A 124,369-nucleotide genomic window follows, 5' to 3' on the forward strand; every position below is an offset into this window, starting at 1 on the left:
GGGGCAGAGGCCTTGGGTTCATGTTGTTTAAATCACAGAAACAACTGGAAACAGAAGATCCAAATGACAAAAACAAACTTAAAAAGACACCTGTCAAGGTGGCAGGCTGGGAGGTGGGAAGGAACTCAGGACACTGGTGGAGGGAAGTTGACATTGGTGGAATTGATACTGAACACTATATGACTGAAACTCTACTATAAATAACTTTGTGAATCATAGTGTCTTAATAAAAAACATTTTTATGGTATTGTCCCTGAGTCAGAGAGTTAGTACAGCAGGTAAGGTGTTTGCCATGCACATGGCTTACCTGGGTTTGATCCCTGGTACCACACGTGGTGCCCCAAGCACAGAGGCAGGAGTAGGCTGGAACATAGTCAGTGTGGCCCACAAACAAACGAACAAAAAGATATTGGCACTTTCTTTTTGGTTTGATTTTCTTTAAGTAAACATTATTGTAGCAGAGTGATAGCACAGCCGGTAGGGTGTTTGCCTTGCATGTGGCCGACCTGAGTTTGATTCCTCCATCCGTCTTGGAGAGCACAGCAAGCTACTGAGAGTATACCGCCCACAGGGCATTGCCTGGCAAACTCCCTGTGGTGTATTCGATATGCCAAAAACAGTAACAACAAGTCTTGCAATGGAGACATTACTGGTGCCTGCTCGAGCAAATCGATGAACAATGAGACTACAGTGCTAAACAATATTGTGATAGTTAACAGGAATATTAAGTAATTCTTGATTATACAAGACTATACAAAGTCTTACCTCCAAGATATTACTCATTATTTCAGGAAGCATTGGTAATATATCAAAACTAATTCACTGAAGTGATTTCCAGTTATCTAAAAATAACTTTATGCCAACATCTTTTTATGGAAATGGAAATAAATAGCTTATTTTTTTAAGTTTCTCTCTTTCTGTTATTCTTTTTTTTTAATTTATTTTTTTTATTAGTGAAACACCATGAGGTACAGTTGTAGATTTACAATTTTTTGTGCTTGGGTTTCGATTATATAATGATCAGATACCCATCCCTCCACCAGTGCCCATTTTCCACCACCATGGATAGTATCCCCCCCACCCCCATTCCCCCATCCCCCCTGCCTCTGTGGCAGGGCAATCCCCTGTGTTCTCTCTCTCCTTTTGGGTGTTGTGGTCTAAATAGCTTATTTTTAATCACAGGGCTAATATGCAATTTCTCACATTAAAATAGCAGTTTTCTGATGCTGTTTGCTGCCCACATAGCTTATTATCAAGTAAAAACAGATTGTCTAAGTACTTTATCAGTATTTTATATGGGCTTTATCTTGGGGAAAAGGGGAAGGGGGTTTCAAGAACAAATGAATAGTCAAACGGCTACATGCAAAAAAATGGGCTCAGAACTCTGCCTAACACCATGTACAAAAATAAGATCAAAATGCATTAAAGACCTCAACATCAGACCAGACACCGTAAGGTACATTGAAGACAAAGTTGGCAAAACCCTCCATGACATTGAGGCTAATGGTACTTTCAAAGATGCCACGCCACTGGCCGAGCAAGTGAAAACAGAGATAGGTAAATGGGACTATCTTAAACTAAGAAGCTTCTGCACCTCCAAAGAAACAGTGACCAAAATACAAAGACAGTCTACAGAATGGGAAAGGATATTCACCGAACACACACCTGACAAGGGGTTGATATCAAGGATATGCAAAATACTGGTGGAACTCCACAGGAAGAAAACATCCAACCCCATCCAAAAATGGGGCAATGAAATGAACAGAAACTTTCTCAAAGAAGAAACCCGAATGGCAAAAAAGCACATGAGAAAAAGCTCTACATCATTAATCATCAGGGAGATGCAGATCAAAACCACAATGAGATACCATCTCACACCTCAGAGACTGGCCCACATTCAAAAGAACAAAAGCAACCGATGCTGGCGCAGATGTGGCGAGAAAGGGACACTCCTTCACTGTTGGTGGGAATGCCGACTAGTTCAGCCCTTTTGGAAAACAGTATGGACGTTTCTCCCATTTGACCCAGCAATACCACTCCTGGGAATATACCCCAGAGAGGCAAAAATGTGTAGTCGAAGTGACATCTGCACTTGTTTGTTCATTGCAGCACTCTTTACAATAGCCAGAAACTGGAAGAAACCTGAGTGCCCAAGAACAGATGACTGGTTAAAGAAACTTTGGTACATCTACACAATGGAGTACTATGTAGCTCTTAGAAAAGATGAAGTCATGAAATTTACATACAAGTGGTACAATATGGAAAGTATCATGCTAAGCAAAATGAGTCAGAAAGAGAGGGATAGACATAGAAAAATTGCATTCATCTGGGGGATATAAAGCAACAAAATATGAGATCAATACCTAAGAATAGCTGAGATCAACACCAGGAGGATTACTCCATAGCTTAGAGGCCAGCCGGATATTCTAGGGGAAAGGGCAGTTCAGATAGAGAAGGGAACACCAAATAAAGGGTGTTTGGAGGATCCTCCCAGGAGGGGAAATGCATGTTGAAAGTAGACTATAGATTGAACAAGATTGCCACTCAATGCCTCTTTTGCAGACCACAACACCCAAAAGGAGAGAGAGAACAAAGGGGAATGCCCTGCCACAGAGGCGGGGGGGGGGGGGGGGGGGGCGTGGTGGAATGGGCACTGGTGGAGGGATGGGTATTTGATCATTGTATGACCGAAACTCAAGCACAAAGATTTGTAAATCTACAACTGTACCTCATGGTGCTTCACTAATTAAAAAAAAAATGAAAGCGAGGATAAAGAGCTAAGCTTCTGAACTGACTGAGGGACTTACAAGAGGATACATGAGGAGCCAGACAGAGAAGACACAATCGGCGGAGAGAATGTTGAAGAGGGAAGCAGCTATTGAGAGAGCCAACAGGAAGTGTTATCAAATTGCTGTTGTATCCCAAGAAATTTGAATCTACTTCCCAATTCCCTACAAAAGTTTTAGGAAAATATCCAGTTTACATTATTATATTTAAAAAATTTTTTTCTGAAAGTAAAAAAAATGAATAGTCAAAAACACAGACCAGTTATTAAAAGATGAAGATGGAAGTTTGAAGCTACCTCAGACTTTAGTGATCAGACACTGCTGAGGAGATTGTTGAAAATGATGATTACAAAGCATCACCTTAGAGATGGTGTTCAGTAGAACGAGCCCAAAACTTGGAGGCAAGTGGATTCCACATGGAAAAACACAGATCAAAGCCCATTAACAAATTGAGGTCTCAATGTGAGGGTATTTGGTTAAGGTTCAATAATAATGAAGGTTCAATCCCTCCATTCTTGATCTTGTGCTATTTCTTTTTAATAGCAGATTTTGATGAAGTAAAGGTTATGAGAGAATATTGTTGCAGACCATGAAACATTTACTTTGCCCCATAGCAAGAAAAATATTCATGATAAAAATGTTCAGGTTAAAGACTATGATCAACTTATTTTTTTTGCAGAATTGACTAGTGATGCAGGTTTAATCATTGTTTCCCTCACAGTGATCTTTGTTTTGTTTTGGGGTCACTCCTGTCAGTTCCAGGGGCTACTCAGGGCTCAGGGCTCAAGGTCTCTACCAATTGTGTGCAAGGGGCCACAATGTTACAGAAATCAAACTCTAAGACCCGCCAGTTGGCCTTAAGAACCCATGGCAAGGCAATAGGAATGAAAAGATCACATAGACAGGGATTTATATGATAAGGTGATTCCCCTCAATCTAAAGTCTGTGAAATAAGCAAATCAATCTAATTAGGACAAGGAGTAATTTCGGGTAAAACCTGGTGGTACTCTTGGGTCACTTCTTGAGCACCATGTGGAGATCAGACTTAAGTCAGCGAAAAGCAATACAGCACCATAACCCTGCACGATCTCTCTGTCAACCTAATTTCAAAGAGAGAGATTTCTGGTATTATTCCACCATTTGGGTTAATAAATAAAGTAGCTGTTGGTATTTGGAAAAAAAGAGTAAGCAGTTAACTAAATCATTGGAAAGAGAAAACTATTTTAGTTAGCTATTTAGAATGTGAATAAAACAATTTATTAAGGTGTTTCTTATTTATTTGATTTATATATCTTAAATAATTATAAACCCTTTGTCTAAACATGGTAATTTTATGCCAATAAAAATTTTTAAGAATGGAAATGGGAATAATATATAAAACACATTTTTAAAAAAAAATCTTTAAAAACTGTCATTTTCCATCTCATAGATTTTTTAAATTGTTGCTCTCCCCAAACTACTAAAATTTAATGCAAATGTTTTCCTGTCATATTGGTTTTCTTTTTCCAGCAAATCTGACTAAATAATCTTTGATGTTGATTCCATTCTTCCTAGAGATCCTAAACTCTGTGATTTTAGTGGAAAATCCGCAATACATTATGTGTCACAAATAGAGAGCTTTAAGAAACAACAGTTATTGGACATTCTAATGAACTCTATACCCAAACCAGGTAAATATTTCTCTTCCATTTGCTAAATTCCCCAACTACAAATCCCTATTGAAAATTTTTTCTGATATATTTTATAGATCAATTTAAAGAAATCAAACTTGTTTGCTTTCCATTTTGTTTTTTACATTGGTGGTACCTGGAGGTGAGTCACTCCCTGCAGTACTTAAGGGCCATGCAGTATCGGGATCAAATTCAGGGCATGTACTTGAGTCCTTTGAGCTATGGCCCGGCTCATAATAATTTTTTAAAACTACATATTGAAGTGATACTTATTGAGCTATTTATTGAACAATGACTCTGCACAAGGCCTATGCACAGGTGTTCTGGGAGATGCAAAGTGGACTGCAGTATGGACCAGTTTGGTAAGTCTTCAGGATGGGGGCTTCAGAGATGGTAAAAGGGTGAGGTGCATGTTTTGTATGTTCCCTACCCTGGCTCAAACCCTGGCACTGAACGGTCTCCTGAGTATCAACACTACAGGGTGTGACCCTACTGGCCTCTGGTACCACATCCAGGTAGCACTACATCCTCAGGCCTTCACATTGCACCTCAGGCCCTCCTGACTGAATGACTACAAATCTTCAGGATAGACCTCAGGCTGCTTGACTACTGCCTGGGATGGAGTGCGGGGGAGAGTATAAACATAATAAAACAAAAATGTTTAGATTCTCTTTCAGATCACAAGGCATAGATGACTTAAGTCAGAGGACAAAGAAAGAGTTGATTATGAGCTTTCAAGGGGAGGAGGAACATATGTGGTGGTTGAAGGTCGGAAAAGCTAAGAAAGCAGGAGAAAAAGAGAGGTTTGATAGAGGTGGCCATAGGATACCAAGTCATGACTTAGAAATGGCAACAAAGAAAGAGAAAGATATAGTTAAAACCAAAATGCTATTTGTTCTTGCTCTCTGACAGCACTATGGACCTGCCACTGCAGCAGGAGCAAAGCTACTTAATATTAAACAAATATGTTACCAAGGAAGTTACTGACAAGTTTGATCCGTAATAGGTTCACTTTTTGGAAGCTAAGTGTCATCTTACTGATGAAAATGACAATAAAATTGAACAATAAAATGACAAAATAAATGTCACACACAAATTTTAATGCTATTTAGCAATGTGTGATTTTGTGAAACAATACCTTGATTCAGGGGCTAGACCTATAGTACAACAGGCAGGGCATTTGCCTTGCGCCCGGCCAACCCAGGTTTGATCCCCAGCATCCCATATGGTCCCCCGAGCACCACCAGGAGTAATTCCTGAGTGCAGAGCCAGGAGTAACCCCTGTGCATGACTGGGTGTGACCTAAAAAGAAAAAAACTTGATTCATGTTTTTTTGGGGTGAAGCCTCTGTACAGATAGCAAGCTAACGCTCAGAAGGTTTCAGGGAAGAAATGAGACTCAATTCAGTCCTTGAGAAGAGCAGCACATACTATAAATGAACATGGCTTCTCTCTGAGGCAACCAGGAGAAAAGAACTGAAAGTTTAGGAAAGAAATATAAAAGGTCGCAGGGGTTCAGAAACTGCGTCTACTGAGGAGAGAGGTTTTAATGCCATTGTGAAAGACACTCTCCCTCTCTCTGCTTTTGGGCATTGTGGTCTGCATGTCTAATTTCCTTTAAAAACAAAAAGTAGTTCATTTCTTCTGTAGATTTTTGTTGTGGTTCTCCAACAAAATGATCCCCAAAGAATTTTCAGTCAAGGAATAGAAGAAAATCATGGTTAAGACAAATCGTTTATCATATAGGATGTAAATTGGGGGAAAGGCACATAGCAGGGAACTTTATGAAAAACAACAGAAGCATCCTTGTGATAGGAACCGGGAATGATGGCCTTGGGCTATTGATGGCCTGTCTGAGAGTTGCTGTGTACAGGAAGTCTGAGAGATTATGGAAGAGGTTGAAAAAATTAGTGATAGAAGATTGATAGAGGAGGGCCAGAGAGATAGTACAGGGGTGTAGGCAATTGCCTTGCACATGACCAACCCAGGTTTGATCCCTGGCACTATGTACAGTACCCCAAGCACTGCCAGAAATGAACCCTGAGCACAGAGCCAGGAGTAAGTCCTGAGCACAACCAGGGGTTCCCTCCCCACTTAAAGAAAGATTAATAGAGGAGATCTACAGAAGAGCTGAGAGAGTCCTGCCAAAGATGATACCAAAATTTCAGAAGTGGAGAGATAGAAATTCAAGCAACAAATGGGAGAACATCCTGGTTTTAAGAGGTTATTAATAGCTGGACATTTAAAATATGATGGAACTTGGGGACTGTCAAGTGACGATTATTTGTAAGTTGACTTGTGAGAAAGGATGAGTTGATAAAGTTATTTTGCAACGTCTTTATGAAAGGAAATTGTGAGGACCTGTGAATTGGTAAGTGGGTGAGATCAGTGAGGTGGTGAGAGTGCCAAGAAGTCAGAAATCTGTAAGACAGAAGCAGAAGATACATTGCAAAGAGTAATGGAGAATAAACGGGCTCAATTTTGTTTCAGCTACAAGATAAATGAGAGAGCCATTGGAAGGGGAAGACATTTTCAGATAGATAGATCTCAAGCTTCTCTTAGAAGAGAAAAAAAGATGCAGATGAGAGCAGGGCTTCTGAGGAACTAGCTGGGAATTCACTAGTGAATGCTCAGGTAAGGTAAAAGGTAAAGGCCCTCCCGTTGATCATCGATTTGCTCGAGCGGGCCCAGTAACGTCTCCATTGGAGACTTTGTTGTTACTGTGTCTGGCATATCGAATACGTCACGGGGACCTTGCCAGGCTCTGCCGTGCAGGCGAGATACTCTCGGTAGCTTGCCGGGCTCTCCGAGACGGGCGGAGGAATCGAACTCGGGTAAGGTAAAGGTAAAGGTAAGGTAAAGGCCCTCCCGTTGATCGTCGATTTGCTCGAGCGGGCCCAGTAACGTCTCCATTGGAGACTTTGTTGTTACTGTGTCTGGCATATCGAATACTCTCGGTAGCTTGCCGGGCTCTCCGAGAGGGGCGGAGGAATCGAACTCGGGTCGGCCATGTTGGCTGCGTGCAAGGCAAACGCCCTACCGCTCTGCTATTTTGTCAATTTAATGTGTCTTCAAGTGCTAGCCAGGAAGGTGCTAGAGTAGCTGAGTACTTCTGTTCTTAACAACTAGAGAGCAAAACGTAATTTTCAGCCCATGAAGAGGAATTTTATTTGACAATTTTGTCCCCCACCCCTTGCCTGCCTCTTTGGCTGGTGCTTTTCTTCTCTCTCTCTCTCTCTCTCTCTCTCTCTCTCTCTCTCTCTCTCTCTCTCCCTCTCTCTGCTTTGGGGCATTGTGGTCTGCATGTCTAATTTCCTTTAAAAACAAAGAGTAGTTCATTTCTAATGTAGATTTTTGTTGTATCTTGTATTTTTCTTGTATTCCCCTTCCTGGGGAAATTATTGCCCAAAGCTTTTAATCAGTTTGTCCAGCCACTGTTTTGGTAAAATCTTTTTGCAAAATGAATCTGAATTTAGAACCTAGAGATGGAACTTTCTGTGAAATTGCTGGAGATGAGTCTTATCAAAACATATTATTATGTTTCTTTTGGCAGAAAAACATGCTGAATCATTGCTAGACATTTGTCATGATACAAATTCTTCTCCAACTGATTCAATAGTTACTAAAAAACAAAATATAATCTTGCAAAGCATCAGCAGCAGTGAGGTAAGATGTTCTCTAAGGAAGTAAACAAAAAGTGGTTAATCTACTCTGTCAACTATTTCATTTGCTTAAATATTTTGTAATACTCATATACAATTGTTTAAATGTAATCACAATGAAATTCAAAAAAAATTAATAAGACAGATTCTGCTAGTTTAATCTCAGAGTAGTAAACACATCGTCTGTTCTGAGTTGGTGTAGTGTGTGTGTGTGTGTGTGTGTGTTTGCATTCAACGCATGTGTTTATACCGGCATAGTAGAATCCAAACTAAATAATAAAATGTAGTTTATCTTTATGTATGTTAATATGGAAATGGGGATGATTAATCTCTTTATGTCAAATCTGCTACAAGCTACCACAAAAGAGGTACCTCTTCTTGCTCCTGTTCATTCCTGTCCTTCCCATGATGATGATGCCTCAAAAATGCCCCTTACTACACTATACTGTAATATATATATATGTATATATATACTGTAATATACTTAATGCTTTATGTCCCATACTATACTATACTGTGCTAAGCTATGCCATGTGATACTATACTATATTGTATTGTACTGTATCACACTAATTTATACTCTTCTACACTATAGTAACAATACTAGAAACAAGTTTTGTGAGTCATAGAAAACTGTGGGGTGACACCCAAGCCGTGCAACAAACTGGTAGCAGTGGTTGTCTGCAGGGAAAGAACTGGACATGGACTCTGTATTGTATACTTAATTGTAATTATCAATTTTGTTTGATGGTGTTTTGGGGGCCCATTCCTGGTGAGGCTCAGGGGACCATGCAGTGCTGAAGACCTAACCCAAGTCTTCCTCATGCAAAGCATGTGCCCTGGCTCTTTGAACCATCTCTCCAGTCCCTAACTTTTGAATTTTTATAAAATTTAATGGCCAAATTGTTAAATATATCTTATTGGTAATAAAAAAAATTGTTGCAAATATGTTTAAAATTTTTACAATTTTTTTTGTAAAAATTTTTATAGAAGCCATATCCCTCAGTTCTGGGACTAAGGGCCAGGCCTACTTTTTTTTTTTTTAATTAAAAAATTTTTTTTTCCCTTTATTTTATTTTTTTTTCTTTTTTTTTTCTTTCCTTTTTTTTTCCCTTTATTTTATTTTATTTTTTTTTAAAGTTGTAGATTTACAATTTTTTGTGCTTTGGTTTCAATTATACAATGATCAGATACCCATCCCTCCACCAGTGCCCATTTTCCACCACCATGGATAATATCCCTCCCACCCCCATCCCCCCCATCCCCCCTGTCTCTGTGGCAGGGCAATCCCCTGTGTTCTCTCTCTCCTTTTGGGTGTTGTGGTCTGCAAAAGAGGCATTGAGTGGCAAACATGTTCAGTCCATAATCTACTTTCGACATGCATCTCCCCTCCTGGGAGGATCCTCCAAACACCCTTTATTTGGTGCTCCCTTCTCTATCTGAACTGCCCTTTCCTCTAGGATATCCGGATAAAGTTGTAGATTTACAATTTTTTGTGCTTTGGTTTCAATTATACAATGATCAGATACCCATCCCTCCACCAGTCAGGCCTACTTTTGAAGTGCTCAGTAGGGCTATGTGATTCTGAAAATCAAACTTAGGGTCACATGCATGCTAGAAATGTGCACTACCACTTGAGTTTTCTTCCTGGCCCAAAACTTTCAATTCAAAACATTAATGAAGTTGGGGTTGGAGTGATAGCACAACGGGTAGGGGATTTGCCTTACACATGGCCAACCCGGTTTCTATTCCCAGCATCCCATGGTCCCCTGAGCACCGCTAGGGATAATTCCTGAGTGCAAAGCCAGGAGTAAACCCTGTGCATCGCCAGGTTGACCCAAAAAGCATAATAATAATAATAATAATTATGAGGCAATTATGAGAATGTTTAGAGACAATGAAATACAGAATTTTCAATTTTTTTCTCCTTCCAAAATTTGTCCATAAGCAGCAAAACACAAAACTGAAACAAAAACTTTAATTCCTAAAACTTTCTCTTGAAAATAATTATGGATTTAGTGAGAACAAGCACAGAGAGATCCTGTGTAATCAGCTTCCCCTTAATGGAAACTATTACTACAATAATAGAAGAGTTTAGGATTTTGTGCAGGACAACCTTATATAGAAAAGTACACTCATGCTGTACCATATTCAAACTATAAAGTATAATACATAATCATAATCTGAACTTTGATTCTGTCTTAACAAAATGAAAGGGTGGATTTATTGGGAGGGCAGCGTAGGGTATATAATTATTAAGTTGTCAACAGAAATAATGACATTACTAGAGAATGTCTCACTTTGATGACTCAAGAGATAACATGACAAATATGTGACCTCCAGCAGTGCCTCCTACCCTGACCCAGTTGTAGGTTAGCTTGAAAAACCACTCATCAGAAGATGCAGAAGAAATTACCAAAAGAAACGATTCAAAGCCTGGAAGTTGTTGACTCTGAGTGAAGAGGAGAAGAAACTTGATGATGTTTGTAACTTTTTTTTTTTAGTTGTTGGGTCACACTTGGCCATGCTCAGAGGTTACTCCTGGCTCTGCACAAAGGAATTATCTCTGGCTCATCTTGGGGAGCCCTAAGTAATGCTGGAGATCAAGACCAGGTTGGCCACATGTGAGGCCAGAACACTACCCGTGATACTGTCCCTCCATTCCATGTTTTTGTAACTTTAAAAAAAAAAGGGGGGGCCATCCCCAGGGGCCACTTCTGGCTGGCGTCGCAGATCAGTGGTTGGGAGTCCAGACAAGTGCTCTGCTGCTTGGTCAGGAAGTGCTCAGGAATTCCCAGCACCACACCCAGTGGTGATGCAAGCAGGACTTACGTGCCTGTGCTCAGACCCAGGGCCTCACACTTGCCAAACATGTGCTGCATCTGCCCACTACACGTTTAAATGACTTTTTGAAAAAATTAAATACAAATACCAGAAAAGTTTTCAATTAAATCAGGATATCGTTAGGCAATGTGATGGACTGAATTCATCTGAAAATGTACTTGCTAATAAAATTTGAATTTTTTCCTTTTTTGTTCTATTTAGGGGACAGGAATCATACTTGGCCATGCTCAGGGGCTACTCCTGGCTCTACGCTTAGGAATTACTCCTGTCAGTACTGGGGGGACTGACCAAATGGGATGCAGGGTATTGAGCCAGGGCCAGCTGAATTCAAGGCAAGCGACTTCCCTGCTGTACTCTCTCTCCAGCCTTGTATTTGAATATTTTGCCTTTGTGAAAGTACCCATCTAAACTTGTGTAAATAACTTTTCTAAACAAGTTTACCAAAGTTATTATAGTGGCTCTTAATGTGGGATGAGGATGATTTTGCCCACAGGAGGTATTTGCTAGTATTTGGAGACATTTTTGATGTCACAGCTAAAGCAAAAATGATACAAGTATCTAGTAGGTAGTGGACAGCAAGGCCATTAATCATAGAGGAATTCACAACATCCACAAACTAAAAAATTATTCAAGGGATAGAACAATGGCGAAAATTCTTGCTTTGTCACACAGCTGACCCTGGTTCAATCCCAGCACCTCATCTAGTCCCTTAACAATGCCAGGAGTGCTCCCTGAGCACAGAGTCAGGTGTAATCCCTGAACACTGCTAGGAGTGGCCCTAAAACCAAAAAAAGATCAATAAAAAACCAACACTTATCCAGCCCCAAATGTCAACAGTACCAAGACTGAGCAACCCTATAAGGATTGCTACTACTATTGTCACCTACTACATTGTGTCATTTTATATCACCTGTTGGATAGTTTTTCTTACTAATAATTCAACTAAAATGGAGATCAATAATAATCCAAATAATCTGGGGCTGGAGAAATAGTACTGTGGGTAGGACATTTGCCTTGCACACAGCTGACCCAGATTTGATTCCTGCCATCCCATATGGTCCCCCAGGCACAATCAGGAGTTAATTTGTGAGTGCAGAGCCAGGAGTAAACCCTGAGTAAATCCTTGTTTTCAAACTGTATATGATAGCAATAATTAGAGTTAATTCCTGAGTGCAGAGCCAGGAGTAAACCCTCAAAAAGCAAAAGACAAAAACAAACAAATAAATAAATAAACAATAAAATAATCCAAATAAAGTAGGAATCACTGTTTTGTTTATTTATTTGTTTATTTATTTATTTATTTATTGGTTGGGTCTTGCATTTTCTCCCAGTGGAGCTGGGGAACTGTGTGGTGATAGGGTCTAAACCCGAACTCCTACATGAAAAGCATGTGCTCCAGCTCTTTGAGCCATCTACCCTGTTGCAAAGCTTCATGTTAAACAAGCAGAGGTTTAATTTGTTGGCTTGTTTCTTCTGAGCCAAACATACAGGGTCGGACAGTTCCCAGCTCCCCACTCAGGGTAACCAGGCTGTGCTGGGCATTGAATCCAGGTCACCTGCATGGCCCATGCCAGCCCTTTGACTTATCTCACTGGTCTGAGACTCAGTCTTTAACGTGAGTGTTAGAGGTTAGAAATGGATGAACAAAAACATTTCTCTTTCACTTTCATGCTATTTTAAAACAAGTTTCTTTAAAAAAAAAATAAAAGACTCAAAACCCATGCCTTCATATTATTGTATTTTTTAAAACACATTTTAAAAATTCTACTTATACTCTTTTCTTGACTTTCACTCAAGGTTTTCATACTGTAGTTAAAAATCACCTTGAAATCTTTCTGAGCGAGGAATAGTTTTTTTTTTTTTCACTATTGAATTTATCTTTTCTTTCCTAATGCTTTCTCTAGGAACTAAATGGCAAAATTCAAGGTCATTCTTCACTTATTTGAATAAAGCTCATTTTTGTTTGGGTCTATCTATAATAGACGTTTATGCTTTTCAAATATAAAACGTTTACTTACTGATTGTTCCTGAGAAGCTCTTTATAGATTGCCCCAATAATTTGTCATCTTAGGAGATGCCTCTTTACAAATATAATCACATTTATATTTTGAGTTCTCTTTTGTCTTCTGTATATTTGGCATTTTTCTATTTGCAGATAAGAATACTGTGTTCTATTTCCTGCCTGTTGTCACCTCCTATAATTTTACCAGGTTTTAAAAATCTGTCTATATTTGGGATATACCAGTCTAATTTTTTTTCTTCTCCACTCATCTCTAAAAGAAATGAGAAAATACAGAACTGTTTATGTTGTTGAGTCTTCAAGTCCATCATTTTCTTTTTTTTTCAATTTTATAAAATCACCATGAGAAAATTACAAGCTTTCATGTTTGGGTTACAATCACACAACGATCAAACACCCATCCCTCCCCCAGTGCACATTCCCCACCACCAATCTCCCCAGTATATTCCCCCCTTCCCCACCCTCCCTCTGCCTCCATGGCAGACAATATTCCCCATACTCTCTTTCTACTTTTGGGCATTATGGTTAGCAATACAGATACTGAGAGGTCATCATGTTTGGTCCATTATCTACTTTCGGCACACATCTCCCATCCCGACTGATTCCTCCAGCCATCATTTTCTTAGCGATCCCTTCTCTATTCCATCTGCCTTCTCTCCTCTGCTCCTGAGGCAGGCTTCCAGGTATGGAGCAATCCTCCTGGCCCTTGTATCTACTGTCCTTGGGTGTCAGCCTCATGTTATGTTATTCTATACTCCACAAATGAGCGCAGTCCTCCTATGTCTGTCCCTCTCTTTCTGACTCATTTCGCTTAGCATGATACTCTCCATGTCTATCCACTTATAAGCAAATTTCATTCAAGTCCATTATTTTCAAAGCAGAGATTATCCCCTACTTTTGTAGCATGTTTGACACTTTAGTTTATTCCACAGGAGAAATTTTTATCAAGTACTTAAAGGTATTACCCATCTTTCATTATTCCATATGGTCCCCCATGTGATTATTGTCCTGTGCAAAGTATAAGTTAAGGCTGATTATCCTTTCTCTTAAGTTTCCTTGTTACTGATCCTTGCTGGGGATCAGGTCAACAGGCCTGAATCAGCGATGCCACAAGGATTAAGAAAAAAGTCCGAATTAAGATAGGTGGGGATGGGGCTGGATGGGTGTGGGGGGGGGGTTGGAAATATGGGGACACTGGTGGAGAGAAGTTGACAGTAGTAATTAATGAGATTGGTGTTGAACTATTCCTAAAACTCAACTATTGATAACTTTGTAAATCACAGTTCTTTAATATAAAGAAAGGAAAGAAGAGAGAAAACGCATGGGGTCAGGGGGGCAACAGCCTCGTGAACTGAGCCATGACAGTCCTCCATGAGCAGTATTTATTGCTTAGAATCAGTGACCATCAAAAGGAGAAGAACAACATTCCTTGATCAGGTGCCTCACTATCTTGATCTGTCCCAGTTAGACTGTAACATATCTCAGATCATCGGTTTATTGAGATAAACATTTTTGGTGGGTTATTTCTTTTATTTAAAAAAAATTTAAAGATTCATGATTTACAAAGTTACTGACTATTGCAATTTAGACATATAATAATTCAACACCAATCCCTCTGCCAGTGTCAACTTCCCTCCTGCAATGTCCCAGATTCCCTCCCCATCCCCTATCCCAACCCTCACTCCACCCCAGCCTATTAACCTGACAGGCACACTACAAAATTTCAGTGCTTGCCTCTTAGATTTCATGTTTTCAGTTCTGTTGAACCTGTGTTTTGGGTTTATGGCCATACCCTCACTCATATCACTGGTATAACTGAAGCCCTGATGCCTATTAACCCATTACTTCTTGGGGATGAACGTTTTACTAAAGGACCTTCAGGAGAGAAGGGAGAGATGGATCAGATACAGGACCCCAGCCAGGGCAGCGTTCCGCCTCTAGCTCCAGCGTTCTGGACCGAAGGTCCCACAAACTACTCATCGTGTCCTTTTCCTTAATCTATCTAGTCCCCACACTTTTGTTTCTAGTTCTAGTTGAAATCCTTGTTTTCAAACTGTATATGATAGCAATAATTAGAATGATTAAGAGTTCTGGAAATCAGATTTCATTCTTGGTGTGAACCTGGACTACCCCAATGCTGCGTGCGTGACCCTGTGTAAGTTGCATAGCTTCTCTGGGCTTCAGGTAGAGCTTGTAAATTGTTCATAAGCAATTAGAATCATAAAAACTAATCCATATATTTTCCCATACTCTGCATATTCCAGCTGAAATTTCCTAAAGGAATAGCCAATAAGTGAACTGAGCAATGAGATTAACTATATCCCATCAATCTGCATAGACACGACATGAGAGTCAGTTACATATTTATAGACAATTCTAAAGGAGGACTGCTCTGCTATTTGCCTCAGAGTTTAGCAGGGATATTTTGTTGAATTATTATCATGATATGAAATGGTAGAGATATATTCTGAGGACTTGTCAAGGATTCTAGATGAAATATCTGATTAAAAGCTATTTACACGAAAAAGAAGAGTTCAGTGGTCAATACCCATCTGCAACTATCTCCAACTTTCCAGCTAACCAAAGTGTGCTCACTCAGACTCCAGTAAGATGACTTACTCCATATAATACATTACTAGAAATGAAAGTGATAATTGAGAAAGGGGAAGATTGATAAAGGGCTTGATGTATAGTTCAGCAGGTAGAAGATCTGCCTAGCTTGTGTGTGGCCTTGAATTTGACCCCCAGCACTGTATAAACCATACCACCACTACCCCAGCCTCATGAGATATGACCTCAGTGTTCCCCAAGTGATGCCACCCCCCAGAAAATGGATATGTTTTCCTGACAGTGTTAAAGGTTTTGAAATGTAGAGAATAAGCATCACAGTATATGGTCAGGATGACCCTGCTCTCCTACTTGCCAGGGGCAACTCAATGTTCTCAAAAAGGGCACCTAGCCTTTGTCAGATAGTCAAAACTCATTTAAAATACTTAAAAAGAACAAATTCACTGCAAAAAGGATTGAGACTATTACTAAAACTGAAGACAAAATATTGTAATGCCTTAGTTTTATTATTTCCCATTGTAATTAAAATAGACAAAGTGCAAAAGAAAAGATTCCTAAGCTTTCTTTGAAACCACTAAAAGGAGGATTAGAGTTTTGGGATAAAGATTTCCCTTGTTTAACAAGGCAAAGACTTTTTGTTCGACCATGTCCTTCATTAGGTGGTTCATACACATCATTACAGTCACATGGCTAATTGCAATAGCCAGGGTTAATGGGTTATTTCAACTACAACTGGCATCTCTCACTGTTCTTAAACTAAAAAGGACAAAACCACCAGCCGCCACTACTAGTGAAGGAGCTTCTCCCCAACAATAAAACATTTCTTCTGGGAGGGAGAAGAGGCTCTTATAAGTCAAGTTGACTTTCAGCCATGTTTTTCATTATAAAGATTATTTTTTGGAGGATAATAAAAAAGAAGTATTTGCTTTGATTAGGTCAGAAAGCAGTCCTAGTGAAGACTTGAATCAGCTTTGCTGCCTCCACATAGTCTAGGGTTGCACCTGTAGCTCCCAGATGAAGCAGGGATTTCCACCCTCGCCATTTGTCAAGGACGCCTTAGGGAGGCATTATGGAAAAGATCATGTTCCTTTGGGGTTGTTTTCTATGATTGTGGCCAAAGATTCTTTCCAGTTATCCACTCAGATGGCATTTGCTGCAGCTTAGCGTGCTGATCACTGAAATGATAAAGCATAAAATATTAAATTTCTAAGTGTCCCTCGTGCTTTCAACTTTGCTCTTCAGTTTTCATTATGAATTGTTCATATCTGTCCAAGCCTGGTGCTCCAGGGACTGACTTTTGCATTGTTTTAGTTGTAAGACTTTGTCCAGTTCAAAAAGGACCCACAGTCTAAAACTTTAGCTCTTCAACAGAACTAGTGAGTTGGTCCACAGAACTGAGTTTGGGGTGGGGAGAGGGGGTAGCAATGGATACTTTGTGCTCTGGTGATGGGTGTGGTGCTAGACTGATGTAAGCTAAATCTGTGAATCATAATTAACAGCACTGCAAATCACACTAGCTCCATAGAGTTTAAAAAATTGGACTAGGGAGATAGGTCAGGTGATTGTCCTGCAAGTGACTGACCCAGGTTTGATCCCCAGCATTCCACATGGTCCCTGAAGTACCCTCAAGAGCAATTCCTTGGTACAGAACCAGGAATAACCTCTAAGGTGTGACTTGAAAAAAAATCAAAGTAATAATAATAAAAACTTTAGTTTGGGGGAAAAATCACTCTATCAACAAAGTGATACCTGAAGTAAGTGATTTTTTATTTTATGATTATTTTAGGAGTTTGACCAAGATGATGACTGCAGTCTTTCCCTACTGGCTAGTGAAGAAGGAGATGCAAGTGGCGATGGACAAGACTGGCAACCCAGGACAGAAGGTATGGGGTCTTTCAAGAATATTGATTATTTGGACTTTCCTGCTAACTGCAGAAGTGCTTGGGGAAGAAGTTTGGAAACACACACACACACACACCACCACCACCACCACCACCACCACCACCACCACGAACCCTTTTCTTGTTTGTGTTATAGATGTCTTTATATATGTCTTTCCTCTGAGTCATCCATCAGCATCCAGGGTCTGTTCTCTGCCAGAACCAGGCAAGTCTCCATCAGCTTCTGTCCCTGAGCGTCTCCCTGAGGGGAGCAAGGGAACTAGAGCCCCAAGGCTCAGCTCCAAGGATGGAATTTTCCAGAGCAGTACCCTTGCAAATACAGACTCCAAGGTATTTGCAGTTTCTTGCAACAGGAAAATTGTAAAAGCTATCATATCCGTCTGTCATTTATTGACCGGTGAACTTCTTAAAATAACCCTATTGAACGGCTGTAGTTTCTTTCTGGTCTTTTCCTGAATTCTGTGCCTAATGTGTGGGGAAGCGGCCGCGTTGGGTCTCGCTCCTTATCCCAGCAAAGCTCCCTGGATGCTGCCTGGGCTTCGCCTCTTGAGCTGAGACCCTAATGCAATGCTGCCCTCTGCTGTGCAAGCTCCTGCCTTTCTCAGACTCATCATTGGAATCTTCCTCAGACTGAGGACACAGAATCACTGGGGGGGTGGGGGGGGAGGGAGTATTTATTGACTATAAGTTTAGGTAATGAAAAAATCATGAGAATATTCTCTTTAATTACATCTGAAGCAATGGATTATAACCTCTAGGCAAAGATTTCCCAGAGAAAGATGAGAACATGCCACCAAAATATTCAGAACTGTGACAAGTGAGACATCAGAACAGTGACATTTGAAATGATTAACTCAGAAAGGCCAAATGAAAGTCAACAAATCTCCTTCCGAATGATCTGTGGCATCTGCCTGCTATTCAAAAACTTTCAGACCTAGTTCTCTGAAATCCAGCTGTATTCCAAGCACCTCCCAGGTGGTTAAATAATTCATCTTTTCTGCTGAGTTTGGAGATTACTTGCCACTGAGGTGCTAGTAATCATTATAAAATTGATTTGTGTTATTCTAGATTTAGTGTAAGATTTCTTTCTTTCTTTCTTTCTTCTTCTTCTTCTTCTTCTTTTTCTTCTTCTTCTTCTCCTCTTCCTCCTCCTCCTCTTCCTCCTCCTCCTCCTCCTCCTCCTCCTCCTCCTCCTCCTCCTCCTCCTCCTCCTCCTTCTTCTTCTTCTTCTTCTTCTTCTTCTTCTTCTTCTTCTTCTTCTTCTTCTTCTTCTTCTCCTTCTCCTTATTCTCCTCCTTCTTCTCCTCCTCCTTCTTCTTTGAAGCATCAATATTGATACCTGGAGCATCACTTGTTAAAATATTACATATATTCAAACATTAGAATGTTTGGATCACCCTCGTTGATTTTAACAATTAAATATTCCAGAAGCATGCACTTGCTTTATCAGGAGCTTTTAAAAATGAGAGCTGTAGGGCAAGAGTGATAGTACAGTGGCTAGGACACTTGCCTAGCATGTGGCTGACCCAGCTTTGATCTCCAGCACCACATATAGCCTCCTGAACCCTGCCCTGAGAGCCAAAATTCAAAGAGGGGTGGGGAGAGAGAAAGACAGAGACAGAGAGACAGAGCAGAGTAAAGTACAGTTTATGGACCTTCAAAGCTTCCTACTAAAAAAAGAGGAAAAAAGAAAATCAAACATCTTTCAGTATAAAAAAATCCTCTTTCACGGGGCTAGACAGATAGTAGTACAGCAGGTAAGATACTTGCCTTGCTGCTCATGGTAGACAAGGATTTAATCCTTGACACCATCTATGCCGGCACTACCAGGAATGATCCCTGAGCACAGAGCCAGGAATAAGCCCGAGCACTGCCGAATGTGACTACAAAACAGAATAAACAAAGAAATCTTCTTGCATTTTTCACTCACCCACTTACTTTCCCAGAGCCTGGCAGGTGCAAACCTTTAAGATTGGAAATTGAGCATCTAAAATTGCCATTCATAGGTGAATAAGAACCAATTTCCTGAAATCACTGCATAAAAATATTTTTAAAGAGCTGTTATCAGGCTGCTTCGTGACAGAACGTTCCCTAGCTAGGTAAAAAGGAAGGATGTTTTAGAAGATACTAGAAAGTTCAGAGACCATTAAAACAACAGCAAAGGGTTTGGGGTATGGCCCAAGATGCCTTTCCAGTAGGAGACCTTCCTGGACTCAGTCTCAGCACCATACCAGCACTGCCGGGAGTGGCACCCACAATGATCAATCAATGAACAGACCTAAGAGGCTGGAGGGAGAGATGCTGGAGAAAATGCTTTACAACGAGAGGCCCAGATTTGATGCCTAACACTGCCTGGAAAAACCCTGAACACAAAGCCTGGAATAGTCTCTGACCAAGGCTGTGTGTGGTCCAAACCTAACAAACAAAACTTGAGACTTTAGGGGACAGAGTGACAGTACAGTGGGTAGGGTGCCTGCCTTGCATGCGGCCAACCTGAGTTCAATCCTCCACCCCCCATATGGTCCCCTGAGCACCACCAGGGGTTATTCCTGTGCACAGAGGCAGGAGTAACCACTGAGCATTTTCAGATGTGATCCACGGTCACAGGCACGGTCCTCCCGTTGTTCATCGATTTGCTCGAGCGGGCCCAGTAATGTCTCCATCATGAGACTTGTTGTTACTGTGTTTGGCATATCGAGTACATCACAGGTAGCTTGCCAGGCTCTCTGAGAGGGGCGGAGGAATCGAACTCAGGTCGGCCATGTTGTCTGCGTGCAAGGCAAACGCCTTACCACTGTGCTATCACATGATCCAAAGACAAAAAAAAACTTTTTTTTTTTTTGCTTTTTATCTCACACCAGGTGATGCACAGGGGTTACTCCTGGCTTTAAACTCAGGAATTACTCCTGGAGGTGTTCAGTGGACCATATGGGATGCTGGGAATTGAACTCGAGTCGGCTGCATGCAAGGCAAACACCCTACCCGCTGTACTATCATTTCAGTCCTCAAAATATTTTTAATGAAAAAATAAAAACCTACAGATATTACATCTGATTTTTAGGAAGAATTTTTTTAATCATAACTTCATTTTAAGATTGACCACTGGTCTCCAAATCATTTTGCCTCTGCCAAAACTCGGGGCAACTCCCACATCAATCTTAAGACATTTAATCGCTGCTGACAGCAAGAATTCCTGAACCCAAGTTTGTCATGTTATACTTGAATCTGTCTCTCAAGTTAGGGGTTTTGAACTCTTGTAATAAAGGAGACTGGAAAACGTAGTTTAAAAAAAACTGTGTTGAAATTTATGACCTGGGAAAGTAGCAAAATATCGAGAGGGTATAAAAATATGTTGAACCTGCAAGTCCTTCAATTTTGATAAACAAACTGAAAATATAGGAAAGTAAGACTTTCTGATAGAAAATTTATATTCATTGTATGAATTTGGATGTACCACTTTTAAGTTTTAGTGAGTGTGTGTGTGTGTGTGTGTGTGTGTGTGTGTGTATCTTTCTAGGGATCAAACGCAGAACTTTTTAGTTTGGGCTTTGGCTTTAATATTAATGAAAAAAATTTTAATGACTCATTTTCTTTCTTTCTTTCTTTTTTTTTTTTTTTGCTTTTTGGGTCGTACCCAAAGATGCTCAGGGGTTACTCCTGGCTTTGCACTCAAAAATTACTTCTGGCAGTGCTTGGGGGACCATACGGAATGCCAGGGATCAAACTCGGGTTGGCCGCCTGCAAGGCAAATGCCCTACCCGCTGTTCTATCGCTCCAGCCCCATGACTGTCATTTTTCATCTTATCTATTATTAACTATGTTTAAAATGGTGAGCTTTTGATTTTCTCAACTGAAGCATTTTTCTTTGTTTCTTTCTTATTTCCTTTCTTCCTTCCTTTCTTCTCTTCCTCTCTTCCTTTCTCCTTCCTTCTCTCTCTGGCTTTTGGGCCACACCCTGGGGATACTTGTTTTATTCCTTGCTTTGTGTTCAAGGGTGTCTCCCAGCAGTGTTTGGGGGACCGTGTGGTGCTGGGGATTGAACCTAGGAGTCTGCAGACTCCAGCCCCATGGGTCATCTCCTCAGCTCTCTATTATAAAATTTCCAAGTGGGGTTAGTTTACACCTTCTTATGGAGAATGATACTCTCAGGAAGAAGCTAGTGTTTTCTTTTGACATGTGACATTCCCTTCTCTGGCCCACTGGGTAAGGTCAGAGGATCCCACCAACCTTCCGACTCACTCAAGAGACAAACAGATACATCAGAGGTCATTTGTATGTCCCCACTGATTCCAGTTAGCTCATTCTATAATCTCTCCCGCCCATCACCACCTAAGACCATTAGGACAGGAATCACTGGCTCTTAGAAATTAATTTCTTTATAGGCAAGTAAAGTAAAAGTAAAGGCCCTCCCGTTGATCATCGATTTGCTCGAACGGGCCCAGTAACGTCTCCATCGGAGACTTTGTTGTTACTGTGTTTGGCATATCGAATACATCACGGGGAGCTTGCCAGGCTCTGCCGTGTGGGCGAGATACTCTCGGTAGCTTGCCAGGCTCTCCGAGAGGGGCGGAGGAATCGAACTTGGGTCGGCCATGTTGGCTGCGTGCAAGGCAAACGCCCTACCCGCTGTGCTATCGCTCCAGCCCTATAGGCAAGTATTTCTTTTATTTGCATATGTATCTTTGTTCCTTGATTGTAAAAACTAAAACACTCAATTTATAGACGTTTGAACAATTCCATTTGTTTGAAAGCATTCTGAGTTTATTAGTGTTTAATAATGATAAAAGCACAGCCTTTTTAAATTTTATTTTTATAAAGTAGCACAATATTTGATCATATTTAATATTCGAACACCAATCCCACCACCATAACACCTTCCCACCACCATATTTGGATGTTTTTATCCTGAACCTCAGCCCCTGCCACAAAGCAGAACCGAAATCATTCATTTTGTATTGTTTGTTATGGGGTTGGAGTGATAGCACAGCGGGTAGGGTGTTTGCCTTGCACGCGGCCCACGCGGCCAACCCGAGTTCCATTCCTCCACCCCTCTCTCAGATCCTGGCAAGCTACTGAGAGTATCTCGCCCGCACGGCAGAGCCTGGCAAGCTACCCTTGACGTATTGGATATGCCAAACACAGTAACAAGTCTCACAATGGAGATGTTACTGGGCCCGCTGGAACAAATCGATGAACAATGGGAGGACAGTGCAGTGCTACATTGTTTGTTATGAATAAACTGTTGAAAGGGAGCAAAAAAATTTCCTTAGAAAAAAGTGAAGCACAGAATTTTCGTCGTCATTCTTGTTGTTGTTTTGGGGCCACCCTGACAACGCTCAGGGTGGCTTTGCACTTAGGAATCAATCTTGGAGGTGTCTGGGGATCCACATGGATTCTGGGGCTCGGACCAGGGTTGGCTGCTGGCAAGGCAGGTACCCTACCTGCCTTTGGAAGTATTTACTTTATAAAAACAAAAATAAACCTAATTTCACAGATTAAAGGTAAAGGCCCTCCCGTTGATCGTCGATTTGCTCGAGCGGGCCCAGTAACGTCTCCATTGGAGACTTTGTTGTTACTGTCGTCTCCATTGGAGACTTTGTTGTTACTGTGTTTGGCATATCGAAAACGTCACGGGGAGCTTGCCATGCTTTGCCGTGCAGGCGAGATACTCTCAGTAGCTTGTCGGGTTCTCCGAGAGGGGCGGAGGAATCGAACTCGGGTCGGTCATGTTGGCCGCTTGTAAGGCGAACGCCCTACTGCTGTCACAGATTACAAACATAAAAGTTAATAATGAAAATGCTTCCATTAAGCGGGACCTTCTAGTTGACAAAATATCCAAAGTCCTTCGCAAATAACAAATACGTAGCAAGGAAGAGAACGAAAGTGTTAATACCTATTATGTCACTTTTCCAAGTTCACCTACCTCATGACCTTGTGGCAAGGAAGCATGTAGACTGAAACCTGTCTAGTTCACAGCCTGTCTTAGCTTCCCTGTAGCTCTCATTGATGAGATGGGACTGATGAGAACCACAGAGCCTCCAGACTGCCACAGACAAATGACTGACACATCCATGAATTGACTGAATGTGGAGGCAAAGCACCACAGCCTTCTAGAGAATACTTTCCTCTGTCCTGCACCACCACCATTCACACAACATCTTGAATGCTTGACTTGTTATTCTCTCCGCTTTCTTGTCATCTCCACTAGAGCCACTGCTGCACCTGGTTTATTTCTACATTTTTAGCACAAAACACTGGGTTTGGCATATGCTTAATAAAAGCTTGAAGAGTGGGACAATGAAAGGCTAATAAACCTTAAACTACAGGCAATGCAGGCATGGATCATACTAGTATTTAGTGTAAATTTGCTCAACTTGTATATTTTACTTAAAGAAAGCATCTATTCTACATGGTGAAATTTTCTGTTACAATAAGGAGATTGGATATTAACTCAAAAAGATATGTGCACACCTATGTTCATTGCAACACTAAGCACAATAGTCAAGATACGGGAGTTTCCCAAATTCCCAGTAACAGGTGAATGGATAAAGAGGTTGTGGTGTGCAGCTAAAAGATTAGATGAGGTGTTGTCTTTAGCTACATCATGAACGAAGCCAGAGGATATGTTGTTAGTCCGAGAGAGAAGGACAAATATCAGATGATCTTTCTCAAATGTGGTATATAAAGAAGTGAAGTAAAGGAATGGACAATGACCAATAACAAACACTTGGACTTTTCAGAATTAAGATTATCAAACTGGGGGGCTGGGAGGTTCTGAAAGAGAAGAGGAAGAAGCCGACTGATACAAGGGCAGTAATAGAAGGTCTCTGGCCTGGATAATGCTCATTCTAGAATACTTGAGAACAGATCAACCATCCAACCAAAACTAAAATGTTTCTCCTAGATATTCGAAAAATTGGGATTTTTCCCTTTCCTTTTATTGTTGTCTTGTATTTCTATAGGTGTTGAAATTATTGTTGCTTTTCCAAGAGATGTCACAGATCCTCAAGAAGTGAGCCAAGAAGTTTTCAAAGAAAACAAGTAAGGAATACCCTTTGAAAGATTAGATTGCAATGTAAGCACAAGGTGATACTTGTTTGGCAATTTACATTTTAGTGATTGGCCTCAGTTCTAAAGCAGGTCTGTATCACTGTATTACTGCCATGCCGTTGTTCATCGATTTACTCAAGCGGGCGCCAGTAATGTCTCCATTCGCCCCAGTCCTGAGATTTTAGCAGCCTCTCCTTACTTGTTTTTCCCAAAGCTGCCATATTGGAGGCTCTTTCAGGGTCAGGGGAATGAGACCCGTTATTGTTACTGTTTTGGGCATATCAAACATGCCACGGGGGAGCTTGCCAGGCTGTGCCGTGCGGGCGGGATACTCTCGGTAGCTTGCCAGGCTCTCTGAGATATATATATATATATATATATATATATATATAAACACTGTCCTCCCATTGTTCATCGATTTGCTCAAGCGGGCCCAGTAACATCTCCATTTTTTAAGACTTGTTGTTACTGTGTTTGGCATACTGAATACGTCACGGATAGCTTACCAAGCTTTGCTGTGTGGGCGAGATACTCTCGGTAGCTTGCTGGGCTCTATATGTGTGTGTGTGTGTATATATACATAAATACACATGTATGTATATATAAATATATATATTGCCCTCTATTATTTGTTGCCTACTGTCTTAACACCATCAAATATGATGTGGTATTTATGGAAAATGGGTAGGAAGTGTCTTATGATGTGTCCAGGAATATGTTCACTCATCACTCATATGTGAGGCTCAGCCCAAGCATGTGGAAAGCGGCCTGGAGCGTGGCGGCTCTTAGGTAATGAAAGTCAGCTGCCGGGGCTGGGTCCCTTGAGGCGGGGAGGGCTCTCACCCGCCCCCTCTGGGGCGCCCCGAGTGAAAACAGCCTGGCGCGGAGTCCACAAAATCAAGTCTAATAAACATTATTGCAGCAGGAGCCAGATAATACATATTTCAGACTTTGTGAGCCATATGGTCTTTGCTGCATTATTAGCTCTGCAGTGTAGCTGGAACTTCAGCAGCTGCAGACAATACTCAGCCAGTGGGTGAAAGAGGGCTCCAATACAGCGACAGAAACTCGCTGGAGGCCCAGCGTTGGCCCTGATGCAGTGCCACTCAAAATGTGGTCCTGTGATTCTTCTGCCAGCTCATGATGAAAGTAAAATAACCCTTAAAAGTTTGTTTGGGGGGGCTGGAGGAATAGTCCAGTGGATAAGGGGCTTATCTTGTGTAAGTCCTACATGAGTTTGATCCCGGGCATCTCATATGGTCCCCAAAGCAGCACCAGAAGCAATTCCTACTAGCCTTGCTGGGTAATACTCAAAAACCAAAAAAAAAAAGTTTATTTTGGAGTTAGAGCAGTAGCACAGCAGATAGGATACCTGCCTTGTATGTTTCTAATCCAGGTTTGATCCCTGGCATCAGCATCTCATATGGTCTTCCAAGTCCCACCAGAAGTAATTCCTGAGAACAGAGCCAGGAGTAAGCTCTAAGCATCACCGGGTGTGGCCCCATCCCCAAAAGACCCATCAAAACAACAAAAAAGTTTTTATTTAGATTACTTTTTCATGGGGAAGTACTCCTGGCAGTGCTCAGGAGTCCAAACAGTGTCAGAGCTTGGACTGGGGCCCCCACATGCAAAGCATACATTCTAGCCCTTTGCTCTATCTCTCTGCCCTGGACCTTCACAGTTTAACCATTTTAAAAGTTGTATGTCATGCTAGAGAGATAGTACAGCAGTAGGGCCCTTGCCTTGCACAAAGCCAACCCAGGTGCAATCCCAGCACTGCAGAAAGTCCCTGGAGTCCACCAGGCGAGTCCCGGAGCACAGAGCCAAGCCCTAAGCACTGCTGGGTGTGACTCTCTGCAAAAACAAAGAAACAATAAAACGTTAAACAAGAGTTGTGTATTAAGTGAAACTATAGTTTTATGAAGGAACCAGCAGAGGAACTATTCATACACATGAACAATTTTCATGTGTATGTGGGACCCGGGGCTGAGACCTCCAAGCCTGCTTGGATCGGAACTGGGCCTCCTCCACCCAGATCCCCCATTTTCTAGTAGCTTGGTAGTCACACCCACAAACTGCCCCCGGTGCCATGTAATCCCATCAACAGCCAAGATCCAGAGACTATAAAACAAAGCTCCTGGAAGAGAATGATGCAGTATTTCCTGGAGCATGCATTTGCGGCTGAGACCTCTTACAGTCTAGCCCACTGATGTACCTAAAGCAGTACACATGTGTTTGGTTTTAACATACTTGCTTGTATTCTCCGTCCCTTTTGGGGAGCCCAGTAAGCTACTGAGAGTATCCCGACCGACCACACAGCAGAGACTGGCAAGCTCCCCGTGGCGTATTTGATATGCCAAAAACAGTAACTATAAAGGGCCTCATCCCCTGACCCAGAAAGAGCCTCCAATATGGCAGCATTGAGAAAGATGAGTAAGGAAAGGCTGCTAAAATCTCAGGACTGGGATGAATGAGACATCACTGGTGCCTGCTTGAGTAAATTGATGAACAATGGGATGACAGTGACAGTGATAATTTTATGCTCGTTAATATGATTGCCTGTTTTTGATTTTGTACCATTTTTACAGTAATTAGCTTTTGTTCTGTTTTTACCAAATTATCTCCACAATGGACTGGAAAATGTTAAAACTGGATCTTCACAAAAGATAGTTTGAGAAGCACTGGACTGTGTTTGGAGGGGAGGTGGGTAAGAAGGTCCAACCCTAAGCCTGTGCTTGTTCCTCTGATTTCTCTGGTCAAGCAAAAAAGTACTGACTGGACAAAGTAAAATGAGCACAGAAGCCAAATGGGAGTGAAGAGTCAACTTTCAGTGCTATGGTCTCTCCCCTGAGAAGGGCCATTTGGAGAGAGGTCTCCAAATTTTCATGTGATATCAGGCTGGACTGAGAATTGAGATGCAGAAGACACGGGGAATGAGATTTTTATTTATTTTTTAAAAACCATTCTTATTGGGGTACTGGGATTTGTAATACTGTTAATCATCCTTTTTCATGCATGTATCACTGTATCACTGTCATCTCATTGTTCATCAATTTATTCGAGTGGGCGCCAGTGCTGTCTCCATTTGTCCCAGCCTTGAGATTTTAGCAACCTCTCCTTATTTGTCCTTCCCAATGCGGCTGCATTGAAGGCTCTTTCAGGGTCAGGGGAATGAGGCCTGTTATTGTTACTGTATTTTTTGCATATCGAATACACCACAGGGAGCTTTCCAGGCTCTGCCATGCAGGCGGGATACTCTTGGTAGTTTGCCGGGCTCTTCGAGACATATATATATATATTTTTTTCCTCTATGTTTTGTTACCTACTGTCTGAACCCCATCAAAAATGGTGTGGTAATGCATATATAAGAATGAGATTTTTTTTCAATCAAAACATTTCCTCCTCTCTTAGTCAGAAATCCTCAGTGCATCAAGAATGGACGCGAGTACATTCTGTTTCTCTCGCAAACGAGATTAAGATGGTGAACTTCAGGACAAAGATGCTGACCATGCCACCTTCAGTTCTGAAGAAAGAGGAAAGTTCTAGGGAGGACTGTCATGTGAATTCGGATTTTTTGTTGCCAAAACCTTGCCTAGAACCAATCATTTCTAAGTCTGTAGCCAGAGAAGATGTTTTTCACTTTCTACAGGGGCAGCAAAGGAAATCTGAAGGTGAGTTGAATAAATTTTACAGTGATTACTTTAATAATAAACACGTATTTTATATGCCAGAAACTATTTTCTTCCTTCCTTCCTTCTTTCCTTCCTTCCTTCCTTCCTCCCTGTGGGTTTGTAAAATATGCTACATTAAGATATGTTCCTTCTATCCCCATTTTGACAAGAGTATTTATCATAAACAAATGTGTCTTATAAAATATTTTTCTGCATCTATTGATGGGATCATATAATTTTGAAGGTGGGATAGTGTTGTGCATAGCTGAGCTCAGGACTTACTCCTAGCTCTTGCTTGGGCAATGTTTGGGGGACCATGTGCAGTGTTGAGGTCAAACAGGGATCAGGCACATGCAAGGTAAGAGCCTTGCCTCCTTTACTAATCTCTCTTGCCCCGATCAAATGGTTTTTATTTTTAATTTGGCACTTACATAGTTCATTGTTCTTTATAGTTCACAGTATTTCATTAAGAAACAGAGCGAGAAGGGCTAGAGCAATGGTACTTATTGACTACTGTCCTCAACCAATCAGCCTAAACCACCAAGAACAAGCTATAATCCATTAAGTTGTGATAAGAAAGAATGCTTGGCAAAGAAACTGTAATCAATCTCACCAAACAAAGGGGGAAAAAACTATTGTAGGATTTGGGAGTAAAGGTACAGTTCAATTAAAATATTAAGTGGAGCAAATATTTTAAAAAATTATAGAAGTAAAAAATACATAACAAACTCATTTGGGGGGTATTTTTAATTGATAAATAAAAGACATACATCAGGGTGGGCTCGAGGGACTGTTTTGGGTGCCAGGGATCAAACCTGGGTTGACTATGGATAAGACCAATGCAAGTACCCTACCTGCTGTGCTCTGGCCCCAGCCCTGAGACCTGGTCCCTCTTGAAAGAGAAGCAGTCCTCAAGCAAGCTTCACCATCCCAAGCGAAGGTTAGAGCAGCATGGGCTGGTTGAGGGCTTCCCAGCCCAGGCAGAGCCAGCCTCCTCCTCCAAATTTAATTGAGATCAGGAGTGCCCCTGGAGTCATTAGAGACTTTCTCTGCAGTTTCAAGGAATCAAGTCCTCCCAGGTGATCCTGATCCAAACCCTTAGTCGCTGTCCATATGTGTGGGACATTGGTACCCAATCAGGCACTGTGAACTGTGAGTCTGGATGTAACACTGGTCTGTCCATCCTTAGGATTGTAGCTGACACAATAAGCTCGTGACCTCCACTTGCCAGGAGCCGTGTTCCAGAGTGAGACAAATTCAGTGTCAAGTTTGTGTGGAATTGGTTGAGCACGAACCCTTGATTGCCACCCAGGTCTGCACAAAACCAGACCCTCACTCCTTGAGAGCTTAGCACCCAACACAATAAAGAGGCAGAGAGATTCACCTGCATTAAGGATGACAACAAAAGCCTGGGAAGGACACCTAGCACAAAAGAGCTCTCTAAGCGACTTGACTGGGGGCAGGAGAGATAATACTACAGTAAGGCGCGGCCTTTCATGCAGCCAACCCAGCACTGATCCCCAGTATCACATATGGTCCCCTGGTCACTGCCAAGAGAGATTCCTATGCACCAAGCCAGGAGTAAAGCTCCAAACACCATCAGATGTGACACACAAAAAGATTAAAAAGGAAAAAAATAGATAAACTTCAAACTAAAAATGGTAATAAAAGACAGATATGGACATCATGTAATGATCAGGCTATTCTTACATGAAGCAGATGAAAGACTCATTAACATATGCACCAAATGAAGGAGAACTGACCAACTTGAAGCAACTACTAACAGTCCTGAAGAAAGATCTGGACAGCAACACAATAGTAGTAGGAGATTTTAACATTCTCCCTCTCATTTGCTGGGATTCCTACTTCTTGTTGAGTTCTTTCCTGTAGGTACTGAACAGAATAGAGAAAGCTGGAAGCTAAACGTTTATGCAGTTTTCAACTGTAAAAATTTTTGTTGATGCTCTTTGTTTCTTTTTTCCAGAACTGTTCATATTTATACCTTCTAAAATTCCTGTACTCTCATTTTAGTGAAGTATTGGGTTTTCACTTACAGAGGGAAAAAACTTGGAAATTTAATCTTTAACTATAATTCTATACACAATTAAGAAATTTCTCAAAAAAGAAAAAAAGAAAGTTCTCAACATATGTTGTGAAAGACTTATCAGAAAGAGATTACCTCTACCTTTCCAGGAGAAATTGTTTTGAGGCCGCACCTGATAATGGTCAAGGGTTATTCCTGGCTCTGCCCTTAGGAACTTCTCCTGATGTTGCTCAGAGGATCATATGGGATATAGAGGATCAAACCTGGGTTGGCTTCTTGGCAAGCAACCTACCTGCTGTCTCTCTGCTGCCACACACACCTCTGCCTTCCTCACACACACAGCAGAAATTTTTGAGTGCCTTTCTATACCTGAATCATTTCTTATCAGAACCTGCTAACATTTATTCAAATATTTATAATACTTGAAATATTTATAACTGAGGAAGTTATACATATGCATCTTACTATAAATTATATTGTTGTAATTCTGGGATATCCATGAATGTCTTTTTTTTTCCTCTCAGTCACACCCAGCAATGATCAAGGGGTCACTCCTGGTTCTGCTCTCAGGAATTTCTCCTGATGGTGCTCGGGAGGTCATATGGGATGCCAGAGATAGAACCCAGATCAGCTGTCTACAGGACAAACACCCTACCTGTTTTACTATCACTCTGGCCCCAAGAAATGTCTTTTCTTTCTTTCGTTCTTTCTTTCTTTCTTTCTTTCTTTCTTTCTTTCTTTCTTTCTTTCTTTCTTTCTTTCCTTCTGTCTTGCTTGCTTGCTTGCTTGCTTGCTTTTGGGGTCACACCCAGCAATGCAAAGCTTAGGGGTTACTCCTGGCTCTGCACTCAGGAATTCCTCCTGGCAGTGCTCAGGGGAACATATGGGATGCTGGGAATCGAACCCAGGTTGGCCACATGCAAGGCAAGCGCCCTCCTGACTGTTGTGCTATCACTCCAGCCCTGAAATGACTTTTCTTTGTTTGTTTGTTTAGCCACACCTGGCTGTGCTGAGGACTTACCCCAGGCTCTGTGCTCAGGGATCACCCTGGGGGTCTCAGAGAACCCTATGTAATGCCAGGAATCAAGCCCAGCTAAACTACACGCAAGGCAGATGCCCTACACACCATACTACCTCTGTAAACCCATGAAATAGCTTTTCAAGAGAAAAGCTCAAGCTTTAGAATACAAATTGTGTGGACAAGAATTTTGTCTTTGTTGTTTCCAACTATAATGCTATCTTCTGCGTCAGTGCTCACCACTTGGTAGGAACTCAAATATTTGTTGAATAAATACATAAAGAATTGAAAGTAGTAGGGCCAGAGAGATAGTACAGTGGGTAGGGCACTTGCCTTGCATGTGACTGACATGTGTTAGATCACTATCACCACGTATGGTTCCTGAAACCTGTCAGGAACCATACGTGAGTATGGTTTATGAGTGTAGAGTCAGGAGTAACCCCTAAGCTTTGCCAGGTCTGGCCCTATAACCCAAGAAAAAACAAACCAACAAACAAAAGAGTAGGAGGAGGTATGTTAGCGAGCTGTGGCAAAGGAGAATGCCCACACCCCCTTGCACTAGAAGCTTCTTCTGAGGTTACCATGCTTGACCTTGAGAGACAGAGAAGCTGTTCATAAAGAAGCCAGAAGAAGCTAGGTCTAGGTTTTGGTTCCAGAATTCCTGGAATTGAGCACAGATGCTTGGAATTGAGCCATGGTTTCCCTGAAGGTGAAACCTCACATAGCCATGGTGAGGTCAACTAAGGATTACCAATCAGATGCAGGTAGAGAAGCCCCCCCCTATGTAACCCTTATGTAACTCTTATGCAACCCGTATGTAATTCCAACTTACAACCAATCAGCTAAGTATAAGTAGTGGAAAGCCCCCCAGACTTCGGCCAAAAGGGTGGTCTGCGGAAAGTCTTTGTTATATAATGTTACGGTATAAAAACCTCTCACTTTTGAGATTCGAGACAGCTCATTCCAAGAAGACTGCCACTGTGTCAGTGAGCCGGATCAGGGCCCTAGAGTGAGCTAGTCAAGCTAGCCAATAAAGACCTTTTGCTTATTGCATCACAACCTGTCTTCATGTGATTCCTCTGGGGAAATCTTGGCCCCGTTGAACAACCTGAGCATGGCTTTGCTCGCTGTGTTATATTTTCGAAGGGATTGTTTCTAAGTGAAAAGTTGAAATGGAGTCCTGGGTCTCATCTTCTACCACAGACATATCTTGTTCCACCTTCAAAGCATCAGAGGAGCAAGGGGGTGGGGGGGAGGAACGTGGTATAGGAAGTCTCTGGTTCTGGCTACCCTTGGAAGATCATGCAGCACTGAATGTCTGTGCGGAGTGGACAGCATCCATTGGACTGCTCGATGGTTGGCTCTTCACCTGGGCAGTGACCTATGACCACCACTACTGCTCCTGCTGCTCCCACTTTGGTCATGTGACTGCTTTCCATCCTGGCCACAGTGATGCTTGGGACTGAAGCTTTAAAGCTGTGTTTTAGGAATCATTTGACCTTTCTGTAAGAAGAGACTAACTTCTAGGTTTTAACCTAGCTAATTCCATCTTCCCTTTCTCCTCACCCTTCCTTCGGAATTCATGATCCATTAAACAATATTTTCACAATCCTGCACAAGCCACAATTTCTGAACAAAACCCTTAGATTAAGAGATGACTGAATGGCCAGTGTGTGTTAGGAAATTCATGTTTTACTCCAGAGAGATTCAAAATCTTATTTCCCCAGTAAGAGTTTTTGCTTACTTCCTAAAAATTTGTTTGTTTGGGGGCCATACCTGTGCTCAGGAATTACTTCTAATTTGTGAGGGCTACACTTGACCCTGCTCAGAGCCTGTTCCTGTCTCTGTGCTTAGGAATCACTCCTGGTGAGCTCAGGGGACCATATGGGATGCCAGGGATTAAACCCAGTTGGCCATGTGCTAGGCAAGCGCCTTACCCACTGTACTATCACTCTAGCCCACTTACTCCTAGCTCTGGGCATAGAGGTCTCTCCTGGCAGCTTTGAGGGGACCACATGCTCTTCTGGGGATTTAAATCATGGTCCACTGCATGCTTATCTGCTGTACTAACATTCACTCCAGCTTTTGTTTGCTAATAATAAAGGCAATAAAACCCAGAATCACACCCCCTTTCTCTTGGTGGTATTTGCCTACTTTTTATAATAAAGGTCTCTCTTACTCAGGAGGAAAAGATGGATTAAAGTGTGAATCATTCACTCTATAAGCTCCAAGACTCATAATGTCGGGCTTCCCTCCCCTGCTGTAGCCCCACCACATGCTCTGGTAAACCCATGCTTTTCACTACCGTGCCTTGTGGGGCCTGGAGTGCAGGGAACTGGCTCTGTAGTGACCAGTGAGTAATAAATGCTGTGTTTTCTAATCCAGAGTCTCATTCTCTAAAAATATCATGCATATAAACATTACACATATATAATGATGATACATATACAAGCGTTGACATATGACATACAACAACTGGCCAAAAGCAACAAACCTAAGAATTAGTCTACAGAACAAAACTTGCTATGGTGGGGAGATGTGGGAGGCTTTTGAGATGTGAATCTTGGGGGACAACCCTACAGTGGAGGGAACTAGGCACTCGAGGTGGAGGGGGTGCGGATTGTAATGTTGTATGCATGAAATTCTCTCATTGACAGTATTGAAAAATTGTAAAGCACGGGGACTAAAATAACATTATAAAAAGAAGAAATATTATAGTGACATGCTGCTTCATGATGGGGATCTAGCCTGAGAAATTCATCATTAGATGATTTCATTGTGTGTGATATTCTTTAGGATGTACTTATATCTTGACTGTACAGCCTAATGTGCACCTCAGCTATTTATAGGGACCACCGTCATATATGTGGTGGTTAACATATATACTTATTAATGATAGAAATGTGATATTAATACATAGGTGTTCAAGTATATTTGTGGTTATTATATCTATATATGAACATCTATATATGAATAATACTATATATGGAATATAGTATATATGAAATATACACCATCCTCTATAGCATCAATTATCCGAAGTTTTCTGTAATAATTCCTTGCCTACCTCTGTGTGGATCACACCTGGAAATACTCTTCATTTCACACTTTTCTTCAAATTTTTGTGCTATGATCGCAGACTGACTTAAGATTGACTAGATTCAGTATACTTCTAAGAATATTTAAAAGAAAAATACAAAAATATTTTTATTTTTTATTACAGATTTTTCTTCCTCTGATATGAAGCACAGTAGACGAGGAGTTGAGGTAAGAACTGACATTTGTTTGAGCATTTTGACTTAAAAATTAAACCAAAGGGCCCAGGATATGGCTTAAAGGGTTGGACTTTGTGCTTCTCATGCAGGGGGTCCAGATTTGAAACCATCACTATCTGGTCCCCTGAGCACCACCAACTTAAGCCCAAAAATGATTTTAAAAAATAAATACAAGGGTTAAGCCTGATAGTACAGAGAGTGGGGCATGTGCTATGCATGCAGCCAACACAGTTTGATCACCAGACCCTATATGGTCCCCAGAGCCCACCAGGTATGATCCCTGAGCACAGAGCCAGAAATTACCCATGAGCACTGCTGGGTATGGGCCAAAACAACCAAACCAAACCAACAAAAATTAATACGAAAGAATTCTTGTTAGACACAAAGAGCTCAGAATCAAGACCTTTCATGGTTCACAATTCTATCTTACATATAGCTTACACAGAGTTTACATACTAGCAAGGATATCTGGAAAATCATACTTGTCTATGTATTTTATTTCTGAGTGTTTCCTGTTCTCTGTATTATGATATTATGAGCTATGTTGCTCTCTTAGGCATTTTTGTTTTCTTTTTGGGTCATACTCGGCAATGCAGAGAGGTTAGTCCTGGCTCATGCACTCAGGAATTACTCCTGGCGGTGCTCTGGGGACCATATGGGATTCTGGGAATCGAACCCGGGTCGACCGAATGCGACGCAAATGCCCTACCCACTGTTGTGTCACTCCAGCCCCCTCTTAGGCATTTTTAATTTGTCCTCTTGTAACATGTCTGGAACTTAAGTCATTTTTGTTCTACAATGGTAAATATTTTCCTAGTTGTCTAATTTAGAGGTGAAACATTTGGGAATAACTTTGCAACTCGAATTTCTCAACTATCAGACTTCCTTTCTTCTGTGCACCATTGAGAAGATGCATAGGTATTGCTAATTGTTTTGTGGGTTTGTTTTTCTCTGGAGAGGGGCCACACCCAGGACCCAGTTACTAAAACCCGGTACCCCATACCCAGGGGTTACTCCTGTATCTGCTCTCAGAAATCAAACCTGGTGGTGTTCAGGTCACCATATGGGATGCTAGGATCAAGCCCGGGTTGACCACGTGCAAGGCAAGCTCTCCTCTCCGCCCCGCCCCCCGCAGTTTACAAACCCATACTAATTGGGGTTTTTTTTTTTTTTTTAGTTTATTAGCCTAAAAAAAGTAATGGCTGTTACTAGAAAGAAGTTTAAGTACTTGGAGACACTACTTATTTCTGAAGTTACTTTTTAGAGACTGGAAAAATTATTCGGAGAATATGGAGAATATACTGCCTCTCACCTATGAAAATTCTGTTTCTTACAGCAGGCTCCTCTCCCTCTCCCTCCTTACACACAGGTCGGGGATAAAAATTCAACATATAGCTCTCAATGAACACCCATTATCCATACCTATAAATATTCTGATATAATTATCAAATACATGGAACAGATCACAATGTTGATTTAAAGAGCAGAAGGTTCTTTAATATATATTAGGCTATACTGCCCTCTAGAGGCTGAACATAGTAAAGACGAGCTTAGTTTGGAAATGGAGTGCAGTCACCCTCAAGGAAACAATGAGCTGTGATTATATTCTAAATACAAATTCTGAGCTAGTCACACACAGCCCGAAGATTATTGTTAAAGTGAAAATGAGCATCAATTTACGCTGGTCTGAATCATAACTTCCAAAGCATAAACTCAATCCTATGGAAAAAAAAAGAGAGGTCGGAGAGATGTACAGTGGGTAGGGTGCTTGCCTTGCATGCAGCCAATTCTGGTTTGATCCTTGGAACCTCATATGGTCCCCTGAGGAGCATTAGGAGTGAACCCTGAGCACAGAGCCAGGAGTAAGCCCTAAGCACCATTGCATGCACCCCCCCAACACACACAAACACAGACAGACACAAACACACACACACACACACACACACACACACACACACACACACACACCCCAAAATAATGTCTTTAAAGGGAAAGAGTTTCATCTTAAACTTTAATGCTTTAATGTTGGGGCTGGAGCAATAGCACAGCGGGTAGGGTGTTTGCCTTGCACGCTGCCGACCCAGGTTCAATTCCCGGCATCCCATATGGTCCCCTGAGCACCACCAGGGGTAATTCCTGAGCTCAGAGCCAGGAGTAGCCCCTGTGCATCGCCGGGTGCGACCCAAAAAGCAAAAAAAAAAAAAAAAAGAAACAACTTTAATGTTTATTACATGTAGTTTTCAGTATTAACCGTGAATCTTTATGTCTATGATAATTGTGGTTTACAAACTAATTTTGTCTAAAATTTTCAAAGAATTTGTAATTTGAGTGTCTTAATAATTTTAGTTTTTATTTATAAAATTAAGTATTATTTTAGCTTTGTTCTAACAGAATCCCAGTAAAGACATTTTAGTTTCAAAAACTGTGATTGCCAGCTTTGTACTTTTTAAGGGTTTCCTTACAGAAATTCTTAGAATCTCTCCAGATTACTTTAAGTCAGGTAACATACTGTATACAAACTTCTACACTGACTGACTTCTCTTTCTCTTTTAGCAACCTCTGCCACCATTGTCACTCTTGTCTATGCGACCTGGTCTCTTTACTATTCCCCCAAGTCGCAAGGATCAAAAGGAGAGAGAAAGAGATAGTTCAAGCCTCATATCCTTTGCTCCTAAGTTCTCTGAGGCTGTGAGTCGGTCTGATGAGTTTCAAGCATCAAGCAAGCAGCAGGAGGTTCCATTTAAAGTGTTTGTGGAACAGACTCTCAGGTCTTCTGATGGCTCCATTTGGTCCAGAAACCTGTGCTCTTTTTGGAAGGCTAACCATCACAGACAACACCTGGGGATAAAGGGGGATCTGAAATCCAAGGAAACAGATGAGTATGACAAAACTGAAACATCTCACTTTGCAAAAAGGCAGTCTTTGGTATCCTTTGAATCTTTTAAGGAATGTGATTTTCCTATGGACCAGAAAGAGGATCTTGATTCTCTTCGTAGTGAAATTAGCAAAACAGAAGAGGAAAATTCTCAATGTCTAGCACCCCAAATGAGAGGAGATCCAGAAGCCAGAAACCATGAGCAAGATTCAGAAGTGTTACATGTCATGCCAATCCAGTTCCAGGAAATCCAGCATTTAGAAAGAGCTCAAAGACAGACTGAAGAGACTAGAAATAATAAACCTGATTCAAAAAGCACTGTAGTACCTGATGATGAGGCAGTGGCCTTGAATCATATTTTAGAAGAGTTTTCTGAACCTAAAGCTTTGTTGAGTGCAGTTCCTGATGACCCCATTGATAATAAGCTCCCAAGCAGTCAGAGAGACATAGAGACAAACACAAAAATATCAATAGCAGAGACAACCAAACCGGAAATGAGTGGGCTGGTGCCACTTATCCACATCACTTTCCCGGGAGAAAGAACTCCTAAGGAGCCAGCAATAACCAAACCAAGCCTCCAAAAAAGAAAGAGTGCTCTTCCTAACAACAGCTTCAACATGTTAGCACGCCAAGAAAGTGACAGGCCTAAGCTGAAAACCCATAGAAATAAGATGGACTCCAAAACCAATGGTAGCAATAAAACACCTCAGAATTTCATGGTTACCAGTACAGAAGGTTCCACCAAGCCCAGCATGCATAAAACTAGCATAAAAACACAAGTCTTCCCAGCTTTGGGGCTTGACCCTAGGTCTCGACAAACATCCAAGTTTCAAAGGAGGATGCCACAGATAGAAAAGAAGCCATCACCGTACCGGGCTCTGAAACCTAAAAAGCCATCATTTCCTTGCATTAATAAAAATTTAGGAACAAAAAAATCCTCTGTTCAGCCAACAGAACCGCGACCTACTCACTTAGATCTCAAGTATAGTGATATGTTCAAAGAAATCAACTCAACTGCTAATGGACCCGGAATCTATGAGATGTTTGGGACTCCTGTCTACTGCCACATGCGAGAGGCTGAACGGCACGAAAACAGGTATTACCGAGACATAGGCTCAGCCCCACTTGGCAGAAGCATCACCAATAAATGCCGGACTTCACACAGTGAAAGGAATAGCAATAGCAGAGCAAGACTACCTCAGAAAAGGCCACATATTAAGCCCACAAAGCCCTCCCTTGGCATCAAAAAAAAGCACAAAAGTTTAACTTCTGAAGAAAAAGGATGCAAGGCTATAGGCAGTAGCATACCAGACGCTGAAAACGATAATGGTATTTCAGAGCAAGAGTGGCAGGGAACATCTTCGGAAACAGACTTTCTTCCCCCCAGAGATGAGGTTAGGCTCACAAACTTGACTCAGACTCATGAACGGCCCATCAAACAGAATGAATTCCTTCCTGTCTCAAATTTGTCTATTATTGAAGAAATCTCTATGGAAGAGTCTCTTGATGAAGGAGACATTTCTAACAATCAAATACTTGCTGCAAGCCTCAGGGATCTGCATGAACTTGAACAGCTACATCACCAGGCCCCATTTTTCCTCTCAGAAAACAGCTGGGTATTGCCCAGTGAGAAGAATTCCAACAAGCAGATACTACAGAAGGAGGAGGATACAGCATCTCTTGGTAAAATAAGTGCCAACCAAATTTTACCTAATGATCTAGAATTTGATTGTGTCCCTAATAAACCTAAAACCCTCATAAGTTTCTCTTTCCAAGAGAAACAAGAAAATGCATCTCCCCAGATATATCAACACTGGGCACATTCCTGGGATGAGGATAGTTTAGTTGATAAGTCAGTTATATATCAAAGCTTTGGACAAACATTAAGTGATGCAAACCCAACTTCCCAAGCTATTGTAGACTCTCTAGAGAATGAAGAATTGACAGATGAACTCTTAGGTTGTCTTGCTGCAGAACTGCTCGCTCTTGATGAGAAAGATAATGAGACTTTCCAAATAATGGCAAATGAAACAGATCCTGAAAACATAAACCTTCTCTTTGGTGGGAGTGAAAATACAAGAGAAGAATTGGTCAGGGAGACAACAGATGTTGAGATACAGGTTGGTGTCATTAGAATTGGAGACTAATTTGGGGTTGGAAGGAATCATCAAAAACCATCTGGTTCAAATACCTTATTTTCCAAAGAGGTATAAGAAACCTTAAATAATTAAATACCTTCCTCAGGGGCCCACTGTTTGATTTCAAGGTTGGGATCTAGATCCCCTGATTCTTCAAGTAAATAATATACTCTGGTTATGCCATCTCATTTAACTAGCCTGGCACTGCAATAGAATACTTTTGGAGTACAGTAATGTAACAAAACTATACAGCAAATAGTAATATGGCAAAGCAGGTCAACATTCTATTCAGTGATGATTTTAATCAACAAATATCAGAGAGATCATTATGGGTAAATCATTGTTAAAGGTTGCATGAGATGTCATGTTTTCTAAGAGTAAATAATATATTCCACTGTTGCTCATAGCTTCTCTTCTTAACTCCCTCATCTGTTGGACACTTGGCTTCTTCCCAGTTCTTGACTACCATAAGTGGTGCTAAGATGAACATAGGGAAGCATATCTTTGTGAGTCAGGGTTGTGTATTCTTACCGTTGTTGCTTTTGTGCTTGGAGGGCCACACCTGGTGGTGCTAGGGGTATGCTTCTGGCTCTCTGCTTTCAGGTCATTGCAGTGGAAGTGACAGGACATTTGGGTACTGGGATTTTAACTGTCACCTCCAGTGCTCAAAACATGCACAGTAGTCTGCTGAGCAATCACTCTGGCCATTTTGTGTGTGATCTTTGGATAAATACCTAGGAGTGGAATTGCTGGATAATGTTTAATTTTTTTCTAAGTCTTCATACTCTTTTCCAAAGAGGCAGAACCAATTTCTATTCTCATCAGTAGTGAGTGAAGATCCTTTTTTCTCCACAATTCCCACCAGCATTTGTTTTTCTGGTTTATTGATAATAGGCTATTCTTGCTGGTATGAAGTGTTATCTCATTGCCATTTTGATTTGCATTTCACAGATAGAATGGTGAACATAGAGTGTTAAAGTCTTCTGCTAAAATAAATAAATAAATAAAGTCTTCTGCTAATGGAGCAGGGGAGATAGGGGTTAGGGCAAGGCATGAATTTGGACATAGTTTGATCCTGTACACCATATGATCTCTGAGCATCACTGAATATAGCCTTGGAAGTCCCCAAGTACCTCCAGCTGTAACCCTGATGGTACATAAACACTGTTGCAGTGATCTTGGTGGTCCTGGTGCCACAGGCAACTCTGTGTCCCAGGTTCAAGCATTCAACCATACCACTCAGTTGGCCAATAGTTGCTGGAACTGGCCTTCAGACTCCCTGAGCACTACTTGGGAAGCTTCCACCACCCTTTGCCCCTCCCCCCCCCCCCCAAATTTACTACTCCTAAAGTTCAGTTGGTCTATGTGGTGCAGGAGCTGGTGGGCTGAGGTTGGGTGAGGAATTCCTCTGTGAAGGAAAGGGAAAATCAGGTCTAACCTCCAACCTCTAAGCATTCCAGGTTGGTCACCTTCCCTAGCAGAAAATTTTAGAAGGAGGCGAAATTGTAAAGCTAAACAGTTTTTATTGAAGAAATTTAGAGAAATGGGAGGGGCGACAAGGAGAGATACGTAAAGAACAAACACGGGCTTTTCCAGAGTGGAAAAGGCAGAGAATGGCACTTAGGGAAAAATTATATATAATTTCTCCAAATTGTTATGGCTTTACACTCCTTTTTTTTTGTGGGATGGGGGGAACACCTGATGGTGCTCAAGGATTACTCCTGCCTCTGAGCTCAGGAATCGCTCCTGGTGGGCTCAGGAGACCATATGGGGTCTGAGACTTAAATCTCGGTTGGCTACCTGTGATACTATCACTCTGGCCACAAAGACTTGCACTTTTGATGGTCTTTTTTTTCTGTGTATGTGGTGGAGTGAGGAGGGGGCAGTTTGAGTCACACTAGGTGATGCTGAGGGGTTACTCCTGGCTCTGTGCTCAGGGCTCAAAGGACCAGAACCCTACCCGCTGTAATATCACCCCAGCTCCAGTCCTTTCATATTCTTTATGTTTTTTGGTTTTGTTTCGGAGTCACACCTGGCAGTGCTCAGAGCTTATGCCTGGCTCTAAGCTCAGTCCTGGTGGGCTTTGGTACCATATGTGGTGCCAGGAATTGAACCTGGGTCGCCTCACCTCATGCACCTGAAGTGCCCTACCTGCTGTACTATCCCTCTAGCCTTCCTTCCATATTCTTATGATGCCCTTTAGATTCTCCTGTAACTTCCCCATTTCCAAAGGGTCCACCCATCTCTGAGTGGGAGCATCTGGGTGGTGCCTCAGCTTTTTCGTCTCCAAAGAGCACAAGACTGTCCATCTCAAAGGATTGTGTTCCTCATAAGTTTGGGCTACTTCAGAGTGGGAAATTTCTTAAGATTTATTATTTCCCCACAGCTCATTACCAGGAGTCCTCTATCTGTCTGCCTGCAAATAAGTCCAATTAGATTTATAGTCTACATATAATTTTTTCATGCATACATTTGTGCGACTGCATTTAAGAAAATTTTTATTTCAATCACTGTAATTTACAATTTTATAATACTGCCAGTGATTGGGTTTCATGAATGTGACATTTCAACACTATATCCCCTACCATAGTGCCGGTTTCTCTGCATCGTCTCAGGGTCTTCCCCACTCACCCATTCTGCCTCAATGAACATGGCTAAGGTATACAACTGCCTGGCCATTTGGGGGTTTGGGGGATCTGTATATCTCAATATTGACCGCAAACAATAAGAATGGGGAAGATTGGTACATTTTAAAGGAAGGCTTGGTGATTTGGCCTAAAAGTAAAGCTCGTATCTTTCATTCATGAGACATAAACAAGATTAAAATAAGATGAAAATGTGAAAGGACCCCAGTATTGAATAGTGACTTCTCTTTTTGTCTCATTCTTCCAGGGATATAATAATGGGTTCAGAATATATAATAAGGAGGAGAAATATCTCAAATCAAATGGAAATAAGACATTTTCTGAAAATAATTTAAAGTGTGAAGAACCTACCCTCTGGACCAAGGGTGAGATCCTTGGGAAGGGAGCCTACGGCACAGTAAGTGTACTTGGAAACATTATGAAACCAAGAATCCCTTCTCCCTTCCCCTGAGATTTCCCGATTCCCTGATAATCCCTGCATTATTTCCCCCACCCCAATTCTTTAAACTAGAACCACTTCTATTGGAACAGAAAGCCCAACCAAAAGGAACTGGAATAAGATATTCACTGCTTTAGGTAATGGAAAGGTCCCAAGTCAGTCTGGCGCTGGTGGTTTCAGGGATCAAACATGGCTTTAAGGTCCTCTTTTAATCTCTCATTCTCAAGACTGGGGCGATAGTACGTGCAGGGTGTTTGCCTTGCATGTAGCTAACCTAGGTTTGATCCTCGGCACCGCATACGGTTTCTTGAACATGGACAGGAGTGATTCCTGAACACAGAGCCAGACTCTGTATGGTGATACAATTCCCACTGGATTTCCAGCCTCTCTTCTCTTAGGTTAAATTCAGAGGCAAAGTTTCTTTATATTGGAGCTGGAGAGATGGCTCAATGGATTGATTGTGTTGATTGCATGTAGGAAGCCTGGATCTGATCCCCAGCACCATATGGTTCCCCAAACACTACCAAAAAGTGACCCCTGAGCACAGAAATGGGATTAGCTTCTGAGCACTGCTGGCATTCTCTTTATTCAACAGCTCACAATACATTACCAGAAGCTAAATGTCAAAATAAAGAAGGGAAAAAAGAGAAGATGCTCTGAACTGTATAAGAGGCCATCTAAAAAAAGCTGGGCTGAGGGCTTCAAGAACTGAATGAAGCACATGCTTTGTAACAGAAGCCATCAGTATGATCCCTAGTACCATCAGTCTCTAAACACTGCTGAGAATAACCCTAGCCAGGACTAGCCCCTAATTACTGCCAGCTGTGGCCAACTTGAAAAAAGAAAAAAGACCCATCTAAATTCCTTGTACTTTATTTATTTTTTATAATTTATTTCTTTATTGAATCACTGTGGGAAAAGTTACAGAGCTTTCGGGTTTAGGTCTCAGTCATGTAAATATCAAACACATTTCCCTTTACCAATACTTATTTTTAACCACGAACCCCAATAGAACCCCACCTCCCACCCCTCCCAATTCCTGTGAGGCAGATGAGTTCTAGTTAATACTCTATCTACTTTGACTAGATACATCGTTTAGATAGAAGATGCACAATTATTGTTTAGAGTTTACGACCCCCCGCCCAATCAGACATGCTGAAACAGCGTTGTGAAATGATTTGCTTTCTATAACTTGGTTTAAGAATAAAATGATGTCGTGCGGCCGCAATAGCGGCCGCGCGGTTTTGGATTTCTGCTATTTTACTTATTGACCCTGGAAGAATTTCTATTAAAAGTTAGATAGTTAAGAGATTGGTTTCTGTGCCCTGGAGTCATGGCCGTGCCAGAGAGACGCTCGTGGGGGGCAGCTGGCGACCTCGGTCGGGCGTGAAGGACGGCCCAGAACGCGCCCTTCCCATGAGGTCCCTGCCGCCCCCCCCAACTCAAACCTGCTGTTCACAAGGCTCCCGTGCGGCCGCCATCTTTCTTTCCAGAGAGCTAAATTCCTTGTACTTTAAATGGTATTTACAGATTAGTCAAGAAAAAAACTGATCCCCAGTAAGATCTGTTATGACCTTTATTGTGTAGCACTGTAGCGCTGTTGTCCTGTTGTTCATCAATTTGCTCGAGCGGGCACCAGTAATGTCTCCATTGTGAGACTTGTTACTGTTTCTGGCATATCAAATAAGCCACGGGGAGCTTGCCAGTCTCTGCCATGCGGACAGGATACTCTTGGTAGTTTGCTGAGCTCTCCGAGAGGAAAGGAGAAATCGAACCCAGGTCAGTCAAGTGCAAGGCAAATGCCCTACCTGCTGTGCTATTGCTCCAGCCCTCTTATTGGGTACATTTTAGAAATCAGTAAGAAGGTGGAAAGAATGAACCACTGAGCTCACATGATGAAGATGGAGGCTGCATTGCCCCTCGACCTGCTCTCTCCTCATAGTCTTGATTGCACGTATTTTGGTGAACAACTTTGCCAAATAAACCACAAAATCATCTAGTTGGCATCAGTAGCTCTGAGGAAAGTCTTGGCACCACAACTGAAATACTGAAGTAAAAAGGTTATGTAAGTTCCCCAGCATTACAAAGACAGGAATGGTGAAGTCAGGGTTCTAAGCTCTAATTAGTACAGACCGCTTGACTTAACCACTGGGACATTCATTTTCAGGGACCTTGTGTACTTCATTGAAACACTGAATTTGCTTAAATACTTTGCATTTAGGTAGGGATTAAAGACAGGTGTTTGACGGAAGCAGGAAAGTTTGCAAATCTGTAACTGTACCTCACGGTGATTCATTACACTGTCCACTGTAGCACTCTCCTGTTCATCGATTTGTTTGAGCAGGCACCAGAAACGTAGCACTGTTGTGATTTATTATTTATTATCACCAGTGCTTGTTGTTACTGTTTTTATTTTTTTTATTTATTTTTTGTTTTATTAGTAAAACACCATGAGGTACAGTTGTAGACTTACAAGTTGTTGTGCTTGGGTTTCAGTTATACAATGATCGAGTATCCATTCCACCACCAGTGCCTATTCTCCACCTCAACCAATTCCAGTATCCCTCCCACCCCCCCATCCCCTATCCCACCCTGCCTCTGTGGCAGGGCACTCCCTTTTGCTCTCTCTTTTTGGGGTGCTGTGGTTTGCAGAAGAGGCATTGGGTGGCAATCATATTTGGTCTATAGTCTACTTTCAGCATGCATCTCCCATCCTGGGCGGATCTTCCCAGCAACCTTTATTTGGTGCCCCCTTCTCTATCTGAGCTGCCTTTACCCCTAGAGTGTGTGGTGGTCTCGAAGCCATGGAATGAACAACCTGGTATTTATCACAGCTGTTCTTGGGTGTTAGTCTCTTATTTTGTTACTTTATGTTACCCAGGAGCTGGAACGATAGCACAGCGGTAGGGCCTTTGCCTTGCACGCAGCAAACATGACTGACCCGAGTTCGATTCCTCCGCCCCCCTCGGAGAGCCCGGCAAGCTGCCGAGAGTATCTCACCCGCACAGCAGAGACTGTCAAGCTATCCGTGATGTATTCGATATGCAAGACACAGTAACAACAAGGTCTCCAATGGAGATGTTACTGGGCCCGCTCGAGCAAATCGATGAACAACAGGAGGACAGTGACAGTGACAATGTTACCCAGATGAATGCAATCTGTCTATGTCTGTCCCTCTCTTTCTGACTCATTTTGCTTAGCAAGATATTTTCCATGTAGTAACACTTGTATATAAATTTCATGACTTCATTTTTTTTCTAACAGCTACATAGTACTCCATTGTGTAGATGTACCAAAGTTTCTTTAACCAGTCATCTTTTCTCGGGCACTCAGGTTTTTTCCATATTCTAGCTATTATAAACAGTGCTGCAATGAACAAACAAGTGCAGATGTCACTTCAACTATACTTTTTTGCCTCTCCGAGGTATATTCCCAGGAGTGGTATTGCTGTGTCATATGGGAGCTCAATTTCTAATTTTTTGAGAATCGTCCATACTGTTTTCCAAAAGGGTTGAACCAGTCGTCATTCCCACCAGCAGTGAAGGAGGGTCCCTTTCTCGCCACATCCGCGCCAACACCGGTTGCTTTTGTTCTTTTGAATGTGGGCCAGTCTCTGTGGTGTGAAATGATATCCCATTGTTGTTTTGATCTGCATCTCCCTGATGATTAATGATGTAGAGCATTTACTCATGTGCCTTTTAGCCATTCGGATTTCTTCTTTGTGAAAGTTTCTGTTCATTTCGTCGCCCCACTTTTTGATGGGATTGGATGTTTTCTTCTTGTGGAGTTTAACCAGTATTTTGTATATCCTGGATATCAACCCCTTGTCAGATGTGTATTCAGCGAATATCCTTTCCCATTCTGTAGACTGTCTTTGTATTTTGGTCACTGTTTCTTTGGACACTTTGATCACTGTTTCTAAGTGCAGAAGCTTCTTAGTTTAAGATAGTCCCATTTGTCTAACTCTGTTTTCACTTGCTTGGCCAGTGGTGTGACATCTTTGAAGATACCATTAGCTTCAATGTCATGGAGGGTTTTGCCAACCCAACTTTGTCTTCAATGTACCTTATGGATTCCTGTCTGATGTTGAGGTCTTTGATCCATTTTGATCTTACTTTTGTACATGGTGCTAGGCAGAGATCTGAGCCCAGTTTTTTGCTTGTAGCCATCCAGTTTTGCTAGCACCATTTGTTAAAAAGGCTTTCCTTACTCCACTTCGCATTTCTTGCTCCTTTATCAAAGATTAGATGATCATCTGTTTGAGGGGAGATGTCAGTATATTCAACCCTCTTCCATAGGTCTGCAGCTCTGCCTTTGTTCAAGTACCATGCTGTTTTAATTATTACTGCTTTGTAGTAGAGTTTGAGGTTCGGGAGGTTAATTCCTCCCATTTTCTTTTTCCCAAGAATTGCTTTAGCTATTCATGGGAGCTTATTGTTCCATATAAATTTCAGGAGTGTTTGCTCCATTTCTTTGAAGAATGTCATGGGTATCCTAGTAGGGATCACATTGAATTTGTACAGTGCTTTTGAAAGTATTGCCATTTTGACAATATTAATCACTTAATCACTAAACTTCCCATTAGTCGTCGATTTGCTCAAGCGGGCGCCAGTAACATCTCCATTTGTCCCTGTTGGGTGCTAGTGTAGCCCAATAGCATCTGTTTGCTCTGGGAACATGAATAGCCTCAAACCAATCATTCATGATTTTGATGAAGAAGTCTGACCATCTGGTAGGTGGGCGGCCACGCAGTCTTTTGACATCCCGTGGAATCCAGTTAGTAACAGCTCTAGTCCAGCGGTCGTCTTTAATCTCATTACGTAACCAGCCCATCTGATTTTTGACACCTTGGCAAATGAGACAGCATCCCTGATTCTTGATCATTGATGGATGTCAGAACTCAGGATTCTTTCTCTCATTTGAGTGAAACGTGATATTCCAAGCATAGCTCTTTCAGTTCTTCTTTGGGAGACCTGAATAGCGTTCTCATCCTGTTTGTGTAGGGCCCAGGTCTCTGAGGCATATGTTAATGCAGGAAGAACAGTGGAATCAAAGAGATGTGCCCAGAGCCGGAGGTTCTTCGTCCTCTTAGCTATTTCTTCAACGTTCTTGAAGGCGTTCCAAGCCGCTCTCTTCCTCCTGCACAGCTCGGGTGCCAGGTCATTTGTCATGTTGACTTCTCGACCTAGGTACACATAGCTGTTGCATTCGGAGATGGTCATTCCATTGAGAGCGAAGGGGGCATCAGGAACAAGGCTGTTTCTCATAAACATTGTCTTCGTAAGATTCAGCTGTAGTCCTACCTTTCCACACTCACGGTCAAAGTTGGCCAACATTTATGCCGCTTGGCTGATGTTTGATGTTATTAAAACAATGTCATCAGCAAATCGGAGGTGGTGTAGTTGCCGACCATCTATCTTTACTCCCATTCCTTCCCATTCCAGTCGTCACATGATGTTCTCGAGGGTGGCACTGAAGAGTTTCGGTGAAATGGTATCACCCTGCCGAACCCCTCTCTTGACATCAATGATTAGTTCTTTGTAGAATGGTGAGATCCTGGTAGTGAATCCGAAATACAGCTCACAGAGGATCTTGATGTATTGGGCTTGAATGCCCTGATTGGCTAGGGCTTCAATGACCGCTTCCGTCTCAACAGAATCAAAGGCCTTCTTTGACAATATTAATTCTCCCTATTTATGAACAGGGGATATTTTTCCATTTCCTTGCGTCCTCTTTTATTTCCAGAAGCAGTGTTTTGTAGTTTTCTTTGTACAGGTCCTTTACTTCCTTAGTTAAGCTAATTCCTAGGTACTTGATTTTCTGGCGTACAATTGTGAACAGTATTGTTTTCTTCATGTCATTTTCTTCTCTCTCACTATTTGTGTATAGGAAAGCCATGGACTTTTGGGTATTGATTTTATAGCCTGCAACTTTACTATACAAGCCTATCGTTTCTAGGAGTTTCTTGGTAGAGGTTATAGGGTTCTCTAAGTATAGTATCATATCATCTGCGAATAGTGAGAGCTTTTGATTTCTTCCTTTCCTATTTGGATGCCCTTAATATCTTTTTCTTGCCTAATCGCTACTGCAAGTGCTTCCAGTACTATATTGAACAGTAGTGGAGACAGTGGGCATCCTTATCTCATCCCTGATCTTAGGGGAAAGGCTCTCAGTTTTTCCCCATTGAGGATGATACTTGCTGTAGGCTTGTGGTAGATGGCTTTAACTATATTGAGAAAGTCCCCTCTATCCCCAATTTGGCGAGGGTTTTCATCATAAACTGGTACTGGATCTTGTCAAATGCTTTCTCTGCATCTATTGATATCATCATATGATTTTTATCTTTTCCTTTGTTGATATGATGGATTATGTTGATTGATTTCCGAATGTTAAACCATCCTTGCATCCCCGGGATGAATCCCACTTGGTCATGGTCTATGATATTTTTGATGAGTTGTTGAATTCTATTTGCTAGTATTTTGTTCAGAATCTTCACATCCGTGTTCATCAGGGATATCGGCCTGTAGTTTTATTTATTTTTTTTTGTGGTGTCTTTGTTTCCTTTTGGTATTAGAGAGATATGGGCTTCACAGAAACTCTTTGGGAGAGTTTCTGTTTTTCCAAGTTCCTGGAAAAGCTTGAGAAGGACTGGCAGTAGGTCCTCTTTAAATGTTTGGAAAAATTTGCTAGTGAATCCATCTGGACCTGGGCTTTTGTTTTTGGGAAGACTTTTGCTTACAGTTTCAATTTCCTTGATGTGAATAGGTCTATTCAGGTATTCTATATCTTCTTGACTCAGCTTTGGGAGATTATAGGAATCCAGGAATTTATCCATTTCTTCTAGGTTCTCTTGTTTCGTGGCATACAGACTTTCAAAGTAGTCTCTGATGATCTTTTGAATTTCTTTGGTTTCCGTTGTGATATCTCCATTCTCATTTCTGATTCGGTTTATTAGGGTTCTCTTCCTCTCTGTTTCTTTGTGAGTCTTGCTAGTGGTTTATCTATCTTGTTTATTTTCTCGAAGAACCAGCTCTTGGTTTCATTGATCTTTCGGATTGTTTCTTTGGTTTCCATGTCATTGATTTCTGCTCTAAGTTTTATGATCTCTTTCCTTCTGCCCGATTTGGGCTCCTTCTGTTGATTCTTTTCTAAGCTCTTTAGCTGTGAAGTCAAGTTGTTTATGTGCATCCTTTCTTCTGTCCTGAGATATGCTTGCAGGGCTATAAATTTTCCCCTTAATATGGCTTTAGCTGCATCCCATAAATTCTGGTAGCTCGTGTCTTCATTCTCATTTGTTTCAGGTACCTTTTGATTTCGTCCTTGACTTCCTTCCTGACCCACTCGTTGTTCAGCAGTGAGTTGTTTAGTTTCCAGGTGTTTGATTTGATTCTCCATGTCTGTGTGTGATTCACTTCTATCCTCAGTGCATCGTGGTCTGAAAAGATTGTTGATACTATTTCTATCTTCCTGATTCTATTGAGGTATGTTTTGTAGCCTAGCACATGGTCTATTTTGGAAAATGTTCCGTGTGCACTGGAGAAGAATGTGTATTCTTTCTTTTTGGGTTGTAAAGCCCTGTATAGGTCTATAAGTTCTTTTTCTTCTCTTTCTTCATTCAAAGACAATGTTTCCTTGCTGAGTTTTGTTCTTGTTGATCTATCCAGAGGTGGTAAGGTGATGTTGAAGTCTCCAAGTACTATTGTGTTGCTAGCAATGTCCTCCTTAAAATCTGTTAGCAGTTGTTTTAAATATTTAGCTGCTCCCTCATTAGGTGCGTATACACTTAAGAGTGTGATTCCTTCCTGTTGTACGTATCCCTTGATGAAGAGAAAATGACCTTCGCTGTCCCTTCTAACCTTTTTCAGCCTGAAATTAATGTTGTCAGATACTAGTATGGCCACCTCAGATTTTTTGAGGGAGCTTTTTGCTTTCAGGATTGTTTTCCATCCTTTAACTTTGAGTCTGTGTTTGCTCTGATTGTTCAGATGAGTTTCTTGTAGACAGCAGAATGTTGGTTTCAGTTTCTGGATCCATTTTGCCACTCTGTGTCTCTTGGTAAGTGCATTTAGACCATTGACATTAAGAGATATTGTTGTCATGGGGTATTGTGCCATCTTTCTGTAGGAGTTGGTTGTGTTTATAAGTGTTTTCCTTCTTATCTTACAGGAGTCCCTTTAGTCCTTCTTTTAGATTTGGTTTTGAGTCTATGAAGTTCCTGAGCTGTTGTTTATCTACAAACTGGTGTATCTTTCCAACAAATTTGAGTGAGAGTTTAGCTGGATAGAGTATTCTTGGTGAAGCGTTCATTTCATTGAGTTTTTTCACTATATCCCACCATTGCCTTCGGGCTTGGAGGGTTTACTCTAATAGGTCTGCTGTGAATCTAAGGGGTGCTCCTTTGTATGTAATTTCCTTCTTTGACCTTGCTGCTTGTAATATTGTGTCTCTGTCCGCAGCATCCATAGTTCTGTCTATGATATGCCTTGGAGTGTTTTTTCTGGGATCTCTTTTAGCTGGTACCTTTCTGGCTCCTTGGATCTGGATGTCTGCATTCCTTAACTCTGGGAACTTTTCAGCAATGATTTCTTTGACTGTGGCTTTTTCGTTGGTGTTGTCTCCCTGTCCTTCTGGTACTCCAATGATTCTAATGTTGTACCTCTTGGCGTCATCTCCTAGGTCTCTGATTTTTCTTAGAGCCATTTTGAGGTCTTTTCCTATTGCTTGTTGTTCCCTATGGAATTTCTGTTGCTCATCTTCAAGCTCACTGATCCTCTCTTCAGTTGCACTTATCCTATTGCTAAGGGCACTTATTGAGTTTTTAATTTCACCTACTGAATCCTTTATTTGTGACACTTCTTTTTGTAGCTTTTTTTATTTCTGCTCTCATTTCTTCCTGTATTTTCTCAACTATCTGTTCTATTGTTTCTTTCATTTCTTCTTTTGGTTTTCTGGACATCTCTTCCATTGATTCTATGAGTAGATCCTTGAACACCCTCTGCATTTTGTCCCGGAATTCTTTATCGAAGAGAGCAAAATTGTGAACAACCTTGATTGAGGATTTGAGATTCTTTTCTTCGTATTCTCCTTGTAGTGGAGATTTGCACTGTTTCTTCATGTTGTTTTGGTTGTCTAGAGGTAGAACCCTAAAATCACAGGTACTGTTCCCTCTTATCATGGGAAAGGATTTTGGATAAGGTTGGTCAATGGTAGACACCCTTCTCCCTTTCTAGAGTCCGACCTTCTTCTCAGTCAGGCATGATTCTTTGTTTTATAACGGACATTGAGTGAAGCTTTGGAGGAGGTGCTCTTTAATATTGAACTTGTACAGCTTATTTCATACTGGACTTTTATTAGAAATGGAGTAGGTGATTGGAATGTGTTGTATTATAGTAGAGGTGGTCAGAAATCTTTGGTCGGTATTAGGTGACAAAGTGTGGGATGAAAGTCCTCAGTGCTCGGACTGGGAAATATCACTGCTGCTGCCTGAGCTGCCGCCCACCCTGGAGAAGGCCACGCCCACTTCTGGGAGGTCATGCCCCCTACGTAGTGGCCACGCCCCGTCCCGTCCCAGGGTCACTCCCACCCAGGATCCTGGAATGGAGGAGGAGCGATGGGGAGTCCAGCAGAGCTGCAGCTGGTGTCCCCAGCTGGAGGGTGTCCAGTTCGACAGGAAAAGGCCCGGGGCTGGGGGGGAGGAGCAGCAGTCCCGGCTCCGGCTCCCCCTACCCACCTGGAAGAGAGGGGCCAATGAGGTGATGGGGTATCCCCCCCGTTGTTACTGTTTTTAGCATATTGAATACATCACAGGGAGCTTGCCAGGCTTTGCCGTGGGGGCGAGATACTTTTGGTAGCTTGCTGGGCTTTCCTAAGGAGTGGAGGCATCAAACGTAGGTCGGCTGTATGCAAGGCAAATGCCCTACCTGCTGTGCTATAGCTCCAGCCTGACAGTGATTCATTAAAAAATAAAATAAAATTTGTAAAAAAGATAGGTGTTTGAGGGGGGAAGAGAAGGTGTTACATGTGGCATTTTATGTACAAATTAGATTTTAGATACCTAATAATGAGGTATTGGTTTTCATTTTAGGTATATTGTGGTCTTACTAGCCAAGGACAGCTAATCGCTGTGAAGCAAGTGGCTCTGGACACCTCTGATAAACTGGCTACTGAAAAGGAATACCGGAAACTGCAAGAAGAAGTAGATTTGCTCAAAGCACTGAAACATGTCAATATCGTGGCCTATTTGGGGACATGCTTGGAAGAAAACATTGTGAGCATTTTCATGGAGTTTGTTCCTGGTGGCTCCATCTCTAGTATTATAAACCGCTTTGGGCCACTGCCTGAAATGGTGTTCTGTAAATATACAAAACAAATTCTGCAAGGTGTTGCTTATCTCCATGAGAACTGTGTGGTGCACCGAGACATCAAAGGGAATAATGTTATGCTCATGCCTACGGGAATAATAAAGCTGATTGATTTTGGCTGTGCCAAGCGTCTGGCCTGGGCTGGCTTAAATGGCACACACAGTGACATGCTGAAGTCCATGCATGGGACGCCATATTGGATGGCACCAGAGGTCATTAACGAATCTGGCTATGGAAGGAAGTCGGATATCTGGAGTATTGGCTGTACTGTGTTTGAGATGGCCACAGGGAAGCCTCCGCTAGCTTCTATGGACAGGATGGCTGCCATGTTTTATATTGGAGCACACCGAGGACTGATGCCGCCTTTACCAGAACACTTCTCAGAAGATGCCGCAGACTTTGTGCGTGTGTGCCTGACCAGGTAAGAAATGGAAAACTGGAGGAGACTAAGGAGTAATAAATCATGAAGAGAATTCAAGCTGCTGGCTTTTCCCATGCATTCTGGGTAATGAGAGAAGCCATGCTGGACCTATGAAATCAGTGGGAGTAATTTTTTTGCAGCATCACGACTAATCACTGGGTGATTTTGTTCCTTCTTGTATCATGGAATAGGGTAATACTTCAAGGAGAAAATGCCTCAGTTAATCAGAGGCTGGGCAGATAGCCCAAGAGGCAGAACACATGCCTGAATGTGCCTATAAGTGTGAACACATAAGCATGGCCCAAGCATTGCTGGAGGGTGACCCCTACAACTAAATGTTTTATAAGGTTCAAATAATATTTCCTGGGCTGGAGCAATAGCACAGCAGGTAGGGCATTTGCCTTGCATGCGGCCGACCCGGGTTCGATTCCCAGCATCCCATATGGTCTGAGCACCGCCAAGAGTGATTCCTGAGTGCAAAGCCAGGAGTAACCCCTGAGCATTTCCGGGTGTAACCCAAAAAGAAAAAAAACAATACTTCCCTAAATCAATGGGTGTACAAAAATTGTTTGAAATCTACTTATACACTAATGGAACATCTTCCCATGGACCACGCCGGAATAACATCACCCATTTCCTATGAAACCCTCCTGGGGTTTTTGTTGTTTGTGTTGGGGTCATAGTCAGTGGTGCTCAGTACTTACTCCTGGCTGTACGCTCAGGGGAGCCACTCAGCCTGGTGGGCTTGAGGGACCACATGGGGGGGAGGGGGAGGATCAGGGATGGAGGTCAGCTGTATACAAGGCATGTGCCCTGCTCACTGTTCTATCTATTGTCTCTCCAGCACCCTAGTGTTCTCCTTCCCTTCCTACAACCAACTCTCAGGAAAGTACTTGAGTACTTTTAGTGAGGAAACTAATGAGCAACAAATTTAACATACTGGTTCCTCAGAAATGCCTGCTTATAAAGTGATGATAAATATGTAGTTGGGGATATCAAGCATCTGGTAGGAGGAATATTTAGAGAAGCAGAATAAAAAGTCCCCAGAGAATTGGTTCTTTTTACTTTTCTTGGCATCTCCTTGTATCAATGCAACAAAATTGTGGGCAAAATGTTACTGTAAGGGCCATTAGGTCACCCACTGGCATGGCTTCAAGCTTTTTTAGCCAAGCACTTTCTGCTTATTCTTATATAAGCACATTCTTATTTCAAGAAAATTAGATAAGAGTGAGGTGACTCTGACTAAAGCTAGTTTACGTGGTGAGGGAGAGCTGATGAGTGGTATGCTAGAGCCTGCCACCCACCATACCTCTAGTGTACACAGAGTCCAATGTCTTCCCACTTAAAGAGACTCAAATTTAACTGCATGTGGAGGAGGATGAAAGCCTAAGACCCAAACACAGTGTCTTGCCTCTCAAGAAAGTGCACTTTATCCTTCCTAGAGGAAACATTCAAGTTTCTCATCTTTCAGCTAGCTAATATAAGGCAGCCTCCAATTCTGATTTTGTCTTTGTTTTGATTTGGGGGCCACACAATGTTCATGGCTTACTCCTGGCTCTGCACTCAGGAGTCACTCCTGGTGGTGCTTAGTGGGCCATATGAGATACGGGATCCGCTGTGTGCAAGGCAAATGCTCTACCTGCTGTACTATTGCTCTGGCCCCTTGTTTGTATTCTTGCATCTTGGTGTCCATGTGTCTCCCAGTCTCCCAGTGAATGTGCCTCTTTCAGATTTCCCAATTCAGTCTCTTTAGCCTATGTGTAGAAGACTTTTCTGGTGGATTTCTGGGATCATGTAGGCCGGTACAAGAATGTGTACTCTAAGGTAAAGTTCTAGATAGGTGTTTGAGCAGGAAATTTGTGGACAAAGCAGAGGCACAGAGCTGTCCCTACCTCCCCTTGAAAAAACAAACCAAAACCAAAACCTCAAAAAAGGAACATAAATGTGTTAAGAATATTCCACAGATGAGCCAGTGCACAGCAGGTACAATGTTCGCCTTGCACGTGGCAGACCTGAGTTTGATTTCTGGCACTCCATTTGGTCTCCCAGGCTCTCCAGGAATGATCCTTGAGAACATACCCTTAGCACTTCGTGTGTGACCACAAAACTAATAAATAAAGAATATCCCCTTTGGGTCGGAGCAATAGTACCGTGGGTAGGGCACTTGCCCTGCACATAGCTATCCCAGGTTCAATCCCCGCCATGCTCTATAGTGCCCCAAGCCCCGCCAGGAGTGATTCCTGAGAGCAGAGCCAAGAGTAATCCTTGAGCACCCCAAGGTGTGACCCCAAAACAAAATATATAGAAAAAAAATTCAATGGAGCAGTGTTAGCTTTGGGATTTGTTCATAGCTTTTCATAGCTACTCTAGTTGCTTGTTCTTAATCTGTTGATTCATTGAAATTGTGATCCCATTTTCTTTCGTGAAGAATTTTAAATAGAAAGTGCTGGATCTTTTTTATGGCTCCCTGAAACATACTTTGCTTTATAAGTTAGGCAGGATACAATTCATACCTCCAGTGATTGATTAGTAGGGCTAGTCTAAAGGTCAAGTGAAATAGCATATGAAAATTGTTTAGCAGAGAATGAGGAATATAATTAGGATTTTGTAATTATTGTTTATAACTGTATTTTTTAAAACTTTACTTTCCCCTTACATCTTATATGAACACTGTGGTTTACAAACTTATTCATGATTTGTTACATTCAATACATCAACACCAATTCCACCACCACTGCACCTACTCACCACCATTATTTCCAGTTTTCCCAACCACCCCCTAAGCCTATCCCCATAGCACGTCCTCAGTAATTTATTTTATATTGATTGTTATAATTTGCTAAAAGAATGATCAAAGATTCCTCAGAAGGAAGTTAGTGAAGATTGTGTATCTCACCATGTAGCTATTAAGCACTTGTATAAGAGATTCTAAGATGTTGTTACAGGTTAAGCTTTCTGTGAAGATATTTTGTTACTTGAGATGGGATCACTGTCACTGTCACTGTCCTCCCGTTGTTCATCGATTGGCTCGAGCGGGCCCAGTAATGTCTCCATAGTGAGACTTGTTACTGTGTTTGGCATATCAAATACGTCACGGGTCGCTTGCCAGGCTTTGCCGTGTGGGCGAGATACTCTCGGTAGCTTGCCGGGCTCTCCGAGAGGGGAGGAGGAATCGAACTCGGGTCGGCCATGTTGGCTGCATGCAAGGCAAACGCCCTACCGCTGCATTCCATCCAATCTGGCACGCTACTTCTGGTTTATCAGTGTTGTAGAGTTTGAGATGTTGCTCCAGGACATCAAAAAATTTTAACGAGGTGATATTGCTGGAGTTAAATTTTTAACTGGGTGGCATTTGGGGGCATGTGTGTTTTTGCCAGGGTTTCAGGAAGTACTGGGAGATGGAAGGAGACCATCCCTAACTCCGTGAAAGGTTGGAGATTTCAGTCACAAAACCCGCATGCCTGAGTTTTTCAACAGATTAATTTCTGAGTGAGGCTCGTCATTCAGACTCCACTCTAGAGCAGTGGAGTCTAGCCAGGAGCATGGTGGTGATTGTGGAATGAACGTGGAAGTTTCCTGCTGCCAGGGATCTGTTCGGGTGGGTGCTGAGTTCATCTGCACCCCTCTGTGGTATCCCAGACAACTCAGCCTTGTGCGGGATCCATAAGAATCTCTGCAATTTGCTGATCGCTTTTGAGATTTATTTATGAGTTTCTGGACCATGGCCAGTAGGGTTTCATAGTTGTTAATAAGGAGAATCCTGTTCCTTAACTATTCCTTAATGTAAGGAGATACATTTTCCTTAACCACTGCCTATAAAAATCTATAATTACTTTCTGAAATTCTATGACTAAAATCCTAAAGAGGGGAGATAGCTCAATTGGCAGAATATATTTCTAGTGTGTGTAAGACAACATTTGATTCCCAACACTGCATGGCCCCCAAGCATCTGAGGGGGCCCCAGTGAAAACATAACAAAAGCTTAAGGACCCTAGAATGTCACTTGATATCTATAACAACATTCCCTGGTATTGTGGATGGTCAGAAATGAAGGGACTTGGCACTTTTTACTTTTTTTTGAGGAGGGCTAGGCCACACCTGGAAATGCTCTGGTCTTACTCCTGACTGTGTTCAGGAATCACTCCTGGGTGTGCTTATGGAGTGCTGGAGACCAAACCTGGGTAAGCTACATGCAAGGCAAGTGCCTTAGCCCCTTTAGCATCTCTCTGGCACTAAGACACTTTTTTTCCCCATTTTTTAAAAAAAATTTTTATTAGTGAAACACCATGAGGTACAGTTGTAGACTTACAAATTTTTGTGTTTGGGTTTCAATTATACAATTATCAAATACTCATGCCTCCACTAGTGCCCATTTTCCACCACTACGGGTCCCAGTATCCCTCCCACTCCCCATCCCCCCCCCCCCAGCCCAACCTGCCTCTGTAGTGGGGCATTCTCTTTTATTCCCTCCTTTTGGGTGTTGTGGTTTGCAAAAGAGGCATTGAGTGGCAATCATGTTTGGTCTATAGTCTGCTTTCAGCATGCTTCTCCCATCCTGGGAGTATCCTCCCAACACCCTTTATTTGGTGCTCCCTTGTCTATCTGAGTTGCCTTTTCTGCTAGCATGTGTGGCTGGCTTCCAAGCCATGAAGTAAACCTGCTGGTACTAATCTCGGCTATTCTTGGGCGTTAGTCTCCTATTTTGTTACTTTATGTTCCCCAGATGAATGCAATCTTTTTATGTCTATTCCTCTCTTTCTGACTCATTTCACTTAGCATGATATTTTCCATGTAGTTGAGGTGATTAGGTGGCATAATTGAATTTGGGGAAACAGTAAGAAACATGCAGAGGTGTTCTCACGGGCAGGTTTTAAATTCAGGGAGGTCAGGTCAAGTTTATTTTTGTTGCAATATGGAGTAAAGCATAAGGGATTGCAAATGATTTGGGGACAGAAAGATATAATGGGGGGGAAATTGGCCTTTGGGAGAGTAGGTCAGAAGAGAGTCCTGAAGACCCTTAAATGCAGAATGGTTGAGAACATGCTCGAGTCTGGACTTTGATTTGATGATTGTGGAAGCAGTGGACTATAAAGAATATTCCAGAACATTTCAGAAGAAAGTGAATCAAGACTTCCTTTGTGATAAAGATGGGTTGTAGTCTATTGTACCAAATGTGGAGTGGAAAAAAATAATAGTAATTTGTTGAAGATGTAAGGGGAGGAGTTGAAGAGGATCCTCTATTATAGAAATTTCTGATGCTCCAAATTGGAGCTTAGGAAAGCAATTAAGACTGAGGGCACATAACTGAGAACCAAAGTTGTAGGAGAGTCATGAATTTTATTTTCTAAAGGCTGGCTGAAAAAAAGTTTTGGAAAATGCTTGGGTGGGGAGAAGATAAGGCATATGGACATAATCAAAACATCTAACACATAACTAATAGAAGAAAGAGTACAGGCAGCAGAGATTAGGTTAGGGCTTATGCCCAACATAAATTTCTTTTTTTTTTTTTTTTTGGTTTTTGGGCCACACCCGGTGTTGCACAGGGGTTACTCCTGGCGGTGCTCAGGGGACCATATGGAATGCTGAGAATACAACCCGGGTTGGCCGCGTGCAAGGCAAACGCCCTACCCACTGTGCTATCACTCCAACCCCATAAATTTAATTCTTGATATAACATGGTCCCCCTGCACCTGTCCTAGATATCCCCAGCACTGGGTAGCCAAATTAATCCCCAGCTCGGTAGGACAGGAGCTGCATTGCATCCTTGGGCCCTTGCAATCAACTGAGCGTTTGGCTGAGAATTTTAGTGGGGGCCCCCAGGCCACTGAACACCCTTTGGAAGCCCACCCATCCAAATAAAATTTAATATAAAAAACAATGGTAGTGAGGTAGCCATGGTTAATTTTAGGATGGGAATTTCTATAGAGAAAGGAGTAAGCCAAATGATTAAGAATTTAAGATAATAAGGGCTGGGAAAATGGCTCAAGGGCTGGGCATACGCTTTACGTGCAGGCAACCCCCACTAGATTCCAGGCACTTTGTCCCTGAAAAGTGCTGGATGTGATCCACCAAGTGTCTGGCAGATAGTAGCGCCCATGCACTCACTACTGGCTGTGCGCCCAGAGCCTCTAAGAGTTTTCGATAGTGACTATTGAAAAAAGTACCCTGGATAACTGGGCTTGGCCACATTAGTGAAATTTGAAAGAAGAAACAAAAATCACAACTAGTAAAAGTTGTCAGGTTAAGAAAATACATTTGAGGGGCTGGAGCAATAGCACAGCGGATAGGGCGTTTGCCTTGCACGAGGCCGACCCGGGTTCGAATCCCAGCATCCCATATGGTCCCCTGAGCACCACCAGGAGTAATTCCTGCGTGCAGAGCCAGGAGTAACCGCAGAGCATTGCCGGGAGTGACCCAAAAACAAAAATATATTTGGGGGACTGGAGAGATGATACAGCATATAAGGCATTTGCTTTGTGTGTGGTCAATCCCTGGTGTCCCATGTTCCCTGCCAAGCCCTGTCTAGAATTATTCCTGAGTGAAGGGCCAGGAGTTAGCCCTGAGCATCACCGGTATGGCCCCCAAACAAAACAAAAAACCATACCAAACCAAAAAAAAAAAATTTAGAAAATGTGCATATTCTAAAGGCAAGGAAAGAATCTTCAGGATAGAGGTTTTTATTTCAAAATCATTTATATCAATTTTTTAATTTGTTTTACCTGGGCTATTCATTTTGGTAATTCACTTCATAAGTTATCAAGATTGCAAATTAACCTAAAAATGCCTCAGAATAAGCTATTGCAGCTGTTTTTAAAAATTTTTATTTCTTTAGGGGGAGAAAAAAAAACCCAAACCACAGTAATACTATTGAACAGCAACTCTCTTCTTTTATGCTCAAAATATTATCTTTTCTTTCTTTTTTGGGTCACATCCGGTGGTGCACAGTGTTACTCATGGCTCTGCACTCAGGAATTACTCCTGGTGGTGTTCAGGGGACCATATGGGATGCTGGGAATTGAACCCGGGTCAGCCGCGTACAAGGCAAATGCTCTACCCACTGTGCTATTGCTCCAGCCCCTACGCTTAAAATTTTAAAGTGAATTCTAAGTAGAAGTTCATTAAACTACATCTCAAAGTATGAATTTTGTTTATAACTAAGTTTAACAAAAGTATAATGGAAAAGTAGTGCCTAGTTTTTATATGTAATAGCTACTACTTTTAAATATTATGTCAGTCACTTTATTCAGCTCTTTCAACCAATTTGGTTATTATTGGTAATTTCGTAAATGAGAATGAGTCATTTGCAGATCACACAACTATACAAGAGTCTAAACTCAAACCAAGTCTGTCTATGGAATGGGAAAGGATATTCATCCAATACCCTTCTGATAAGGGGTCAATATAAAAGATATACAAAATGGGTAGAACTCTACAAGAAAAAAAATATCCAATCTCATCAGAAAATGGGGCAATGAAATGAACAGAAAATTTCTCAAAGAAATTCGAATGTCCTGGGGCTGGAGCAATAGCACAGCGGGTCGGGTGTTTGCCTTGCACGCGGCCGACCCGAGTTCGATTCCCAGCATCCCATATGGTCCCCCAAGCAGTGGTTCCTGAGTGCAGAGCCAGGAGTAAACCCTGAGCATCAGCTGGGTGTGACCCAAAAAGCAAAAAAAAAAAAAAAAAAAAAAAAATCGAATGTCCAAAGGCACATGAAAAAGTACTCTTCATCACTAATCATCAAGAAGATGCAGATCAGAACAATATCATCTCATACCAGAGACTGACACACATCCAAAAGAACAAAAGCAACTGGTGTTGGTATGGATGTGGGGAGAAAGGGACTCTCCTTCACTGTTGGTGGGAACGCTGACTGATCCAGACTTTTTAGAAAACAATATGGGCGTTTCTCAAATTTAGAAATTGAGCTCCCATTTGACCCAGCAGTATCACTTCTTGGAATATACCCTGGGGGCCACAAAACACACCACAGATACACCTGAATCATACCAAAATGGGTTCAAAAATATAGACCCAAATAGAACCACTACTAGACAAAAAGAAAACCCTTAAGTTGTTCAACCCACCATAAATGATAAAACTATAGTTTTTTTTAATTAGTATCATTAAATTTTTAAGAAAAACCAAATAACCAAGTCTGTCTAGCAAAGGTTGTGCTTCCATCTTTATTTGGGGGCCACAGGCAGTGCTCAGCGCTTACTCCTGGCTCTGCAATCAGGGATCATTCCCGGTGGGTTCGAGGACTACTGGGGATAAACCCCAGGCCAGTCGTGTGCAAAGCAAACACCCTGCCTGCTGTAGGATCTCTATGGCCCGTGTTTCCATCTTTAAAGTACATAATGATTCCGGGGTTTGATACCCGATAAAGCAAATAAAGAACACATTGAGTCAAGTTGATCTAGTTGGTAAGCATAATTTTGGGTGATGCTTCTAATGTGCTTTTTCCATTCTTAGGGACCAGCATGAGCGACCTTCTGCTGTCCAGCTTCTCAAACACTCCTTCTTGAAGAGAAGTCAATGAATATTCAAGACTCTTTCCAGCTGTTACAGGCACTGTATTACTATTAGTTTCATTGTGGGAATGATGGTTCAAGGACCTATGATTTCCTACAGGGAAGTCAAACTTAAATGGATCTTGCAGTGCCACTAGACGTTTTAGTTATATTAGCCTCCCTAAGCTTCACATATCACTAGCCATGTATATGAAAATTTCTTTTAAAAAAAACCTATTGCAGTGTTTACAGTTTTTACTAGCCAGGAACAATAATCTCTTGCTTTATGTATTTCTTTCATTTTTGGCCGGTCAACTGAGAATAAATTATATAGAGAAAACTGCATTTTCTTGCCTTGTGAGATTTATTACAGACTGGGGAAAGTTAAAAGTTGTAAATGGATTGCTTGTTGATGTAAATGTGTTGGGGCCACATCCAGCAATGGTCAGGGCATACTTCTGTGTCTGGGGTGACCAATATGGGATGCCAGGAATTGAATCTGGTTCAACTGTACAAGGTAAATGCCTTACCCATTGCACTCTCTCTCCAGCCCCATTGTATTTTGGGGGCCATACCTGGTGATGCTCAGAAGTTACTCCTGGCACCATATGGGATGCTGGGATCAAACCCAGGTCAGCAGTGTGCAAGACAAGCACCCTACCTGCTGTACTGTGGAGAGTTCTCAGATAGCCCCACCTATAAGCTCAAGTATTCAAAGAGGCTTCATACAAATTTCCTTATACAGTATTGATTGTTGTCTTATTTGCTGGAGTTATGTCATTGGTACATCTATAAAGAATTAGTTAAATCAATGCCAGACAATCTGGTAAGGAGGATGCGCCAACATAAACCTTTCCAGAACACTTTGTTCTAAAATATGAACTTCATTAAAAAAAATATGAACAAGTTGTCAAAACTATTGGAAGATCTTACGTTGGAAGACAGTTTTGAATTTCTATTGCTGGTGACTCATAACTTTCACTGGAACCTATTGCTTTAGATTATACAACCTCAGTCAAAATCAAGCACAAGTACTTTAGAGAAAAAAAATATAACGTGCCATCCAGTTGAGGTAGAAGATTTTCCAATGTCAATGTTCCAGTGAGTCTTTCTGAATATACCTTCCTGTTTTTTTTCCCCCAATTTGTACAGTTCTCTTACATTTGCTAAAATTCGATTTTTTGCGGGGGATTGGGGAGTTAGGGGAGGCACACTCATTGATGTGCAGGGGTTTACTCCTAGTTCTGCACTCTGGAATAAACTTCTTTTGGTGCTCGGAGACTGACCATATGAAATGTCAGTGACCAAACAGTGATTAGCCATGAGCAAACAAGCACCCAGCAACACACACACCTCTTTTCGTTATGTGTTGAACACTAGATTGTGTTCTGAACCTCTCAAAGCAGGGGCAGGGAGATAGCTCAAAGTGGTACATAGATTGCAGGGAGTTCTTAGGGACCCTCCTCTTCCCAACCAAGGAAATATCTGAAAGTAGTTTCAATTCTCTTATCATTTCCTTGTTTCAATTTGTTGTTCCTTAATATGACGGGCATTTTCTCAATGACTGAATTTGGAGAGTTGCTATGATGAAGAGTGAGCTCTGGAGTTTGGGACTGGGAATATGCTAAATTCCACCTCTATGGCCACAGAAGTCTATGTTTCAAAAAAATTAAAGCCATTTCAATTGACTTCCAGCTAGTGGAATGTGGGGAAAAAATAAAAAGCAAAGGATGCGTTGGAGAGCAGTAATATTAAAATATTATAATTATTTTATCATGGGTAATTCCTCTTGTAGACAATTATGATAACTCCTTTATATTTTGTAACAGGTGCAAAGTTAAAGAAATCCCCAAGCATTTATCAGAATCAACTTAAATTCTGGAAACACAGTTGTACTGTGCAAGTTTAATGCACTTCAATAATACTTTATCCCCTCCAAAACATAACCCGTTTTCTCATCAGTGCCATCTATTTACTCCTTCTTATCACTCAAGCCTTAAATACAATATATTGACATTTTTTTGGGTTTTTTTTGCCACACCTGATGGTGCTCAGGGATCTCTTCTGGTGATGCTTGTACGCCTGTCAGTTGCACCAAGCACCCTACCTGCTATACTATCTTTCCGCCCACTACCCTCCCCCCCAATATACAGACATCTTAAAAAGAAAATCAAGGCAAAAAGTCAATTCATGCTAGTAAACGGAAGAGTTGAACCTGAAATGTATACAATCATAGGCATTTGTAAGATCAGCTGTACTGTCACTTGGCCCCTGATCAAGAAATTTTTATAAGTAGAACTTTCAATTTTATTTTTCCAGCTTAAATCACATAGTGAAAAAATGAGTGACTGAGCCCAGAGTGACAGTACAGCATTTAGGCCTTGTACATGGCCTACCACAACCGAGAGTAATTTCTGAGTGCAGAGCCAGGAGTAACCCCTGAGCATTGCCAGTATAACCCCAAAGCAAAAACAAAATAAGTGAGAAACTGCCTTTTGTTTAGGTAAAACTTGGGAAGAAACTATTTTTGGAATAGGATCATTTCCTTTAGCAATACTATTAAAAAAAAACAAAACCACCTCATCTCTATAGTAAACGCAAAACCCTAAAAGAACTAATCAACCAAAAATATTTTAGAATAATACATGTGTATATATAAGCCAGTGGTTTGCGTCTAAGACTAACCAAGAAGTAAAAATAAGCAAGTAGACGCAAGTGGAAATAGGTGTTTCCAAGGTAAGGTGTTTGGTAGTGAATAAAAGAAAATTGAACCCAGGTTGGCCGCATGCAAGGCTAACACCCTACCGGCTATACTCTCGCTCCAGCCCCTTGTAGTGAGTAAAATAATTTTATATTTGGTTTTCTGAGGTAGTTATGAACTACTGAATTCAAAAAGTGTGAAATATTTTTTAAATACAAGGTATGCTATATACTTATCTGTTGGTACAACAATCATCTAGCATGATAGAACTTTAACTGTTACTCCAAACAGAATGACTCTATACAAGAGAATAAGATAGACTTCTGCTTTGATAACTGCATGACTTCAGTATTTAAATACGTGTGAAATGGATTTCATGTTAAATAGAATCTAAAATACTTTGAAGATTTTATTAAAAGTCATTACGGCCAGTCTTGTAGAGTCTGTCTCCAAGAATGTTTGTGAAAAAATACTCCTAAGATTCGGTTCTGAAAATAAAATATCTTAAAGCAGCTAAGGCAAATGTTTAGGGACTACGCTCAATACTGAAGATTAACTGAAAGAGGTCTAAGTCAAATGACTCCTGGCAATGTGCTTCTGCTTATAGGTAATAAACTATGATCTAGGGAAAACACAACTGAAAAATGAATCACTCTTTTATAGGATGTTTTAAAGATAATGTTTTTTAATATTTCAAATATTAAAAAAAACTCATCAAAATTTATCACCTTAACAGTACTTTGCACATGTGGAATTTCACACCTAAATTTGGTGATACTATTTTGGTTTATTTATGGCTACTTACAGGAAGACTCAGTAATAATGTCCATTCATTGGAGTCTTTTTTCTTTGGTTGAGCCTATTGGGATCAGGCTGATGAATTATTTTATGCAAATGAAATGGTTAAAGCAAATTCATAGTAAAATGAACTATAAGGATTTTTCAATTAATGGAAATGAAACTTAAATAAACTTTCATATTTTCTCCATTGTGATTTTAGAAGCTAATATCCTGTCCAGAGGTTAAAAAGTTTGAATAGCTCACACAATCCTGTAAAAATTACAACTGGCTGCCCTTTAATAAATAAAGTCATCATAAAGAATTACATTTACAGAGTGAAAAGTGAATACATAGCATTTCAAATTCAATTTTGGAAGTACTAATAAGTACTGACTCATAACAATATACACTAGCTACTTTTTAAACTGTCCATCATTAGCACCAATATAGATTCAACAAAATTACCTTTATTCCCACATCTCAAAACAATTCTGCAAATTCTCAGTGAAGTTTAAGTATAGTCACAGACCTTAAATATTCACATTTTTTCCTATGTCATATTGAAAATAAGTTCACTACTTTTGTGAATAATCTTTACAAAATCTTATTAAAATTCCTGGTATTATCACCCCCAATTATACAGTAGCACAACCACCCCATGTCATTTCACATGATAGCTCTTTAGAGGTTTCACATCTAAATTACCAAGAACAAAACCCTTCCCTCCCTCATCTTGCACTCTTAATTCTATACTAGTCCTTGGATTATGTACCACTGTAAAGTATAACTGTATCAAAATTACCATGTTTATGGACACAATGTCATACAGAGTAACCAAGTTACATGTAATGACAAAGATTACTAAAGTTATGCAAGACAAGAACAAATATTAGGACATGCTAGCTAGGCGAAAGTCCCTAGAAAGAGACTCCTAGTATCCTAAATTCAAATAACATTGACAAAATAATGAACAATTGTCTTAAAATTTTTTTAAAGTTACCAGCAAATTAGGTAATTGCTAAATAAAAGTAGACCACAAGATTAAACTCTCTAATATTTACAACTGCAACATACTTGAGTAAAATTACAATTGTGCACATATCAGTGGCTTTGTAACAAAAATAATTCATATACAAAGATGAAAAATTAAGACAGAAGTTGAATTAAACCCATTGCAAAGATACTCAAGATTTACCACAGAATAAATTCAGATTAGCTGATAAACCAGAGCCATAGTACTGGTGTTTAAGACAAATTTTAAACAAGTAACATCTACTGTTTGTTCAGAAGTCTTATGACTGTGCAAACTTAACCTCAACAAAGAATATACTGAGATGTGCAAACAAATGTAAAACCTCCACTAGCTGGAAACTGACCTTTTTGTCCTCACAGAGCTTCCTGATAACAACCATAAGCTACAAACATAGATACTGCACAGTCAGTGATTTTTTTTTATTTATTGTTAGCATATTAAAAAAATCTGAGAGCAGTAGGTTTCATTTCATTTTTATAAGGAAGACTGCATTTACCTGAAAAAGAAATATGGCATCATACACAAACACGCTCCAGAGAGGAAAATGTTTAAGAATATGGTGTCATTCTGACTGCTAAGGGAAAAGCAATCCCTGCTTACTGTTAAATATGTAGTGTTAATGTTCTTTAAGAAAAATACTACTTTTCCACTATGTTAAGTTTTGGTGAATTAAGTTTTCAAATCACAGTAATCTACATAACCATTAACAGCTCTGTGTTTATAGTACTGCAACAAGCCAACAAACATTAAATGCACTTCACATCAAGAGTATGTAAACTTTATTTTTTCTTCTTCGAGCCTTCAGAAAATAAGGGGCTATTTCTATAGCCAATCTGGTCAGAACCTCTGAAGGCAAAAGTTCAGTGCCTCACAGTGTAAATGACCATCTCTAGCACTGTACACATCTGGTTGTGAAGTGTCCACTGTCAATGGCTTCCAGTAAGGCCTAGAGTTAAGGTTAACATGAAAAAGTGCCACCTTTGTTTTATATTAGTGATGGACTCTGACAAGATAAAATAAAGTTATTCTGTATATTGTTATACTTACAAGCAGCTCCAATCCTGAGTATTTATGGTAATATCTAAACATACAAAAATGTATGTACATTTTTCTCCACTTTCTTGTAAACAGTTGTCAGTATACTGTTTTATCCCTTTATCAGTGAAACATGCAAATCATACATACAAATATAAATACACAAAAGAAAACAATTTACACTCATTCAAAAGCCAAGCAACAACAAAAAAGAGCAACAGTATTCAAATTATAAATAACGAATGCTTGAGGCATCTTATATTCCTAGAAGCAGCCAGCCATTCACCCTAATGTTCTTAGCTGCAATTGTAGAAATACTGAGTTTTTGCACCTTCCATGCTTTTACAGTATTTATAACACTATCATATGTGGAGATAAAGATCTGTTTACTATAATCTCTTCTTTTCAGAATGAAGAATAAAGCAGCACTTACAAATATTGAAGCAGTGGCAGCAACACCAGGTGTTACCACTGCTAGATCAGAAGAAGTTTTCCATTCTAACAATTCTTAAATTAAAAAAGTAAAGGAAAAATTGACCTAAACAAATGATTACATGTTCATTCCTTGGGCACTTAACAGCGAGTCCAGCATGTCGAATGTGTCTTTGTAGTCCATATGCTGGCTGTTTGTACTGTACTCGTGATTGACATCAGGACCGTTGGTCTCCACTGGTTTCTTGTCCAGTTTCACGAGGGTGCTGAGATGTCCGTAGCCCACCTGGTATGTGACAGGGGGAGGAGGGGGTAAGGGATGGTTAAAAACAGAGTTGTGAGAGGATATATACTGCTTAACAGAGGAAGAACTAGATGAACTACCTGAACTTTTGGAACTTTTGCTCATTTTGGAGTGATGGTTGTGAGATGCATCATTGATATGCAGCCTCTTCCTCGAAGAGCTCGAACTAGAGGAAATGCCATCACTGCTCAGGCCAACAGGACTCCTCAGAACAGTGGGGGGTATTCCATCAGCACTGTGTTTACTACCACCACTGCTGCTGCCACTATGCATGTGGGAATGCTTGTGACTGCTGAGGTGATGGCGATTTGATAGATGCTCCTTGTGCTTCTCCTTATGGTCTCGGTTAATATGTGGGCTTGAATGCTTACTCTTCCCACTGCCTTCGTCAGAAGAGCTGTGCCTTTCTGAGGAAGAAACTTTTATTTTCATTTTCAGTTCTTCTTTACTGGCACTTTTATCAGTGGGTGGTATTGGTATCCGTAACTTCAGCGATCCACTCTTTTCCTTTTTATCTGCCATAAACTTGTCAGATTTTTCAGAACTTGAGATGGGAATTTTCATTTTAATGGGAGAAGTCACAGAACTGCTGCTGGCTGCCTGCGACTGTACGTGTTTGTGTTGCTGTTCTACCTGGGCAGCTATATAATGATCTCTGACATCCGGATCAAGGGTTTCTAGCTTACGCTTTTCTCTGTATTTGTCTAAAGACATTTTCTGAGGAATTACTCCAGGAGTGGCAGAAATTGGCCCGTGGTGTTTACTGCTCCCTGCTTTATGAGTATATTCCTGCTTAACAGATGAGTGATCAGGTATTTTGTCAGGTCTGTGATGCAATCCTGAATGCAGTGAAAGAGAAGGTCCCTGCTGGAAGTTGATGTTGTACTGGCTACCAGACAAAGATGTCTCCTGTTTCTGTGAATACATCTGTTCTGTCCTTGCTGATTCTTGATGCTGAGGCCATTCTTGATGTGATGACAAGCCATATGAGGTACTTGGCATTCCCGTGGCCAGCATTGATAGATTATCAGATGTATGGCTGTCCTGAACAGAAATGTTTCCTGAATTCAGAGATACTGGTGCAGGAAATGCTGATGTAGATGGTTTCTGAAAACTTGGGTTTGTAGGCACACCAGTAGCACTGTCTACTAAAATGGAATTCTGGACCAAAGATGAACCAAGAAGTGGCTTCTCTGATACTTGTCCATCTACTTTTGGTTTCTTAGAAGCCGCCTGATCTGCCTATTTAAATAAACACATACACACACAAAACAATGACAGCAAAGAAATTTAATACTTAAAATGACTTGCCTACAAGATATAGAAACAACATCAACTGGTATTCAAAGCTTCATGTTGGATATAATTATAAAGCTATAAAAGATTAAAAGCATCGATTTGAGTTAGCTATAGGTTATAGCCTAGCCAGCAAGAGAAAATTACTTGACTAGGCTTTAATTCCCCCATTTGTAAAATGAGTACTTTCATCATAATCACTGCCAGAATAAGAAATTTAAAAACAATTACAAAGTCCTTTGGACTTAGCAGTTACATTAGTATATGTAGTTTGGAACACTATATATGTAAGAATAATGGAAATAAAAATTTAATCACAGTATTTCAAATTGGTTAGCTCTGTAATTGTTACATATGGGAAATGATATTTTATTAAGCCCTGTCAATTTTCTTACCCTCCAGTTTCGAATCTTCTTCAACCTATTAGGCGTTTTCTCCAATATTTGTAGAAACTCATGTGTTAGCTCTAAAAATAAAATTTAAATTTAAAACTTAGAAGGTGCCGTTAGGATTTAATCTTTTTCTCAAGTGGGCAATTTATTAAAAAGCGACCTCAAGAACTCATTTCTTTCACTGTCATCCTCCTAATGCAGCACATACATAAGTAGAAGAGATTTGAACTGATATTTTTAAAAATAGACTCTTTAAAAAAAAACTAGTATCAGCGAGAAAAAAACATCCTGTCCAAATAGAAAGCTTTCATTAGGCAAACACCACAGAAATAAAAAATTAACTTTTCAAAGAAAAATCTGCCTTTTCAAGTAACTTAGCATAAAAGGCAGCTATATAAGATATTTTTCTTAAGATATAAGAGAAAAACATTAGCCTTATAATGCAGAGATCCTATAGATGCCATTTTAACCACGTGATCAGAGACATCATTCCAGAATGCACTAAGATATACAAATATTATGTGCCCCATGATAATATGTGCCCCATGATAATATGTGCCCCATGATAATATGTGCCCCAGGATAATATGTGGAGAGGTGTCAAAACTCATTTGCATGCTAATTTTGCCCCAATAGTCTAGCTTCAATACCAAGAAATGGTATCAAAAATAGCACACAAATTCCAGTTAAGAAGCCTTCTATGAACCAATTACGGGCCAGAGAAATAGCACAATAGCAAGGTGCTTGCCTTGCATGCAGCCAACATGGGTTTGATCCTTGGCAGAGGTGATCTCAGAGCACATAGACACGAGTGCCCCCAATAACTGTAGCACTGTCCTCCCATTGTTCAATGATTTGCTCGAGTGGGCACCAGTAATGTCTCCATTGTCAGACTTGTTACTGTTTTTGGCATATCGAATATACCACGGGGAGCTTGCCAGGCTCTGCTATGAGGGCAGGATATTCTTGGTAGCTTGCCAGGCTCTCCGAGAGGGACGGAGGAATCAAACCTGGGTTGGTTACGTGCAGAGCAGACGCCCTACCCGCTGTGCTATTAATCCAGCCCCAAATAACTAGTCATTCTTTTTTCAAAATGTCAAAGACTTGAGGGCCTGAGAGATATACAAGGGACAGGGGTAAGGAATGTCTTGCATACAGCCAACCCAGATTAAATCCTTGGCACAGAATTTGGATTCCCAAATCCTCTGCCAGGAGTGTTCCCTGACTGAAGAAGTTTAAGCTCTGAGAACTGCTTGGGTAAAGCCCAATCACCTGCTCAACTCCACAAATAACCTCCACACAAGGTATCATGTTCATTCAAGACTGAAGAACTGACACAAGTTAGAAAACAAGGCAAGTGGGAGCACAGAGATTCAGGAATAGAAAAATTGGGTAATTAAAATACTACTTTAGTTGACTTCAAATAGTATTGTACCAATATTAATCTACTGGCCTTGATACTTAATCATATATTCTAAGCAAGTCCATTATAAATACTGGACAAAAGCTATATAAGAAAATTGTACTTTTATATCTTAGGGTTAAAATTACTTCAACCTAGAAAACTTCAACATTAAAACTTTCTTGCAACCACAACTATTAGCACATTTGACCAAAACTACTTTGGTTTATTTTCTTAAGTTTCTTAAATATAAGATTTAAGATAATCCACTTTCCTAATGTGAAATAACTACTGGTACTCTAGATAAACAATTATCAAATGAGTAATAATACACTAAACATTAATGTCACCCCTATAATAATGGGGAGAACCTGTATGAATAAAGACTAAAGAAACTCACAATACTGAATTTCTCTCAAGAAAATGCAAACACCACCATTCTATAATCACAAGATGTGACAAAAAGTTCCTGCTAAAGTCTTAAGCTTTTTGATATTTGGATCCCCACTTTCTCACGTTAAAACAGAGAGAAGAATTCAACCTTCTCCCGCAATCTACTTTCATATTTAGATACTAGTAAATTTAGCCCACTTACTTTAGTACTGTTGGATCCACGATTAACAAGACATTGTTTCTACTCAATATTGTTAACAGTTTGGTTGTCAAATATTAAATGCACATAAAGTTTCTGGTCTAAAACCTGCCACACAGCAGGCATAAAATATGAAATTTTTCTTAAGATCCCCACTTTACTGGAACTAGGGAGACAGCACAGTTGGTGCTTGCCTTACACATTACAGATCTAGGTTCTATTCCCAGCACCGGATGTGGTCCCCTTGCCCTGCCAGAGTGATCCCTGAGTCCAGGGTCAGGAGTAAACCCCGAGTTCTGTTGGGTGTGACCCCAAAACAAAAGATTCCTACTTTATTACATTTTATAGTGGCGGAACAAAAAAAAGAGGTCAAACAATTAAGCTGCATACATTAAAAACAGCATTTTGGGCCTGGACAGTTAACAGAGGTGCTTTCTTGCCTTGCATACTGCCAACCCTGGTTATATACCTGAAACCCAAGCTCTACCATGAGTGATCCTTGAGGAAAGAGCCAGGAGTAAGGCCTGAGCACTGTCAGTGTGGTGCACTACCTGCTTCTCCTTCGAACTGCATTACAATATTTAAAATACAGTTAGAATAAAGGCTCTTTTCCCTCAAAAGTAATAAACAGAAAAAAATTAGCATAAAGTCACGAGAGTTTGCTATTATTAAAAAAAAAACAATCAAGAAGCTTTTGGGTAGTAACATACTCAACAAGGCTTACTGACGCAAAAAACTAAAAACTATACAGCTAAAAACTACAAAAAACTAAAAACTATACAGCTTCAGCTAATTCCAAGGTAATGGTGTTTTGGGGTCAACATTAAAAAAATTATTTTAGTAAACACTACAGCTTCAGACCCTGTGCTAAAATTCAGATATATTTTAATATCTGCAACTTGCAATTTCAACTTTTATGGGTCAAAATAGAGCAAAGTCTGCTAAGCACTACGTAAGAGTTTTTGAAGACTCTCCCATTCAGTGGCTTTCCAAACTAATCATGAATTTAAAACTTTCTCAGAACCTAAGTAGAAGAAGCAAAAGATCCCTGTTGTGTCAATTAACAAAAACAAACAAACAAACAAAAAAACCCAAAAAACAAAACACCCAACAACCAACGAACCTATCATTTAAGAGCTGGAAAAAGAGATTTATGAGGGTTTTATTCTAGCACCATGTATATAAACTTTCAATTACATCTACTTTATTATTAAAAAATCAGATGGCATAAACCAAAATTCAAGTCATAAAAAAAAAAGACCTCACAACTTATCAAAAAATGTCATCTGAATTTAATAAATGCTCCTTTTCCTCCTGATATACTTTTAAAAGGTGGGGGGGAGGGGGGGTGGAAAGGACGGACCAGGATTGTGTGGCAAGTACATAGCATGATAAACACTTTGGGAAAATATTTTCAGGAAAGGAAAAAAAAAAAAAAACCAAGGGAGTTCTAACAAAGAAGCCTGTTTTAACACAGCAAACTATAGCCAGTGAGCCAAATATGGCCTGCATACTACTGTGATATCTTATTGGAAGAGAGCCATACCCATTCCTTAAAATGGCTTTCTAATGACAGTTGCAGAGTTTTAGTATTGGTCTTCCACAGAAAAGGCTGCAGACTTTTGAAATTATCTCAGATAATTAGAAAACCTATTCCAAAATCATTACTGAATAAATGTCCTCTGCATATCTTCTCTCAACAGCTTAAATTTAGTAAAGAAAGCCAGAAAGCTCACAAAAAAGCTTAAAACCCAACAAACCCAGTTTAGGGGCCTGTACAGTATAGCAAGTAGGGCGGATGCCTTGCACACAGCCGACTTGGCAGTACATATGGTCCCAAGCCCTGTCAGCCCAGGAGTGACCAACTGAAGGCCAGAAGTGGCCCTCAAACCCAACCCCCACCAAGAATCAAAGCAAACCCCACACACACATATACACACCATTTCAGGCTGTTACATGAGAATGTTACCCATTTCCTTTTTGAAATCTGCACTGTGTAGTTAAAAAATAATTGGGGGCAGGAAGCGGGGTGGGGAGGAGTTGAAGTCATATTCATATTACTTAGGGCTTACTCCTGGCAGTGATAAGGTAACTGACTATATGCAGTGAGAGGGATATAACCAAGAAAAGGCGCTTTCGATATGCCTTACTCTGTATTATTTCTCCTGCCCTGTTTACAGTGGAACCAGAGAACAAAAAAAATACCCTGATAATACATTTAGCACAATGCTTTACATTTTCTCCAATGAAACTTAATACTCATCTTAGATAAATTTTAAAATCAACAAAATTAGTAACTTTTAAATTTATATTCTTATATTATCAATCCATTGGATAATACAGTATTTCTTTCCTTGATAAGTATTGAAATACCTTATATATTTAATGGTCAACTGTTTCTCTTCTTTAGGCAACTGAATCCTCCTTATCCATACTACTCATTTCCATCATACTTATACTTTTCAAATTCAATCAACTTATTAAAGTGGAATTAGTGATGCTTTGAAAGTATTATCGTTTCAAGTTTCAGATACACTTTGTTCTTTAAGCCCTGGTTCTCCCTTGAATGCATAATCTTGCTTGCTTGTCTCTATGTATGTCTGTTCTGCTAGTGTTACCCACTTTGGAGAAGCTGGTGTTCTCTCTTGAACATGTCTTTCCTGTTTTCCTCCCCTCATGTCTTTCTAAACAAGTTTAAAAAAAAAAAACTATCTTGCACCAAAAAGTAGTTTAAAATATAAACTGACATTCTAAGTGGAATTAGCATAGAACTGCTAAGTGGGGGTTGAGGTGGGTGGAGCAAGGAAAAGTATGCTGTACTTGTTAGAATTTGTAACTGCTGATTTGGGCAATGAATAAGGAGTTTCACTATTTTTTAAACATATGGGACTAGATGGGAATTTTGACAATATAAGTAATGTGAAAAGATTTTCTCCACTTACCATCTAGTAATTCTAGAGTTACTGTAGGATCCACGTATTCCCACCAATGTTTTCCATCAGTTGACACAGGAATCTCCCAATTGGACCATTTGCAAGCCAAATGAATGCACACACATGCTATCACAGTTGGTTTGTACTGAAGACAGAAGGTTGTAAGATGCAGACTGTTGTGGAGCAGGTTTGAAAATGAAGAGTCACAGAAATTCAAGTATGTAAAACAAAGAAAAATATTTTCCAGTAAATAAGCACAAAATTACAAAGATATTTCTATGTCTAGAGTACAAAACCTTAGTTAATTATAGGCTAACAGTAGTTTAAAAAATAAAACATTTAAAACCCCACAATTATGAAGTTTGTACTAATATTTTATTAACACTACTATATTAGTAGTTCTAAATTTAATCTTATATCTAAATGTATTTTTTTCCTTCTTTATAAAAGGAGGGAGGATACAGTAAAATCTCCGAAAATTACCATATACAAGCACCACACTAAAGTTTTCTGGTGTTGTTTTTGCTTCTTTTATAATGCCATGGTAAAATAAGCAAAGATTACAAAACTGACCAAGTATATTATCACATTACAAACAGGGTTTCTAACATCTGGTGTGGCTTTAGTAAACACAATTCTCATAGTCAAAGAAACCTGAATAGTTATCTATGTAAACCTGTCTTCTTTACAGCAAAGCCACAGGGAAAACTTACCCTTTGCAGAAAGAATAGCTTTCAGCATTTCTGCAAATGTTGCTAAGTACTGCCAATGTACTAACAAAATACTATCTTTTCCTTTACTCCACTTAACAAAAGCTAATAATGTCATGGTTAGCCGTTCCTAACCAAAGTTTAAAATTAAAAGTTTCATTTGTTTAAAATTCCTTGAGCTAGATCAAGTTCCAGTAAGTTTGATAGTATTTGCCAATTTTTAATAGACTCAATGAATCATAATAAATTAAGGGCAACACAAAATTGGTTCAATCCCCCTTTCCCCAATAACCCATTAAAAAACAAATTAAAAACACTAATAGAAAATTAATCTATGACAAAATTACTTATTAGCTATTAAAGGTTTTTAAAAACGTCTTCCAATTCAATTTCAGAACTGAAGAAAACATTTACAGATCAACCAGAAATCAACACCCCTTTTTCTTTATATAAATTGAAAAGGAAGACCTTTAAAACAAAAAATTGTATTTATGCAAAACCAGGCACTAATAGGGCTGAGCTACTTATAGTTTACTACTAATGGGCATTATTGGAGAAAAAAAACCCGTTACATAAATTTTATTAAAAAACTATTATTTTAAAATTAAATCGGATAAATGTGAAATTGTAAAAAAATTGTCATTTAACTATAATTGTAAACTTGAAATAGCTTTATACTTACCAAGTTGCTCGAGTTTCTACGTTAAGTTTAGCTCTTTGTAATCTTTAGCTGCTATTCAGGCTACCAATTTTAGACTTATGCACTCACAAATCGAGAATATGTCATCAGAAAGCACCACTACACTTCACATTGTGCATTTAACCCCTCTGTGCCAAAAGTCCCTTGTACAATACACCGCAGAGCAGACAGGAAGGTACCACCACAGTAGATGGTCCAGTCTCCTGCTGCAACAAGGGTAAGAGACACATTGAGGGGGCCCTGCATTAAAGGAAGCTATAGTGTGCTACAACAGTGCAACAAAGAGGGTCAGGATAACAACCTGTTGGTAGCCATGAAATAGGATGTCTGTGCCAAATCCTTGCTTGCTGTAAGAAAAGAAAAAAAAAAGCAAAGACAATACTATCAGCTTTAACATGCTACCATCAACAAGCTCTCAACACAACAAAAAAAACTTAAATATTTGTATACACAAAAAGTAAATTTTACTTACTACTTACAAATATCACAAGAGCGCCATCATTTTCTATACTACTGAAAATCTTCAACAACATTCACTCAAATGTTTTCTTGCTATCCCCCAAAGATCTGAGAAACAAGCCGATTTGCTTTTAGCTAGCCAGTTACAAGGAGGGCTAAACTTGTTACTAAGTTAAGCATCTAGTCAGCTAAAAGTTGCAATAAAGCATTCTCCTGGATTTAAAAAAAAAAAAAGAAGAAGAAGAAAAGATTTTGAAGTCTAATACAAAATACAAAGAAGTGCCTGCCAGGCTTAATCTTCAGTCATCATATTTAAGTTGGCTTAAGTTTGTAATCAAAAGAAAAGAATTCAATAAACCCCCGCCCTCCCAAAACTCAAAAAGCACAATGGCTATCTTCATGTCACTAAGCATCAACAGAGAATAAACAATCCAGAAATGCTAATAAGGGTATATATATATATTTATGGGATACTCCAGTTTATTTTTAGAATTACAGCCCAATTTAAAGACAACTTTAGAAAAGATACAGGCACTCGAGAGGAAGTTCACGATGCTTCAACTCTGGTTCCCAATAGAAAAGCAATATTTAACAAGCCACAAAACACTGAAAATAGTCCCATGCACCCTTCTGCTTTTTTTTTTTTCCAACACGGAAGTCTTTTCCATAAATTCCTCCCTCTTCCCAATAATATTTACAATCACCAATGCCATCTTTTCCCTCTGCATGGTAAAGGATCATTCACCTAACTCCACCCCTCTCTCAAAGGCCTCAATCTGGACCCTCCTATTCGTACGTAGCATCTGTAATTCCTGCTGCCCCATATGCACCATCAACAAAAAGATTTACAAAAGGGATTTGGGTCTAGCAGAGCTGTGCTAAGGAAGAATGTCAAAGCATCAGATGTCTTGGTGGCAGTGAGACTTAAGTATGCATTCTTTCCTGGTGGGGAGGGAAGGAGAAATCACAGACGTGAAAAGGTCCCTGTAAAATCACATTATCCAATTCAGTAGCAAAGTAGCATAATATCAACTTTCCATTTGGGAAGAGTGTGAAAGGAAGGACTGTACAGAAACCAAAATTATTTCCCACCCCTCTGAGTCCCGCAAAAAATAAATTTAAAAAGTAGCAAGAAGCAAAATAATCTTAAAATTGCCATTAGCAGCTTTCATCTCAGAATTTAAAAAATTTAGTAACTTTTTAAGAGTTACTGAAGAGAGGAAGAAAACCATTCTCTTTATTAGCTTCAAGTTTTAATAAAGCAAAGAGGAAAAGACATCAAACAAGAAAAAACGTAAAATGGAGAGATAAAACTAGTTACTTAAAATGTTAGTCAGACAAAATGAAGTTTAAGGAAAAAAACCCACGAAAAACAAATCACCCCCCTCCCCATAAAATTTGCACTAAAACAACTGGTAAATCTATCTTAAAGGATTGATAAAAAATGTAATCACTAACAAAAAAAAAAAAGTAGATATTTTGCTCTGATACTGTATTTTTTAATTTTTATAGACACTATAAAGTTTACTGTGCTTTTTAATTCCTTAGGTATAAAAAACATGTATAAAAATAAACTTTGGGGCAAGGGAATGCTGAGCGTAATGCTGGGGGCAATGGGGGAATGACAGGGTGAGTGTTGATAAAAGACTTAAAGAAGCTGACCCACATTTTTATAATACTAAGATGAAAATTGAGTTTCATTTTATGTATATCAATATTAATATCTTCCTTATTTCCCTCTCCTTGAGGTTCAACTGAAAGCTAATTCTCTGGTTTTCCAATATTCTAGGAAATGTCTATCCTTTTCAGGTCACAGTCACAGTTCTCCCGTTGTTCATCGATTTGCTCGAGCGGGCCCAGTAACATTGTGAGACTTGTTACTGTGCTTGGCATATTGAATACGTCACGGGGAGCTTGCCAGGCTCTGCCGTGCGGGCGGGATACTCTCGGTAGCTTGCCGGGCTCTCCGAGAGGGGCAGAGGAATCGAACTCGGGTCGACCATGTTGGCTGCATACAAGGCAAACGCCCTACCGCTGTGCTATCACTCCAGCCCCATCCTTTTCAGAGTTTTAGAAAAACAAAGCCCATGAAACATTTTTCCTGTCTAGTTATCTATGCAATTCTACATCATCAAATTCAAACTCGGGGACAGGGAAGTAGAAGGTATTATAAAATACATCCATATTATTGTAAGAAAGAGAATCACAAACACTATTTACAAATGATACCACGCTATTTAAGGATAGAAAATAAGAATGGAATCTTGGTGATAAGTTTTATAAACTCTTTGTTCTTTAATGGATGCTGTTGTTGGGGGCCACTCTGATGGGGGGCTCTGTGAGCATGCACACTCAAGGATCAAGGCTAGAACCAGGGTACCCTAAGCTGGGAAACCTTTACCCCTTTAATTTAGCGGTTATTAAAAACCTACTGGAGAAACAATTTTGATTAAATTTAGAATAAATAAAATGTGAATAATTAGGTAAACACTATAAGAAACATCATAAAATCTTCAAAAACCCAGTTTGTTTAGAAAAAGTCAGGTGGGAAAAGAATGAAACTACAAAATCTTGTTTTCACAAAAGAAGCAATAGAGAAAAGCACACTACACATTCCAAGTGACTGTTATTAGTACGTAACACTTCACGTGGGAAACAGGAAAGCAGAAGTGCAATAACATGCAACTGTAAAAAATATTTCTAGAAATATAACAGGTCAGCACACACTAAAAAGTATAAAAATGTGTACTACATGCTTCAGTCAGTAAAGCAGTACAAAACTTCCTATTCCTATTTAAAAAATGTTCATCACACGGTGTACAATAGTTTATTGATAGATACATCACACACTGGATTGATCATGCTAATTCTTTCCCTGTTTTATGCAAAAAAAAAAAAGAGCCATATTTAGTAAGTAACACTTAAAAAAACTCTGAGAAATGCACCAAATAAACTTTTTTCAAATATGAGCAAAATATTTACAGAAAACGACAAATTACAAAATAATTTTTATCCAAACAATTTAAGGTAGTGTATTAAATTTTAAATCTATCATTTTTCAATAAGCAGAAGAAAATGACACTACTACAAATTACCATTTTCTGCATGTTATGCATTAATGGTCTACACTTTAAATATCGATTGATATATGTCAGGTGTGACTATGTATTATGTATTAGAGTCTGAATATTTGTTTTTTTTTTTAACTGCAATGAGGTTTTCACCTATGTTTTAAAAAAGCTAAGTGTCGCAAATAGAAAAAAAAGGTTTACGTAGAACACCAAACTTTACAATTTCTTCTATTTTATACAGGCCCCAATTTAAAGCTAGTGGAACAAACTAGTATTCAAAAGAATTATGGACAAAAAAAAAAAAAAAAGCACTATCAATTTGAAAGTCTCCAAGATCACTTACCTCTTACTAACTGGGTACATTTCACCACATCTGTGTGTGGATGTTCGATGGTGATCTCAAAACCTGAAATGAAAAGCACTTTTTTCCCAATCACTTGCCACTATAATACTTGCTTGAGAAGTGCCATTAGCATAACTGTGTAATATACTTTTCATTATGAAAAAAACTTCAAGGCGAAAATTAATGTTTCTCATCACTGATGTGCTTACTGTATCACAGATGAGAAATAATTTCTTCTAAAAACCATGTTCTAAAAAATGAGAAGACAGAATGCTTTGCATGTCACAGCCCAGAGTTTGGTCCCAGGCACTGTTTATAGCACAAGCATCGCCAGGAACAAATCTTGAGCACTGAACAGGGAGTACCAGATGAACACTGCCCTATGTGCACCCCAGGACAAAACACAAAAGTGAGGACAATGTTTCAATGATGAAAACAAGTAATGTAGAACAAATGTTAAAAATATTGAATTATAACTAGATAATTCTGACACATTCATGTAAGTTTGAAGAGGATTCAACTATGCCGTGAATTTCTTAAATATATTCCAAACTAATTTTCTTCCACCAGAAAATGTTCAAAGAACAGTTATTAAAAACATAACCCATGGGCTAATTGTAGAAATAAACTTTTTAATGACATATTCCTAATTACATTGCTAGTAAGTTACAGACCAATAGGTTCACCTAGTTTATATTTCATAAACAATAAAGTATTAAGGCAAGTGAACCTTACAGGTCTCAAGGTTCATTAAGTCATTCTTTCTAAAGCCTGATAAAACATGCAAAAACTTCCCATGAGTTCAAAATCAAACCGTTTTTATTTACTTTATTTTTGAAAGGAGAGGTTGGGGCTGGAGATGTGGTTCAGCAGTAAGAACATAATCACTGAGTGTGTGAAGTCTTGAATACAGAAGAGGTCACATCTAGTGTCTTCAGAAGCAGTTAAGAATATCCTACATAACAAGTAATCTGGACTTATAAAATCTTTGTATAGCCTATTTGCACTTCTAACTGAACATGCAAAATGATAATACATTAACCCACAGATAATATATTTTGTGAGTTCTAATGTTCTCCTTAAATAACATATGTCCCTTAGACTTAAGAATCTGTCATAAACACTAACACTATATAAATTTATTTCATAAATTTACTATATAAATTTTATTTATACATAACAAAACATTCTAAAAATCACAGAAGTAGCAGCAAGATATTCATTTTTATTTTTGGGCAACACCTAGGGGTTATCAGGGTTTGCTTACTCCTGACCTTGTACTGGTGGAGTTCAGTGGGCATCTGGGGTGCTGAAAGACCAAACCTAGGTCTATGCATGCAAACCAAGCACCTTATTGTACTGTATCTCTCTGGTCTCAAAAGTCTCGCTTTTATCTTTATATATATTTTAGGTTTTATGGCCACACTGAGTGATGTTTATTTAGAGGTTACTCCTGGTTCTGTGCTCATGAATCACTCCTGGTAAGCTTTGGGAACTTGATGAAGGGCAGAGGATTCAACCTGGGACAACAGTGTGCAAGGCAAGTCCCCTACCCAGTGTTGGTGTACTCGCTCTCCAGTCCCTCTTGTCATATACTTTAATATTATAAATATTGCCAAATAAGCTTCATGCATTTCATACAAGTTATTTCTATATTGAAATCTGTCATAATAGGAAATGTGATTATCAAAGTTCCAACACCCTGAAAAGAATAAAATAAAAATAGATGAAGTAACTTTGTAAAATATTAATCTTTCACCTTCAAATTCACATTAAGGTAGCTTTATTATTCTACCTTCTTATTCTATACAACGAACGTAGGAAAGTTAAATACAGATTAAAACATAAAGACCAAAGACTTCCAACATGGTCCTGTTAGGTATTTCCAGGAGTAATTATTACTTTAGACCTACTCATAAGTTTCTTAGTCTTCAATTTACTTTTCAGTAAAATATTAAAATAAGCTCTTGGATACTAGTTAAAGTTACAAAACCCTTGCAGACAATTCTAACTTGTAAAGATGACTAAAATTAAATTATTAAAAATTGTGTCAGAGCAAGAGTACATCAGAGAGAGGTTTGCCTTGGACACAGCTGACCTGGATTCAATCCTTATCACCCCATATGGTCCCCCAAGGCCTGCCAGGGGGTAAAAACTCCCTGAGCTAAGTTTTTACCAGAAATTAGTCCTGAGCACCACTGGATGTAGTCCAGAAGAAAAAGATAAAAAGGGAAAATCTTTAAAAAAAAAAAAAAAGGACTACTATTTAATTGAACTAAATCTAATAATAATAAAAAAAAGGTTCTTTGTACTCAGGCAATATCATTCTAGACTAAAACCTGTTTTAAAGTTAACTTTCCCCAAATGATTGAAATTACAGAAATATATTTATTTAGAATACTGTATTGAGGAATACCTGCACATATATATCTGCCAAGTACATACCTAGGGTTTGTAGCATTATGGTTTCAAGTAAAACCAGTTCTTGAGTCTGTTGAAGGTAAGCCTGCAGGGTTAAAAAAAAAAAATAGATAGAATACTTTAGAAAAACTTAGCACTACAATATATGGGGCTTTTAAATCTCATGAGAATTGTAGATCACAAAAACAACAGATGGAGCTTCACAATCTATAAAATATCTAGAAAGGGTGCTCCCAGAAGGATGAGGCTTGGATGAGGCCTTGGATGAGGCTAATTTCATTCAATCCCTGGTACCCCACATGGTCCAAGCCTTTCTAGGAGTGATCTCTGAGCACAGAACCAAGAGTAAGCCCCAAGCGTGGCTGTGTGGGATCCTAAAACCAAAATAAAAATACTCAAGGATAGCTGCTTCAAGACACTAGACAGGAAGTACAAAGAACATCAAATCCACCTTAAAAGAAAAGATTGCACAAACACATTCTATTACTTCAAGTGAAAATTTTTGATAGAGAAAAATCGTTGAGTTCCTCTTAGAATAATCAGTTATTCCTCTTAGAATAACTTTCTCTCCTCAGATAAGATCAAAACTACTCATATTTCAACTGAAAGGGAAAAAAAATGTAGGGCATGGCAAAAAAGTTCTAGTCTTCGCAAGAATGAAGGTTGTCATGTGTTGCGGGTTTCTTTTTTGTTTTGGGTCACAATTGGTGTTACTTATGGTGATGTTCAAACCATGATATGCCAGGAATCAAACCTGGGTTGGCTGCATGCAAGGCAAATGCCCTACCCAGTGTACTATCACCCAGGTCCCAGGGTTGTCATAAAATAAAAAGAAAAAAAAGTTTTTTGAAGTAAAATGGATTTTATTTGGAGAGTTTTAGGAAGAAGGAGGGGGGAGGGAGGGGGAGAGAGAGCGAGAGAGAGAGAAACACTCAAGAGAGAAAGTAGGCGTCTCCAAATACAAAGGGAGCACCCTAAAGGGAGCACCCCAGCAATCGTGATAAACGCATGAAAGTACACATCTCCAGAGGAAAGATGGAGGCACCACATGTGGAGGCACCACATGTGCTCAGCCACACGGGCACAAGGAGCATATGGGCTCAGGCAGCTTATATGCTTTTGTCACAAGGTTTGATCCTTGGTGCTGCCACATGTACCAAGCTCAGTCCCCTTATCTCTTACTCTTTGGGATCTCTGGTATGCAATCCCTTGGTATGTGCAAATCTACACAAATTTACATACAGCCAGTGTATGAAACCAGAAAAGCACAAATAAAAGATGTGGCAGCCAATGAGATACCATCTCACACCTCAGAGACTGGCCCACATCCAAGGGAACAAAAGCAACCGATGCTGGCGCGGATGTGGCGAGAAAGGGACACTCCTTCACTGTTGGTGGGAATGCCAACTGGTTCAGCCCTTTTGGAAAACAGTATGAACCATTCTCAAGAAATCAGAATTTGATCTCCCATTTGACCCAGCAATACCACTCCTGGGAATATATCCCAGAGAGGCAAAAATGTATGGTGGAAGTGACATCTGCACTTGTTTGTTCCTTGCAGCACTCTTTAAAATAGCCAGAATCTGGAAAAAACCTGAGTGCCCGAGAACAGATGACTGGTTAAAGAAACTTTGGTACATCTACACAATAGAGTACTATGTAGCTGTTAGAAAAGATGAAGTCATGAAATTTACATACAAGTGGTACCACATGGAAAGTATCATGCTATGCGAAATGAATCAGAAAGAAAGGGATAGACATAAAAAGATTGCATTCATCTGGGGGACATAAAGTAACAAAACAGGAGATTAATACCCAAGAATAGCCACGATCAGTACTAGGATTACTCCATGGCTTAGAGGCCAGCTGGGCACTCTAGGGGAAAGGGCAGCTCAGATAGAGACAGGAACACCAAATAAAGGGTGTTTGGAGGATCCTCCTAGGAGGGGAGATACATGTTGAAAGTAGACTATGGACTGAACATGATTGCCACTCAATACCTCTTTTACAGACCACAACACCCAAAAGGAGAGAGAGAACAAAAGGGAATGCCCTGCCACAGAGGCAAGGTGGGATGGGGGAATGGGTGTGGGTGGGATACTGGGATCCATGGTGGTAGAAAATGGGCACTGGTGGAGGGATGGGTGCTTGATCATTGTATAATCAAAACCCAAGCACAAAAATTTGTAAATCTACAAGTGTACCTCATGTTGTTCTGCTAATAAAATTTAAAAAAAAAGATGTGGTAGCACTAAGATGGTAATACTATACCATACATATCCATTTATGTAAGGATATATCACTACATTCAGAGAATGAGAGCACCTTTAATACATACATACATACATACATACATATATATATATATATATATATATATAAAAAACACACTGTCCTCCCGTTGTTCATCGATTTGCTCGAGCAGGCCCAGTAACGTCTCCATTTTTTTTTTTTGAGACTTGTTGTTACTGTGTTTGGCATATAGAATACGTCACGGGTAGCTTGCCAGGCTCTGTTATGCCATGCGGGTGAGATACTCTCAGTAGCTTGCCGGGCTCTCCGAGAGGAATGGAGGAATCGAAACCGGCTCAGCTGGGCTGGCTGCGCACAAGGCAAATGCCCTACCACTGTGCTATATATTCTAACTCCTAACCAACCAATACATCTTACCACCATTATCCTGAATTTTATCACTACCACCTAAGTCTGCCCTAAAGGCAGACCCTAAATAATTTGTTTTGTAATGCTTATTAAGAGTAATCAGCTAAAAATGATCCAAAAGGTACCTTGGAGTCATTAAGCCCTGATTACTAACATATTGTGACAGGTTGAGCTTTGTATGATAACATACACCACCACCACCAACAACCCCCCCCCCACCCCGAGATCCATTTTGCCTTCTACTTTACACCCCATCAAATGTGGTGTGCTACTCTTGGTACATCAATTAGAGATGTCGCTCTAGGAATTCTAAAATTTTAAATAGGGTGCTGGGCTGGAGCGACAGCACAGTGGGTAGGGCGTTTGCCTTGCACGCAGCCAACATGGCTGACCCGAGTTCGATTCCTCCGCCCCTCTCAGAGAGCCCGGCAAGATACCGAGAGTATCTCACCTGCATGACAAAGCCTGGCAAGCTACCCGTGATGTATTTGATATGCCAAACACAGTAAGAAGTCTCATGATGGAGACATTACTGGGCCCGCTCGAGAAAATTGATGAACAACGGGAGGACTGTGACCGTAAATAGGGTGCTACAGCTGGAGTTAAATGTATCTCTGAAGCTCATTGCTCTCTTCCATGACTTATTTGTGAGTCTCTGGATCACGGCCATTAATGAGCTTACACGGCTCCCAGAGCAGTTTGTGGTTGTGAATGCTGGGCCCCAGGAGAACGGGAAATGTGGGGAGGTGGCCTATTCCTGACTCAGAGTGAGTTTGGAGATTCTGTTAATACCCTATTTTTAAAAATTACATAACAGATTTTTAAAAAATTGTTTCTAGACTGAGGGAAGATAGTATAGCAGTTAGGGCACTTGCCTAACATGCAATAATCTAGACTGGATTCCGGGTTTCCTGAGCTCACCAGGACTCATTCCTGAGCAGAGCCAGGTGTGACCCCAAAACATAATAAAACAAACATAGCTTCTAGACCAGAGAAATTATGTAGGAGTTTAGGTGTTTGCTTTGCGAATGGCCAACCTGGTTTAACCCCTAGCACTGCATAACCCTGGGCATTGGTCAGGATTAATCCCTGAGCAGAAGCAAAAGAAAACCCTGAGCACTACCACCCTGCTGGAATCCCAGCCATCTGCTTCCCTAGCACAGCTAGGTATGGCTCCTGCAACAATAACAAAATGTCCTAAATCTTTATGAGAAATAGTTTGTTTTATATGATTAACAAGAAGCACCTTTGACTAATGTGTATTTTTTAAATAGCTACCTTCAATTTGGTGGGCGGGGATACACAAACCTGGTGGTATTCAGGGGTATTCCTGGCTCTACACTCAGGGATAACTACTGGCAGGGCTAGGGAACCTTATGCGGTGGCGGGATGAACCCAGGTTGGCTGAGTGCAAGCTTCCTACATGCTGCACTATCTTCTCCAGTCCAATCCTCAAAACATTTTACTCTTTTAAAGCCAATCAACAACTATGATAAGGTCTGTCATTAGCAAAATCAGATATACTTAATCCTGAACTCAAACTTGATCCATATCAAACTGAATATCATTTGGTAATCGTTCAAAAAGTAAAATTTTCCTCATTAAATAATTCACCTATAAAAAGCATGCTAGAAAAATAAACTTAAAGGTCCAAAACTCTATAGTTTCTGCTTTAAGACATCAAAGTACTTTTAATGATGATTTCAAGTAAGGTCATTAAAACACTGACAGTGACCAGGTTGTTTGGATATTAGCATTACTCTGTAAATGTTTTCAAGTTACAGAACAGAATTAAAACGCATTTTTTTACATACATCACATTTAGTATCCAGCAGGGGTTCTAAGGGATGAAGACAAGCATGTGCTACTTTGATAACATGTTCAAGTTTTCGAGCTTGTTCTTCCACTTTTGCAGCCAAAAATAATGCAGTAGGTGATATAATCTGCAAGAAACATAAAAAAAATTGTTTTGATTATTTCCTAAAGGAGGGATGTGCAAGGACAAATGCAGTATTAATAGTTATTAGAATAGAATGAGCCATCTCGGACTATAAAATTGTTTTGTTCTGCAAAACAGACACTATAGGAAAAAGTGGAAATGTCAGTTAAGTTTAAATAATATTAGGCAAAGATATAGGGCTGGAGTGACAGCACGTAGGGCTGGAGCGACAGCACAGCGGGTAGGGCGTTTGCCTTGCACGCAGCCAACATGGCCGACCCGAGTTCGATTCCTCCGCCCCTCTCGGAGAGCCCGGCAAGCTACCGAGAGTATCCATATGCCAGACACAGTAACAACAAAGTCTCCAATGGAGACGTTACTGGGCCCACTCGAGCAAATCGATGATCAACGGGAGGGCCTTTACTTTTACTTTACTAGGCAAAGATTACAAAAACAATGTAAACTGTAAGTAAAAGGGAAGAAAATAGAAAAGGATAAAAATGGATAAAGGAGATTTTCCCTTGTTTGGAGCAGTTATCACTTTCTAAGTTTCTTTTAAAATAGCCAATGATTCATTGTGTGGCTAACAGCTATACAACCTTAACAGAAAAAGAACATACAAGACAAAATACAAGAGTACTCAGAACATTGAACTGCTAACTGACCCCTATTACTTCACCATAGCAGTATGACAATAGTTAGAAAGTAGTTAAACGTATAAAGCAACAGAGTAGAAATTTTGTCAACTAGAGATTAAGAAAATAGCTTTTTGAAAAAAGAGTTTTAGTTATATTTGTGGAAAAAATGTTTATGGTATGGCTCTAAGATACTAAGAGAAACATCAATTGTGAGCAAATATTTACCCAAACAGTTAAACAATAACCAAGTAACTACCATCGTAGAAAAAAGGCATATTTTAAATTCAAATACCATTCTAAGATTACATGTAGGATAATTCCTCATGAAAAATAATTCCTCAGTTTCACTATTTAAGTGCAAGAATGTGTGTCCAATTGCTTTTTTAAAGCAAACATTGGAGTCTCGCCGTTATCATGGGAACTGGGATTATCAATGACTATATGGAAACAATGCCAAAGATAGGAGAGTATAGGATTAAATCCTGCTACATGATTTGTGGCTAAAGAGAAAGTTCAGGTATAGAAAGGTAAAGACCCTTCTCTAAGAACATTTGAAACTTCTAAATACCACTTCTGAGAAATGGAATTTTAATCACTCGATTTTGTATTTTAAAAAGAAGTTTAAGGCTAACTGCATTTGCAGATAAATAAATGGGTGGGGGAGTGGCGGAGAAAGACTTCCAGAAATTCTCCTACTGTATAAATCTATGCATCTAAAATTAGCAAGTTTGGCACCAAACCCTAGAAATGCTACATTGAAAGAACTGGGTAATTTCAATTTGAATTTTCAACTATTTCCATTTTTTAAAACTCAAAATTACAACAATAAAATATTAAAAAAAAATTAAACAGTGCTCCAAAAAGCAAGAGTCTCTCTCTCTTCAACTTAAAATAAATTTTTTTAAATAATAGAATTAAGCATTAGTAAATCTAGTTAACATTCTTGAATTACTAGATAAAGAGCAGACATCCAGAGCTGAGGGTTTTTTGAGATATACAAAGTACAGGATAACCAGGTGTGGGCAATTATTTCCTATCAGTGCTATTTTTTCCATATAGTTACTATTTTCTACTGCTGCTACCTAGTTAACCTGTTTTATTACTCCTATTTAAAAGGTTTAATTCAAAAGATCACCTCCTATGCAAAATTCCTTAGTCTTCTATTTTGTACAAAATGGCACACCTCTTTATCTTTGTAGTGTGTTCTAAATGGATTAATTTTACCCACCAGTCTAGAAGTAGTGTGAGTAGTTACTGTTTCATGTTCTCATTATCACGCATTATACAGCCATAGTTCAATGTACTTTCTGAATGACATGAATAACCCACATAAAAATACAGAATCACCAATATTAAATACAAAGTATTCCAAATGCCACAATAAAAATCTGAGCTATAAGATACCAAAGTAAAATGCAAGAAAATGAAGATACTTTTAAAAAAAAATTTATTGAATCAGGGGCTGAAGCAATAGCACAGCGGGTAGGGCATTTGCCTTGCACATGGCTGACCCGGGTTTGATTCCCAGCATCCCATATGGTCCCGAGCGCCGCCAGGAGTGATTCCTGAGTGTAAAGCCTGGAGTGTACACCCTGAGCATCACCGGGTGTAACCCAAAAAGGAAAAAAAAAATTATTGAATCACCGTGAGAACAGTCACAAAGCCTTTCAGTTCAAGTCTCGGTCAGTCATACAATGATCAAACACCCGTCCCTTGACCAGTGCACATTTTCCACCACCAAGAACCCCAGTATACCCCCCTCCCACCCACCACCCACCTGTGTGGCAGATTTCCACTTTACTCTCTTTCTCTTTCATGATCAGTTCTTTATAGTTCTAACCAGGCAATTCAAAGACTGAAGTTATGACATTACTTCAAAGATTACATCCATACTCCTTTCTTCCCTTCTCCCTCCAGCTGCTTTCATTCCTATTTGCTTTATTTCTTTTGTTTCCATTCCTACAGCTTAATCTGACTCCCTTCCTTCCCCTTTTCAACTCCAGCCCATTCCTGACTGCTGTTTCCCGTTTTTGTTCATGACGCCCTCAATGCTGATATTCTTTTCTCTTCAAAGCTGGATTCCCCCCAATAGGTGGAGGCAATGTCAATGTTTGAGGAAATTCTGTCTCTGATGACTGTTTTCAGTCAGTTTCAAATGAAATCACTATGGCCTTAATTAGCAATTAATTTGTACATCCATTTGTTGTGTACATTCATATTTAACAATCAGCTTTAGCTCATTTACTACTTTTTAACTTTAAATGTCATAATCCAGAAAAGTCTTGACAGAAGCAAAGAAAAGGCTTTCATGTCTGTTTTTCAATTTTTCTTTTATTTCATTTTTGGTTGATAGGCTATTATAATGTATCTTTCGTGGCACTGCATTCTGTTACTTAAAAACTTTCACTTAGGGCTGGAGTAATAGCACAGCGGGTAGGGCATTTGCCTTGCACGCAGCTGATCCAGGTTCGATTCCCAGCACCGCCAGGAGTAACCCCCGAGCATCGCCAGGTGTGACCCCCCAAAAAGTTTCACTTAAAAAAAATATCCATTTGGAGGCCACAGTGGCATTTCAGCAGGTAGGGCACTAGCCTTACACACTTCAACACAGGTTTGATTCCCAGCACCACATAAAAAGCCTCCAAATCCTGCCAGAAGTGACCCATGAGCACAGATTCAAGAGAAAACCCAGAGCACTGGTTTCAACACCTACTACTGCTGCCCTGACTAAAATTATGGTATTCCAGAAAATGTCACTAACTCAGCCTGGTATTTTAGTTTTCCTACCCATGAAGATATTTAGTTTAACTGCTGTCAATGTTACATAAATGTGCATATATATATATATATATATAGAGAGAGAGAGAGAGAGAGAGAGCGCGTGTGACCACAAAAATGAAAAATCTTCAGGTTGAAAAATACTAGTTGAAAACTATAGTATTGAAAACTATAGTAATTGAAAACGATAGTATTTGGCTAGAGCGGGTATAGCGGGTAGGGCATTTGCCTTGCACACAGCCAACCTAAGTTCAATACTCAGCATCCCATAGGGTCCCCAAGCACCTTATACCTTTTCTCTGTATCCACGCATATACAGCTGGCTATTCATTTCTAATTTGGGACACTATAACTGGTCACCAACACATTTGGGACTCAGCAACAAGCTCTTAATTGAAGAGAAATGGCTCACGGGACTTTTTTTTGGGGGGGAGGATTCTTTTATTGCTTTTTCCTTTGGGGGGTAGAGAAGAGGAGAAGGTAACACCCAAGTCACCCAAGAGTGATGCTTAGGTGTTATCTCTGTGTTCAAGAATTAATCCTGGAGGTGCTTGGTGGACCACATGGGATGCAGGGATTAAACCTGGGTTGGGCACGTGCAAGACAAAAGTCCTCCCCACTGTACTATCACTCTGGCCCCTCATTTTTAAGTCAGGATGTCTCATTACCAGGGCCAGAGCGATAGTACAGTGGGTAGGGTGTTTGCCTTGCATGCGGCTGAGCCGGGTCCGATCCCCGGCATCCCATATGGTTGCCCAAGCACCTCAAGGAGTAATTCCTGAGTGCAGAGACAGGAGCAATCCCAGAGCACCGCTGGGTGTGACCCCCCCCCCCAAAAAGCAAAGATGTTGCATAACTAGGAAAGTAGGTCCAAGGTCTAGGAGCTGGGAATATGGTTGAGGTAAACAAAAAGCAAATTTACCCTTCCTCCACCTTTTTATTCCATTTGAACTCTGCAGGGATTGAAAACTGGCACTTCTTCTACCCTCTTCAATCTATTCAAATACTTTAATCTATTAAAATACTTCAATCTATTCAAATACTAATCTTTCTGAAAATACCTTTGAAGACACCAGAAAACACTTCTATAAAAAAATAGAGTAGATAGTTTATTTATTTGGGCTTTGTGGGTCACACTCAACGATGCTCAGGGGCAAATGAAATGCTTATACATTGCTGTGGGAAGGTAAAATGATATAACTACTTAAAGTACTTCAGTATTTTTTACAAAGTATAAAATATGTCCACATGGAAACTATATAAGGAGGCTGGAGCAATAGCACAGTGGGTAGGGCATTTCCCTTCCACTCAGCAGACAGGGCTTCAGAAGACCACATTAAGGTCCCCTGAATCTGTAAGGAGTGATCTCTGAGCACCACCAGTTGGCCCAAAGTCTAACACCCCTGCCCCCGCCAAAACACCCTTGTATCTGAATACTCATAGACATACAACACCTGAATGGGAAGCAGCTAAATGGCCATTAATAATAAAATGAGGTATATTCACATGAGTATGTTAAAAAAAGAAAAAACAAGGAAAATGTATGCTACATGCCACACCATGTTTGAATCTAGAAAACACACCAAGTTAAAATATTACATATTTCCATTGTTCTGAAACGTGTCCAGAATAGGAAAATCTAGAGACCAAGTTCGTTGTTGGGGGAGGGGAGGGTGCCAGGCTAGAAAGCAACAGCAATTGCCAGTAGGCAGTTTCTTCTGAACTGATAAACCCAACCATTGCTTTCAAATGAATAATGAATACCAATAAACATGTATCTTAATGCAAAAAACTTACTGTACATCTGTTAATTTTATATTAGGTTGTTTTCAGTAGACGTACATTTGTTAAACAATGACTAACCTTGGTATTTAAATTATGCAATTCTTCCATAGAAGAAACTAGTGACTGTGATTTAACAGCAATTTTACTTGTTGACTAAATGTTTGCTTGCCCTCAGTTCACTGGTATTACTTTTGCTAGCTTGTAGTTCAAAATAGTTCCATAAAATAGAAATGTAAACTGAGCAACAAGTATAATTTCCCCCCCATGAACCACCTTATCAAAGAAGAAAATAAAAACCATTTCTAGTTAATACGTATAAGTACATGATAGCAAAGGCTTCAATGCTTAGTAGATATTTTAAAGAGAAAAGTCATTAAAAGAAAAAGGCTAGCAAATGTATTAAATATTCAGAAGTATCACAACACAATTCAAACTGGGCCAGAGAAAATACTTTTTCTGGGTAAGGTGCTTGCCTTCCAAGCAGCCGGCCTACTCTGATCCAGGGCACCACCAGGAATGATCCTTGAGTACAGAGCCACGACTAGCACCTGATATCAGCTGGGTTATCTCACAAAGACAAAAACAAACAAACAAAAAATACCAGCTCAAATTGGTCAATGCCCCAGTGACTGCCACATTAAACAGACAAGTTCAATCCACTATATTTTCCTCCCTCTCCCATTAAATATAAATCCCTTAAGGTAAGCAGCATCTCTATCATGTATAACCCACTTAAGTCATACTGCACGGTCACGGTCTTCCCGTTGTTCATCGATTTGCTCGAGCGGGCCCAGTAACGTCTCCATCATGAGACTTGTTACTGTTTTTGGCGTATCGAGTAAGTCACGGGTAGTTTGCCAGGCTCTCTGAGAGGGGTAGAGGAATCGAACTCGAGTCGGCCATGTTGGCTGCGTGCAAGGCAAACGCCTTTCCGCTGTGCTATCGCTGAATAATCATTTGTTATGTACATAACACACTGTAAGCTGTGCTTTCTGAAATCTTAAAAAAAAAAAAACAGCTGGAGCAATAATACAGTAGGTAGGACAACTTGCACGCGGCCCACCCAGATTCGATCCTTGGCATTCCATATAATTGATCCCCTTAGCACTACCAGGAGCAATCTCTGAACAGTCAGTTATGAGAAATGCCAGGTGTGGCCCCCAAACCAAAACAACTTTCTTATCAAATTACCTTTGAGTTATAGTTATTAATAATGAGCTCAAGGATATAATGGTCTAACATCAACTCCTTCAACAGAGTTCACTTCCCTCCATCAATGTCCCCAGTTTTCAAGGCCCCCAGGTCTGACTGTACGGCAGACATTCCCCTCAGCCCCCATGTACATTTTGAAATCTTAGCAGTGAACAGTTTGTGAGGTTCTTAGTGCCAATTTGTTTTTTTCTACTCTGTATTAGACATCTAAAAATTTAGAAAAACACCTCCATATTACATGTATTTCCTTAAATGATTACACAATAAGAAATTAATATGCCAACTTTACAATTAGAACTGTCAAGGAGGGAGCACTGGAGACACAGGGAAGAACCAAGTAGGAAACAAGGTGAGAAAAGGCCACAGTGGGGAAAAAGAACTAGAGTATGGCGCTGGAGGGATAGCACAGCGGGTAAGGCACTTGCCTTGCACATGGCTGGCCTAGGTTCCATAGCGGGCGTCCCATATGTTGCCCCAAGCACCACCAGGAGTAATTCCTGAGTGCAGAGCCAGGAGTAACCCCTGTGCATCGCGGGGTGTGACCCCAAAAGCAAAATAATAAAAATTTAAAAAAATTAAAATTAAAAAAATTAAAAATTTTAAAAATTAAAATAAAAAAATTTTTAAAAAAAATTCCAGGACCAGCCACCACCATGCTGAGACCACTCTCCGCACACATGAAGGTACTGGCAGAGGGACAAATCCACGCGGGTTCCGGGGCCGAGATCTTCAAGCCTACTCGGATTGGAGTCGAGCATCCTACACCCAGATCCTCCAAATTCCAGTAGGCGGGGGTCACACCCACCACCTGGCCCCCTGGCACCGTGTAATCCCATCAATGGCCAATAAGATGCAAGACATCTTATCAGGACATCTTTTTTATGACATCTTATTATCTCATTCCTACTTTGGACAAACTTGCAGGCTATCGAATGTAGCCTGCCCACAGGGCAGAGTCAGGCAAACTCCCCCTGGCATACCAAATATGCCAAATACCAGTAATAATGATGGGTCTCATTCTCCTAAAGAGCCTTGAATATAAATCTCAGGGCTAGGATGAAAGAGACGTTACTGGGGCCTGCTCGAGGCAATCGACGAATAACAGGATGATGAATGAATGAAAAAAAAAACAGAGTATGGCTTAAAGCCAGTTTTTTTTTTTTGCTTTTGGAGCCATAGCACAGTGATAGGGTGTTTGCCTTACAAGCAGCCAACATGGCCGACCCAAGTTCGATTCCTCTGCCCCTCTCGGAGAGTCCGGCAAGCTACCGAGAGTATCTCGCCCCCACAACAGAGCCTGGCAAGCTACCCGTGACGTATTCGATATGCCAAACACAGTAACAACAAATCTCATGATGGAGACGTTACTGGGCCCGCTCGAGCAAAATCGATAAACGAGAGGACCGTGACCGTGACCGCTTTTCGGGTCACACCCGGCGATGCTCAGGGGTTACTCCTGGCTTTGCACTCAGGAATCACTCCTGGCGGTGCTGGGGGACCATATAGGATGCTGGGAATCGAACCAGTGTTGGCCACGTGCAAGGCAAACGCCCTACCCGCTGTGCTATTGCTCCAGCCCCTTAAAGCCAGTTTTTGAAATATTTTTCAAATTTATCTCAAGGATCTTTTTGAAAATCCCTATTGAAGAGAAAACCCTATGAGCAACAAGGAAACGAGAAATAGGAATATAAAAGCAGGAAAGGAGAGGGAAATGAGAAAGGGTTGAGGTACTTGCTTTTGATGTGGCTAACCCTGGTTCAGTCCCCAATACTAGTAATACAAATTCCCTGAGCACAGCAGGGTGTGGCCCAAATCAACAACCCCCACCAAAGGAAAAAAAAAAACAGAAAAATGAGAGAAATGGTTAGGAAACCTCAGAAAGTATGTTGTACATTTCTGTTATATAAAGAACAGAGCTATGCAAAGTTAAGAAACTCCTCTTGAAGCATATCTACCCACTGAAAGCTCAGGAAAACTAATCTCAGGAAAGCATGAAACAAAAGGGTATTTAAACCAGACAACGTTACTTTAAAGAAAACTAGAACAAAAACTAGAACCAAAAATTAAAACATAAGTAAACTGTCCTTACTGGTATTCAGAGTCACCATATGGCTTACTGATTCAAGAGAAACCTCACAAAAAATACAGCCCAAAATTCCATCAGCTGATGAATGCCTATAAAAGACTATAATAGTAGTTCTGGCAGAAAAATAAATCAAGTTCTAATATATGCTACAGATCATCTTGAAAACATAAGTGAAAGATGCCAGTCAGAAGGATGACATAATCTATGATTCTACTTATAGAAATGTACAGAATAAACTAGAGAAGAAAAAGAAGTAAATGGTGGCTGGAGAGATAGTACAGTGGATAGGGCACTTCTTTGCATATGGACAACTCAGGTTCTATCCCTGACCCCCATGTTTCCCCAAGCATAGACAGGTGTAATTCCTGAGTGCAGAAGCAGAAATAACTCTGAACACTGCTGAGTCACTGTCACCGTCCCCCCCTTGTTCATCGATTTGCTTGAGTGGGCCCAGTAACATTGTGAGACTTGTTACTGTGTTTGGCATATCGAATATGTCACGGGTAGCTTGCCAGGCTCTCCAAGAGGGGTGGAGGAATTGAACTCCGGTTGGCCATGTATGTAGGCTGTGTGCAAGGCAAATGCCCTACCTGCTGTGCTATTGCTCCAGCCCATTGCTGAGTATGTCTCAAAAATAAAACAAAAACAACAAAAGGGGTAGGAAGGGAGCTAAAGATTGTGGAACGAAGAAATAAAATTTTCTAAAACTGATGTACAACTTTCTAAAAACACAGGAAAAAAACTGCTAAACTATACTTTCAATGTGCAAATGTAAATGGAATTAAGCTAATAAAGACATAGTATAGAGCAAGATTCAAGTATTTATCTTATAATTCCTAGATGTATGGACCGAAAATGTAGAAAAACATCACTTGAATGAAAATGACCCAGTAACAATAGAATTATAGAATATCAACACTAAATGAAAGGACCTAGGCAATGAGCAACAGCTGCTAATATCACAAGGAAAGATAACTAAACATTAAGTACTGCCTGATGAAAGAACATAACACCACCTGAAAGCTTGCCAAAGGGATCTAATAAGCCTGATCAAATTTCTAGATCCAGCTGGCAATTTACAGGGAATAAAAGAACAAAAGAACATAATAAATGGTGCCATGACTGACTGTATTATCAGTAAAATACACACAGTTGGAAACTTAAAATACCATAACAAAAAGGATAGTAGTCACTTTGAGAAGGCAGAGTAGTGGCTAACATCAGAACATGAAACATGAAAATACTTCTGGAGTAGTTAGCAATGGTGTTTTTTTCTTTGTAATGTCAGCATTCAAGTCTAAGACCTCATGAATAGGCAAGTTAAGTGCTATAACACTATGCTACATCCTTGGTCAAAGCTGTTTTTCTTGAAACTTGAAAAGTGATAAGATGGGTTTTTTTTTGTGCTTCTATATTTATAAAAAAATTGTTTCATAGCACAATTATACACAACTTGGTTTACCCAAGGATACCAAAATAGACAGAAAATAAGGATGTAAAGAGGACCCAAAAGAGAAAAAGCGGAGTTAGCCGAGTTCTTCTTTATGAAGGACCCAAAAGAGAAAAAGTGGAATTAGTGGGGTTCTTCTTTGTGAGGAGTTGGAATGTCAATTTAATCTTAAAATCTGACAGATGAGCACTGGGGAGATTTCAGGGATTGGGTTTAAGGACCTGCACATAGCCAACCCAGATTCAATTCTTGGCACAACATACAGTCCCCCTGATCTTCCACCCCAGCACTAACAGAAAAGTGATCCCTGAGCACAAAGACATGGGCCCCCAAACAAAACAAAGTCTGACATAACCCAGCATCACACAGAAGAATATAGGTGCATAATACATAAATTTTAATTCGTGTAAAGCTGGAAGAGGTATATGGGGCCTAACTCAAAAGAGGATTTTAGGCCAAAGTGATAGTACTTACCTTGCATGTGACAGACCTGGGTTCACCCCTGACAGCACTTATGGTCCCCTGAGCCCCACCAGAAGTGATCTCTGAGCACAGCCAGCAGTGCCCCCAAAACATACAAAAATATTGGGAGTCCAAAGAGGTAATAGAGCAGATAGGACACCTGCCTTGCACAGTGCTGACCCAGGTTCAATCTGTGGCATTCCATATAGTACCCCATGCACCAGAGTCAGGAGGAACCCCTGAGCCAGACTACCGGGTATAACCCCCACCCCCATATGAGGATTTTACTGAATTTGGCCAATAAAATAAGCAAATCATACTCTTGGGAATTTTTATTTCCTGCTGTAAAATCATTGTCATCAACAGTGTGCATTAGTCAGATTTGAGTAAGGTTAAAGTAAGCACTATAGTACAGGAACGGCAGAGTTCAGGGTTTAAATTCCACTTAATAACCGCTTTGATTTTGTACAAGTCATTTAATAATTGTTTACTTGGAAGAATAAAACTGAGATGAGCAAAGTTCCCGTTACGCAGGGCAATCAAAAAAATTTTCATTCATGCTATTTATAGTTGAACAGGAATTTAGAAGTTTTAAATTTAAAAATATTAAATTTCATAACCTAAGAAACCTGTATTTAGTCAGTATCTATCATTCTGAATAGCAAAGGTAAATATTCCATCACTGCAATAAGTCCTACAGCACAGAACTGCAGTATTTCTCAGCAGTAGGATGGATTCTGAATTTAAATAGCACTCATGAACTAAACTTTAAAAATTCTTGAACTAAAATTTTTAATGAAAGGCAGAAGTAGGAACATATTAAGTAACTGTCCAGATTTCACTACACAAGAATAAAAAAGTTCTTTGTGGTGATGGACCACCAAACTCTGGGTCTCACAGATGTGCACATATTCCTCTGCTGAGTCACATCCCAGGGTACCAAGCATCCTAATAATTCTTATGCAAATAGTGAGTCACAAATGGTACATCACAAATGGTATATTACTCTCAGTGAGGTTATTTCAGGGTTCTGAAGAGAATCCTAATAACACAACTTGAGGAAACAATTGTATTTAGTAGCATAGGCTATCAAATATAAATCAGTAGGATTTTTGTTTTGGTAACTATTTGCTGTGTAACTTCAAGTATTTAACCTACTTGATTCATCTTCCTTATCTGCACGAAGAAAAAGGATATCTGCTGGGCTGGAGAAATAGTACAGTAAATACGGTGCTTGCCCTAAATGCAGCCCAGCTGGGTTCAATCCCCAACATCCCATACGGTCCACCAAGCACTGCCAGAAGTGATTCCTAAATGCAGAGCCAGAAATAACCCCTGAGCATTGCTGTGTGTGGCCCTTCCCCTCCCAAGAAGAGAAAAGATTATCAGGGCTGGAGCCATAGTACACCAGGTAAGGCACTTGGCTTTGCATGGAGCTAAACTGGATCCAATCCATTATACCCGCATGGTCCCCTGAGGCTGCCAAAAGTAATCCCTAAATGCAGAGTATGGAGTAAGCCCTGATCATTCTGGGTATGACCCCCCAAAACAACCAAATACCCTCCTTTGAATAAATTTCTACTGCAAGGCCAATTTCAAGATTACAATGGGGGATTGTCAAATTATCAGCCCAGGGACTTGTAGATCAGTGGTTTTCAACTTTTTTATACTCTTCAGATAATTAACTAGTTCCTACATTCACAAGTTTTAAGTGGGTAGGGTGTGTGCCTTGCACGCGGCCGACCCGGGTCTGATTGCCCCTCTCGGAGAGCCCGGCAAGCTACCCAAGACGTATTGTATATGCCAAAAACAGTAACAAGTCTCACAGTGGAGACTAGTGCCCGCTCAAGCAAATCGATGAACAACGGGAGGACAGTGCTACGGTGCTACTGCTCCAGGTAATGAAGACTGCAAAAAAGTTTTTATATCTCTAATTTTCAGGACCAAAGCAAGACAAGGGTGAAAGTGCTTGCCTTATAACCAACCAACCCTGGCCTCTGGTTTCATAGTCCCCCAGAACCACCAGGAATGATCTCTGAGCACTGCCTGGCACAACACCCCCCAAATCCTAAAATCAAAATTCAAAACCAAACCAATAAATCTTTTATAATTAAAAAAAATTTTTTTTGGTTTTGGGTTCACACCTGGCAAAGCTCTCAGGAACTACTCTTGATAGTACTCAGGGGACCATATAGGATGTCAGGGATTCAATCCGGATTGCCTTCACGCACGGCAAATGCCCTACCTGCTGTACTATCTTCCTGGCCCTCAAACCTTCGAATATTTAAATGGGCTCTGCTAGTTTGGGTCAAGGGATTAAGACTATAAAAGCAAAAAGTGGTAAGCTAATTTCAGAACAAGCAAACACAAGTTTGTACTTTTGTGTAGCTGCTGACCCATTTATCTTAGTAGTATAAAAGAAACAGAGAGATGCCCCTGCAGTGCTGAGCCCGGTAGTCTTGGTCTCCTGGGCACTGATTACTGGAGCCCTCTCAGGATGGGGGCAGGTTGAGTCCCTGCCCCACTGGCAGGGCCCACGGCTCCACCCACGCACATCCGCTTCCACTTGGAAGTCACTGGTGCTGAATCATTCTAGTGATACAACTGCTGGAGCACGTGGCACTGCTGCTCCACAACTCCCAAGTTCAGCAGGACAGCCCAGTAGGAACAAAAATTAGATGGGATAAGGGTGGGAGACACAGTACAGCATGTACAGTGCTCGCCAGGCACGCAGCTGACCCGGATTCGGTCCCTGGCATCCAGATGGTCCCCAAGAACCATCAAGAGTAATTCCTGAGTGCAGAGCCAGGAGTAAGCCCTGAGCATCGCCGAGCTTGGCTCAAAAACCATAAAAAGAAAAAAAGTAGAAAATTAGATGGGATAGTTGTGTAAAAATTCACTAAGCTCAATTAGAGAAAACTATAGCACAGAAGGCTCAACTAGCTCCTAGAAGCTTAGCAATCCTCAATGACTTTAGTAACAGCATTATAAAATACAAGCTGTAACAAGCAATGTAATTTTGTGTCTGGTAAGGGGATAAGGGGGACAGGCTGGGGGGGGAGGGAGAGATAATAACTGGAAGGAATGTGGTATTAGAGCATTAAATGCCTGAAATTACTGTATTACTGATTGTAAATCACTATCTAAACAGTTTCAAAAAGAAAAAAATAAACAGTGACATAGATCATGAATTCTTAAGTCATTATTTAAAAACCATTAGTTGGGGCTAGAGTGATGGCACAGCGAGTAGGGTGTTTGCTCGGATGCAGCCAACCCAGGTTTGATTCCTAGCATCCCATACGGTCCCCCGAGCACCGCCAGGAGTAATTCCTGAGTGAAGAGCGAGTAGTAATCACTGGGTGTGACCCAAAAAGCAAAAAAAAAAAAAAAAAATTAATCAAAACATATCATCTTTAACTATACACTCTTGGGAGCTTAAATGAAATTACTTTAGAACTTACATATGATTTGCAGTTCTGATCGCTGGAACTCATAAAAAGTGACAATGAACCTAAGAAAAGTGAAAAGATCAAAGATGGCCTGGCAAACTGTAGAGGTCCTGTAAGTTCAGGTGAAGACCAATTAAAAACTCTCAAAAAAAGATTTATACAACACGAGAGAATTCATTAACTTGAAAAATAAGCAGCAAATACACCATAAGTAACTAACAAAACATGACTAACAAAACAATTTAATAGTTTCTGAGAAAAGCTGGTCATTTAGAGCTGGAAGTATAGAAAGCAGGGCACTTGCCTTGCATGCAGTCACACTGGGTTCAATCCCTGGCACCCAAATAATTCTGAGTCCTGTCAGAAGTGATCCCCGAACACCTCCAAATGTACCTCTGCACCCAAAAAAATTAAGAGCCCATACAGAGCCCCTACATTCACTGTCAGCCTGTCAAGAATGTGAAGTGAGGGCACTGTAGGATGTGACCTACCCCGCAAAACAGAGAGAAAAGTTGGTCATTTAAAAACAATGGTGGTCAGAGGGATAGTACAGCAATTAAGCGCATGTCTTGTATGTGGTCAGCCTGGGTTCGATTTCCAGAACCACAAAAGGTCCCCTGAGCGCCTGCAGGATCATTACCATGATCATGGTCTGAGCATGGCTGTGTGTGGCTAACCCCCTCCCCCCAGAACGATAAAGTAATAATTGAAGAATATTCTCCCACAGTATATAAGTTAGAGGCACTGTTGGCTTTAGGGACTTTTCATTTTACTAGATTTATCTTGAGCTTGATCCAGCAATGCCATTCTTTAATTACTAATTCTAGTCACACAAACTTCACTACATCTGGTGAGGAAAGGTGGATTTGTCTAATTAGGTTACAGAGAAAAGTCATTGACTGTTGATAGTGATTCAACCCTAGCAGAGAAATTGCCCAGAGAACTCAAAGAAAAAAGTTTCTGGGTTACCATACATGTTGAGACTTAATTGCATCCTTAAAACCACTTAATCTTTAGAGGATTTCTTACCTTAAGCTTGTAGAGTGAAAAAATACAATGAAACCACATAAACATTAACAGTCCCAAGTGATATATGGTATCTATTATAAAACTTGATAGTTTGTAACCATAACCTTAGTTTAACCATAACCATAGTTTACTTTGTAACTGAATCATGAAAATCCATATTTCTCTAAGATTACTGTATTTACATTCTACTATAACACCCCCCCAGGGAAAAAAAAAGTCCCATTAATGCCAGGAAATTATGATTGAAAGAGATCCACATTCAATTTGAAATGGGGGGAAAAAAGAGAGGTGGTATTATGTGTTAAATGCTAAATACTAAATATTAAAATACCGAACTACTTTTGATATAAATAACAAAGACAAAAAGAACTAGGTCAAATATGAAGGTCAATATTACTTTCCAAAATATGCCATCAGATTTCAATTATCCCACATTCAAATTTGTCATCTACATGGAAGACATTAAGAGTAATAAAAATACTGTTTTTAACCGAGTGATATTTAAGTAAAACAGTGAAAATGTTATGGGCTTCTAACAAGCAAGTGATTTGGGCTTCACCAGTCAACTATGAATTTTGACTGTAACATATTTGTTTCAGCGCTCGCTTCAGCAGCATATATACTAAATTTCGAACGATACAGAGATTAGCATGGCCCCTAAGCAAGGATGACACGCAAATTCGCGAAGCGTTCCATATTTTTGAGGCAATAGGCATACACAACAGGTGACTATCAATTGTACAGAATTAAATGAATAAACAAATGGATAGAGCTTACAAGTTAAAAAGAAAAAAAAAAGATATTTGTTTCAAAGAACACCAAACAGGGAACAAAGATTAAATTATGGCAGAGGGAGAGTTCAAGAAGTACAATCTTGTGGTAAGATTATTTATTCCAAGTAGAAAAATCTAATTCAGCAAATAGGACACTGGTAGGCATATATGAAAAAAAAAATCCCCAGAATTATTCTGACTTCTACCAGGTTTGTGTGTGTGTGTGTGTCACACCTGATGATGCTCAGGGTTACTCTTGGCTCAATGCTAAGGGATGATTCCTGGTGGGCCAGGGGATGGAGGCAAGTTTGGCAGTGTGCAAGAAAAGTGCCTGGTTGAGTGTATTATAGCTCTGGCCCTGAAGTGATCTCTAACTGATCTAAGTGATCTCCCTAACAGTTTCACTGATCTAAGTCCTGTGCACAAAATATGTGACTAAAAAAAAAAATGGGAAAGGGGGAAGAATAGGGGACCAGACAGATTATACAGTGGATAAAGCAGTTGCGATCAATGCAACCAACCTGGGTTCAGTCTGGGACAGTCCATATGGTCCCCCAAACTCAGTCAGTCCCTGAGTGCAGAGGCAAGCATAAATTCTGAGAACTGCCAAGTCTGGCCACCAAAAACAAAGAAAATGGAAAACTAACAGAAACTGTTCAGATTTAAAAGAGGAATGGAAACAACTGGAGATGAGACAAAAACGCTGTTGAAAATCTACACATAGCAATCTGATCATTCAAATCAACTGAAGTTAGTAAGAGATTAAAAACAGGAATCAGTCTAAACTACTAAGCTTTCGTCCCCAATTCAGAATTTTTTTGCTATGAAAAACTTTGTTGTAGCAAAACTAGGTCTCAATGACAATCCACAAATAGCATAAAGTCTTCCATGGCACATTTCTCTACAAACACCTGTCAGAATAGCATGCAAATAACTAATAAAAAGCAAAAGAGATAGAACTAAAAGGCCACTTGGTACTTCTAAATACACAATTTTTTGTTAACAGAAACTCGTGTCAATCTGAAAAGGGCACTACAATCTTATCTTGCATAACCATTAAGTGTGCATTTATATGACATATGTGGCATACACATCTCAATAATCTGGTATAGTCAATGTGAAACAAGATTTGACCAAGTTTCAAACAGCAAGTCACCCTATGCTGACGGGTGATACATTTGACATCCTAAGAAATTATGTAAGCAAATAAAATATGTCTGCTCAACACGAACTTTTACAAAGAGCTAATTCAAGAGAATGTTACAATAAGCACAGTTCCCAGTACCTGCGGGTTGAAAATAGGTTTGATACAGTAACGACATATAACACAATGATACGGCTGCTCCAAATTAGACCTGCTCCACCACTGTGTGAAATCACTCAACCCTAAATATAAAATTTTTAATGAAGAAAACCTATGTAAAATAACTCTACATGAGCAATGTTTATCTTTTAGCTCATAATACTTGACATAGCTGAACACTGGGCCTGATCATTACGTCATCACACTTTCCCCCCCCAAAAAACCCGCATTTGTTTTGCGCTGTCGACCCCGGGTCGATGCCCTGGGACTGCAGGAAGTGATTTTCTGAGTGCAGAGCCAGGAGTGTGCAGAGTGGCACCTCGTCCCCCGGTTAAAAAAAAAAAAACAAAAAAACAAACAAAAAAAAGATTAAAACAACAACAGTTTCACAGAAACGACCAACTTTTGATTTCCCGCGTTATCAATTGACCTTAAAAAACTGGCAGAAGTCTATTTAAAAAAAAAAAAAAGACAGTAAGTACTTACATTTCTACTGAATTTGGTGAAAGAATGGTGCATATAAAACCTGTGCATATAAACAATCGCAGTGTTTATTGTCAGCTGAGAGCTGGGATGGGCCGTTTAGGAAAAACAAAACAAAACAAGTTCTCATTTCCAAAACCATTCCACTGGAAAATTCCCGATCTAAAAGTTCCTTCTCCTGCTCCCCCGCCAGCCCACCAACCCCACCCCACCCGACTCCCCCTTTCCGGGCACACCCCAACCACCCGACACACACACACACACACACACAAAACAAACGACCCCCCCCAAAAAAAAACCCCAAAAACTCGAGTTTCTCCAAGAATCCCCTTCCCGCAAGCTGCCTGGGGACCGGACGAGAAGCCACAGCGGAGGAAAGAAGCGCCGAGCACGTTCCTCTCTCTCACGCCCACATTTCCCCACGGAGGGAGACCTGGAAGAGGGATCATTATTATTATTATTTTTTTTAATCGACGGCCAGGACCGACTTCGCTACGAGCCAGACAGCGGAAAGGCAGGCGCGCGCGCGCAGACGCCTCCGTCCAGAGAAGAAGAAAAAAAAAAAAAGAAAAAAGAAAGAAAAAGAAAAGAGAGAGAGAGAGAAAAAAAAACCCACGCCTGGAACAGAAAGCCCTCCGGGGCGCACTCGCGGGGCGAGCGCCTCCACAACCACAACCACAACCACAACCACCACCGCCGCCGCCGCCGCCGCGCCGCGGACGCCTCCAGCCGGGCCTGACTGACCCTTCAAGTCCTCAGACGCCGCGGCCCGCACCCCCGAGACTCCCCTCAGCGGCGCCCCCCCACCCCCCAGCCGCCGAGACACACACACACACACACACACACACACACACACACACACTCTCTCTCTCTCTCTCTCTCTCTCTCTCTCTCTCTCTCACTCACTCACTCCGGCCGCGGCCCGCACCCCCGAGACTCCCCTCAGCGGCGCCCCCCCCACCCCCCAGCCGCCGAGACAGACAGACAGACACACACACACACACACTCTCTCTCTCTCTCTTTCTCTCACTCACTCCGACCGCGGCCCGCACCCCCGAGACTCCCCTCAGCGGCGCTCCCCTCCCCCCAGCCGCCGAGAGAGACACAGACACACACACAGACACACAGACACACACACACTCACTCACTCACTCACGCCGACCGCGCCGGGGATTACACAACGCCGCCGCCTCGCCGCCCGCCTTCCCGGGCTCCTCTTCCTCCCCGGCGCGGCCTCCCGAGCCCGCCCGGACCAAAGCTCGGCCTAAGGCTGAGGGGAAAAGCAGCGACGCCATGTTCGGGGCCGGGGAGGTGCGGGCGCGGGCGCGGGTGCGGGCGCGGGCGCGGGCGGGGGAGGAAGGGCGAGGCCGGGGGTCGGCGGGCGACCGGCGGCGGCCGAGCTCGGGGGGGAGCGGGGCCGGGGCGTGAGCGGCGGAGGGCCGCCGAGTCTGTCTGCGGCGGAAAGGATACACGTTGAGGCGCTGCCCCATGTCCTGGATGAGGTTGGCCGCCTGCTGGCGGCTCGAGAGCTCTTTGTCCGCCTCCATCCCGCAACGGCGGCTCGGCGTGTTCTCCAGCTGCTCCCGAGTGAAGAACCAGCGAGAAGAGGCTCCACGGCCCGACGCCATGACACTTCCTCCTCTGCCCGCTCCCTCGCCCGCCCCCCACCCCTCCGGGCTCGCGGACTCCCCGCCAAGGCCGCGCGGCCCCGCCCCACTCCGCTCGCCGTAGGTCGCGCTCCGCCCCGCTCCGCCCCGCTCCGCCCCGCTCCGCCTCGCTCCGCCCCGCCCCGCCCCGCCCCGCCCGCGCCGGCGGGGTCGTGCGCATGCGCCAAAGAGGCCCCGCCCGGCCCGCCCCCGGTCGCTCTTTTCTTTTCCCAGCCCCCCCCTCCCCGCCGCCTCCACCCCGGCTCCCGACCTCGCTCTCGCGCGGGACCACAATGCCCCGCGCCGCTTGTCATTTGGAGGCGCCGGAGGTGGAGGGGCGTGGGGGGCGGGGGGAGGGCGCGGGCTCGTCGGCGCAGTGCATGCCGGGCAAGGGGCGGAGCCGAGCGAGAGAGCCGGCCGGCCGGGCAGCCGGTCGGCGGACGGACCCACGGGCGGGTGCGCGTGCCCTAGGGGCCGGTCCTTATGGGCTCTGACGCTTGGACCGGGAGTCTGGCGGCGTTTCAGAGCCAACGAACAAAAGGGGCCCGCAGCGCTAGAATTGCGGGGAGGGCGTTTGCCATGCACGCGGCCCACCTGGACTCAAAATCCTCGGCATCCCATCTGGTCCCCCCCCAAGCAGTGCCAGGGGTGCAGGGGTGCAGCAGTTCCTGAGTGCAGAGCCAGGAATAAACCTCTGTGCGTCTCCGGGTGTAAAGCAAGAAGGAAAAAAGGGAAACGCTTCCACTCTTCCACCTTCATTTGCCTTTCGTGTTGGTTCAGGGAGTCTCGAAGGCTTCAATTCTCGCATCCAAGGCCCTCTGGGGCCTCGGGGGTGTGGCTCTGGGAAAGGACGCCAGTGCGTCTTGCCTGCATCATTTTGTTTGAATCACATTACCGAGGCTTTTGTTTCATTGGAGGGTGAAGGGAGTGAATGTCCCACGGGCCTTGGAGGGCCACCGCCCAGGCGGTGCTGGGCCTGATCTTACCATTTCCTTGGCACAGTCGCACTTGCATTTAAAGGAGAGAAGTGGTTGAGACGCGGGGGGTGAGGGTGGGGGCGACGACCACCAGGAAGGGACGTTTCCCTTCAGTGTTGAGAACTACGTCCGCGCAGAGCTGCAGGCTAACAACTCCTTCCCGCTCCTTTGCAAGGCAGTGCCCCCGAGCCCCATAGAAACGGGTGGTCTTTGTCTCCCGAGCTAACTCCTGTAGCTGGGAACCCATGTGAGCTGTTGGGCAAAGGATACAAAAACACAAGTGGGCATTCCTAAAAAGCATCTTGATAATTGTTCGGCGAGTTTCTTGTTCAGGTTCGGGCTTCTGTCCTGATTCCCACCTAAACCAAGCGTCCTGCTGTGTCTGTGCTCTGCCTACCTGCATGACGTTACTATATGGAACTGTATGTGTTTGTTACTGTTTTTTGCAGGGGGTGGGGGCACACCCAGCGGTGTTCAGGGCTTACTCTGGCTCTGGGCTCAGGGATAATTCCTGGCGAGATCCGGGAGGTCTGAGGACCATTTGGGGTCTTCACTCTACTAGCTTTCTGGCCCCTGAGTTGTGTTGACTTGTCCGAAGTAGGCAGTTTAATAGCTCAGTAACTTCATTTCTCAACTTCATTCATTGCTTCCTGTTTCATGTTGCCTGGAAGTTCTAGGCTAGATTGATTTTAAGCAATATTTATAATGTGTCTACCTCCCCTCTCAACCTAATATAGAACACTTATTAAAACCTGATAGCGGGACTGGAGCTAAACTGAGGTGTTAGAGTGATAGTACAGTGGTTAGGGCGTTTGCCTTGCACTCAGCCAACCGGGTTCTATTCCCAGCATTCCATACGGTCCCCCAAGTACCACCAGGAGTAATTCCTGAGTACATGAGCCAGGAGGAACCCGTGAGCATCGTGTGATCCAAAAAAGGAAGAAAGCAAGAAAGAAACCTGATAGCTAGTGTCATACTTAACTGGTGAGACACTAGCTTACCCACTGAGGCAAGTATGTTTCTAACCACTCCTTTCAACACTGTATTGAATAGTCCTAGCTAGTGAAGCTGACTTTGCTCACAGACATTATTTATGTAGAAAATGTCAAAGTAAAAGTGCTAGTAAGATTATAAAATCTGAAGTTATAATGCAGAAATCAATTGCTTTCTACTAGCCGTGTACAATTGAAATATGAACTTAAAAAATAATACCACTTAAAAAATAGTTGTGAGTCTAAAATATGTACAGAATCAATATGTAGAAAAGAAAATGATTATGGGGTGTGGAGCTGGAGTGATAGCACGGCGGGTAGGGCGTTTGCCTTGCACGCGGCTCACCCGGGTTCGATTCTCAGCATCCCATATGGTCCCCTGAGCACCACCAGGAGTAACTCCCGAGTGTAGAGCCAGGAGTAACCCCTGTGCATCGCCGGGTGTGACCCAAAAAGAAAAAAAAAATGATTAAGGAAATCAAGCAAAAATATGAGAAAAATGTGAGGATATTTTTGGTTCACCAATTGAACTTGATATTGTTAGAGGTCAATTCTTCCTAACCTGCTTTGTAGATTGTACAAAGTATCAGTTTTAACACGTAACTGTGTAGCTATCTACAAATTGATTACAAAGTTTAAAGGAAAAGGCAACAGATCCAGGATAGCCAATACATTACCAAAGAAGTTGGACTGATACTACTGCCCCTCAAGGCTACACTACTGAAAGTAATGCAATACTGGCAAAAGCATGGGTCAATGAAAAAGAAATGCAAGAAACAGTCCCATACAAATATAGTCGACTTATCTTTAACAAGGGCTGGAGCGATAGCACAGGGGGTAGGGCGTTTGCCTGGCACGTGACCCGGGTTCTATTCCTCCATCCCTCTCTGAGAGCCCGGCAAGCTACCGAGAGTATCCTGCCAGCATGGCAGAGCCTGGCAAGCTCCCCGAGGCGTATTTGATATGCCAAAAATAGTAACAACAAATCTCATAATGGAGACATTACTGGTGCCCACTCGTGCTACAGTGCAGTGCTATCTTTAACAAAGGAATAAAGCCAACTCTTGTGAAAGCATAGTCTTTCTTCATTTGTTTTGTTTTTATTTTGGGGGCCACACCCAGTGGTTCTCAGGGCTTACTCCTGACACTGCACTCAGGAATTGCTCCTGGTGGTGCTCAGGAGACAATATGGAACACCAGAGATTGAACCTGGGTAGCTGTACGAAAACCCTCCTTGTTGTACTATCGCTTCAGCCCCAAAAGCAGAGTGTTTAAAAGGAGGGGTGCTAGGATAAGTGTCAATAAGGAAAAAATAAAAACAAAAAAAAAACTAGACACAAACTTTACAGCTTTTTGTTTTTTTTTAAATAAACTCAAGGGGCTGGAGAGATAGCACAGCCGGTAGGGCGTTTGCCTTGTACGTGGCCGACCCCGGTTCGATTCCCAGCATCCCATATGTTCCCCTTGATGTCGGTGGGCCCCACGGGTGACTTATGTGAAGCGGGGAGGAGAAAGATGGTCACTTTCTCCCCACCCGCCTCTGCCACCCGGGGCCCATGGTTACTGGGTTCTTATCTCGCCTCGCAGAAAGGAATTTCAGGAGTAGACAAGCAGTGAAACAAATAGATTTTATTTGGAGGATTTTTAGGTATGGAGGGAGAGAGAGTGAGAGAGAGTAACGTACTCAAGAAAGAACACAGGCTTCTCCAAGGGCGGAGAGAGCCCCTACACACATCCTAGCATTAGACACGAAAGCAGGAAAGTACACATCTCAAGAGGGGAGATGCGGGTGACACGTGCTCGGGCACCACATGTGCTCGGCCACGTGGGCGCAAGCACCACATGGGCTGGGGCAGCATATGCTTGCCCTTCCTTTGTTCAAGGTGGCCTTTATAGGGTTTCTCCAGCCTGCCCCCACATGGGGCTTCTTCCCAGGTGCAAGTCCGTTGCTAAGGAGGTGACCAGGGAGGATGGGAGTGGTGATGGTCTTCTTTGAAATTCCTTCCCTGGCCTTTTGTTCCTGCAGGAGCTTCTTTGGGTCTATTGCTGGAGCCAGGTGAGGGTCTTACCAAGCCTTAGTTCCTGGTTTCCTATTTTCTGCAGGGCTGGCTTCTGTCATTGCCTTGGGAGGGGGCCTTCCCTGTCTACCTGCCTACATCACCCTGAGCACCGCCAGGAGTAACTCCTGAGTGCAGAGCCAGCAGTAAACCCTGTGCATCGCCAGGTGGGACACAAAAAGCAAAAAAATAAATAAATGAACTCAAAATGAAGTATTGGCCTACATGAAAGTGAAAAACTACAAAACATCTAGTTGAAAAAATTCTAGGTAACTGTTTGGCAGTGGGTTTTTAGGTCTATTGCCAAAAGAACGAGTCATGAAAGAAATTAAGCTGAATTAAAATTTAAGAAATTCTATGTGAAAAATAGTTAAAAGAATGAGCATACTAAAATAAGATAATAAAATCGTTGCAGAAGCACATGTCTGATGAAAGATATAGTTCAAATATGTAAAGAATTCTTTAAAACAGCAAGGAAACAAAGATTTTTTTCTTCTTTTGGGCCTCACCTGGCTCTGCACTCAGGAATCACTCCTGGTGACCTAGGGGAACCAAATTGGATGCTTAGGGATCAAAGTCAGGTTGGCTGTGTTCAAGGAAAGTATAATATCTGTCCAGTCCCAAAAGAACTAATTTTAAAATAGGCAAAAGATCCAAAGAGGTTACAGGGCTAGTTAGTTGAACTCTCTTGTCCCTATACCTTTCTTTCTTTCTTTCTTTCTTTCTTTCTTTCTTTCTTTCTTTCTGTGTGTGGGGGTGGCGCGCACACCACCAGGTATGTACTGCCAGTAACTCAGGTATGTACCGCCGGTACTGAGGATTTACTTCTGGCTCTGTGCTCAGTGATCATTCCTAGTGGGCTCAGGGTGATGCGGGTAGATAGATAGGGAAAGGCCCTCTGCAATGAAATTTAGGTCAACAAAATTGCTGGGAAGGAAAATTTTAAGACTGATCCAGTCTGTGGATATGGAAAACAAAGACCTGATAAGACCTTCAGCAGACCCTGAGGAGATTGGACCCCTCCCCATGAAATTCTTCTCGAAAATCCTCGAACCTCTCCTTTAATCCGATTAACTTTAATGATTCAGTACTGAGAAAACTCCAGAACTTCTGGATCAAGACAACCTGTAAAGAGCCTATAAAAGCCACTGTGAACAAAGGAAGGGTGCACATATGCTGCACGAGCCCATGTGCTGCTTGCGCCTTCGTGGCCAAGTACTCTTAGTACCTGAGCATATGTGTCACACACATCTCCCCTCTTGAGATGTGTACTTCTATGCTTTCCTGTCTAATGCTGGGATATGTGTTGGGGCTCTCTCCACCCTTGCAGAAGCCTGCGTTCTCTCTTGAATGCATCTCTCTCTCTCTCTCTCTCTCTCTCTTCCTCTCCATCTCTCCATCTCCCTCCCTCTTCCTCTCTCTCTGTCACTCTCCACGTGCCTGCTCCTCTGCTCCTGCATTCTTCCCCTACATTCTTCTCCCTCTGTCCCTCTTGTTAGTCTCTCCGCGCTCCATCTTGTTGCCCTGGTGTCTCTCTCTCTCTCTCTCTCTCTCTCTCTCTCTCTCTGTCTCTCTCTCTCTGTCTCTCTCTCTCTCCCCCCTCTCTCCCTCCCTCCTCCTCCCTCACTCTTTCCCTCTCCACACCTTCAAAAACCGTTCAGATAAAATCTGTTTTACTTCACTGCTTTTCTACTCCTGAACTTCTCTGCAAGCATTAACCCTGGGTCCTGGATGGCAGAGGCAGATGGGGAGAAAGTGACTGTCTTTTTCCTCTCGACTCATGTGAGCGAACCCAAGGGGTCCACCGACTTCAGGGGGACCATATGGAGCACTAGGGGTCAAAACTGGGTTGGCTACCTGCAAGATAAATAGTCTATTCATTGTACTATATTTTCCAACCCCTATACTCTTACCTGCTTAGAGGTTACTCCCTGCTCTGAGGAGAGCAGACGTGCCAGGGATAGAACATGACGTGCCTCTGTCATGTAAAGCATGTGCTCAGCCCAGAGCTCTCTTTCCAGCCCAAGTTGTGTGAATTCATGATATGCTTTTGGATATGTTATTACTTATATACGATACAAGTGTATGTGTAGATATATAGTATCTATGGCATAAAGGCTATCTTTTCATTATATTTTATTCTGTTGTATAAAACTTATCAATTTAATATACTTGATTGCAATTTATACTTTAATTACAGCCTTCATTTTTACTTCCCTTGCATTTGGGGTGAGATACCATATGCATTGCTAATGCTGATCTTTTTTGTTGGTTTATTTGTTTTGGGGCCACACCTGGTAATGCTTAAGGTTTTTTCCTGGCTCTGAGCTCAGGAATAATTCTTCGCAGGGCTTGGACCATATGGGGTGCCATAGATTGAACCCAGGTCAGCTGTATGCAAGGCAAGCACCCTACTAGCTGTACTATTGCTCTGGCCCCTCTAATGCTCATCTTATGGAATATTTAACCTATGTTAATAATGCAGGAGCAGCGACAGTGGGTCTCTGTGTTGGTCCATGGTTCCCAGGTTCTTCAATATTTTCAAGAATGAAAATAGAGTAATAAAAATGATCAGACTCAGAAAGTAGACAAGTTTGTTGGAATGTAGAAGTAACTCCCAGTAAGGAGGAACTTGTTATAGGACTAAGTTAACTGTGACTCGTGTGTGTGTGTGTGGGTGGGGGGGGGGGGAGGGGGAGGTGGTTATGCAGGGAAATTAAAGATAAGCGTTTGTTGTATAGGCCCTTATATGAAAATTAGGCTCTTAGCATTTCTTATCAATTGCCAAGAATGTTACTGAGAATGCAAGGTTCAAACAGATCTGGCTGGTTACCTTAGGTACTGCCCATTATCTTCCCCTCCAGGTGAGCCTAGTTTACCGAAAGGGCCCAGGGATTCCGAGGAAGTCAAACCTGTAGAATGGGGCATTCAAAAAAGGAGCTGCTCACAGTAGCGGACTAGGGTAAACTGAGGCTTTCTCTTTCATTATCTCATATAACTCGTGGTTTCTGGTCTTACATCTAGGTCTTTCATGCATTTCAAAATTTTTTTTTTTGTATATGGTTTAGAGGGTAGTCCAATTTGTTTTGTATTAGGCTATCCACTTTTCACACCACCATTTGTTGAAAAGATTTTCCTTTATCCATTGCATCATCTTCCATCCTTTGTTACAGACTATAGGATAGTGTATGCCTCTGTTTTGAACTGTTAATTCTATTCCAGTGAGAGACATTTTTGTTTTTTAATCCCAGTCCCTTACAGCTTTTTGGTGGGAGAGGTGTTCTTCCAGGCAGTGCCCTGGGGCTTAGGGGACTCTTCTGATGATACTTAGCCAATTGGATGGACAGCTCAGTGTCTTGTGATGTGGTGCTGTTTGGGCCCAGCAAGGCTAGAGGTTATATTTGGTGGTGCCAGAGAGGGGGCAAGGCCATGTAGGATTAAATTTGGGAACCTACATATGCAAGGCTTGGTAAAGTGAGGAGCAAGTTAAGCATGGAGAAAAGAGTGCTTCCACCTCTCTGCTGGACCCAGCTAAACCCCTTGGGAAAATGTATGGTGTGGGTTAGGACTGGCAAAGTTTGCTGTGAGCAAACACCCACTTAGCTCAGACACTTAGATGCTACCAGCCCCATGTGGCAGCACGCAAGCTGCATCTGAGATCCACTTGTTCTGTACAGTGCGGAAGATGATCCCTGCCACCTGATTTCTCAGGGAGTCCTGGGCTCACTTGAGTGAGGAGTTGCCTTGCAGCAAAGGAAAGTCATTCATAACCTTGGCTCTGTCGTTCTAGGTCCATGCTTTCCCTTGCAAAAAGAATTTCAGGAGGAGGTGAAATAGTGAAGCAGGTTAGTTTAATTTTTGTTGTTGTTGTTTTCCCTTTGGGGCCACACTCTTGTGCTCTGGAAATATACCTGGCTCTGCATCCAGGAATTAATCCTGGTTGTGTACTGAATGCTGGAGACTGAACCCAGATTGCTGTCATGCAAGGCAAGCACCCTACCTGCTATATTATTGCTCTGGCCCCAGAGATTAGTTTTGTTTGTTTTTTCTTTTTGGGTCACACCCGGTGAGGATGCACAGGGATTACTCCTGGCTTTGCACTCAGGAATTACTCCTGGTGGTACTCAGGGGACCATATAGGATTCTGGGAATCGAACCCAGGTCGGTCACATGCAAGGCAAATGCCCTACCTGCTGTACTATATCGCTCTAGCACCTAGGTTAGTTTTTTTACTAACAAAATTTGAAAAAAAAAATTACTTAGAAATGCATGAGGGGAGAGAAACAGAGGAATACGTGTTTAAGAGAGAACATAGGCTTCTCCAGAGTGAAATGTAGCAGAAAGAAATGGGTTCCGGACAGAGTGATAGCACAGCGGGGAGGGCATTTGCCTTGCATGCAGCCACAGCCGACCTGGGTTTGATCCCCAGCATCCCAGATGGTCCCCAACGCACCACTAGGAGTAATTCCTGAGTGCAGGGCAGGGAGTAACCCCCGAGCATTGCTGGGGGTGACCCAAAAAGCAAAATAAATAAAAATAAAGTTTGAAGGAGAACAACAGTTTGAAAGAGCACATGGGCCTCTCCAGAGTGAAATGAAGCAGAAAGAAATGGGTTCGGGGGCCAGAGTACAACGGCAGGAGCAGTTACAGCAGGATGGTACAGTCCAAATGACTTTTAGGAGGTGGTTATACACAATTGTTTCAAAAATTCCCCCCCTGGAGTTTTCTGCAAAGATAAAAACTAATCAGGGGAAGGGGCTAAACAGTAGTACAAGGAGTAGGGTCTTGCACAAGGTTTACCCAGGTTTAGTTCACGGTTCCCTAAACGGATCCTATCAGGAGTGATTTCTGAGCACTGCCAAAAGTAAGCCAGGAACAATGCTGGATGCGGTTGAAAAACCAAAATTAAAAGAAACAAAAGTTAATCTGGGCACTGTTATAGGAAAGTCTTGTGCTGTTGTTGGTCTTTTAATAATTTTTTTAAGAATTTTGATCTTTAGGGGCTGGAGCAATAGCACAGCAAGTAGGGCATTTGCCTTGCACACGGCCAACCCAGGTTCAATTTCCAGCATTCCATGTGGTCCCCCAAGCACCACCAGGAGTGATTCCTGAGTGCAGAGCCAGGAGTAACCCCTGGGCATCGGCTGGGTGTGGCCCAAAAAGAAAAAAAAAAGAATTTTAATCTTTAGATTTTCCTTTTTTGAGAGGTTCACCTCAAAGGGCTCAGTTTCTCCAATTCCAAAGAACTCAGGATTTGCATCTCAAAGGGATGTGGTCTTCATGCCTTTGGACTACCTTAAGGGCTGAACAATCTCTTCTTAAATTTTATTATTTCCCAAAGTACATTTTCAGGTTCCCCCACTCTCCTTATTCCACCATCTCACCACCACTACCTATCTGATTGCAACATATACTTCTTTCTTTTCTCCCAAATTTTATTTCATCAAAACACAGTGAGTTACGAAGTTGAGGGGCGAGAGTGATAGTACAGCATGGAAGGCATTTGTCTTGCACTCTGCTGACCTGGGTTCGATTCCCATCATCCCATATGGTCCAGCGAGCACTGCCAGGACTAATTCCTGAGTGCAGAGCCAGGAATAACCCCTGAGCATTGCCCTGGGTGTGACCCAAAAAGTCAAAACAACTCCCTCCCCCACAAAAAAAACCCAAAGTTATTCATAGTTGAATTTTGGACATTCTATATTTCATCATTAATCCTACCATCAGTGTCAAATTCCCTCCACCAGTGTTCCCAGTTTCCCTCCCTACCACCCCACCTTTACCCAATATCAGCCCCAGCCCCAGCCTGCAATCTTGAAGGTACATTTTAAGTTTGGTTATTAAAGTTGGGTCTTGTGATTTCAGTGTTGTTGACTCTGTGGTGTCTTCTCTTTTTTTTTAACACCACTATGCCCTGACCCCTTTGCTTCTCATCTGTCTCTTCTCCCCTTCCCCTTCACTTTCTTTCCTTCTACTTTCCGTACTCTGGGGGGGCTAAGGGCAATCAAGGCATCCCCTCTTTAAACCATTGCATATCTTCATCTACTTCCTCTAAATACCACATATCAGCGATATCATCCTGTGTTTATCCTCACTTCATTTAACATGTTATCTTCCAGTTCCATGCATGTGACTGCAACACATTCTAACCCCTGCACTATCTCCTGAAACATTTTTTTTTTCTTTTTGGGCCACACCCAGCAATCATCAGGGGCTACTCCTGGCCCAGAACTCCGGAATTACTCCTGGCGGTGCTCGGGGGACCATATGGGATGCTGGGAATAGAACTTGGGCGAGCTGCATGCAAGGTAAACGCCCTCCCCACTGTACTATCACTCCAGCACCATCTGCATACACTTTAGATTACTCTTATTTTGTTATATAGTCTGAGGTCCAGTAACATGATACTTCGATACTTCTGATTTTCTTTTTTTCCTCTCTGGATTGCTTTAGTCATTTGGGGTCTTCTATGATTCCATATAAAACTTGGTATTTTGTTGTTTTTGTTTTTCTCTTTCCTTAAACACTATCTCTGGAATTTCGTCTGTTCAGGAGCCACACCCATCAGCGGTTAGGGTTCACTCCAGACTCTATGCTCAGGGATCACTTCTGATAGGCTCAAGGGACCATACAGGAAGCCTTAGATTCAAACTCAGGTCAGACAAGTATGAGGCAATTGCCTTACACACTTACCACTGCAGCCCCTATCTCTGGAAATTTTTGGTAAAATGAACTCTATCAATTGTCATACATGTGCATTAAATAACTTCTCATCTTGTATCTGGTTCCTTCTCTTTTTTAACATTGTCTTGTAGTTCTTATTATATGAATCTTTCAATTCCTTTGTTAAATTTATTCCTAGGTATTGCATTCTTTAGGAAACAATAGCAAATGTGGTTGTTTTTCTTTTTTTTATTTATTTATTTTTTTCTTTTTGGGTCACACCCGGCAATGCACAGGGGTTACTCCTGGCTCTGCACTCAGGAGTTACTCCTGGCGGTGCTCAGGGGACCATATGGGATGCTGGGAATCGAACCTGGGTTGGCTGCGTGCAAGGCAAACACCCTACCCACTGTGCTATCTCTCCAGCCCCGGTTGTTTTTCTTAATGGCTTTCTTTTCATTTGTTATTTGCATATGGAAGTGCCAATTTTTTTTTTTTTGTATATTGGTTTTGTAACCAATCACTTTGAGTATTCGTTATTTTGAATAACTTTTTGTTTGTGTTGGGACCACAACTGGTGGTGCTAAGGGTTTACTCCTGTGCTCAGGGATCACTCCTGATGGGGATCAGGGGACCAGATGGGGTGCTGGGAATAGAACCCAAGTCAGTTGCATGCAAGGCAACGCCCTACCTGCTGCTCTACCATCTCGGTTTATCTTCATCCCTTTATGATAGACACAATTCCTCAACTGACCGAGGGCTCCCTGATCTTGCTGTATCAAGAATGTCTTGTTTTCTCACATTTAGTCCCAATGTCTTTCTTTTATTCCTTCCTAACATCAGGCTTTTCCTTCTGCTATTTATACTATACTCTCTGTCTCAAATACTCTTTCCTGTCCTCTCTGTCTTTTTAAAAATAATAATAATAGTAATAATAATAATAATAATTTAGCTCCTATTTATGTTTATGATCCCAGCATGAGTATCACTTGTCACTTGTCATCCTGTTGTTCATCAATTTGCTCAAGCGGGTGCCAGTAATGTCTCCATTTGTCCCTGTCGCATGATAGTGTAGCCCAATGGTGTACTGGGGCCTCTTTCAGGGTCAGGGGAATGAGACCCGTTATTGTTACTGTTTTGGCATATCAAATACGTCACAGGCAGCTTGCCAGGCTCTGCCATACGGGCGGAATAGTCTCAGTAGCTTGCTGGGCTCTCCGAGAGAGAGATGGAGATGAGATTGGCGGTTGATGAGATTACATGGGGCAGGGGGCAGTTTGTGGGTGTGACTGCCAAGCTGCTGGAAAACTGGGGATCTGGGTGGAGGAAGCCCAGTCCTGATCCAAGCAGGCTTGGAGATCTCAGCCACGGGTTCCGCATACCTGGATTCCTCTGTCAGAGGAACGACAGAGAACAGCATAAGATAAACTTCTGAAAATCTCTTCTTAACGCTGACTCCCTCATTATGTACCATATACAGATATGCTTTTTCATCATAGTTTTGTTTCTTTGTTTCCAGTGATGCTCAGGCTTACTCCTGGCTATACACTCAGGGATCACTCCTGCCTGGGATCTGGGGATCATATGGAATGACAGGGATTAAACCTTTTTCACGTTCAAGGCAATTACCCGACCTGCTGTACTGTCTCTCTGGCCCCTTCATCATAGTTCTTGTCATGTGCAATTTTATATTAATTTGCTGATGGCTTGATTCCTGTCTCTATCCCTAGGTTATAAAAACAGTGGAGAACAGAAACAATGTTTGACTTGGGAGGTGGAGGTTAGGGATCTCTCAAGCAGCAAGTGCTTAGGGTGTTTTTTTAAATTAAATTTAATTTTCATTTTTTAAAAATTGTATCACCATGAGGTATACAGTTACAAAATTGTTCATAGTTGAGTTTCAGTCATACAATATTCCAACACTTATCCCTTTACCAGTGCATATTTCCCGCCATTAATGTCCTCAATTTTCCTCCTCCCACTTCTCCCTGACCCCATCCCCATTGCCTGCCTCTATGGCAGTCAATCTCTCTCTCTCTCTCTCTCTCTCTCTCTCTCTTGCATGGGTCCCTGTGTGCTTTCTCACTGTCTACTTTTAGATATTGTGGTTTGCAATAATGTTACTGAAGGGCTATCACGTATATCACTTTACCTCCTTTCAGCACTCAGTGTTTGATTGTCATTGCTGTCCCTTCTCTGTCCTAACTCTACTCCTCCTCCCCTTTGTGGCAAGCTTCCTACCATAAACCAGTCCTCCCATCTTTGGGTCCTTCTATCATTATATATATATATATACACACACACACACGCATATTTGTGTGTGTGTATACTTTATATATGTATATCTGGGAAGTAAGTACAGTCATTCTTTATTACTCTCCCTCTGACCCATATCACTCAGCATGATACTCTCCATGTCCATCCATGTATAAGTAAATTTTATGACTTCATATTTTTCTAACAGATGCATAGTGTTCCACTGTGTAGATGTACCATAATTTCTTTATCCACTCATCTGTTCCCGGGAACTTGGGCTGTTTCCAGATTCCTGCTATTGTGAATAATACTGCAATAAATTTAGGATGCAGATGGCTTTTCTGCATTGTATTTTGGGGTCAGTAGGTTCTATCCCAGGAGCAGTATCATTGTGTTTTATGAAAGCTCAATTTCTAGTTTTTTGAAGAATGTCCATATTATTTTCCAGAAAGGCTGTACCATTTGGCATTTCCACCAGCAATGAATGAGAGTCCCTTTCTCTCTGCATCCACACCAGCACTGATTGGTCTTTTTGATGTGTGCCAGTCTCTGTGGTGTGAGATGATATCTCATTGTTGTTTTGATTTGTATTTCCCTGATAATTAGTGATGTAGAGCACTTTTTCAAGTGCCTTTTGACCATTCCTATTTCTTCTTTCAGGAAGTTTTTGTTCATTTTTTCTCCCATTGTTTGATGAAGTTGTATGTTTTTTTCTTATAAAGTTTTATAAGTGCCTTATATACATTGGATATTAACTCCTTATTTTTAAAATATATTTATTTATCTTGCACAGCAAAGCCTGGCAAGCTGCCCATGACGTATTGGATGTGCCAAACACAGTAACAACAGGTCTCACAATGGAAACGTTACTGGGCCCACTTGAGCAAATTGATAAACAATGGTGCAACAGTTCTATGATGATTTATTTATCTATTTTTGGGGGGAGTCCACACTCAGTGATGCTCAGGACTTACTCCTGGCTCTGCACTCATTACTCATGGTGGTGCTTGTGGGACCATAGGAAGCCAAGGATCGAATCTAGGCCACATGCAAGGCAAATGCCCTACCCACTATACTATCACTCCAGCTCCTGGATATTAACCCCTTATTAGAAAAGTTTTGGGTAGATAATTTTTCCCATTCTGTGAACTATTTTTGTATCCTGGTCATTGTTTCATTTGAAGTGCAAAAGCTTCTTAGTTTAATGGAGTCCCATTTGTTTATTTTGAAGTGCAAAAGTTTCCTAGTTCAATGGAATCCCATTTGTTTATTTTTGCTCCCACTTGCTTGTTCAGTCTCATCCTTGAAGATGCCTTTAGTGTCAATGTCATGGAGAATTCTGTCTAAATATTCCTCTATGTATCTTATGGATTCAGGTCTGATAACAAGTCTTTAATTCATTTTTATTTGATTTTTGTGCATGACATTAGAAAGAGATCTTTATTTTTTCACAGGTAGCTGACCAGTTTTCCCATGACTGCTTGTTGAAGAGGCTTTTCTTGGTCCACTTCATATTTTTGCTCCTTTATCAAAAAGTAACTGATCATATACCTGAAGATATATGTCTCAAGATCAATGGATCAAGTCTGTTCCATTGATCTGAGAATCTATTTTTATTCCAATACCAAACTGTTTTCATCACTACCTCTTTGTAATAATGTTTGAAGTTGGGAAAGTGATACCTCATATTCTCTTTTTCCTATGGACTGCTTTAGCTATTTGGGGGGAGGAGGGGAAGAGTTTATTGTTCCATGAAAATTTCAGAAGTTTTTAAAGTATTTCTTTAAAAAATGACATGGATATCCTTATAGGGACTGCATTGACTCTGTATAGTGTTTAAGTAATATTGACTGTTGATGATACTAGTCTTCCTAATTCATGAGGAGGATTTCCATTTTCTTGTATTTTCTTTTATTTTAAAAGCAGTGTTTTGTAATTTTCTTTGTATAGATCTTTCACCTATTTTGTTAAGCTGATTTCTAGGTACTTGATTTTTCTGAGGCACAATTGTGAACAGGATTGTTTTTTTAAATATCTTTTTTTCTCTTTCATTATTTGTACATAGGAAAGCCAGAGACTTTTGCATAGTGATTTTGCAGTCTGCCACTTTACTATAGAAATCTATTGTTTCTAGGAACTTTTTTGTAGAGTCTTTGGGATTTTCTAAATATAGTATCATGTCATCTGCAAAAAGTGAGAGCTTGACTTCTTCTTTTCCTATATGGATGCCCTTGATATCTTATCTTGCCTAATTACTATGACAAGTACTTCCAGTACTATATTGAATAGAAGTGGTGAGAGTGGAAAACCTTGTCTTGTGCCTGATCTTAGAGAGAAGGCATTTGTTTTTTCTCCATTTAGTATGGTCTTTTGGTAAAATGGCTTTGACTATATTGAGGAAAGTTCTTTCAATTCCCATTTTGTTGAGAGTTTTTATCACAAATGGGTATTGAATCTTGTCAAATGCTTTCTCTGCATGTATTAATATGATCATATGTTTTTTGTTTTTTTAATATGGTGTATATTAAACCATCCTTGCATTCCTGGGATGAATCCTATTTTGTCATGGTCTCTGATTTTTTTTTTTATGAATTGTTGGATTTTGTTTGCTAGTATTTTTTGTGGGGGAAGGTCATGCCTGGCTATGCTCAGGAGTTACTCCTGACTTTGCATTCAAGAATTACACCTGGTGGTCCTCAGGGGATGATATGGGATGCCAGGGATTGAACTCAGGCTGGGTGTGTGTAAGGCAAGTACCTTACCTGTTGTACTATTGCTCTGGCCCTATTTGCTAGTATTTTGTTGAGGATTTTTGTATCTGTGTTCATCAAGGATATTAAACTGTAATCTCTCTCTGTCTGTCTGTCTCTCTCTCTCTGTCTCTCTCTCTCTCTCTCTTTCTCTCTCTCCGAGTCTTGTTAGTGGTTTATAAATCTTGTTTATTTTTACAAAGAACCAGTTCTTGGTTTCATTGATCTTTCAGATTTTTTAAAATTTCTTTTATTTATTTCTTTTATTAAATTTTTTTTTTGCTTTTCGGGTCACACCTGGCGATGCTCAGGGGTTACTCCTGGCTTTGCACTCAGGAATCACTCCTGGCAGTCCTCAGGAGACCATATGGAATGCTGGTAATCAAACCTGGGTCAGCCGCGAGCAAGGCAAACGCCCTACCCGCTGTGCTATCACTCCAGCCTTTTTTTTTTTTTAATTTCAGTTCATTCATTTCTGCTCAGATTTTTTTTTTTTTTTGGATTTCAGCTCATTAATTTCTGCTCTAAGTTTTATTATTTCCTTCCTCTTGACTGCTTTGGGCTCCTTCTATTATAGTCAATCAAGTTACTGAGTTATGTAAGCCCTTTCCTGCTTCCTGATGAATGCTTGTATAGCAATGAATTTCCTCTTAGCATGGCTTTTACTATATCCCACAAATTCTACTAAGTAATGTCCTCATTCTTGGTTGTTTCCATGATTCTTTTAATCTCTTCTTTGACTATTGATTGTTCAGTAGTAAACTATTTAATTTCTAGGTGTTTGAGTTGTTTCTCCATTTATTTTTTGATTAACTTCTAATTTCATAAATTTTTAATTTATGGTCAGAGATGATTGGTATGATTTCTATACTCTCGACTTTGTAGTGGTATGTTTTCTGCCCCCGCATGTTATCTATCTTGAAGAATGTCTCATGTACAGTGAAGAAGAATGTGCGTTTGGGCTTCTATTTCTTCCCTTAAATAAAGTATTTCCTTGCTGAGCTTCAGTCTAGTTGATCAAGAGGTGACAGCAGTACTGAACTCACCAATTGATATTGTGTAGCTACAAGTATCTTTCTGCAAGTCTATTAGCAGTAGTTTTAAGCATTTTGCTGGTCCCTCATCAGGTGCATATATGGGTAGGAGTGAGAGTTCTTCCACATGTACATATCCCTTGATCATTAAGAAATGACTTTTGCTGTCTCATAATCTTTATTAGCCTGAAGTCTCTGTCATCTGATACTAGTGTGGCCACCCCAGCCTTTTTTTAAAATTTTTTTTTTATTAGTGAAATACCGTGAGATACAGTTATAGACTTACAAATTTTTGTGCTTGGGTTTCAGTTATACAATGATCAAGTACCCATCCCTCCACCAGCACCCATCCTCCATCACCACGGGTCCCAGCGTCCCTCCCACCCCCATCCCCCCTTTTTGAGGGTGCTGTTTGCTTGAAGAATTGTCTTCCAACCTTTGACATTGAGTTTGTGTTTGCTCTGACTGTTCAAATGTATTCTTGCAGGCAGCAGAGTGTTGGGTTCAATTTTCTAATCTATCCTGCCACTCCATGTCTCTTAATTGGTGCATTTAGTCCATTGACATTGAGAGAGATCATTGTTATGGGGTTTTGTGTCATTTTTCTGCAGGAGTTTGGTGTGTTTGTGGGGTTTGTCTTGTCTTAAAGTTACAATGGTTTTGATTCTATGAAGATTCTGAGTTGCTGTTTATCTGTGAAGCAGAGTATTGTTCCTTCCAATCTGAATGACAATCTGGCTGGGTAAAAAATATTCTTGGTGAGACATTCATTTTGTTTTCATTATATAACACTACTGTCTTCGGGCACAGAGGGTTTTATCTGGTAAGTCAGTTCATGAACTTTTATATATAATTTTCTTTGATCTTGCTGCTTTCACTATTCTATCTGTATGGTTATTTTCCATTCTAATTTGAATGTGTTTTGGAGTATTTTTATTTGGATTTCTTTTAGCCTCTTTGGGCCTCCTAGATCTGGGTGGGTGCACTCTTCAGCTCTATTGCTAAGGGAACTTAGCAATAATAACTCTGACTGTTGCTTCTTCATTAAACCAGTGACCAACTGAGATTCAATCTCCACCATCCCATATGGTCCCCCAAGCTCTTCCTGAGTACGTAGCCAGGAGTAACCCCTGAGCACTGGCATGTGTGGCCCCAAAGGCAAAAAAAGTGTTAAATGGATGTGAATGAGTTAATGAGTGCATAGTTCTAATCCAGTGGAAAAAATAGCAATTTACAACTTAAAGTGAGAGATGTGCCCTAATATAGATATCAGTAATTTTTATAAAGGGGACCAGTGAAATCCCAGTCTAGAAACAACTATTGGTCTTGAGGCATTTTACAAAAAGCAGTAATTGGATCAAATATATGTTTTGGAAAAGTTTCTCTTGTGATATGGTGAGCGATAAGTTGCACCAGATTTGTCCAGTGGCAGAGGTATAAAT

At 41.1% G+C, this 124,369-nt stretch overlaps 2 protein-coding genes and 1 non-coding gene across 7 annotated transcripts; 2 read left to right on the top strand and 1 right to left on the bottom strand.

The window, feature by feature from the left end:
• The first annotated feature begins 4,419 nt into the window (after nt 1–4,419).
• Nucleotides 4,420–61,929, top strand: MAP3K19 (mitogen-activated protein kinase kinase kinase 19). Its single transcript, XM_056117557.1, has 10 exons — nt 4,420–4,456; nt 8,009–8,121; nt 17,336–17,432; nt 24,413–24,491; nt 27,912–28,171; nt 34,457–34,500; nt 37,062–39,503; nt 42,414–42,563; nt 52,690–53,387; nt 61,863–61,929. The coding sequence occupies exons 1-10, from the start codon at nt 4,435–4,437 to the stop codon at nt 61,927–61,929; spliced, it is 3,972 nt and encodes a 1,323-aa protein (XP_055973532.1). The 5' UTR covers nt 4,420–4,434.
• Nucleotides 61,930–65,654: 3,725 nt separating this feature from the next.
• CCNT2 (cyclin T2) lies at nt 65,655–106,193 on the bottom strand. Of its 5 annotated transcripts, XM_056117533.1 has the most exons (10): nt 106,023–106,193; nt 104,556–104,637; nt 86,980–87,108; nt 82,529–82,589; nt 80,084–80,146; nt 76,512–76,557; nt 74,810–74,973; nt 69,877–69,947; nt 68,266–69,427; nt 65,655–68,167 (listed from the first exon to the last, which is right to left on the bottom strand). In XM_056117533.1, exons 1-10 carry the CDS (start codon nt 106,178–106,180, stop codon nt 68,100–68,102), a joined length of 2,004 nt encoding a protein of 667 aa, XP_055973508.1. In that variant the 5' UTR covers nt 106,181–106,193; the 3' UTR covers nt 65,655–68,099. The 5 variants fall into 5 exon arrangements, 4 of the variants coding, with proteins under 4 accessions (XP_055973508.1, XP_055973507.1, XP_055973510.1 ...); XM_056117532.1 differs by having other exon boundaries at nt 65,655–69,427; XM_056117535.1 differs by lacking the exons at nt 86,980–87,108; nt 104,556–104,637; nt 106,023–106,193 and adding an exon at nt 76,683–76,777 and having other exon boundaries at nt 65,655–69,427; nt 82,529–82,556.
• Nucleotides 102,592–102,695, top strand: LOC130027059 (U6 spliceosomal RNA). Its single transcript, XR_008792997.1, has one exon. It is a non-coding gene; the product is annotated as a U6 spliceosomal RNA (small nuclear RNA).
• Nucleotides 106,194–124,369: the final 18,176 nt, after the last annotated feature.

This window comes from Sorex fumeus, unplaced genomic scaffold, assembly GCF_029834395.1.
Source record: "Sorex fumeus unplaced genomic scaffold, SorFum_2.1 ptg000035l, whole genome shotgun sequence".
NCBI lineage: Eukaryota > Metazoa > Chordata > Mammalia > Eulipotyphla > Soricidae > Sorex > Sorex fumeus.

Coding starts and splice junctions, on each gene's coding strand:
- CCNT2 (XM_056117532.1), bottom strand. CDS start 106,180: ATGGCGTCGGGCCGTGGAGCCTCTTCTCGCTGGTTCTTCACTCGGGAG. Junction 74,974..76,511: donor TATTTCATGGCTACCAACAG/GTTGTTATCCTG, acceptor GCTCCACAACAG/TCTGCATCTTACAACCTTCT. Junction 69,428..69,876: donor AGAAGATTCGAAACTGGAGG/GTAAGAAAATTG, acceptor TTATTTAAATAG/GCAGATCAGGCGGCTTCTAA.
- MAP3K19 (XM_056117557.1), top strand. CDS start 4,435: ATGAACTCTATACCCAAACCAG. Junction 4,457..8,008: donor GAACTCTATACCCAAACCAG/GTAAATATTTCT, acceptor TTCTTTTGGCAG/AAAAACATGCTGAATCATTG. Junction 42,564..52,689: donor GGAAGGGAGCCTACGGCACA/GTAAGTGTACTT, acceptor TTTTCATTTTAG/GTATATTGTGGTCTTACTAG.